General features: G+C 37.9%; 1 protein-coding gene across 5 annotated transcripts; it reads right to left on the reverse strand.

The window, feature by feature from the left end:
- Positions 1 to 12930: 12930 nt before the first annotated feature.
- On the reverse strand, positions 12931 to 103598 carry LOC145981498 (zinc finger protein zfp-1-like). 5 transcript variants are annotated; one of them, XM_083114771.1, is made up of 14 exons: positions 103260 to 103598; positions 100713 to 100792; positions 100422 to 100502; positions 86469 to 86633; positions 83799 to 83996; positions 81438 to 82177; positions 72526 to 72816; positions 64278 to 64455; positions 55691 to 55850; positions 49728 to 49901; positions 41199 to 41409; positions 32920 to 33081; positions 23774 to 23891; positions 12931 to 21753 (listed from the first exon to the last, which is right to left on the reverse strand). In XM_083114771.1, exons 1-14 carry the CDS (start codon positions 103366 to 103368, stop codon positions 21691 to 21693), a joined length of 2730 nt encoding a protein of 909 aa, XP_082970897.1. In that variant the 5' UTR covers positions 103369 to 103598; the 3' UTR covers positions 12931 to 21690. The 5 variants fall into 5 exon arrangements, with proteins under 5 accessions (XP_082970897.1, XP_082970898.1, XP_082970899.1 ...); XM_083114772.1 differs by having other exon boundaries at positions 23766 to 23891; XM_083114773.1 differs by lacking the exon at positions 100422 to 100502.
- Between the last annotated feature and the right edge of the window lie 40581 nt (positions 103599 to 144179).

The raw sequence follows: 144179 nt of genomic DNA on the forward strand, positions 1-144179 counted from the left end.
GGCGTCTCAACGGCAATTACATTCACGTGGGCGGACGTTTTCCTTTTACAGGACCTCACGTGGTTCCAAACATAACAAGTAACCTCCGTTGAGTGGCGCAAACATATACTCTCTAGCTGGCGGGACTTAAACACTTCGCCGCGACGAGCAATTCATATTACCAGGCAAATACTTTAACAAATAATCACATATGCGACCTGACATAGCTAGCAGCGACACAGCGCTGACACATAAAAATGAACAAACCTCAAGTAGAATATGCAGTTAAGAGGGAGGTGGAGTTTGGCGAAGGTCGCCGTGGAAAGCGCTTAAATTTAACATGGGCTTTTTTGCATTTTGTTGAATATAACGTTTTAGGGCAAAAATTTGCCGGAAAACACGCAGTGGATGTGAACTTACTTTATGAAACTTTGAGTACATGACACATTTATGCAATTTCAGTTCGTTAAATGTGCACAAATTCCATTATTTTTTTTCAATTTCCCATAAGGAAATACGTAAATAAGCACAGAATGGTTATAGGATTTGTGGGTAGCACCAACGAAAATGGCCATTATGATGCATACTAACGTAATGCTCAATCCTTTTATGACTGAGCTAGGGAGGGCTTTTCTTTCAAAAGTCACTTGCACGGCCCAAAATGATTGTTTAAAAATGTCATGTATTATCGACGGCGAAAGATACGGCCGCTTCAGCCGAATTTCATTCATCATAGTTCGCCACTTGGCCACTAGATGTCTCTGTTCGAAAATTGCCCCAGGGTGACGGGAGGGCTATTTCGCGCGGGTGTTTGAATCCTCTGCACAGCTGGGTTCCGTCCCCTCCTCAGAAGGTCCCGTAGCTGTCACAGCTTGATTTATTGCCTCTTTCCCAGGCAAGAAACCAAGAAAGCAGGAAGGCCATGAGTTTGTGTATGTTTGAGTGTAGAGAAGCAGAGCATATTTACCGTGAATTGGAACCAGTGACACAGTAAATTTATCTCGATCCCTACCGCGAAGGAAGTATTCAGGGGGGTCCAGGAGTCCCAACCTCCCCCCGAAAGACTTACCAAGTACAAAAATTAAATAATGAGATCATAAAATAACTTCAATTAAGTAATGAAAATAAGGTTGTTGTCTAATCGCAATTTGTTTATTTCCGCAAAAATATTGGAAAGCAATACGACTTTGAATGACAGTACCAAAGAAGATTTATGCAAGAATTATTACTACTTATAATAACATGCAAAATATTACCAGGAATTTTACTTTCGTCAACTGGATCTAACATCATTTTTTCATACTCAACAAATATTATATTCTTTATCTATTTGGCATTAATTTCCTTGCCAGGGCAGTTTCTATTTATTTACAAATTTTGCCGACCTTAACTACACGTAAGCTAGATAATGAATACGTGATGTTATACTGTATCACTGTTGTTATATCGCCTTCTTATCTATTAATGTAATAAAAATACGTATATTAATTAATTTAATATAATTATACTTATTTTAATTTAACATTATTAATATTATTATTTTGAGACATTACGTTAGGACGCCCCTCCGAAATATATATCTCGATACCTGTCTGGTGTTCGATTTGAATAAAATGTAGAAAAGGCGGGGAGGGTGGTAGCGCTTCCTCTTTTTACATTTCGATAGTTTTACCTCACGTGTAGTACTTTGTGAGTCAACGGTGCAGATAGGAAATACGTGTACACACACACACACATAATTGATGATTCGCAAAGGAACTTCGTTAAATTCCCATGCTTGTTCCGCTCACAAATCATATCCTCTCCAAATTACAATAGCCTACTATCGTTGTTGCTTACATATATGTGTGTGTGTGTGTGTGTGTGTGTGTTTCCTAGAACTTCACTATTTCCAAACATAAACTTGATGTGACTCTTACAAAACATTTGTTTTTGGAGTGGAAGGATCATGAAAAGGTCTACTGTTTCTTTGCAAATCTTCAATTAATCTAAAATTTAGTATAAAAACATAATTTTGGCTGACTTGCTAACTTGAGATTTAAATACAAATTATTAATTTGAATTCTCCATAACAATAACAAAAGTGACATAAAATGTAGAAGGACAAGACTAGTGTTGCCCACGGGACGAGACGGGACAGGCTTTTAAAAATTCGAGACGAGATGAGATTGATCATGTGTCCCGAGACAAACGAATATTTTCGAGACGAGACAGCATTTCACAGCATTTCCACGAGACGAGACAGGCCAAAGTCTCGTCTCGTGGGCAACACTAGACAAGACTCTTGGCTTGGTTGAGAATTACATTAGAGATGTACAGGTTAGGAAAGGGGAGGGAGAATTCCGTCTTCTTCCTTTTCAGCGCGAACCCTGCCTCCTACATTCTACATGTCCATTCAAAATGTCTTCTTAGTTTCAGATATTTTGGCCTCCCCTATAGCGTAATGGTAAAGATGACCCTCGTAATGTCAAAAGGTCCCGAGTTTGGTACCTGGTGGACGCCCAATAGTTCAATCCCACTATAAATGTAGGTCCAGTCCCGATTAGCCTATCTATACATAAATACATAAAGAAGACTTACAGAAACTCAAACTCAAGATACTCAAACGACCGGCATAGGGTTGACGGCGCTTGGTGCAGTGAGAGAGCTCCCCTTTGCCAAATCAAAATTAGGAAACAAAAACTCCTCTTCAGGGGTTCCCTCACTTTTTCGCCCTTAGATGGCAGCTGCTGATAAGGGATGAGCATCCCCCCCATTAAAAAAAAAAAAAAAAGTTCTGCCTACGAGCCTGCTGTCCTGCATCGTGACCGTCCGGTCTAAGGCGTTATGCTTTGGGCTCTCCAGCTACGGGACGCGCGCAGGTTCGAGTCTCCTGGAAGAAGCGTAACAACTTTTCTCCTGATATTTCGGCCAGTCAAACTCGAGGCCCGCGGGCCGCATGTAGGCCCCAGCATCCGTTAATGCGGCCCGCCTTGGCCCCACTTAACACTTCATGCTTGAAATTATCTATATATTTGTAGTTATCCCGTTTTCTCTTTTCTCGTGATACAAGACCAGACTCATCCAAACTTCAACACATTGACCAATTTTCCCTACACAGGTATACATTCCATTATAGAGTAGATGTTGTGTCAACTAAGCAAGCTGATGGACATGTTACTTCTGAAGTACGAAAATATCTTGCCAGCTGGGGGAGGGCAGCGTGCATACTTTCTGTCGCCTATGAGTTTGTTTCTTGATTTTCAAGGATTTACCTGGAAGAAAAGTCAGTTTCTGTAAAAGTTTCAGAGAACCATATCGCTGCCGAAACTTCGTGGGAGTAAGAAAAGGACTATAGAAGAGGAATGTAGATTTTTCAAGTGAAATGCTTACTTTTGTTGTGAAGTGAATAGTGAAAAGCGTAGAAAATTTGTACCCTGATAAAGTTTATTCATCCAGAAGTATTTCTATATCACGAAATAAATTTGCCAACCTCTGTGGCAGAGTGGTTAGCACAGCCCGTTGCGACACCAGAGGTTGCGGGTTCGAATCCTGGCCTGAGCATGGGTGTTCTTTGTATGTGTCTCTTCATCAATTTCATCATACCATTACTCATCCTCATCGTCGCCAGTAGCCAAACGTGGCAGAAAAGCAACGCTAATAAAAAAAAATATAAAAAAAAATCAGAAATACAGTTGAGGAGAGGATTGATGACTTAGTCAACGAACAATTGAAAGCAAAAATTGTTCGTGTTGTTGCCTTTTCGCTCACAATATGTGAAATTACGAACGCCTGCGAGCTAGCTCGGTTAGCTCCCTTCATTCGTGGATGCGATTCTCATCTCGATATGACAGTAAAACTACTTGAATGATTCCTCCCCGTGACACAAGGGCTGATATTTTGAAGGAAGTGGAGGCCATTTTGCAAAGTTACAGTCTTCCGTTATATTAAAACTTTTTTAATAAAGTTATAATTTGTCCTTCTCAACTTCTCAGGAATACCAGGTATGGCAGGAATATTTGTCCACAGTAAAAATACTACGTGATGAATTTGGAAACAGGTTTCAAGACTTCAGAGGGTGCGAAGGGCAATATTCTTGTTCTGCTCTGCTCCCTTTTCTTTTGATGATGTGTGTGCAAGTCCTGCGTTCGAATGGAACTTATTGAATTGCAGTGCGACTCGTATTGAAAAATAAATGTCGCGAGGTGGGATATCCTTGATTTTTCTCATATCTCCCATAGCAGTATCCTCGAATAAGCTATTTCGCTGTAGAAATTTTATTAATTTTGGTTGCACTTGCCTTGGTGAAAAGTTGTTTTCCATAATGAAGATTATTGAAACAGCCGAGCCGAATGATCAAGAATGACTGACAAAATATTTGTTGTCTGCATTAAGAGTTTCATGCTCACAAAAAAACTTATTGCAGACTTTTGAGAAGCTTGTTAAAAAAAAACTGTCAAATCTGTGCGAAACGAAACTATAATTGCACACAAACAGTTTCTTGCAAAAAATTTTGCACAATTGTAACCAATTTATACTCGAAAGTAACATGTAAAATACTGTAACCATGAGAAAATATGGGGGGAGGTCTATATATAATTTACATATCGATGCTGCAATAATAATCACTGGAATCCCGGCACCGTTGGGTCGAACCACTTACTTCAAGGTGTTGGGGTTCTTCAATAACGATTGGGGGGTTCGTCGTGCTGACCACACGTCACCCTATAACTGATTGGTGTGCGAGTGAGGCCGGCCCTTGTGAGTGAGTGAGTAGGCCCTTGCCTTCACGGGCTGTTGCGCCACGGGTTTACTTTCGTATATTGGCGTAAGGTGTGGTCTTACAGCGGCTCGACCTCTCCTCGAAATTCTGTCAATTTATTTTGACCAATTCACTGGGGATTTTTTAAGAGTACTTTGTAACACGTATAGTGCTCATCTCGAAGATCATACTATCGTTACTTGGACTGAAATTTCAGTTTGAAACCAATCAATCGAATCCAGGCCTGGGCATGGGGGGGGGGGGGGTGTTCTTTCATCAATTTCATATCATCACTCATTCCCTCCCATCTTCGCGAATAGTAAGAAGTGGCAGAAAGGCGAAGTAAAATAGACCAAACAGATCAACCTCGGCTCATTATATCTGCTGTGAACTCAACGATGAGAACTGCACAAAGGGACTTGAAGATTATTAGAAAGGAAACTGTGGCCGAGCGCGCTCAGCAGTTGACCGATGGTCTGACCATGGAAGGTTCCACGTTCCAGCCGTGGCATCAGCCTGGACGTAGAGTGTTAGAGTGTAAAAGAGAGAGAGAGAGAGAGAGAGAGAGAGAGAGAGAGAGAGAGAGAGAGAGAGAGAGAGAGAGTGAGAGAGAGAGTGAGAGAGTGAGTGAGTGAGTGAGTGAGTGAGTGAGTGAGTGCGTGCGTGTCTTCATTCATCCTCCTCGTCGCTAATTGTCAAATGTGGCAGAAGCAGAAAATAAAATACAAATACAGACGTGTCAAACGTGTAATTTTCAACTACGAAAATGTATAATTAGAAACATATGCAGAGGATAAACACTGTATGAAATTAACAATATATTATTCACGCAAGATGGTATATTTCCTCTGCTTTACATACATATAAAATTTAATACACTAAAGCATGCAAGAAATATCCATTTCTCATTCAAGCAGAGGGACTTAGTACTAGCTGTCAATGACAGAGCTATTGCTTGTTATTTATTCAGTTTATTTTCTCTTAGGAAAAAAGTTCCTGTACCTTCATAAGCATGGGAGTCCGGATGGGAGGGCAAGAGGGGCCATGTCCCCCGCCCTACGGGAGAATGAATGTCCACATAATAATTATATATATATCTTTCACAGATAATTTAATTTCCATCACAGTAATTTATGTTACTCATTATAATTGTGTTTAAGGAGCGTGATAATTTCAGACTGAAATAATGTTTTTTTGAGCGAGCATCACTATCATGGGGAAAATCTGCCTTCTTTGCCCCCCCCCCCCCCCGCGCCCTGGAAAAGATCCTGCGGACGTCCATGTTCATAAGATAGTTTACTGTGGTGTAAAAAGGATTTTAAACTCGTCGCGATTAGCCAAAAGTGACGGGAAAGCGACGCTAAATAACAAAAATCAACTCAAATCAGTAAAGAAGATTTATGTCGAGTTAACAGCTATTGAAAAATACTGTAAAATATATTCACTCATGATAGTAATGGAGAGGTGCGTATTATCAATTGAAAGAAATGGGGAGGTGGAGATTATAAGTTGCCAGGGCACGGATGTTCTTTGCGAGTATCCCTTCATCAATTCCATGTAATCACCATTTTATGTCGTGATTAGCCAAAAGTGACAGAAAGTGACGAAAAATAATCAACCAATCAATCAACGTATCTACACTCTCGGTGGTGTTACATTTCAATTGTTCGGATTCCAGTAAACATTCCATCTTGACGTCATCCGTAAGACTGCCATTGTGACCGTAATACTTGTAGTTATTTCGGAGCAAGATGACCAGATATGATACGTGACTTATCCTTAGCCAAAGCTAAAAACTAAACACAGTCCATAATTACCATAGCATCAGGTCTTACAAGATATATACATACAGGTGAGTCACTATTCTGTGACATCATCAGTAATAGGTCTTAATATTAACTAACACAAAAATCACGCAGCAAATTAAAGGTATTACGAATAACATTAAAAATATTTCTAGAATTTAAAAGAGCAATAAACATTTGTGCAACGAGAAAGGAAATTAACAACAATAAATATTAGTTCGAGGGGAAGCACGTGTCATAATGATACAAAATGATAACGTGTAGAAAGTTTCAAATACGTTTGAGCTGTTTTTAAGATGGGTAATACATAAACTGTAAGTTCAATGTTTACCTATTCGTTACCTTACATCATTGCTACTACTGTAGTTGTACATTTTGTTCCATTGGTTTGTCTTTCGCCTCTTCTGATTATCCCTAGGTCATTCCACATATCCGAGACTTTTTCCTTTAAATTCGAAATAGTCTCGCTCCCGTCCATCTCGAATTATTATCAGCACTGTTCGTAGTAGTTAAAATAATAACTGTTACTATTTTTTGTGCTTATTACTATTAGATACAAATTTTGTATCAACACGAAACCCCTACAAAAAAAAATGGCGACTAGTATACCTCTGCCTTGTTATCACTGCCACTGGTATGCTATACATTTACACAGCGTACTTTCAATTAGTTATTCTTACTTGATTCGTCGTTACTTTCAACTGATAATCTCTACCTCCTTCTTTACTATCAATTTATAATCTCAACCGCACAAAGAGAAATTCCACATAATTATAGCAGCCACTGTAATCAACAACATTTATTCAATCCAAATCTCATTTGTGAAGGTCCTGACTGTTTGCCGTTGCCACTTCCCTTGCAGTGAATATTTTGCCAGTGGAGAAATCTTGAAAGAAGCGGGAACCAGAATGAAATGAAACAGGTGGTGCCCTTTCGCAGCGGTCACAAAGGAGAGGGGTTGGTGAAGGCAGGGGGGAGGTCCTCTGCCCCCCGGCCTGTACTCTTCCTCTAGTAGTTTAGGACACAAGCGAGAAGAATTGCTAGTTCCCTGATATGTCGCTAGGTGTCTCTGTATCGCGCCGGGGCAGGAAAACTCTTTTCATGCCAACCTCCAGGCCACTCTTAAGCGGGCGGCGCTTTACTCTAATAGTACGCACTTTAAACAAATACAAAGGAGCACAAACAACAATGAATTTAAGATCATAAAAAAAATATCACAAGGAATAAGAAAAATTGACCTGAGACGAATAGATTACAAATGACAAGCGCGACGGGAGTTTGGTATGAAGTTCGAGTTGAGTGGGCGTTTTCAAAATGTCGACGAATTTCAAGGGCGTTCTCTAAATCAATCGGGCCGTCACGTGTTAGGTTCACACAGATGAATACTTTACCATCTCTCAGCTTCCGGGGTGCATCCTGGCGTCTTTATGGGCGATTGAAAACACATAGTATTCACGCGAAAGGTTTCCTTGGTCACGACGATGAAGATGCGAAAAGGGTTCAAACACCTAGTTCCCCGGCTCCTCTTCCTCTCGGGATCGGTGGATCTCCGTGGTATGGCGCGGTTCGGACGTCGCATTTGAGCGGTCGTTGTAGGCGTCGTCGGCGTCGTCGGGGCGTCAACATCTCTCTCTACATCTCTCTGTCGCGGCTGGTAGGCGTCGTCGGCGTCGTCGGGGCGTCAACATCTCTCTCTACGTCTCTCTGTCGCGGCTGGTAGGCGTCGTCGGCGTGGCTCGTCGTCCCTCTCTCTCTCCGTGGCGGGTAGGCATCGTCGGCGTGGCTCATCTTTCTCTCTCTCTCTCCGTGGCGGGTAGGCATCATCGGCGTAGTCTCTTCTGACATCGGGCGAATAGACGTAACGTCCTCATCTCTCTTCTTCCTCTAGCCCGCCATAGTTTCCGGTGTTCCTCGTTTCTCAAAAATTATAAATGGCGTAAGGTAATCACGGAAACACGGTTTCGCTTCAACTTCCCCCAGCGGTTGAGGTAGGCGCACTCGTGTAGACTTACTGCCTATCACACACACACTGGTGTTCGCACAACACAACAAAGTCCACTGTACACGAAAGGTAGCACGGAGCTGCTCTCGTTCCAAGAATCGCGGCAAAACTGTATATGGAGAGGTAGCACGGAGCTGCTCTCGCTACAAGGATCGCGGTAAGACTGTGTATGGAAAAACCATGTCCTTCGTTTTATTTGGATTTTGAAAAAGGACGCTAGGCGCACGTTGGAATGACGGTTCCGGAGAGGTTATTCCACCACGCTCTATTGTCTCCAAACTAGGACGGACCGTGTCCGAAGTTTACTTGTGCGGATTAAGCTTCCGCCTGGCTGTCGCCCATAGCTCAATTGCAATCGCTGTCCACAAACTGATCAATTAGAACCGATTTGATCTGGCGTCCGTAATTGTCGCTTGATCGTGACGAAACTCCACACATCCGTCCTTGCACACATGCCGCTGCGCTGGTATAAGTTTCACATGAATCCTAGGATGCCTTGCAACGATGTTACCACTATGCAATCGCTGAGCCCTCCAAAAAAAAAAACTGGTTTCATTTAAGAAGTTAAACAACATAAACTACATGATTAAAATTTTATCCTGATTTTTAAAGCTTTCTTTTGAATGCGGCATTTAATGTTAATAATAGTACACTAATTCGTTCATCTAGTGGAAAAGAGAATAGAATAATAATAATAATGAATAATTTGGAAAAAAATGTGTATATTTTTATGAACATAAGCATAATTATTATGTCTATACATCACAATGAACAGAAACAAAATACTTACCAAATTTCCAGTACTTTCTGCTTAATGCACCATACTATGTACCGGGTGTTTCAGAAATAATTGAGGGGTTACAAAAGATTTTTGCAAGTAAAGTATTGAATTTACGTTAATGAAAGCAGTTCAGATAGAACGAAGAACACATTTTTTTTTACACCTACAAATGTTCAATGTGTGCACCAAAGGTGACAGATGATACGCTTCCTTAGGGCTGCGATATCATGTGGCATGGTTGGACGAATATTGTTCTTGATGAAACCTCACAAAAAGAAGTCACGCAGTGTTAGGTCTGGTAATCTTGGTGACCAAAACATTGCACAAAACACCGAGTGATTTGAGTGTCGCCTAGCGGCAGGCATATGAACTCTCAGCTTAACAAAACATAAATGCACAAACTGTTTGCGTTCCATGATCGTTCTGGACTGATTTCATTAACGTAAGTTCCATAGTTTATTTGCAATAAATTTTTGTAACCCCCTCAATTATTTATGAAACACCCTGTATAGTACAGTGGGATGCATAAATATTACCAAGCAAATTGTCCATGTTCAAGTACATTATTCTACCCAATGAGAGCATCAAGAATTGAAACAAAACGCCAAAAGCAACTGACAACATTAGCATACATAAAAATATATTCCTTAAAAAAAAAAAAACAGAGAGAAATTAATGACAATAACCATGGACAGTTTGCCAAGCAATACTTGTGCAACCCACTGTACATATGTTGTGAGATTTGATTGCCATCTGGGTCCCCGGGTTCGATTCATGATATATAGGTGATCAGGCAGACATGCTCAAGAAAAAAATGGGCAAAGCAAACTTGGGCTAGAGCATCCCTTGATCCCACCTTTGACTGCTACAGTTGGAAGGGGGTGCAGGGGGCCTTTTTTAAATGGGGTAGCTAGGAGAAGAGGCAGTCAGACAGGGTGTCTACAAATTCCCTGACTTTTTTAGGTGCACAAGACCAAAAAACAAAATTTTTTCAGACTAATGCAAAGCCATTAGAGCTAGCTAATGTCACATTTAGAACCCAACTTAACCAAGTTTTTAGAATATTTACTTCACATGTAAAGTAATAATGGATAAATAATTGATTTATGGTTAACAAAGAATATTTTTTTATAAAAAATCATGAAATTTGTCAATAAATTCAGAAAAGCAGAATTAATTGACAAAAGACTGGCATTGGAGATAATTCTGTAGTTTAAAAAAAATACGAAGTATGTATGAGTCTGTTCACTTAATTTGTCAAAAGATGCATATTACCAGGAAAGTGAAGTTTTAATTGTACTTTACCAATAATTTTTTTTTTTTTCAAAGTCATGAAGTATTTTGTCAAATGCATTACATGTATCAATTTTGGAACAAATGCCAGTCGATTAACTGCAGAGATGAAAATAGTTTAAGAATGAATTATTAATTAAACATTTCTTCCATAACAACCATCACCACACTCTACTACTAATTGAATGTAAACAAACAACGTATCCTACATGCGGCGGCCATCTTGGAAGTGACACTAGCACTCGGGGTGGTAATTTTAAAATGCAAATTGTGAAGCAATGCTTTTCTTGAACTTTTGAATTCACGTGCTTCGCAATTAGAGTAGTCCAATGAGCGTTTTTTTGCTCAAGGGGCAAATAGTTCGCACGGGCAACCTACATGGATTTCAGAATTGATAGTTCTTCCGCTAGAGCAAAAAAAAATGCTCGAACGAGCGAAATATACCCAAACTCTCGAACACTATTAGTACACATAATTCCATCATTTGTCTATGGTAGTGGGTCCTCAAATATCGATCGTGAAGTAAAAGACAAAGCGAGATTGAAAATTAAGTGAACATAGTCATTATTTCCATGTTAAAATGCAGTTTTGTACATCTTACAAAGATATGTAAAAATGAAATAGATGATAATGGGCTGAAACTGCCTACGCTGACATTTTATGTTTCTACGATTATTTTCACATTGAAATGATGTTCGATTGAATGTTATAGCTGCATTTTATTATTTCGCAGAATATGATTATCCTTTTCGGTAAGTGAACAAGGATGTACACGTACTTCTTGCACTGTGATACGATATTTGTAATTGCTTAGGCAGGTCTTGTCAGCATTTGTATCCATTTTACGTTTCGGTCTGTAGATATTGCATACTTTCATGCATTTATTTCACAACTAGCAGGGCTGTTTATTATCTCAGCCAACAATGAATCAAACACAAATGTTTGATTCATTGACTTGGTTTGTTTTGTTTTTCTGTTACTTTTGACTAATTGTGAAGATGAAAATGAGTGATGCTAGGATGAAACTGATGAAGGGACACTAACAAAGAACATTCATGCGAAGGCTGGGATTCGAACCCAGGACCCCTGGCATCATAGCATGATGTGCTAAACACACTGCTACAAAGGTTGGCTGAAAAAGGCAAAAACAGCAGACTGATAAGGCCTCCCTGATGGCATAGTGGTAACATCAAGATCTTGTAATGAAGGGAACTCAGTTGTGATATCCGGTAGAGGCACACATAGAGCGACCACAAGGAAAAAAAAAAAAACCTTTGACGAAAAATCCCTGCACAGCTTTCCCATCTTCCGTTCGGCTCGGGCCACAAGGAGGCATGGTCCACTCCCCCCTCCCAGGAGTATGGTGCACAGGAGTCGCGGGTCTGCACAGGTTGTTTTGCTTGTGGTTCCACTATAGTGGTCGGATCCCAATTTAAACTGTAGGTACAGTACCAATTAGCCTATCTGTGCATAAAGTGGATTGCAACTCAACAGCAGACTGGTGAACATACAGCCACTATGTGCTCAATGTACTACTTACAGCTTTCGCACAAGCGCAATCTGGCAATGTTGCCAGTCACCATTTATATAACCCATTAACCTTTACTTTTGAAATTCATTTTATGCCATTTTTCTAGAAGTCGCAATACTGTTACTGTTGGTATACACTTGTCGCTGGAACAAAAGACAATCGGGTCTTCTCTAGTCTTCTAATACGAATCGTGTGTACAATACCGACTGAACAATGTTCACGTGTGAAGAACAGCGAAGCTTCATCAAATTTCAGGTTGCACGGCAAATTCATAAGTGCTCATGCGAGGCATGGGGACCACACTTTACCATATCTGCCTTCGTAAAATATCAGCAAAATGGGTACTTCATATCCTGAAGGAAGTTCAGCAATGGCACAGATGGGAATGTAATGGATTCCTTGCTTGCATTATTGCCACTGACGAGACGTGGCCAGATCGTACGAGCCGGAATTGAAGTGTAAGCCTTTCTGAATTTGCCGTGCATTCCTTCCGCTTCCACGTGCAACCTGAAATTTGATGAATATTCGCTGTTCATTACGCGTGAACATTGTTCAGGGCAGTATTATACACACACTTCACTTTAACGTCTTCTAACACACAACAGTACTATTCAGCACCAATCACCTACACACGATCCGTAGTACAAGACTAAACAAGACCCGATTGTCTTTTGTCCCAGCGACAACTGACAAGTGTATACCAACAGTGTTGCCACTACAAGAAAAATGACCCTCGTATTAAAAATCACTATGAGCAAAAGAAAATAAAACGTAATGTAAAAAGATTTAATTCTCCACAACATAGCCAATTTTACAAGACAGTAGCACTTTTTTCCTCTTTAAAAATGAACAGTAACATTTACATATACGGGAACTTCACAAAAAAAACATCATTCTAGGAAAACAAGTATTAATCTAAATACTCACTCCGTCAGGAGGGAGTTCTCTGCAGACTCTACTCGACACAATTAGCTTTGAGGTATTTCACTACAATGGCTCTCATCTTCATTATTTAAAAATTAGAAATAAAATTGAGCATTACACAGTACCCAAACTGTCGGTTGATTCTTCCCATTTCACTATTCATTACGTTAGTTCGAGAGTATGCACTAAAAATACATAAATATTGAAAAATGGTTACAGTTAAATAATATTAATTTGATCTACGTTTACATGCATGAAAGAATTACAATTCATTACTAAAAATAACATGTGGTTTTACATTCATTTTGTAGAGTAAGTTTTGAAAAAGTACGGACAGGACCAAGCAATTCGTACTTTCTTGTAACCGAGTGCACAAACTGTTAATTTGCTAGTATTTTTATGAATATGCACAATTCATGTACCTGATTCAAAACAAATTTCTAAATACACAGTGCCATTTTCTTCATAACATACATTATTGACAAATTTTCACAGCATGTACAGGTCATCCAGATTATAAACCTTTCCTGGTATAGTTGTCCGCTTTGGACGACCAGTTTACTTCAAAGGAAGTTCCAAAAGATCAGTTTTCCCCGTAACAACCACATGTCAGGTCCACGTGGAGTCTCGTAAATCATCTCCCTGAAACCTTTCCCACAAATAGCGTCCATCCAAGAAATGCCAGAACTAGTCAAGACCACGTGGAGTAAATCAGATGTTGACAATTCAGTTTCTTTAGAGATTTCTGAACACGAGGTTGCAGTTGCATTATCTTAGCTAGGTTGTGTTATTGTATTGTGCTACTTTTTAATACAATATAAAGACCTTGGGAGTATAACGTCCCATTGAATGAATGGATGTCTTAAACACTGCAGGGAAATGTGACAAGTGCGCTTTAAAAAAAAAAAACAGGTGGTGGCTCGATACCAGACACGTGTCAGGTCGGCTTCCTCTGGGGTTGTGTCAAAGATACCGAACTGGTGACATTTTCCTCCCTGAAGTTTCATTTCAACTATAAGAGTCCTTGAAAGACAGCATTTTTCTATTCTTTATGCATGCACCCATGTAGCATGGTTGTTGTCACTGACACGTAATTTCTTTGCTGAAACTAGGGATGTGACGAAGCTGAAAATGTACCGATACCGATAATTTTTGGAACCGATACCGATGCCAATATTTAACCGATTCCGATACATAAGATTATTAAACAGAAATGGGATGTCATTTTCTGCATGACAAAAATAAATTTGCTATGTACATTTCTATTGCATATCACATGTATATACATATATATTCTTAAGAAATGCGAATGTACATTTGCATCTACAAAAGGTTATGTGAACCTAGAGATTTAACATTAGTACACAAGCAGTTCCTTGAAATGCAAAATGAATTCCTGTTCTGCCAGATTCAACTTCAGAAACACGAGATTTGGAAGCACTTCAGGAAGTAACCTACTTCTTCTCTTATCGCAAATCTGTTCAGCAACACCGAACACTCAATCACTGAATACTGATGCAGCAGGTATGCCCGCCCAAGTATTTTCTCAGCACTTCCTTCAGGTTTGAATTTCCAATACAACAGCAATGTACTGTTTTATTTCAGATTTATAGTTAGGTTGATCCTCTGAATGAGATTTTGCAATAATTTTATTACAAAAACTCTACAATAATGACGAATCATAAGCAAATTTTCAATAAATCTTACAAAACTAGAATATAAAACTTGTTAGAATGTAAAACTCTAGTATAATCTGTACCGGTTTAAATATCGGATTTTTGCAGATTCCGATACCGATGCCGATATGTCAATTTCTGCCGATTTTTATACATCTGTAATCGGCTTCGGCACATCCCTAGCTGAAACCAACACTTATTTTTTAGTATATTAGTGACAGACTGCATGCCCAATCAGTGCAGAGCAACCATCTACATTACACAAAACTTTCAATGCTCTTCATTTTACCCAAGTCACACTAACTCCCGACACCCACTCATAGTGAAGAATGGTTATTTTGACAAAACTGGTTTCCCTGTTGGCTACTTCCGGAAGGAGGGATTCTAAGGTTGCTGCTTGTTGCCCAAATAGGGGGCAGTGGTAGGCCTAATCAGCTGTTTGACAAAGTTTCTTCGTAGGTAAGCGCAGCAACAGTGGTAGTTCTTGCACCGGGAGTTAAGATTGGCTCGACTATTAAAAATATTTGCATGTACACAGTGATACGTAAATGTTTTACGGTTGAGGGGTTAAATCCTGCAATTCAACCTGTAGGTGGTCTACTGGCACAATTGTTGTTTCCATCGTTTTTAAAAGGTTTCTAAGAGAAAAATAGATGACAGTGGCAGTTATGAATTTCCGCTGCATTGCTACACAAGGGCTTGTATTATCGAAACGGGACAGACAAATGTGAAAATTTATCTGACACCAATATCCTACTGATGTGGTATAAAACAGCAAATGTTTTATGAACCTAAGAATTCATACACCTCCTTCATTGATGTTATGTAACCATGCGGCTGTGACTTACAAGAACAAAAAGTGTGTACTCTGACATTTACTTTACAAAATCAAGGCACATGAGCTACATCCATTCATAAAAAAATAACAAAATGGCACAATTCTGCTCTAAATTACATGCTACTTATAGAAATCAAATTTTATTGACAGGCTACCATTAAAATATAATATTTTTACACACACTGTTGTCATTTTTTAAAATTCTATATTACCACACTAATGCGAGTTGCTTATATTTGTTGATGAAAAATTAGTGCAAAGATTGTGAATTGCTTTCGAAGTGACTTTAACACAAGCAAGTATTTCTTTTTATTAGCTTCTATGGGAACTACGATTTATTATTTGACAATCCTACACAAAATGGCTGAGTTTTGCAAACAATACTGAGGTACAAATACACAACAAAATAATTTTGAAAGGATATGCAAAAATCAAATTTAATATTCTTATTGATGATAATGAACATGGGAAGAACTACACACATTTTTTTTCCCGCCATAAATTATCCAGCTTTGCATATACATTCAGACAATGGACTCAGTCACTTGCAGTGGTCTACACTAATTTACATTCTGTCCTTTGGTACAATAACATTTTTTTTTTACTGTCTTCAACCACTTGAACACAGGTTCCTTAATGCAACACTTATCAAAAAAAGGAGGATCTGTAAAATCATTCACAATGATTTACAAAAAGAGACTACAGTATCTGTAGGAATTAATCATTCTTTCCACATGTTACAAAAGAGCTGACAAGATGCACCAACACTGCTTGCGCATATGAACTAAATAGTTACTGGCAACAATGGTGCAACACACACACACAATAAATTCACTCATGAATATATTACAGTGGAAACTCGATTTATTATTTTTCAGGCAGCTATGCTAAAACAACTTATAAAGAGGAAATTTTTTATATTATTTGCATTAACTGGCACCAGAAAGGTAAAATATACAGAATGTCCCAAAATAATTATCGAGGTTTCGATTAGTTGGTATATTGCAACAGACAAAGGTGAATTTTTATATGATAAGAACAGCTGTGGAAGTTTGCTAGCCTAAGCGCTTATCATTTGTTTCCCATCAGTCATAAGTGTATTACAAGATGGTGACACCTGTACAGAAGTCCTTTTGTGTCATTGAATTTGCAAGGTGTCGTTCTGCTTGTTCAGTTCAGCGAGCTTTTCGATGGAGATTTGGAAGTGATTCTCCGAGCAATAACAACATTCGTCGATGGTTTAATAAGTTCCAAAGAACTGGCTGCAAAGGGAAGAGATTTGGATGTCCAAGCGTGTCGAACGAAAGAGTCACAAATATTTTATGCATGGTCCTCACATGAAATATTAATAAAGTACACTATGTAAACAAGTTGTTGTTTACTCGCATACAAGCTTTGTTCTTGTACCGCATAAATCGGTTGAGGCAGTCAAACGGGAAGATTTAAAAAAATCACAAAAAAAAGAGAAATTTTTGAACATGAATGTACTATACATGAGTTGAAATTGCTAGTGTACATGAAAAATGTTAATTTTTTTTTAATATGGTGTCAGTAAGATGGCGTCCTTGGTTTTGCACACATTGTCGGAGTCTCAGAGTAAATACGTAATTTCAACTCATGTACAGTACATTCATCTTAAAAAATTAACTAATATTTACTCTCTCTATTTTTTGTGAATTTTTTAAATCCTCCCTTTTGACTGCCTCACCCTACATAAGGGAAATTAAATGACTATGAAACCCTGATAATCATTTTGTGGCACGCTGTATAATCAGGGGAATATATAAATTGGAATACCACTGTAATACCACTTTCAATAATGTAAAACACGAAATAATATAATTGCTACACAGACAGAAAATCTAAAGGAAAATTAGCACTTTGTGCTCCAAGATAATTTGCTTACGACGAAATAAAAGCAGGAAAAAGGCCAAAGTATCTTGATTTTAAGCTGCGATATATTTGTAGTTGGGGAGTACAGTAATGCTAATACTGTGCAACTTTCTTGGTACTTGCATTAGTAAAGTATTTCATAAATACAAGAGTAATTGCAACAGTACTGTGTTACCCTACTTGTAAATCTCATGTATGAATATACATACCAGAGTTCATTAAAAAGCTTGAGTACACCTTGATTACTGCAAGGCACGTCCAGAAAGTAAGTTCCGTTTGCAATTTATGTCGCAAGAGTGCGCATGCCCAAGCGTGCCGATTAGTTGGACCCATTAATAAGGCAGAAACGTCAGTGTTAGATAAGACAGAAGTGCAAATGCTTCGTAGTGGGTTCGGTAATGTTCAATAAAATCAAAACACCTGCCACGTGCGAAATGTGCTCAGTCTTTGAATGTACGGAATGTGTCAGCAGCTGAAATTCACCGTGAAATTGGTGAACAGATCATGAGTGCCTCAATGGCACGGAGATGGGTACGGCAGTTTAACGAAGGATGGAACAATGTGCATCATGATGAACACAGTGGGCGACCATCTGCGTCTGTGAGCCGTGTTGTTGTTTTCATTCATGACAATGCTCATCCCCATATGGCAGCTGCAACGCAGACTTTGGCTGGGAAACATTTCCTCATCCCCCGTATAGCCCAGACTTTGCCTCATCTGGTGCTGGTGTCACACTTGGTTATCAACAAAGGTGGCATCGTTCTTCAATGTGGGGATACAATATATGTTGTCTCATTATGCCATCTCAACAGGGATGGCAATTATGTTGAAACATAGTCCAAGGCCTGTACTTCAGTGTACAATAAAGTGTTTTGTTCCATTGCATTTTGTGTTATCTTAATTGGGCAATGAAACTTACTTTCTGGATGACCCTTGTATATTCTCTTTCGAGCCAATTTCTAGTCCACACTATTCTTTTAGTTTTTAATAACAGCAGTAGTTATTCTGCACGCACATTCTTCAAATCGCTCATCCATCTTTTTGGCTTGTCTGCTCTGCACAATGCCTTGTGGGAAAAAAAGCTTAGTTCTTTCAGTTGCAAAGAGATGGCATTAGTGTCTAACAAGAAGTTGCAGTATACCTGAAAGGGATATGGGAACTTCACAGAGATCGAAGTTGGCATAGTGGCTCAATGGTGGGGCATTAGCACAGAATGAGAGAGACTCAGATTCGATCCTCAGTGAAGCCACAATTTTCATATATACTCTATGCCCAAACTGGTTGAACTGCACTGAAATTAATGTTGATACGATACAAATTTTCATGGAAGGTAAAATCCACTTCTTTACACTCTTCGGTAACGCATAGTCTTGTATTACGCTATCTCTTGCTCTTTCCTCCGCTTTCATTATCTTTTAAGTAGCACCGTTGGAACAAAAATGCAGTAAACAGTTTTATCAAGTGAAAAATAGATGAACACTTTCACACCCACTCACACGCACAGCAAAACAAACATTCTATTGCTTCTTTGACACATTTTTAATGCAAACGTTGTAATAAAAAAATGTTATGAAAATGTACACAAAACATTTGTTGCACCCTATTGCAGCATTGGTACATCTCTCAATGAAAATATATATATATATATATATATATATATATACTATTATGTAGTACAATCAGTCTCTTTGGGACTTAAAATAACTATTTCTAATCTATAAAAATTTGTACATCTTTCAAGATTTAACCTTCAACACATGTGCACATGCAGCTCGCAAGGTGATGAACTTTTGAAGTTGAAATGCAATTAATGTTACAAAAAGTAAGTTTTTAATTAGTTCATTAGCATAAAAATTGGCAAATCTGACATCATTATAATTTTGTAAGATGATGTTTTTATGTTCAATTACAGTTAAAAACACAAACCTTCTTTCTACAAGTACAAAACAACACACCTATTAACACCCCCTCCCTCCTTCGTTCGTTCGCAGGTTCAATCTGTGAGAGGAAAGAAGGGGGATCAGGGGTAAGAGAGGGGGAGGGGGAGAGAGAGAAAGAGATAGAGAGTGTGTGTTATAGGTCCTCAGTTGTAGTATCCCTTCCATATGCTGCATCTCTCTCACAGATTAATTTGCATTATTTTACTTCGCTTTTTATGCCACTTTTATCTAATTTGCGAAGATGGGGACGAGTGATATGATGCAATTGATGAATAGACACTCTCAAACATTCATGCCCAGCCCAGGATTCGAACCCAGGTCCCCTGATGTCGTAGCACGATGTGCTAACAACTCTGCCACCGGGGCCGGCTCTGTCTCTTTGAGAAGGGGAGAAAGGTATGGGGAGGGGGAGTGTAGGGGAAGGCTAAGAAAGAGGGAGATATACAAGATACTGGGAAAATACATTTTGTTTCTACTTAAGGTTGCGCCGCCCCTGCAAAGTAGTTTTCGGGAATTCCTCCCTTCTCAATAAAACTGCTATGATATTCAAAATTTTGATAAGCAACACCTCTTTAGAATTCCTTTTCGGGTATTCAAGAGAACTTTTCCATGTGTTTTGCTTTTGTTGTAGTTTTGATATCTGAGACAGAAACTAGGCTTATGGCAACACAAAAACTATCATGGATGTCTAAACAACAACAAAAGAAAACTTCATGAAGATTCACTTCAGCACTAGGGGTTTCTAAACATATGCATTTTTTCAGAATTTGGTATATCATGGTTGTTTTTGAAAGGTGAGGAAAATTACTTTGCTGTCGCAGGCCAAAGGTACAGTTTGGCTCAAATGTCAAACGCCACAACACATTTTTTTCTTCTTACAAGCTGCGTCACTTCACACACTTGGGGGTGGTGATAACGATTTATTTTATTTTACTTCGCGTTTTGTGCTCTTGGCTAATTTGCGAAGATGGGGATGAGTGATGAAACAACAAAAATGATAAATGGACATTCACACAAAACCATGCCCGAGCGGGATTCGAACCCGGGACCCTTGGCATCGCAGCACGAAGTGCTAACCACTCAGCCACAGGGTCCAGCTGGTGATAACGAGCAAGACCATTCAAATGATATTTAACGATACTCAATGAGCATATTGGTGAAATTGTTCATAGTAATGTTGATCCAATATGTCTAGAAACCGTTATTTAATGCACAATTCTGCCATTTTTGTTACTGTTCTTATGAATGAAGAAGAAATATCCTGGTTTAGTGCAAAAATTTCTAAAACAGCTTATTTTCCCCAAGTAACCAATAAGGATGCAGATTATTCACGTTGTTTATGAACGGTTTATCACCACACGTCATAGCCTTATATATATCCATATACAAATTATTTCCTCCACTAGTTATCGAACTGTATCCACATTGCTGCATATACTAGAAAAGCAATTAATTTGAATTGGTGGTAATTCTAGAGAGTCAAGTATAAAAAAAAAAAACGACTATTTGAGGGGGAAAATTCTAGATTTAAGGACATGTGCACATGTATTGAGGTTTGAGATTTTATATTTGCAAAATGATAGTACTTCACAAAAAAAGACCTAACACCTTCTTGATTATTTATTTATGTTTTTAACAAGCAGCCACAGATTTATAAAAAATGTCATTAACACCAATACAAATGTAACTTACTTTGTCATTTTTTTAAAATGACTTTTCCATTTCATTTTTTGGTATGAAATTTTCAACCACAATTATGTTTCTACAATCTAATATTGGCCTCAACATACGTTTCGAGTTAACAACATAAATAACAACGAAAAATAGACAGAGAAAAAATATGTACTTAAACTTAATTGTAAAGATGGGCCACGCACGCACACATGCCAAAGTAATTGTACGTTAACACCCACACAATTCACTCTTAGCATCCTTGCTCTACACGAATAAAATGATTAAAACATGAGGTTCAACGTGCGATGCTACAACTAAACTCGCTCACAGCACAGATGTGTTTACAAACATACACTCACACACACATACATATGTGTAGTTAAATTTCATATATTTACAACATATTCATACATAATGATATTCTGAACACAAGAAAGATGGAAAAATGTCATTGTAGTTTGTACTATTGAGCGTAAAAGGGTGGTTTGTACCCTACATAGCTCCCAAGTCCTACTTTACCCCGGTTCACAGCAACCACACATGAAGTCCACGGGGCAAAGCCCCAGGTTGAAGTCTTCACTGGGTAAATTCACCTAAATCTACCTCAGAACGTTCAACTAGGCTTCGAAGCTGGTAAAGTATGATGCACGTCTACACCGTCTCTTCGTGAAACCATCTGAAAATAAATAAATTGTGTCACAAGATGCAAAATAGTGCTGGAAAGTAAATTTTCATCGCTACTTATGATTAAAGCAGCACATTTCTTGGTTTTTACTGCTTGATTATGCACAGAAAGGTTAATCGGGACTGGACTTAGGTTTACAGTGGGATCTGAACCACTATGTGCCTCCATTGCGTAACAAACTTGGGACCTCTTGATTACAAGGTGATGACGTTACCACTATGCCATCGGGCATATATGACAAAAGTGCACAAAATGTTAATTAAAAACAATATTTTCTACTATACGATGCATGGTTTTAGAAGCGATATCGGGCGGAGCCATGCAGAGGGTGTGCGTGGCGACCAGCCAATGCCAGGAGTGCAACGTTGTACAGTTAGGAGACTGTGGCGCCCGAGTTAAACGCCATGTTCTGTATTTTTCTTGCACGCAAGAAGTTTTCATAAAACTCGTCCCTTTAAGGTTCATCATAAGATGGGGAACGACATTTTGAACCTGACTGTCCAAGTCCCATGAATTTCCGTCGCCTACAGCCGGAGTTATCGTTTCTCGAAGAAACACGGGGAACAACACGTCACTACACTCGCACACAATGACCCTTTCGTTTTCCTTCCGTATTCTGTCTGTTGTTTTTTCGTTGCCATGTCTTCGATGAGTTGTTGTGTCTTGGTAAAGCTATGGGTGTCAAATTCGGCTGAATGTGCACAATGACCTTTCATTGTCTTGTGTGTTCACAAACATTGCTAGTCTGGGTCAGTTTTGAGTTCAGCATTTTCATAACAAGGGCGGTGTAAGATAATGTTACTGCTACGGCATGAAGAACAGTTGTGAGAGGATTCAATACAGCCCTTATTGATTGATTTATTTTACTTCGCTTTTTCTGTTACTTTTGACTAATTTACGAAGATGGGGATGAGTGATGATATGATGAAATTGATGAATGGACAGTCACAAATATCCATGCCCAGGTCTGTATTCGAACCCCTGGCGTCGTAGCGCGATGTGCAATACAGCCCTTATGCTTGATTGTTGTGCAATAGTGTGTGTGTTGCGTGAGTGTTATTTAATAATGTCGCGCCAGTGTCATTGTGGAGTGGTTAGCATATCGCTCTACGATGCCAGGAGTCCCGGGTTCGAATCCTGGCCTGGACATGGATGTTATGAACGTCCCTTCATCAATTTCATTATATCGTCACTCATTCCCATCTTCGCAATTAGCTAAAAGTGACAGAAAAGCAAAGTAAAATAAAGCAAATCAAATCAAATTAATAATGTCGCTCTCGAAACCTAGTACATACCAGTAGTACAGCCACCAAAGGTAAATACTCGTATTACGTTCACACGACAGAAATCTTAGTTTTAAAGCTTATTCTTACTTCAAGGAATTGGCGTTCGCAAGACGTGCATGCTGAAACAGTGTTTTCTCAAGAGTCGAGAACTTACGGCTAAAGCGTGTGATGTATGTGTGCATACTGTGCTGCGGATTATAAAACAGGGTAAAGTATCTAGCACAGAAATCAGTGAACCCCTATTCAAATCTCCTGGGAAACATGCCAGAAAACAGAAATGAGAGTGATGATGATGGTCTTGCAGTTCCTCTACAATAAACACCTTCAAACTTCTTTCAGGTACGCGTTTCTCTTATATGCTGCAGTGATATGATATAATCCTGTGTAGAATTCTTCACTATATATTTCATTGTACTCAAATATCACATGCATGCATTATACCCATAAAAAGCTGAATATTGGACACAGCAAATTCTCTGTGTTTCCCTTCCGCTAGCAGTTGGTTTGGCAGCAGCGCAACAGCACTGGCTGCGTATTGGCTGAACTCATGTTCCTTCTAAAAGCGTACGCCGTATAACAAAATGAAAAGATCACCACTATGTTTAGCATTGTGTTTGAGGCTCTGAAAAAAAGGATAACTTTCAACTTCTCAACCTTCATGACTAAAAGTAGAGGTAGTATTCTTAAACTACTACTTACTGTTTACTACGTACTTACTTACTAACCTGCTGATTGGTCACAACCGGCACCTGAGAAGCCATTGGGAGAGAACTCGGGTGAGTGGAGATGGTAGAAGGCGAGACGACCTGATACACTGGATATTGCTGACCACTGCTGCCTGGCCTGTATGATATGAGAAAAAAATCAGAATATCGCCTATTACAAACAGGGTCGAAACCAACATTTCAAACCAGATGTAAAACTGTGACAATTTCTGACTTTAATACAATTTATCTCAGACACACTCTGGCTTACACACACATGCATATATAGATTTCATATGAGTTGGGATGACTAGATGTCACAATTTGCCCAGTTTGACGGAAATTAATATAGAATTCAAGCATAATCCCCATAATTCAAGAAATTCCATTAGTAGACACAATGTTTTTTACTCAATTTATTATTTCTGCTTAAGCAGGGTGTCTACCAAAATAACAAATCTAAAATTCTTTCCTTCTTACTTGACCTTTTTTCATTTTTTATTAACATTTATTCAATCGCTCCCTACTTAGGTATAGTTGCAAAATTAAGAAAATACATAATTTTATTCAATGAAAAACCTCTACCACAAGGCCACTTAAGATGAAAGCTGAAGCTGTACATTAACAAGAGATTTAGACGCTTTAAGGTGAGGAGGGACAATTACGTACTAGTTGTGCATTTATTTCAAACAAGAAAAAGGAAAACAGAGAAGAGGAAGAGGAAGGGATTATCTACGAAGTAAAATGTAAAGAATGTCAGAGTGTCTACATAGGAGAAATGAAAAAGAGGCTGAAAGACAGGTTGAAACAACATAGGGATGATGTATGACTTAAGAGAGAGAGAGAGAAATGCGATATTTAAACACACGAGAGAAACAGGACATGACAGAGTGGGATGAAGCTAAGCAGATAGGAAGGGAGAAGAGAATGCTAGTGAGAAAATGGAAGGAGGCCAGGGAAATAGAGAAGAAAGGTGAAGAAGACGCAATGAACTGGAATGGGGGACCGAAGTTAACAAAGAATGGAAGAAGGTGTTAGAGAGAAAGAGGAGAGAAGAAGGAAGAAGAATGAAGGAAAAAGAGCATGAGATAAAGAGTCCAACCACATTCTAGATGGAAGAAAATATGTTTAGCCTTTTAGGTGAAAGTACAGTTGACAAGGGAAAGCCACCTGCTAGAATGTTCCAGAACAACTTTCCAATAGTCTGGAGGGGAGTAATGTTTGTGGATATATATCACCCCTTTTTGTACCTGGTTACATTTGTACTTGGTACAGAGTCTGATGAAGACCTTGCTAGAAGGTTGAAACGTTACGTTTAGTTTACGTTTTATAATAAAATAAATTTCTGCCTTGGTTAGCATATTGAGTTTTTCATATCATGGAAACAAGGCTTAATGGTGTTATACCTGTATTAGAAGAAATCCATGGAATATAATGAGCATAATTGACAACTTCAAGATGGTTGCAATGATATTGGGAATGCAGCCTGGCTACACAAAGTATACCTGCTTCCTCTGCAAGTGGTATACCTGTGACAGAAGAACCACTTCACAAAAAATAATTGGTCTCAACGAAATTGACAAGTGGGAGAAAAATTATACAGCGTGTGATGTTCCTCTTCCCACCACGCTAGGCCTTACGAAACAATTTGTAAAGGCTAAGGACAAAACTGGAAGAAGATTTAAGTGTATTTCAAACAAATTGCCTCGTCTTTCACCAGCAAAGCGAAAGAAAGGTACTTTGTGGGACATCAAATTAGAGAACTTGAGCAAATCCTGAGTTTGAAGCATGTTGAACAGACAGAGGAAAAAGAGCATAGATATAATGTTATATTGCAATATAAATTGCAAAAATTTTGTGTGCGAATATTGTGTCACATATCACATTATCACTTTTAAACATAATATACTAGGTTTCGAGAAAGATGATTAAATTATTCCATGAGTTCACTCAGTATTCATCTTAAAATTGCAAGAATTTTAGATAAAATTAACATTACGATTACTCGTGTAAACTATCCCTGACAGAGAAAAATCTAAATACAGATTTCAAATCAGCGCAAAATTTGCAAAAGGAATCAGAACTTTTTCCTCCAGAAAAAAAAAAAAAAAACTTTACCAGAAGCATAATTTCTTGACACCCTATTAAGGCTTGGCTTGACCTTGGATGATGCCAGGGTAGCTGTGGCTGTGTGGTTTTTACGCACACAGCTGCAAAATTGAAAGCATATGTGTAAAAGTTTGGATATTTGTAAATGCTCTTGCCTAGGTTACCTTTTGCCCAGTAGCCAGGGGTGCGTCAAGTATCTGTACGCTCAGCGAGCAACGTGATCGCTCAGTTACTTGACAGCCAAATAGGCGTTGCTCAGCGAGTACTGCTCACTTGATCGCTCAGCGAACTTGAACCTTGCTCGCCACAGGTTTGAGCCACATAACATAGCGTTTTTGTGTTTCGATCTCGTGAGGCAAAGGGAAGAAGAGGAAAAGTATGAGGATGGCAGGGTGGCGAGCCGCGAGTGCAGATGGCGACCAATGAGGAAGGAATTATTTATGATGAACGGCTTACGATATAGCATAATTAGAGAGGAAGTTAAAGTAACAGAAGGTGATGCAATATTCCAGTTTTTGTAATTGTATTAAAATGAAAGTGTTGTTTATTCCAAATAATAAATATAAATATACACCGTAGTTTTGGAAAGTTGTGCAAGGGTGTAAAAATGAAAATTTCGACACTTTTGTTCACATCAACTAATCTATTTCCGTAATTAACATCTTTTCAAATACCGAAAGTTTGTCCACTCGATGCACCCACATTCGTCACAGATTCACAGTTTATTCAAAGGCACTGATATTTTGATCAATGAGCAAACAGTGTCAAGTAAATGATCTGTCTGCTCAACGAGCGAAGATCTTGCTCAGCGAGTGTAGCTCAGATACTTGACAGGCCCCAGGGAAGCCAACGGTTGCCTTCCCTCAACGGCTTCCCTGTTTGAAAGGTAACAATAGGATCTTGCCCCGGTGGTTGGAGGCAGGTCGTTTGTCGGAGGTATAAATACCGGTTCTGACTTGTTACGCTCTCTCATATCTCAGAATCCCAGGCTCTCAGATACTCCCAATACCAGGGCCAATGGATTGAGGCGGATTTTTTTATGGATGCATAGTGAGACACGGAGAGTGAGTGCCGTATGTTTAGGGACCTCTGCGTGATAAAGAGCGGGGGCAGGTTAGAGCTATGCTAAATAATGCGCTTGTAGATTGAAGTCTTGATAAGTGCATTTCTCTGTGTGAAGGTGCAAAAGGCAACTTAGAGCACTTTTATTGGATCTGTAAAAGAAAAGATGTATATACAGAGTAGGGGAGGTATGTAAATAAACTGTACATACAAGAGAACTCCGTGAGACGTTATTCCTTGCCAACACTGTTTTCAAATTTTCCTCTTAAAAAAAACACATTGATATTCCAAAATCTGAAAAATTACATTTGCTTAAAATTCCATTTAAAGTATTCGCATGGTTTGCTTTCTAAGCCGCGCGTCAGGCTAAGTTTGCAGCAGGTTTTATGTATCAATCCGCGCGAGAACTGAGCTCAGAATCTTCCGTGCCAGTCTTGCCTCAACCGCCGAGCTGCTTACATCGCAGACACTGAGAAAATCCACAGTATTGCCAACCGCACAACACATCAAAACCCGCATGCATGTCAAGCAGAATGTATTTTTGCTTCTCTTTGTCTCCTGAAACATAAAATTTTAAAAGTACTTTCTGCGCATAGATTATTTAATAAATGTGTCATTAATATAAGAGCGAAATAACTTCTAAACATGAGAGAATGTATGTATATTTCGAGCACGCAAAACGAAATATAAAAGGAGATAAAAGTAAACAACAATAGGCCCCTCTTGAATTTAATGACAAATTATTATTTTTGGTTTAGAAAGAAATACATTTATGAAAAAGGTGGTTGCTTCGTTCGCAATACATCCGTTACTGTAACACACCCGCACTTCAAGTTATACCACCAAAAAAGCATGATTTGTTATTGGTGATATATACAATCAGGTGCATTGTCTGTCGCTATTACTCTGGTTTCAATTTATGAATCACTTCACTAAACCAGGATTCAAATCTTGGTCTGTCCATTTCTTGCTGATAATTCCCTTTCTTTGCGCGGAACAGTAAATATGCGCCTTCAACAAACCTTTCATTGCCGCCAGTGGGTGAAACAATAAGCCTCCCCCTTCCCCACATCGTCGGTTTCTTCAGCCCTGGCGGTGGTTTTGCATGGTGGTATCCTTCCATGTTTTATTCCCCCTTCCCCCACCCACAGAGTTGAAGGACGTCTCGTCCAAATAATAAACATGTTTCTTCTCACTGCGATATCTTTTAATACCGCTCAGATTCTTTTGTCGTCAAACAACAAACAATCGTTTCCTCTTGCTAAACTCAAACCGCAAATCATTCAACACCCGTGATACAATTCGTGCGCACATTCACCTCACGCCCTGTTTTACTTTGATCTTGTTGCCGCAAGGAGGATTATGCATTTAAACAACTTGCTTGACTTTGAAGAGCATTTCCCTTCGGATGAAGCCCAAAATAACATTCGGGTAAAACCACGCGCTGAACAGGAGATTCAGCCATTCTCGCCAATCTACAATAAACATAGGGTTAAAATAGTGGGATGTGCAACACTGGTATCACCGATTCCACGCGCTCTGCAACGCATTCAGTCTTGCTCGACTCGCTCTGAAGTTTCAGTGTGTCTCCAACTCATTACACATTCCAATTGGCGAATCTGCGGTTCTAAGTTCGTCTGCATAGTGATTGCAACCAATTAAGTCCATACCTGTTAATGGATGTATTATTGTGTCTGTATATTACAAATTAACTAACTGTTTTCTTGCAAGTATGCAGTTGTGTCGGAATAGAACCCGTCTCAGTGGAACTATATTCTTGCGCGCACGTTTGGATCTACATATGTGAAAACCTGCTGCAAGGTTGACTTGACGCTTGGCTTAGATGTTAGCAAGAATTTGATAGACTAATCACGAAACAGCGAAAGCAAACAACACAAAGATTTATGTGAATCCTCTAGAACAGTGGTTCTCAACCTTTTTCAGTCCGGAACCCAGCTTCAAGGATATTACACTTCATGGGACCTATAAGCATGGGTGCCAGGAAAATTACTTGCAGGTGTGTGCACCTAGTTTATAATAATATTTTTGTTAACATAAAGTACTTTCAAAAGCCCTCTTTTACAGTATTCTTAAACAAATTACACATACAGTAGAGTCTTGTTTATCCGACCTTCGCTTATCCGACATACCACAGGAAAAAAAAAAATGTAATCACAAATACGACACAGAAAGCAATAATAAACATAACAAGCGAACCTATACAAGCAAAATGCTAGAGGGTGGTTTGGTGGTGTTCTATCAACATACATCGTACTTTTCCAGCCAGTTTAGTTTCCCTTGGCCGGACTGTACACTATGACTCATGTATTTGTCATTCACTACTCAATGCAGTGCAGTTTATCATTGTATGCAGATGAGTTTATCATCTGTTACATGCGTATGTGTCTGTGTGTCTTAATTTGACAAACGTTGTTGTGTTGTTTAAATGTTGAAATTTACGCAGGGACAAAGGTGTCTATTGTTGTAAAACATGATTACTGAATTAGGTTTGTAATGTGTAAAATTATAACATTAGTTTGACATTCAATAGGCTTTTTCTTAACACCTCCTGAGCATCCCCGATGGCGCATCCCACTTTAAACCGTAGGTCCAGTCCCGATTAGCCTTACTGTGCATAAAGTGGACTTAAAACACCAATTTATCCATCCATTCTTAACACCTCCCTATTATCAGACATTTTCGCTTATCCGACGTTCTGCTGGCCAGTTTTTGTCGGATAAGCGAGACTCTACTGTACTTCATTCTAGAAAAGTAAATATTTAATTTAAAAGATTTATTTACTCTAGTCTAATATCTAACTAAACACACATGCTGAAATTGAAATTTACTCGCTGAACTAATGCACACACTAGGTACAGCACAAGTTGAATTTAAATTGTTAAAACAATATATCTTAGTAATAGGTTTTTAAGATACAACAAATAAATTTTCGAACCTGATTCGTGACCCATCAAATGCCCCCTCGGGATGTTCCCCATAGGTTGAGAAATGATGCTCTAGAAGGAATTCTAACCAGATGCAAGTTTTCAGACTTGAGTATATCATATGAGTTTTTTTTTAAGGAAAGGTCGAAAACAGCTGCCCTGGCATTGGCCAAAGGTCCAATCGAACCTTAAGTTTTCGTCAGTACAGAGTAAACAAGATTTGACATTTTTAACATTATGCAGAGTAATTATAAATGGATGAAATGACCATGTGTGTTTATAAAGAAACTACTGATGACAGAATAACTTATTAGGCTTCAATGGATAGGAAAACTGAAAGTTTATATAAATCACAAACATTCAATCTCAGTGTATTTAGATCACAAATATCCATAAATATTCATTGTGGGAAACACATGTCCAGGCAATAGTTCTTGCTGAACGTATGATCTTGTCAGTTGGCTTCAAGCATTGTACACCTCTGTTCACAGAAAGTGGCACACTCGTTTGAGTTGAAGTCCAGCTTCGGGTCTAGCAGTACAGCAGTGTTGCTTACTATCAAACATTTTAACCACATGCAGGGAATTTTGTGTCTCTCGGACTCAAAGGAAAGGGCTAACAGAAAGATTGCAGCGTAAATATTAATTAACTGGACTGTCCACGTCTACATTGAAAGTAATGTAAATGTGAAAAATTTGTAAAAAATATATTAAAAAAACACATTTTTGACATTCGTGAAGAAGTGGTTATCACAATACGTTAGCATGCGAGGGCCCCGGGTTCGAATTTGCCCTGAGCATGGGTGTTCTTTTAGAGTATCTCTTCATCGTCGCGAGTAGCCGAAAATGGAAGAAGAAAAAAAAAAAAACATTTGATTAAGCCAGACTGAGATAGTGCTGTTGTAATTCCTCAAATTATGATGATAAAAAAAATTCTTTCGGAAAAGTGTTATACTAGCCCAGGAGAAGGCTTGAAGAATATAATAAACTCCTACCCCATCCACTTTGGCAATCATAATCACAAAGTCGGCACTGAATATGCGATGGGAAAATTAATAGAAATCCAAAGCAAGAAGAGTTTATGTCACAGCCAGGGAGGCACCCCTCCCCCACAAACACACACACATCAGTCACCCAGGCTATTAACAATAAGTCAATGGTTGTCCTCTCATTTAACTTTGACAGTAAATGGAATTTTTGTAAAATGAAAATTTTCGGGCTTTCCTTCTTTACACGTGCACATTGGTTTCGTAATGGAGCAAAAAAAAAAAAGATTGTGACTCGTAAAATCACGACCGGCTGAATGAATTTCTCCGTAGATTCCAGAATAATGACACTTCTTTTTTAAATAAATAGTTTAAAAATAATATAATATATGTGCCGTTGGTTAATACAATTCCTCGTCACATAGAAGACTTCGCTATGTTGATGGAAGCTACAACACGATTATCATTTACGGTTGGAAACACTCACCTTCCACAAAAGCACAACTTCGCAACGTTTTCCTTCATTTTCATGCACAAGCTTGATTTGTATTATGTCAGCAACGTGCACAGCACACAAACACTATCTGATGAAGCGTTTTGCTTTCAAATTAATGTAATTAGCAAGAAGCGACATCAAAAGTTTCGAGCTGGACAGGAAAAGATGCAATCTTATGGATAAATTAATCGAATAGCTTGGTTTCTTCACCGTGGCTTGTGGCAATGTCAGTTAAAGGCCAGCTTTGTAAGCTGAAATCCTAGGTTCGAATCCCCATGTTTCCAAAATATTTTTTCTTACCAAATGGGTGCTATGTAATGTATTTTATTCTCGTCACACCAATTGCAGCCTGAAACTTTGTTATTGTTTGTGTGCCAATAAGACAATATGTATTGAAACTACTACTCGTTCAGAGAACGTGACTCTTACTCGAGACTACTTGAAATTGAGATTTTTTAGTTGCTGCTAAGCCTTGATATTTACAACAAGTGCTAACATTGAAAATTGTTGTGTGATAAAACACACCGTTAATATTCTCAAGAACAAAACCACTGAAATTACATGAGTAAGTTGTGAGGAACATCAACAGATATATTTGTCCTTGCTAGCTACAACACAATACTCCCTGGTTGCTTGCCATATAGCAACAATAGTGAATGTTCGAACGTAAGAATGAATGAATATGTGCATCTAATACATACAAGTAAACTTGGAGAGTTTTCCCATCCATTGGTGCCTATCATGTTATTCTATCAATAGTTGGAAGCCACATATTTACGGTGAATAACAGATCAAGATTTCCGTACAAAAACTAGGCACTTTCAGGATCAAAAGAGGCATATAAAATGGCATTTCAGTGTATAAATGGTGAATGAAAACCTACATTTGATTTAAAACTACACTTATTACACAAAATAAACATTTCCTTTCTAATAGTACATTTATGTCGTTATCATAAGCTTATTCCCGTGTAAAGGAGTCAGTTTTTGCTTCTGAAATATTTACAGCAGAATTAAATCAATTTTCCAATATTTGCATAACTGACAGGATAATTCAAGACTTCAGAAAGTGCCCATCGGAAAATTAATAAATTTCATGTTTAAGAGTTTATTTTGTTTTTTGCATTTTGCAGTTCATTTCGCATGATTTTGTGTGAAGCCATGGTAGGAAATTGCACCTTACACCTTTCAAAAACATGAAGAATGTTTTTGTGTTAAAAACGAAAGGCACAAGCTTCTATTTTTTTTTTTTTTTTACTAAACACACAGAGCTGTTTCGTTCATTTATAATTACCCCGTACATTCATTCTCAATGATCCCAATAAAACAACAGGTTATAAAATTTCCTCACATTTCCCTTAAAAAATATCAAATCAAGCTCCCACTTTATCTCACATACCACGCAGTACTTCACCTCCATCAAAGTACTGGCCAAAATTATATAACACAATTGGTATCAGCTACTACATTACAGAACCCCAAGAAAGTAGAAGGAAATTCAACCATTATTGAAAATCACTTTTGAAATTCTTTTGCTACTTAATTCCAGGGAAAAGGACAGAAGACGCTACCTTCTCCCATCCACACGCAATGGATCCGGAGTCGCTGAGGTGCTCCTCACCACACCCGGGGTAGACGAGGCAGGAGAGACGATGGTTGTACTGGCAGGAAGACTGGTTGGAAGATTTAACGGAGACTGACTAGGCAAATAGCCCCCACCTGCAGGACTGTGCCTAAGGGGAAAAACGTTAACTCCATTAAACACATTCTTTCTATGTTCAATATAACTGGGAATAAATATCGAGAAAATAGTACTAACTTTTCCGCGAAACAACAACAACCACCCTCCTCTTCCTGCAGCTGCTGCTGCTGTTGTTGTTGTTGTTGTTCCGCAGAAAATGTGAGTACTATTTTCTCTAGATTTCTCTCTACCACATCTCTCATTTCCCAATTATGAATAACTGGGAATATGACTGAACAAAGCATGAAAAGACAGAAGGTTGAAGAATTCAGCAAAAATTCTAGGACCAACACCAATACAGGATGCTTGAAAACTGTAACAATTAAAAAGTTATTCAAAATACTTATTACTACGAGGGTCATTCAGAAAGTAACCGCCGTTTGGCTGTAATTAAAAAACCCGCATAGATACAACAAATTTTTACTTTACATGTGAAAGGTACAACTGTCCTGTATTTTTCAACATAGTCGCCATGTAAATTCAAGCACGTGTCACCAACTTACAATCTCTTCGGTATAAAACTCTGCCGTCTGGGAATTCAACCAACCTGTCACAGCATTTTGAAGATCCTCATCGTCAGCGAAGTGCTGTGCCCCAAGACACTTCTTCATGTGAGTGAACAGATGAAAATCAGAGGGAGCCAAGTCTGGCCTGTATGGGGAATGATAAAAAAAACGTCCAATTTGAATTGGCGCAAAAGGTTTTGTGTTCGCCGAGCAGTGTGAGGGCGAGCTTTGTCATGCATGAACACAACTCCAGATGTCAGCAAACCACGACGTTTGTTCTGGATGGCTCTTCTCAGTTTCTACAAAGTGTTACAGTAAACTTCAGAAGTGATTGTCGTACCACGTTCACGATGAATGTCTGCCACTTACAGATTTTTTGCCCAAAGAAATCTTAACACTCCGCGTACCTCGGCATTTGGCGGGATTTTCGATGGCAGCACACATTTTGTGACGTTATAACCAGCACATGCGCGGCACTACGATGCTCTCACTAGCACAGCTGGAAGCTTACTGAATCACAGATGGCGTGATGTAACAACAGTTGCGCTCTGCCAACTACTACTAGTGCCACGCCACAACGGAGGTTACTTTACGAATGACCCTCGTATTAGTGTGAAAGTATTCCACTCCAAATATATGCATCCACAGGGTGGCTACTGTAGGACTATGATAAAATTCAAGTATAATTCCCGGTTTTCAAGGCAAACTTTCTAAAAATTCAAGGTTACAAGTATGTGTTTTTCCTATTTCAACATTACGTATTATTGCCTCTCACCACCCTCACACATACAAAGGCATCCAAAAATTCTAATTCAATTCAATGAAAATATATATTTAAAATGCTTAATTGAAGGTGCGGAGTTTACAATTATCATTTCACATACTCAGACTTGAAATACATCTGCACACACAAGTCACATATGTTAGGGGATAAACTAATCTACGAAAAATTGTTAATTGTATAAGAATTTCAAACTCAAATTTTAACTAATCAACTTCAAGATATGTTATCTTGTAATAATCTTCCACCTGTCTGATAGACTAAGAAAATAAACGGATCGAGATAATTATTCTTTTATTTTCCATGCAGCTTTTTTTTTACTTCCTAGATATAAATAGAAGCTCAATTGTGAAAAACATGCCTCAGGGCATTTATAAATATATCTTATTTCAATGGGATCTAGATTAATAAAAGTTTCAATTTTCATGTCTACGGAGAAAAATTCTCGCAGAATTCCCGGAATTCCCGGCGAGTAGCCACCCTGATCCATTTACCAAGAGTTTTAGTTAAAATATTGAAGACTTGCATTAAAATATTAAATTACATGTTAGATTATCTCAAAATTCAGTTTCTTCACACAAAGCTAGTGCGAAATAAAAAAGAACTTCAAACAAGGATAAGCTCCATGAAAGTGAAGCATGGAATTCTTGCAGAACCTGTGAGAAACCAGGAACGTATCAGCTAAGCCTTAAAATATTCCAAAATATTTTCTCTGATTACTGAGAACTTTAAGTTGAAGAGTGGGCGTAAGAAACTTATGGAAGTCTAAATACATCCATTAATGGTATTTTTAAAAACCTTTGTCTAGCTTAAGAATTGAATTTCAACTGCATCGTAGGGAGAAATCCACAACCTACATCTTCATCGCTTTGTTCCTAATGTTTACATGCATTTTGAGAGGATGGAAATAAGCATGCACTTAGAAACTGTATCCAGGGTTGCTATCTACACACACAAGAACATGTGAAAATTCGAGGAGGAAAATATAAAATTACAATTGGCATCAAATGTATTGGGTGCTACAATTATGTGCATCTAGCCTTCAGGCTAAGGTAACAGAGGTACATTATTTCACCATAACAGATCTCCACAATATAAAAACAACAGAAAAAGTTCATAAATCATAATTTTTCATTTTCTGGCAGATTTAGAGTGTCGTAGAAAATGCTGCTTTTTGCTTACATCTGGAGAAATTATTGTTGCATATAGGAATTCTATAGGAAATGCCAACCAGACGAAGACCTATAAAACAATAGACGATAACCTCATCTTCACCAACTTTTCCGATATTTATCATCATATTGTCAATGTACATTAGTTATTAAACTGGTATCAGGACCGCAAGTTTTACTTTCATATTCTTTCTATTATCTACAAGGTACAGTCATTAAATAACAGGAATTTTATTATAAGTTTCAGGGAGATTGATGCACAACGAAAAATTGTATCACTGGACACAAATTGGTTCCTTAGAAATATGCCACATAGGTGTCGGGACGATCAAGCAGTTTGCGCCTGCACAGTACATACAACATGGCCGCTCCGCTGTCGACTTGCACCAAAGAAGACCAACGAAGTGTTATTCGTTTTTTTGTGATCAGAGGGAGTGAAACCTTCTGAAATTTACAGCAGAATGAAGGTTCAGTATGGAGACAAGTATTTAAGTAAGTAGAGAGTGTACGAATGGGTGAAAATATTCAAAAACAGAAAACCCCACAGGCGAGTGGGAGAACAGTTTGGGTGGGAACTGAGACAGTGAAACAGCAGATCGACCAGCAAATCCGTGCCAACAGGCGAGTCACTGTTGATGAAATTGCCATGGAATTCAACATGAGTCATGGATCTGCATTCAATATCATCCATTATGACCTTGGCTATAGGAAAGTGTGTAACCGATGGGTACCAAAGCATCTGTCGAGTGTCCATAAGCGTGCGCGGCAGACAATCTCTCAGGATCACTTGGACCGTTATGCTCGTGAAGGAGATGCTTTTCTTCATCGAATTGTGACAGGAGACGAGTCCTGGGTGCACCATTATGAACCAGAGTGTAAGAGACAATTGATGGAGTGGAAGCACCAAACGACTCCGGTCAAGAAAAAATTCAAGAGACAGGCATCCACTGGGAAAGTGCTGCTAACGATCTTTTGGGATGTAAATGGCCCTATATTGGTGCACTTCCAGGAGAAGGGTCAAACTGTGAATAGTGCTCGATACAGTGACATGTTGGTAATCAAGTTGAAACCTGCCATACGATCAAAACGTTGGGGACTTCTCTCAAAAGGAGTATTGCTGCTCCACGACAACGCCTGCCCCCATACGGCTGTGCATACTATGGATACAATACGTGATCTGAATTTTGAGGTGTTTTAACATGCATCATACAGTCCTGACTTGGCACCATCGAATTTTCACTTGTTTGGACCTTTGAAAAAACATTTGCTGGGTCAGAAGTTTGCAGATGACAATGAGGAAGGTGAGGCGGTGCAAAGATGGTTACACGCCATGCCAAAAAGTTTTTTTGTGGAGGGCATCTGCAAGCTTGTGGACAGTTGGACCAAGTGTGATGAAAAGGGTGAATATGTCGAAAAATAAGGCAAAAACCATTTCTGTATGTATTCTTGTAATAAAGTTATAATACAATTCCTGTTATTTAATTACTGTACCTTGTAGTATTATAAAAGTGAAAATTTATTACAGAAATTCGAAGGAACCATAATTTTGCACAAGACTGAGAATCATAAGAACGAAAGAAACAAGTTTCTAAACTGAATCTTTTCGGGAGTGGAATCACAAGAACAGAATCCAGAAGTGGAAGTGAATTGCTTGTTCATTTTGCAACTTTTTCTTTTGCAGACTCCAAAATACATGTAAATTCCAGATGATCTGCAAAATACCCTGACATTTCCCTGTTTTCCAGATGCGTAACAACCATGTGCACCTCATTCCCTTAACCTTTTTATAATGAATAACCCATGGTACAACAGTCATTGGAGGGAGGATCAGTCCTACCCAACAACTGCCAGCCTCACTTCCACATGTCTCAGCACAGGTGGGCAATCATCCAACAGTTACGGGGTGACGTGAGGTAAGCAGGACGAACCCCCAGTCTTCGTTGTGGGTTTCCGTGACCAGGTTACACTACTCATTCGAAGCTCCCCAATTTCTACATGATGGTGGGTAGCCACCGGTCCCATACACAGGACAAAATCTCTAGAAAAGTTCTTACGCTTAGACAGTGCCCAAAGCTTGTGCATTAGACCGCATGGCCACAGTGCGAGACACTTTCTTAACAATACAATAAGAAATGTACAGTCAACTCTCGATTCAACGACCTTTCACAGTTCCCGGGAAAAGGGTCGTTATTTTGAAGGGGTCGTTATTGGAATTTGCACCAATTTTCAGCTTAAAGGGAGCTCAAACGGACACTAAGATGCCTAGGAGATGGTAACACCATTTATCCTGGTAGTTATACAACCTGTTATGCACAGGATGCATGTTGTGAGAAGGAAAATAGAACATGAAATTTTTTTTTAAAAAAAAAGAATTTAAAATAATGTTACTTTGTTTCAATTGTGCACAGTCGTTGCCTTTCCAGGAAATTCTTACAATTCTAGTTCATGAGAAATCCGTTTCCACTGAGACCTATTGAAAGGTAAACAATCTCTAGCTTATTGCAAGCGAAACTCGAAGAATCTTGACACCAGTCAGACTGGTGCCAGCAAAAGTCGGGAGATAATCGGGCAGAATGAATGTTGGATTTTATACGGGTTTACTGGAGTATTGTCTGTTACAAGATTAACTGGTAAGATTATATCTCTCGGGAGAAACAACACAACCTCTCTAGTTACCAGACAAAAAAAAATAAAGGCAGGGCTGTAATTTTCGTTCTGGTTCGGCTGTGTAAAATACATCGTAAAAAAAAAGTCACTTTTCTTTGCTTCAACCAACTTCATTCACCCTCCTTCCCCATTCAAGGGAGCAGTCCAAACACCTTCCTTGACTTGCATTGTAATCCAGCGTGAAAAGGAAATGCGCAACTTGCGATCTATTTTCACCCAATGCGTATTGTAGGACAGGTCATTAAACAACTTGGCAGTTGATAATCATTCGGGTTTGGAATTGAATTTCACTTTAAACTGTATATTTAGTCCCGATTAGCCCATCAGCATAAAATGAACTGAAAACAAGCTTCATGAAACTGCGCATTTTCACATATCAAAATGGTAGATCGTTATTTACTCTCACGTTAATTGACGATTTAATGTTGGATTTAGGAGTATTCTCGATGTCAAACACCCACCCCTCCAAATGCTTTCCCCTTGAATAATGTCTTTTTAATCGGTCTAAGCGACGAACACACTTTTATTTTTTTCGCATGAATGGTATGAATGGTTCTGAAGAAAAGTAAATTAAATTTACAGTTTTGCTTATCAGAAGGCGCAGAACATGAAGTTATTTTAACTCTTGTTTCGCTTTCTGGAGATCGAATTTCGTTATCCTCAAATCAAAACAGCTTTGCGAGATTCAAAACAATAACTTTTTTCTTCGCGCTGGATGAGTCATCGCTGTTATCGGCAAGCAAGGGCTTTGCAGACGCTAGACAAAACACTGGCGCCAGCTGCATCGTAAAAACAAGGAGACCGGCTGGAAGTTCGAGCAACAGGTGGCGGAAGAGAAAAGTCCCAGCATTTTAAAGATAACGCAACTGTCGAAGACGAAACTTTTAACAGCAGTGTTAAGAAGAAAGAAATGACCCTTGCTTTACGTTTTACCACGCAACAGACAATAATACCGGCAATATTTCCTATGCAGACAACAGCATTAAAAAAATATATAATAAATAAATTTAAAAAACAACTGAATTCTGCAATTATCAACATTGCCGTGCACACCAGTGGCGGAGAATGAACTGGGGAAAGGGTAGAGGGTCACCTTTTTTTTTTCACTTGTTCTATGTTTTTTCTTCGTTTTCAAGAATATATCCAGAACTGGTTACCCCATTTTAGACGTCAAAGGAAAGGAAGAGGGGTGGGTCCTTTTCCACCCTAGCCTGTAATCAGCCCGCATCAGAAAGAAAATTGTGGCTGAAAGAATCTGCATCCCCCCCCCCCCCCCCCCCCGACGTTTGCTGACAGGAAAAGAGGGAGAAATCAGTCAGCCAACGGAACACTTTTTTGGCAGATATTACGACATCGACACAATTAGGAAAACGTATGAAGTGGGAAACAGGAGTTATGATGCACGTAAGAGCGAAGTAAACTTTTGTGGAAACCTGGATGACAACGCATTAAGCGGGTTGACGATCTTTAGTTCACCTATGTGGTTTTGATTATCTCTAACAGTTTCGCTTTTTTATGAAGTGTTGCAGGGAACAAATAACACGTTTTGAATGAAAGCAGTTACCGGAAGTTGTCGGCTACAAGGCCGAGACCTGCTGAACTCTAGGTCAAAGCTGGACAGATGGGCCAGACTTCCAGGCGCCGCACATCTGTATTTTCGAACATTCCTGCGATATCTTATCTCTCAAGGTGGTGTATTTATCGATGAAAAAGCTTGACCTGCCATACACATTGGCAAAGACTGCAAGTCCAGCAGTCATTTCGGGCTGCTCCCACCCTTCCCCGCGAGTTTTCAGCAGCTCTTAGGACAAGGAAACAAGTCAAGTCGATTTAAAATAAAGCCCCTATCACACGGAACTGGATTTCTAGTTAGTTGGCGATGAACTAACTTTCTGGGTAGTAATCATGGCCGCCTGGCTGACTGCTTGACTGGTTTTGAGGAATAGGACATGTTCTAATTGCTACTAACTTCTTCGACTAGATTCTGTTGAACAGCCAATCAGAGCAAAGTTTGGCCACGTGAAGATATTCTGTGAGTTTGTAAAGTAGCCTTTTTTTGTCTGTGGCTTCCGAGTGCATACAACACGAAAGGCAAGTTTACAATTGAAAAAGCTAAAATATTCTTCCATACGTGTATAGTAAACGTTGTAAAGTACGTATTTTATCAGCACCGTTCTTCTCTACCTAAAACCATTTAATGCGATGCGATATTCCTCTCGGTTGGATAGTTATCGTATTTTAAAAGTGTGAAGTGATACGTTGTTTACATCTCGCGCGGCCGCCATTATGGAAACGAAAGACTATCGACAAGTACGGTATAACAAGTACCGTGTGAGGCGAAAACTAGCAAATGGGTAGCCAGTCCAGCGTCAACTAGAGCATTCCAAATAGAAATCCAGTTCCGTGTGATAGGGGCTTAACATCCAAGCACATTCGATCTTCTCTTCTCACGTATCCAAGAGCAAGCGTGACAAAACAAGCCTGGCGCGTTGGGTAGCGGCAGTCGGGTGCGGGGTAACATTGGTGCACTTGAGGGAGGGGAGGGCAGAGGTCAAGTGCTATTAGATATCACTCAAGCATGGTGTGGTGGTGTCTATTTTTAGTTCAGACCTAATTGTGAGCGGTAGAGCGCTCGTAAAGGGAATGAGTGGAGGAAAAAACCGCATTTTTCGGCCGATTTCCTTCAATTTTTCAACTTTTTTTTTCAAATTTTTCTATCTTTTTCTAAATTTTTCACGGTTCCCGGGAAAAGGGTCGTTACTTCGAGAGGGTCGTTATACCCGGGGTCGTAGAATCGAGAGTTGACTGTATTTCTATTTTGTTTTGCGATACAAAGCAGAAGTTGGAAATTTGCTCTACATGAAATATGAAGAGGGTGCTGTTTATAATATTAAATAGTGAATAAAAAAATGATTACTGTGAAGGTTAGGCGACAGTTTCTCTCTGTCAGTCCTCGTAGAACAAAAATGGAAGAGGAACCTACCTTATAGTTGGCGATGCAGCTATAGCTTGAGGGCTTGGTTGTGTGCCACCAACCACGATGCCAGGGGGACCGACCCGATCTTGCGCTCCTGGGCTCCTGTGGGAGTAAGCTGCTGGTTCAGGGAGACCGTTCTCCATGGGGATGTAGCTGTTGATACGAGGACTCCTCTCTTGTGGTGGAGAAACGACTGTGGTAGGATGCATGTTGTTCACTGCAAGGAGAGGCATATTATTACTTCAGGAGGCTGCATTATTTTACAAGTTCAATTTTGAAATTTCACTCTTTATGCTCTCAAATTCACATTACTGTTGCCATTGTATCTAAAGATATCTGTTTGGCGGTTACGGGGAGATAGGTAATTTACTCTGATATGCTTATTTTTCATTTTCCACGAAAATTTTTCTCGCGATCGATTTCGCCACCTGTCTGGTGGCTTCGTCAGGCATGTACTGTCTTGCTGCGGGCAATGTGGTTCCTTCTTCTTGCGCTTGTGGCAGCACTAGTTGACACGGTCCTTTCACTTTCTGCCGTTCTGGTGTGGATGAAGTGCTTCCTTATTCTTCCAAACCAAAATGGCAGACAGAGCCAAAACTCCGATGCGTGACAAAAGGACGCGCAACACGCACACCAGAATGGCAGAAAGTGAAAGGACCGCGTCAACGAGTGCCGCCACGAGCACAAGCTGAAGGAGAAGGAACCACGCCGCCCGCAGCAAGAGAGTACACGCCTGACAAAACCACCGGCGAAATAGATCGCGAGAAAAATGAGAAGTAAGCGTATCAGAGTAAAATACCGTTGCCTTTTTTCGTATCTAATTATAACACCATTAAGCCTTGTTTCCATGATTTGAAAAACTCACTATGCTGACCAAGGCAGTAATTTATTTCATTATAAAAGAGGCTGAAAGACAGGTTGAAACAACATAGGGATGATGTACGACTTAGGAGAGAGAGAGAAATGCGATATTTAAACACATGAGAGAAACAGGACATGACATAGAGTGGGATGAGGCTAAGCAGATAGGAAGGGGGAAGAGAATACTAGTGAGAAAATGGAAGGAGACCAAGGAAATAAAGAAAGGTGAAGAAGACACATGAAATAGAATGGGGGACTGAAGATAAACAAACAATGGAAGAAGGTGTTAGAAAGATTGGAAAGGACAAGAGAGAAAGAGGAGCGAAGAAGGAAGAAGAATGAAGGAAGAAGAGCATGAGATAAAGAGTCCAACCACATTCTAGATGGAAGTAAATATGAATAGCCTTTTAGGTGAAAGTACAGTTGACAAGGGAAAGCCACCTGCTAGAATGTTCCAGAACAACTTTCTGATAGTCTGGAGGGGAGTAATGTTTGTGTATATATATCGTCCTGTTTTTGTATTTTGTTACATTTGTACTTGGTGCAGAGTCTGAAGAAGACCTTGCTAGAAGGTTGAAACGTTATAAGTTTAGTTTATGTTTTATAATAAAATAAATTACTGCCTTGGTCAGCATATTGAGTTTTTCGTATCTAATATTTCACAGATTATCCATGTATTCACATTAATACTAGAACTGGAAATAATGCAAGGTTATAAAATAATTAATGTGCTGTTGACAAACATAAATACAGTATGTAATGAATGGTAATAACTGGAGGCATGGTTATTTCGTTTTTGAAAGGTTTGAGGTGCATTTTCCTACCCTGTTTTGTCACGAAATTATGCAAATTAGACTCTTAAATACGAAATTTAGTTTATTTACCGACGCAACCCTTTCTGAAGATCGAATTATCCTGTGTGTTTTGCAATTCACAGGAAATTGATTAGTTCTGCTGCAAATATTTGAGAAGCAGGAATAAACTTAATACTCTGGAAACTACATAAATGTACTATCAGAGGGGATAAGTTTATTTTGTGTAATAAGTGGTTTCTAAATCAAATTTAGGATTATATTCACAATTTTAAAACCAAAATGTCATTTTAATATTACTATTGATCAGATTTTTCACTGCTATAACACCGAAAATTTATTTTATTTACCACTTTAAACCTGAAATTGACAAATTTTTTACCGAAATATTGCTTTTTTATTTACCAAAAACATGTGCCTCTAGTAACAACATAATGTTTGTAATGACTGAACCTTATTAGCAGAGGGTTGCCGATATTTTGAAAATCATACTCTCTCTTTCTCAAGAAACACTGAATGGTGCAGATAGTTACATATAAAAAAGCTTTTGGTGTAGATCCTGGGTGTTGTTGATAAGGGTACCCCAAGATTAAAAACTATTAAATTCACAACTAAAACCATATTTGTTCATGGATATGGGACAGACTGCTGGGAATATTTCCATCAGACTTTCTGATGTGTAATTTGGGATGTGACGTTATATCCCACCATGGACACAGCAGAAAATTTCTTCTTCTTGACAGATATTCAGCACTATATAATTTAGAGAAAAATTCATGGGTTTTCCATTCCCCACATTTCAAAAATATTTCCAGCCACAATTTGTGAGCTCCACCATATTTTCTATTTCACTTTTCCATCTACTATTCTTCTATGCTCCATGTGTTCAGATTAATATTTCCTTCTATTTTCCTGATGACTTCCGTCTTTACTGACGTGTCCACTACAGTAATATTGATATGTAAGTACAGTCAACTCTCGATTCTACGACCCCGGGTATAACGACCCTCTCGAAGTAACGACCCTTTTCCCGGGAACCGTGAAAAATTTAGAAATAGATAGAAAAATTTGAAAAAAAAAGTTGAAAAATTGAAGGAAATCGGCCGAAAAATGCGTTGTTCTCTTCCCCACTCATTTCCTTCACGAGCGCTCTACCGCTCACAGTTGGGTCTGAACTAAAAATAGACACCACCACACCATGTTTGAGTGATATCCAATAGCACTTGACCTCTGCCCTCCCCTCCCTCAAGCGCACCAATGTTACCCCGCACCCGACGGCCGCTACCCAACGCGCCAGGCTTGTTTTGCCACGCTTTCTCTTGGATACGCGAGAAGAGAAGATCGAATGTGCTTGGATGTTATTTTAAATCGACCTTTTGTTTCCTTGTCCTAAGAGCTGCTGAAAACTCGCGGGGAAGGGTGGGAGCAGCCCGAAATGACTGCTGGACTTGCAGTCTTTGCCAATGTGTATGGCAGGTCAAGCTCTCTCATCGATAAATACACCACCTTGAGAGATAAGATCGCAGGAATGTTCGAAAATACAGGTGTGTGGCGCCTGGTAGTCTGGCCCATCTGTCTAGTTCAGCAGGTTCCCGTGAGTGAGCAACTCTCGGCCTTGTAGCCGACAACTTCCGGTAACCGCTTTCATTCAAAATGTGTTCTTTGTTCCCTGCAACACTTCATAAAAAAGCGAAACTGTTAGAGATAATCAAAACCACATAGGTGAACTAAAGATCGTCAACCCGCTTAATGCGTTGTCATCCAGGTTTCCACAAAAGTTTACTTCGATCTTACGTACATCATAACTTTCCTAATTGTGTCGATGTCGTAATATCTGCTAAAAAAGTGTTCCGTTGGCTTACTGACTTCTCCCTCTTTTCCTGTCAGGAAACGTGGGGGGGGGGGGGGGGGTGGCAATGCAGATTGTTTCAGCCACGATTTTCTTGCTGATGCGGGCTGATTACAGGCGAGGGTGGAAAAGGACCCATCCCTCTTCCTTTCATTTGACGTCTAAAATGGGGCAACCAGTTCTGGATATATTCTTGAAAACGAACAAAAACCATAGAACAAGTAAAACAAAAAGGGACCCCCCCCTTTCCCCAGCTCATTCTCCGCCACTGGTGTGCACGGCAATGTTGATAATTGCAGAATTCAGTTGTTTTTTTAAATTTATTTATTATATATTTTTTTAATTCTGTTGTCTGCATAGGATTGTTTTGAATCTGGCAAAGCTGTTTTGATTTGAGGATAAGGAAATTCGATCTCCAGAAAGCAAAACAAGAGTTAAAATAACTTCATGTTCTGCGCCTTCTGATAAGCACAACTGTAAATTTAATTTACCTTTCTTCAGAACCATTCATGTGGAGGAAAAAAAAAGTGTGTTCAATGTAGGAATGGTCGCTGAGACTGATTAAAAAGACATTATTCAAGGGGAAAATGTTTGGAGGGGTGGGTGTTTGACATCGAGAATACTCCTAAATCCAACATTAAATGGTCGATTAACGTGAGAGTAAATAACGATCTACCATTTTGATATGTGAAAATGCACAGTTTCATAAAGCTTGTTTTCAGTTCATTTTATGCTGATGGGCTAATTGGGACTAAATATACAGTTTAAAGTGAAATTCAATTCCAAACCCGAATGATTATCAACTGCCACGTTGTTTAATGACCTGTCCTACAATACGCTTTGGGTGAAAATAGATTGCAAGTTGCGCATTTCCTTTTTCACGCTGGATTACAATGCAAGTCAAGGAAGGAGTTTGGACTGCTCCCTTGAATGGGGAAGGAGGGTGAATGAAGTTGGTTGAAGCAAAGAAAAGTGACTTTTTTTTACGATGTATTTTACACAGCCGAACCAGAATGAAAATTACAGCCCTGCCTTTATTTTTTTTTGTCTGGTACCTAGAGAGGTTGTGTTGTTTCTCCCGAGAGATCTAATCTTACCAGTTAATCTTGTAACAGACAATGAATGCTCCAGTAAACCCGTATAAAATCCAACATTCATTCTGCCCGATTATCTCCCGACTTTTGCTGGCACCAGTCTGACTGGTGTCAAGATTCTTCGAGTTTCGCTTGCAATAAGGGAGAGATTGTTTTCCTTTCCATAGGTCTCAGTGGAAACGGGTTTCTCATTAACTAGAATTGTAAGAATTTCCTGGAAAAGCAACGACTGTGCACAATTGAAACAAAGTAACATTATTTTAAATTCTCTTTTGTGAAAACTTTTTCATGTTCTATTTTCCTTCTCACAACATGCATCCTGTGCATAACAGGTTGTATAACTACCAGGATAAATGATGTCGCCATCTCCTAGGCATCTTTGTGTCTGGTTGAACTCCGTTTAAGCTGAAAATTGGTGCAAATTCCTATAACAACCCCTTCGAAATAACGACCCTTTTCCCGGGAACTGTGAAAGGTCATTGAATCGAGAGTTGACTGTACGTTTGTGTGTGTAAAAGAAGGAAATACAGGTAAAAAATGGAGGAAATGGAAGTGTTGAACCTGCAAGATTGCCAGGTCCATAGCAAAGGCAATGTTGAAGTTCAGGTTTCTTAGAGACGAGCAGTGGTTGTTAATCCTGAGGTTGAGGGCTGTGGATGTTTTCCCCACATAGGGCAGTATGAATTTGGAGATGGGGAGGGGGTGGTGGAAATTGGGAAGATTTTGCACCTTGGCTGGTTGCATTTGTGAGCAGAGGAGGGGGTATTGGTTGGGGGTAAAGGGGAGTTGTGGTCATGGAAATTTTCCAGGTTGGGAGAAGGGGATCTTGAAGAGAATTCTTGGCTTGTCTGGAAAGATGTTTCTGGAGTTGGGATCACTGTGAAGAATGGGTAGGAGGGAACGTAGGAAGGTGTCATTGATTTGTTTATTTTACTTCACTTTTTGTGCAACTTTTGGCTAATTTGCAAAGATGGGGATGAGTGATGACATGATGAAATTGATGAATGGACACTCGCAAACATCCATGCCCAGGCTGGGACCCCCAGGACCCCCTGCCGAGGAAGTGTCTGAGTTTGTTCAGGTAAGGGTGGTATTGTGTGACAAGTTTCTCCTTAGCTTACTTGTTAGGTGTCCAGTTTGGTTGAACAGAGTAACATAGGCAGAGCTTGAAGTTCCGTTGCGAAATGAGCAAGGTGTTGAGGAGTTGACCCTGAGGATCATGGAGAATGGGATTGCTTTCCTGGGTGATAAATGCAAGTACTGCATGTGGTTGATGGGTCTGATGTGGATTAACGCTTTCAAATGACCATTCTCGTTGTACACATCACACATGTTCACATCAAGGAAGGTCATTTGATTGGTGGAGTGTGTCCAGATAGAACTGAAGTGGTTCAGGGTGTCAACAATTTTGTAAAAACAAAATTCCATGACTTTTCCACTCTTTCCAGACAAAGTTATTAGGGCTGCTGAGTTGGTGTTTTAAGTCCACTTTATGCACAGTAAGGCTAATCAGGACTGGACCTACAGTTTTAAAGTGGGATCTGAATCACTATGTGCCTCCACCGGGTATTGAACCTGGGACCCCTTGATTACAAGGCGACGACGCTACCACTGCGCCACCGAGGAGGCCTGAAAGTTATTAGGGCAATTCATGTATTTAAGCTTTAGTCACTGGATCTCTCGCTTGCCTGTATTCTCGTTGTGCTTTTCAAACTTGCCGCAAAGTTAAAAAAAAAAAAAAAAACACTTAACTCAAGAACTAATTGTCGTAGACTAATGAATTTCATTTTATTTTCTTTTTTAAAGACAGGGCTTTCAGCGAAGGTAAAATTTATACATTGTGCCTCACAATAATTAGTGTTAAACGAAGAGGAAGAAAGCTGATTTTTTTTAAAAAAAGTTTGTCCCTGTACCCTCCCCAATACACCAAAGTGAATAAAAAAAATGTAGTATGTATTGGTGGTACATTCCTACACCCTTCCAAAGTTTTGTTGAAATCAGACTAATACTTCTTCAGTAAAAAATTATTAACATTATATAAAGTGGAAGTGTTGCCAGCTTCAGGACAATTTCCGTAATTTTGCTTCTAGAATCGGCCCTATGACACTGGATGGACCAAATTTTGAGAGAAGAATGACAAAATATCACTCTATGAGGATATGTAATTCATGTGCTGCAACTTTGAAAAAAAAGAGAGGAAATCACGGGGTTATGAAATTTTGTGTAATTACGGAAAATTTCGAACTTTGGGCCTTTGCCTCCGCTTCCCCATGGACCGTTAATTTTCGGGTGTTACTTAAAATGATGCTTTTTACTCATTCTTAAATTTAGAATTTAAATTGTTCAAAGAGATACAGTAGTTCAGCAGTTATAGCCTTTTATCTTCAATTTATCCCATAGCAACAAAAGGGAAACAACGGGCTTTTACAAATGGCACTTGTTAATAATAGTAACAATTGATGTATTGTTTTGTAATTCCAGTACATAATACCTTTATATGTAAACTAATGAACAAAAAAGACAGAACTGAAATACAGTGTATAGTTATCAAGAAATGATGTGTTAATTGCTGCTGTGTGCTAACATGTGGTCGGGGCAAATTTTGACAATCGGGCCTTTGCCCCCACGTCCTCCCTGAACCCTTAATTGTCAGACATTTCTTAAAATGTTGTCTTTTAATCATTCTTGCTTGTAGAATTTATTTTCTTCAAAATGATGCAGTAGTTTACAAGTTAGGGGCACTTTTAGAAATATTAAAAGTATATATAAAAATATATCATAAAATACTTACGTTTCGTGAGTATCTGTTTTTACGAAAGAACGACGTTTCGGGATCCAACTGTTCCGTTCTTCAGGTTCTCATTCTAGGCCAGTATGATCACTACAAAGCCACGTCAATTAAGACAAGGGTAAAGGAAATAGGTAAAACTGGAAAAAAAGTTGATTCCATACCAACTGGCCCCATACACGTAAAACTTCATGATCTGTTCCTTTCCTTAAAAACTCCAACTATTAAAAATTCCCGCAAAAAACTTTCACACACTAAACACACTAAAAAAAACCTTCACAATGTAATGCTGGCCCTCACGACATATCAACTCGCTGTATACTTTGTGAGGGCAAGCATGGCATTGTGAAGGGGTTTTAACGTGTTTAGTGTGTGAAAGTTTTTTACAGGCATTTTTAATAGTTGGAGTTTTTAAGGAAACGAACAGATCATGAAGTTTTACATGTATGGAATCAACTTTTTATCCAGTTTTACCTATTTGCTATACCCTTGTCTTAATTGATGTGGCTTTGTAGTGATCATACTGGCGGAACAGTTGGATTCCGAAACATCGTTCTTTCGTAAAACAGATACTCACGAAACATAACTATTTTATGATAATAAAAATATTTAAATAACTTACGTGAGTGAGTAGGAATATTTCAGAACGACGTTTCGGAAGTCTGTACTACTTCCTTCATCAGGTAATAGGTAATAGAATAAAAAACTTTAGGTGCCAAACATGGTACCGCGTTGTTAAATCGTAAGTTGAGGACTCAGGTTGAGGATAGAATAGGTAAAAAACTTACGGTGACAGCATAAAAACTCTGATAAAAGTCTTCGCTGGTTAAAAATTCCTTATGTTAAAAACAAAAACCACAACTAAAACAAATAAAAATCGAAGACCTATTACAGTCCCCTAGTGACTTCCATCAGTGTCGGGGTCCATGTGTTCTACCCAACATAGGGAATGTGCCTCCACTGGGTTTCGAACCTGGGACCCCTTGATTACAAGGCAACGACGCAACCACTATGCCACCGGGCAGGCCCGAGAGACAATAGTAATATTACAGTATCCAACAGGAACTAAAGTGGAAATAGACAAAAAAAAATTAAGAAAATATATATAAAGGTACATGTAAATAATATTACCTTGCGTTGGTGGGTTCTGAGCACCTCCTGCAGGTGAGTTTTGAGACAATGGAATGCCAAGACGAGCGTTGACGGCCAGGAGGTGGTCTCTGCGCTGTACGAGGCTGTTCACATGTTCCTCCAAGCGAAGATTCTCCGCACGCAGCTGATGCAGGCAAGATAGCAAGGATGCAACTGCCACAAAGAAAAAATGTATACATTAATTTTGAATGAAACCTTGCATTTATCGTTTCTTTATATACAGAAATCTATAGTTATGTCATTAGGTGCTGTACATCTTATTTGAGCTAAAAGTGCACTGTCTATCATAACACTAACCCACCCCTGCAGTTTATAACCCAGGGGTCTCTATACAAATGGCACTCACTCTTTGGGTTTTCCTATGTATCTGTCTGGCTCTGTGTAACTGTCTGTCTGAATTCATATTGGATTTGGTGCGTGTTACTCACAATACTAAATATTAAAAATATTTCTATTAAGAACACAATAAAAATATCTTAAAAAAGGTAAAGTGCTCCCCTGTGCTTAGCACCACGCCATGAAGGTGTATAGGGGGTGTGGTGGTAAAGCCTCACACTTTCTTGATCCGGTCGTGAATGGGGGTGATGTGATCAGCATCATGCCCCTGACTGCCTTTACCCCCTAGGGTTTCCCCCAGGTACCCATGTTATTCAATGCTGGGTGGGCGCCGGGGCCGCTTACAACGTTAGAAAAGTTAACGGATTTGAACCAGCCGGGGATCGAACCCGGGACCTTTAGCATGGTAGTCAGATGCGTTACCGACTGAGCCACCGCGGCTCATATAAAAGCTATTTTACTTACGTATTTGTGAGTCTACTCCTTGAGTTAGCTACATTTCGGGGAAGTGACTGCTATGATGTTTTTTAAGCACTCTAGGCGTAATACACAAATAATACACGTCACTTTGCTTCAGTAAAACACAACCTGGGATAAAGAAATAAGATACTTACAATTTTTTGATTTCAGCTTCCACCATCTTTCTTTTAGTAGTGCTCATGATAATTTTTTACCTCATTCTTTATTGATATTTTTTTTCTTTTCAGAATCGAATACAAGTTGGCATAATTTCTACAAAGTTTTATATTAACAAATTTGAATAGTTTCTTTACAATATTGTCTGATGATAACTTATTATTGAATAATTTGAAATAAAATAGGTTTTAAAGAAAATCGCTACTATGTTGGGATATGGATTGCGATGGTGAACAATAGATGGCTCTGGACTTATGAGTATTTTTCTAACATTTTTCTTTATTGTTTCTGAATGTTTTACTGGGGTGGAAATGAGTTAATATCTTGATCTTTTTTACAGAATTTAGAATTTTATTTGAAATTAAGAGGATAAACCACATGTAGGAAGATAACAAAGTTTAATTTCTAATTTTCATAAAGAAAAATGAATGTAATTTCCTTTTATACAAGTAATGAGAGAGCTAAATTTTTATGCCAAACGGCTTTCATATCAATATCATGATGATATTGATATACTGCCCCCTTCTTCAGGCCTTCTTTAAGCATGCAATACTGCCATGCCGTGTTGTTATATCGTACAAGGAAAGGTTGGACAGGTATGATTGGGGAAAAAATTATCAGAAAAAACTATGTCACTTTCACCCTGCATTTCCTTAAAACTTGTCATGTTCACTATAATGATTGATGACAAAGATGATAGGGCCTAGGCCAAAAGGAAAATTCATGATATTATAGAACATAGGATCAGAAAAGAATACCAAAAGGAGAAAAGTGATAAGGTGGGTAGAAAGAATAAGGAGTAAAAGTAACAAAGAAAGGATATAAGGAGAATTAGAAATGTAAAAGAATGGGTAAAAGAAAAAAAGTAGGGATGGGCCGATAAGAAATTTTGGCCGATACCGATAAAGTACCGATATAAAATTTACTGATACCGACAACCGATATTCTACTGATCCGATATAAAATTAGAAATGGTCCTTGAAGAACCTGAAAGGTTCATTGACCTCTTCAATAAATATGTGTTTCAAGGTGACTGCAGTGCAAAAGAAATTGCATATTTAGACATTTACTTTTTTAGAAAGTAGGACATGGAGATTATACATAAAAATTACAACAAAATGGCAGAATTTTGCACTAAATTATCAGATATTTATCGATATATCGGATCGGTAAAATAATCGGTAATTTTACCGATAAACAGATATGCCCATATCGGCCAATACCGATAGAGTACCGGGAAGTGATTTGTGCCATATAGGAAGTGCGTGAATTTGACCTGGAAATAACGTACTTATAATCGAGGTGGAGACATGCTGTAGGGATATAGCCTGTGCTTCCTGCATTCCACATGGAACATTTACACGCAGATGGGAGTGAGCACAGTTCTTGGATTTTTAATTTGTTTTTACTGCTTTTAATGAATTTTAAGGGAATTTATGGTGAACATGACAAGTTTTAAGGAAATGCAGGGTGAAAGGGACATAGTTTTTTCTGATAATATTTTCCCCAATCCTACCCGTCCAACCTATCCTTGTATGATATAACGACGCGGCATGGCAGTATTGCATGCTTAAAGAATGCCTGAAGAAGGGGGCAGTCGCTTCCCCGAAACGTAGCTAACTCAAGGAGTAGACTCACAAATACGTAAGTAAAATAGCTTTTATATGATATTCTTATTGGGTTCTTAATAGAAATATTTTATAATATTGTCTGTCTGAAATGAGTTGGAACCCGGTATTTATATCTCCGACAAACTGACCCGGGCTGAAGGCCCTTTCGTTACCTTTCAAAACAGAAAGCCGTTGAGGCAAAACAACCATTGGCTTCCCCGGATACCGAGCAAGAAGTAACTTAGGCCAGAGCATTTACAAACAAATAAACTATTATACATATATTTCCATCTTACAGCTATGCAAGTTAAAAACCACACAGCAGTATCTACATTTTTTATAATTACTTTTCCTAAAATTGATAATTTTTCTATTTTATCACTGTTAAATTTCTACATGAAACCCTCACTGAAGCATATTGTTTTTCAAATATCCAATATTCATCAATTTAACGTTTTCCTGTTTTTCCACCTTCAACAAAAAGGAAGGGGAGCCACCATGCAGTTGGATAATGCACTGGATTTGTAGAAAACTTACAGGTCTATCATAGGAATTACAATTATATATAAAAAAACTGATGGTCGGGAAAAAAAGCAGACTTGCTGCATATGTCTGAAGAAAGAAACAGTTTCAAAATATTGGAAAGAAAACCTGGAATTCAATAACTTGTGAGTATACTCTTTTCACATTTTTGGAAGTGTTTTCAGTACATAAATATACTGTAAGAAAGAACTGAGCCCTTTGAGGCCTTCTATTTCCAGCTGTGTACACAATGATTTATCACAAGTAAGACTATCTACTTTTCTGCACAAGGTATCTTTTTGGATACGACACAATTTCAATGAAGTCTTATATATATTACTAGGGGCTTGATTTTTCACATCTAAAATTTGAGAATTTCACTTTTCATGTTCCAGGCTTAGGATTCAGGTAATCTTTGTAAAATAACATGAAATTCTGGTTATTTGTTTAGAGTTTTGATTATTTACAGTATTTAGTATGATGTGACAAAGCACGCAAGTTACTGATAGTAAGACAAAACTATCACTTTGTGGTAATTTGTACTGATTATCAGCAAATATTAATTTGCATCATAAATTTGATTAAGGTGGCAACCTTGGTACTTTGTAAGGTTGTCATCCTATATTTTGCCAAGTTCACTTGTACCCTATTGAGATCAACTCACTTTTCATAATCCCGTGTTCCGCATCATGGCCGTGGGGTTTAAGGAGTCATGCATTGGGCTTGGGCTACAGGAAGGTGCAGGTTTCGAGTCTCCTGGGGGAAGCGTAACAACTTTTCTCCTGAGATTTCTGCCTGTGTATGGTCACCCACCGTGGTGAAAGAATTGGGGAGCTACAAATGAGTAGCATAACCCAGTCGCAAAACCCACAACGATTGGGGGTTTGTCGTGCTGACCACATGTGACCATGTAACTGGTTGGATGACAGGTGGGAATGAAGCCAGCAGTTGGCACGTAGATCCTCGCCCTTATGGGCTGTTGTACCACAGGTTATATTCACATTTTCGTACAGCTTTTTGAGGCGATTGATTTTGCCACCTGTCTGGCAGCTTTGTCAGGCACATACTGGCTTCTTGAGGGTAGCATGGTCCTTTTTACTCCTTCGTATGTTTGGTGGCACTAGTTGATGCAAGCACCAAGTATACGTGCCTATCGAAGCTGTCAGACTGGTGGTGAAATCAGTCACAATATAAAAAACCGCACTGAAATATGAATTCGAGTTGATTCAAATAGATTACTCTCAGCATACTCACCAAACGGATATCTATAGATACAATTAATAATAACCTGTGGCACAACAGCCCTTGATGGCCAGAGCCAACCTATCGATTACCAGCTTCACTCCCACATACCTCAGCAGAGGTGTGCGATCATTAGAGGCACATATTTTTGGTAAATAAAAAAGCAAAATTTCGGTACAAAAACAAAGTCGATTTCAGGTTCAAAAGCGGTACATAAAATAAAATTTCGGTGTCATAGCGGTGAATAATCACATCAAAAGTGCTATATAAAATGACATTTTGGTTTTAAAATTGTGAATATAATCCTAAATGTGATTAAAAAACTGCACTTATTACACAAAATAAACTTACCCCTTCTAATAGCACATTTATGTAGTTACCAGAGTATTAAGTTTATTCCTGTGTAAAGCGGTCCATTTTTGCTTCTCAAATATTTACAGCAGAATTAATCAATTTTCCATGAATTGCATAACTCATAGGATACATCAGATTCCACAAATTCTCGCGTCGGTATATAAAAGGTAAATTTCATGTTTAAGAGTATATTTCGTATTTTGCAGTTCATTTCACATTATTTCGTGACAAAACAGGGTAGAAAAATGCACCTCACACCTTTCAGAAACATGAAAAATGAACATTACAGCATGTTATTTCATACTTCGGGTTTTTGTCAAAAACGAAATTTGCATGCCTCTAGCAATCATCCAACTAGTTATACGGGGTGACATGTGGTCAGCATGATGAACCCCCAGTCATTGTTGTCGGCTATCCATTCCCAGTTTAAGCTGGTCATTCATAGCTACCCAATTTCCTCACGATGGTAGGTGGTCACCAGTCCCAGACACAAGCCAAAATCTCAGGAGAAAAGTTGTTATGCTTTCCCCAGGGGAATCAAACCTGCATGTGTCACGTAGCCGGAGCCCAAAGCATGATGCCTTATACCACATGCCCAATGTGCAGTACTTAGGTACAATTAGATGCAATAAAAGTTTATTTGGCTTTTGCGATAGATTGTCAAACAGATTCACTTACACAACGAAGACTGCAACACTGAAATTAAAAGCAGGTATCCACAGGAAGGTTAATATGGTTGTACTGCTACATGCAAAAGATTCAGGTTAAAACGTGTTGTTCCTATGGAACTGTGTCCTAACATGTAAGTGTGTCTGTTTCAAAACTTCCTAATGAAGCCACATGTACTTGGCTAATAGAGGGCAACAACATTGCAATGTGTCAAGTACCTTTTATAATATTACAATGTTGGCTCATGGCATGAGCCAAACTCTAAAGTTTAATTGGCCAAATAACTGTAAGGAAATTATTGAATGACTAATACATCAAACATTAAATTTTTACACGCTCCTGCAATAAAAAAATTTCCCAACATGATTAAAAGGATGAGATTTGCATAATCACGCTTGGCAACAAAGTAAGAATGACAGCTGCATTTTGAGTTGTCGTTACTTTGCACTGCTGGAAACCAACAAGATCAGAATCAATGCCAAAAACTCATGCCCCTAGACATCACATTCAAATGTCTGGCCTGAAAATAGAAACACCATTGCCTACATAATGGATGACCAGGTGTGAACATACTGTCGAAATGCTGCGCCTGCTCCATCAAGAACTGGCTCCCCTGTTCCCACTGCCTCTCCAAGAGCTGGTCCAAGCTTTGTGGGGGATTGGTCACAGCTGAAGCACTGGAAGGTCCGGCTCCAGGGGTAACTGCTCCAGCAGCGGCTACAGTTGAACGAACCTACAATGAAGAGATGTTAAAATAATCATTTGATCCACTTTGCAAACAATCAACATCTACACAGGGTTACTATAATATTATGATAATGAAATTCGCTGATATTTCCAAGTTTTCCAGTCCAAAAATTACAGACATGTTTATTATCATCACAATATTTGCTTCTGAACCTTGTTTTTTAATTAAATAATAAGCAAAATATTTAGCACCAGCTATAACACCATTAAGCCTTTGTATGAAAAACTCAATATGTTGACCAAGGCAGACATTTATTTTATTATAAAACATAAACTAAACGTAACGTTTCAACCTTCTAGCAAGGTCTTCTTCAGACTCTGCACCAAGTACAAAAGATTTGTAGTTACGTTTATGTTACGTTTAGTTTATGTTTTATAATAAAATACATTTCTGCCTTGGTCAGCATATTGATTTTTTCTTAGCACCAGCGCACGTTTAATATCTCATACCCCATACCAGTGTTTCAAAAGCAAATTTTGTCCTACATGTACAAAACACATGCATGTTCGAAGAACATCATCATGATGCCATTTTTAACTTTCTAGCAGCAACAACAATTTCTCCAGATGCTATAAACGTAAAGAGATTTGGAACAATTTGGTCATACCGATTTCAAGAACCTAGACCCGAGATTGAACAAATGTAGGACCGAAATACGAAGGAGCTATAATTTTGTACCAGACTGAGAATCTTAAGGACAAGAGGAACAAGTTTCTCTACTGAATATTTTTCGGGAGTGGAATCACACGAACCATGGTTCACTTTGCAACTTGACTCTGAAATCCGTGTAATTTCCAGACGATCCGACTTTTCCGATGCCACATTCCTGGACATTTTTCGGTTTTCCTGATACATACAACCTTGTCCACAGTAGCATAAGCATATGATCAGACAAGGAGAGGTTGACGAAGAAATTCCATTGGGATAACATATTGTTCAGTTCTGGATGGGTTTTTCTGCTGCCGAGAGTTACCATTGCTCTCATCTCCAAAAACTGATCTGGTTGTTATCCTGAGGGAATCTCTTCGTCATTTGCCAGGAGGACAGCTTAAAGAAGCTCTTTATTAAGAGAATGGTAGTCGGAACATGTAACCAACTGTAAGACATACATTAGATTTTCAATAAGTTTCCTGAAATGTTAAGGTACTCATGTTTTCCGCAAAGCTGTTTTACATTCTTTTCTATTAATTTCGGTAGCCACTGCCACTTCGCAGAAAACGTGAGTACCTTAATTATCTACGAGGATGGTTTGAAAAGTTCTCGTAATGGAATAGAAAGAAATGACTTACAACAGTGATTTTTTTTTATTTGTCAATGTAGTCTCCCTGTACACTAATGCTCTTGGTCCAGCGATGTTCCAATGCCTTGATCCCATCTCGAAAATTAGATTCCTCCAGGACTGTGAAATACGTGTCAACTTCGGCTATTAGTTCTTCCTTTGAAGAGAATCTCCGTCCACCGAGGAAACTTTTGAGTTTGGGGAAAAGATGGAAGTCTGAGGGAGCCAAATCAGGCAAATAAGGCGGATGTGGCAACAATTCGTAACCAAGTTCATGAATTTTTGCCATGGCAACGACACTTGTGTCAGGGCACGCATTGTCCTGATGCAAGATGATTTTCTTTCTTGCCAAACTTGGCCTCTTTTCCTGTATCTTATGCTTTAGTTGGTCGAGGAGATTAGCGTAGTATTGTCCCGTAATTGTTTGACCAGTGGGAAGATAATCGATCAACAGAATCCCTTTCGCATCCCAAAATACTGACGCCATTTCCTTTCCGGCCGACCGTATTGCCTTTGCTTTCTTTGGTGGTGGTGAATCAACATGTTTCCACTGCTTTGACTGTTGTTTTGTCTCTGGTGTATAGTAGTGGACCCACGTTTCATCTGTCGTCACAAACCGGTGCAAAAAATCTGTTTGGTTTCTCTTAAAACGAGTCAAACGTTGTTCGGAAATGTCCACTCTGATGCGTTTATGGTCCTGTGTTAAAAGTCGCGGCACCCATCTTGCAGATAATTTTCTCATATCCAATTCAACTGTTAAAATGAGATACGCCCATTCGGATGACATTCCTATAGCTTCAGCAATTTCACGCACTTTCAGTCGGCGATCCTCCATGACCAATTTATGCACTTTTTCAATAATTTCTGGGGTAGTAGCACATTTTGGGCGACCACTACGTGGTCATCTTCTAAGCTGTCCCGACCAAATTTAAACTAGTTTGTCCACTTTGCAACAGTTGAATATGAAGGAGCAGAGTCCCCCAGTGTGTTCAGAAAATCGGCATGAATTTCCTTTGCTTTCATACCTTTCTTTACGAAGTACTTAATCACCGCTCGAATCTCGATTTTTTCCATCTTCACAAAACACTGCACGGGAACAACTACAAAGTGACGTCCGCACCACAGGTCTCTACCCAGAACACTGACGTGCCACGTGTTTATTAATAAAGGATGGCCTATTACTATGCGGGAACCTCGTTGTCCTAGCACTGACATCTGGTGGTGATTCCGAGAACTTTTCAAACCACCCTCGTATTACCGCGTCTCTCATTTCCATAGTATGAATTAGTGTTATAGTTTTAAAAAGCTTGTTAAAGTTTCATTACATATGCTGTGTGTTATTGGTAGAGACATGCATATTTCGTTTTTGACGAAAACACGAAGTGTGAAATAACACATTCTAATGTTAATTTTTCATGTTTCTGAAAGGTGTGAGGTGCATTTTCCTAACCTGTTTTGTCACGAAATGATGCGAAATGAACTGCAAAATGCAAAATAGACTCTTAAACACGAAATTTACAGTTTATATACCGACGCGACACTTTCTGAAGTCTGAAGTAACCTGTGAGTTATGCAATTCACAGAAAATTGTTTAATTCTGCTGTAAATATTTGAGAAGCAAAAATTGACTCCTTTATATAGGAATAAGCTTAAAGCTTAATATTGTGGTAATGATTTAATGTGCTATTAGAAGGGATATGTTTATTTTGTGTAATAGTGCAGTTCTTAAATAAAATTTGGTATTATATTCACATTTTTAAAAACCAAAATGTCATTTTATATGGCACTTTTTCACCGCTATAACAGCGAAATTTCATTCTATTTACCACTTTTGAACCTGAAATTGACTTGTTTTTGTACCAAAATTTTGCTTTTTTATTTACCAAAAATATGTGCCTCTTGTTATTGGTATTGTCAAGCACAATTTTGATAAAAGTCCAATCAATGTATTTGATGAGAAAAGGAACACACCTGCATGAATAAACCTGGTAACAGTTGGTTGCTATGACGCTGACAAAAATATGGATGGATCAAATTCAATTTCTGATACAAAATTGTTAAATAAAAAAATTAGAGCTCTGGTGTAGGAAAATGGTTGGCTCTCTCACCTTTGGTGCAAGCAGTCCTGGGTTCGAATCCTGATGGGAGGCATGAATATTTTCTTTCCGAGCCAGTATTGCGATGGCAATTGGGCAGCTCCTCGCAAAGAAAGAGTAAAGGGTCCCGTTTCTTGATGTGCTGACCATGCAGTATACAATGTAAAGTCCCTTCACAGGCCCTGGCCGTTGGAGGGCTGTCGCACCATGGAGCAGTTATATAAGAGATTCCAAGTATAATTCTACAGGGTTTTACTTGCTTTCGGCCTCTGATTTTTGCTTATAAAAATCAAACTATTGGTCATAGTGTATTGTATGTATTGCTACGGACATACTTCACTGGAGATGGCGTTACAGTCTCTCTAGTCATAGCATGGACATGTGCATGTGTCTGGGCAATTCTGCGGTTAAATGTCTATTGTACGGACGTGCGCTTTCAGTCTGAGTTCTTGACCCTGCTGTTGTGACTAGGGTTGAGCGATATACAGCGTGTCCACAATGAGACTCCAACATTTTGAAAGTCTATAACTTTTTCATTTTAAATTGTACAGCTGTGATTCCAGAAGCAGCAGAAGCAGAAACTCAAAAAGTTTATGTGGTAACGTTTTAGTGCGTGCAATAGCCGTAGTGGCACTGCAGCAATCGATTGTTTGAAAATTGAGATTCCAAACGAGCATGCACAGGTTGTGTGGTGGTGTGCAGAAACGAAATCACTTATTCAAGTGCAACGAAACTTTCGTCGTGTGTACAATAAGGATCCTCCGACATTCACGACTATAAAGAAGTGGTGTGATCAGTTTTTGGCGACCGGCAATGTTTTGAAAGGACACTGTGGTGGTAAACGCAGAATCCAGGAACAGGTTGTAGAAAATGTGCGGAGGTCATTCGAAAAGAGTCCACAGACGTCAGTAAGACAAGCAGCGAGAGAACTTGGTATGAAACGGTCGACAGTTCACATAGTTCTTCACTGCTTGTCTTACTGACATCTGTGGACTCCTTTCGAATGAACCTGTGCACGCTTGTTTAGAATCTCCATTTTCAAACAATCGATTGCTGCAGCGCCACTACGGCTATTGCGCGCACTAAAACGTTACCACATAAACTTTTTGAGTTTCTGCTTCTGCTGCTTCCGGAATCACAGCTGTACAATTTAAAATGAAAAAGTTATAGACTTTCAAAATGTTGGAGTCTCATTGTGGACACGCTGTATTGTATAGACCACTTTCGCTCGAAAATACTCAATCGAATCTCCTACGTTCGATCGTACTGCACTCGTAGTGAAATGATTGACAACGTCTTGTATTTCAGAGCTTAATAAGCAGCACCCTCAACCTAAAACCCATACATGGAAGGAAACCACTACAATTCTAAATAATAATTCCGTATATTATTATGTAAGGCTCAAATACAATATATATGAAAGTATGCAATATCTACAGACCAAATTTTGAAATGGATACACATGCAGGCAGACCTGCCTAAGCAATTACAAATATCATATCACAGTGCAACAAATACGTGTACATCATTGCTCACTTACCGAAAAGGATAATCATATCCTGCGAAATAATAAAATGCAGTTATAACATTCAATCGAACATCATTTTAATGTGACGATAATCGTAGAAACATAAAATGTCATCCTTGGTAGTTTCAGTCCATAATAATCTATTTCATTTTCACATATCTCGGTACAAAACTGCATTTTAACATGGAGATGATGAGTATGTTCACTTATTTTTAATTTCACTTCGTTTTTTACTTCACGATCGATATTTGAGGACCCTTTACCATAGACAAATGATCGAAATATGTGTACTAATAGGGTTCGAGAGTTCGGGTGCATTCTGCTCGTTCGAGCATTTTTCGCTTGAATGTAAGACCTATCAATTCCGCTTGCTATCTAGTGTTGACCGTGCAAACTATTTGCTGCTCGACACTCATTGCAGCATTCTAGTATAGACGCGATATTGAAAAATTATCGTCCAGGGGCGAAATCAACTAGACGATACATCGCAATATCAAATTTCTGATACTGTCCATCCCTAGATGTGACGCACCTGAAAATGGCTTGTGTTTGTTCAGGTTTGGTTGAAAGTTTGTGCTTACAACCAGTGGTTCATGCTAACAGTACAGTTATGAGTCGATACTTACAAGGGAGGTTATCTAAGTGTCCCCCTCCGATTTCCATGAAACTTGGCAGGTGTATAGAGGGACCCAAAGGAAGAAATACGTGTTTTTTTGTTTTTGGCTAAAAAACGGTTTTAGGGGGCAAAACCCCCCCTCAAATGTCAATATGAGGAGAAATTGAAGTGGGGCTCTGACCCCTGTGTCCCCCTCAGATTTCCATGAAACTTAGGAGCGGCCCAAAGGGAGAAATACGTGTTTTTGTGTTTCAGCTAAAAAACGGTTTTAAGGAGCAACCCCCCCCCCCTCAAGTCAAGATGAGGAGAAATTGAAGTGGGGATCTGACCCTGAAACCACGTAAGTATGGGATAGGAAGAACACACACAGCACAGAACTGTAGGATTGTCGGTACCAAACACAGAGCGTTAAAAGAGATGCACAAGGGGACCATAAGCCTATCAAGCATGACCTTGATATCATATAGGTGATATCCATAGCCAAGGACACAAGAGGATAGTTCCACAGATGAATACACAGCATGTATAAAACATTTATTACCTCCAGAAAGAACACGAAACAACATTATGGTAACCGATCTGCCAACACAAAGTAAAGACAAGCACCCATGCATCACATTTCAAACCGCCCCCATTGTTGCTTCCATGGTGTCAATGTACATACTCGTCACAGTAATGGTACTCCTCAAAAAAAACGATGTAAACATAATTTTCGGTTACACCATGCACATCTGATTACTGCCACTGCACCACAAACATCACATATCGGATTACTGTCACCACCAAAACAGAATGCCACCGGATTCTCAAATGGAGGTGACCTTTCGAGAAGATACCCACTTAAATTTCTCATCTTGACTTTTGGGGGGGGGGGGGGGGGGGGTGCCCCCTAAAACAGTTTTTCAGCCGAAACAAAAAACATGTATTTCTTCCTTTGGGCCCCTCTATGCACCTGCCAAGTTTCATGGAAATCGGAGGGGGACACTTAGATAACCTCCCTTGTTAGTCGAACAGCGTGTGTTTATCGTTCGCACATAGTGGAAAGCAGAGTCCATAAAGGACCATCATGGAACTGCAAGACAGCATTCGGCATTAAATTGCAATTGTGACTGATGCGTTGGTGGCTGGCTGGCTACCTTCTGTAACATGGAGAGGCATGTGCATGCTACAACTGAAAATCAGACACTGAGAGCAAGTGGAACACCCTGTACATTGTATACACAATATAACTGCAACTGTATTAATAATATTATTCAGTACAGAGTATAAATATTAAAAAGGGTTCAAAACTTGTTTAATCTTAACAATGTAGTGATGTACCTATATTTTAGTCAAATTCTCTGTGACTTCTTATGTAGAGTACAATTATTATTCACAGCTACAGTGGCTTCTACCACTTGGAAGACCTCGGTCCAATTCCCAGCGTGGGAGATTTTTACCAGTAATATTCCTGCATGGACCAGCTCTGGGGTTCACTAACCTCCACGGCCATGATAAAATTCAAGAATAATACCTGGTTTTCAAGGCGAACTTTTATGGGTACAAGCAGATGTTTTCTCAATTTCAACCTTGTGCATTACAGCCTCTCACCATCCACACACATACACACACACAAATATATTAACAACAGACAGGGTCTGTGTGATTCCAATATATCCAAAAAATCTAATTCAACTCAATTAAATGATATATGTATATTTGTGCATTGAAATATTTAATTTAAGTTGCGGAGTTTACGTTTGTTATTTCACATACTCAGACTCGAAATATATCTACAAACACAAGTCGCAAATGTTACGGAATGTACTAATCTATGAAAAATTGTTAATTCTATAAGAATTTGCAACTCAAATTTACCTAATCAACTTGAAGATATCTTATCTTGAATAATATTCCATCTAGCAGACAGATTGTTCTGCAAAGTAAACGAATTGAGAGAATTCTGTTTTATTTTCCACGCAGATTTATGTTCCTTCCCTAATAAAAATAAAAGCTAAACTGTGAAAAACATTTATAAATATGTATAAACTCAATGGAATTTGGATTAATAAAAATTGCAATTTTTCAAGTCTGTGGAAAAAAATTCGTCCAGAATTCACACATAATTCCTGGAGCCAATAATTCATGCACAATTCCCAGTGAGTAGCCACTCTCCTCCAATAAATACACATGTGAGGTAAAGGCAGCTTGAGCACAGTGCTGATCACATTATCTCCAAGTGCTCTCATGGCATGTTGCAATGTGCAGGGGTGAGTTTTAGTATTACTGTACAACATATTACTGATTATTAGAGGCACATATTTTTGGTAAATAAAAAAGCAAAATTTCGGTACAAAAATAGAGTCAATTTCAGGTTCAAAAGCGGTAAATAAAATGAAATTTCGCTCTTATAGCTGTGAAAAAGTGGCATATAAAATGACATTTTGATTTTAAAAATGTGAATATAATCTCAAATTTTATTTAAAAACTGCACTATTACACAAAATAAACATATCCCTTCTAATAGCACATTAACTCATTACCAGAATATGAATTTTATTCCTGTATAAAGGGGTCCATTTTTGCTTCTCAAATGTTTGCAGCAGAATTAATCAATGTTCCGTTAATTGCAAAACTCACAGGATACTTCAGACTTCAGAAAGTGTCGTGTCTGTATATAAACAGTAAATTTCGTGTTTAGAGTCTATTTCGCATCATTTCGTGACAAAACAGGGTAGGAAAATGCACCTCACACCTTTCAGAAACATGAAAAATTAACATTACAATTACATTCACATTTCGTATTTTCGTCAAAAACGAAATATGTATGCATGCCTCTACTGATGTGAAAAAGGTGAGCTCAAACCAGGATAAATATTTTTTTAGTGTAACAACGGAGATTTGTATAACTTACCGAAGCAATAACCCTACTATGCAGCTGAGGACCCATCAAAGGTGCTGCGCTCGCTTCTGTGAAGATGCTGTGTGCCTCCAGTTCTGCAGACAGTGTGTCCGACATCTTCTGGGCCATAGTGGAAGAAGGGTTTAACTGGTTCCCCAACATGTGTGGGGCACTCACACCATTCTGAAAGCTGCAAAACCAAAAAAAGGAAATTTTAAAATGTGCACTTGGTAGGAAAGCAGATGGAAAATAATCACACATTTTTTTCAGTTCAATAAGCAATTGGAATATGTGGTGGTACCTCAAAAAGGAAAGTCTATCTTGGAGGAATTTCAGAGGGCTGATTAAAAAGCAATGAGCTTACTTTTCGCTCTCTTTCTGGGAGATAGGCATGGCATTATGTTGCTGTTGTTTGTGAACACAATACATCAACATGTCTAAATTTGCAGTTGAAAAGCTATAGTCTTCAGCATTATGTCATAACAAGTCATAACAAATATAAAGCATGGCAGCACTGAGTGAAAAACACCAAAAAGTAACTTTGTTGAAAGAAATAAAATTCTTAGAAAAGACTTAGTTTTGAAACTCTGTAAAAAAAAAAAAAAAAGTATTGAATGTTAGGGATGCTACTTTGAACAAGAAAAAAAAATGTGCAGAGCCTGTGGTTTTGTATAACTCTGTACATATATATATATAAAACTGACTTTTCAATCAGTGCTCATACAAACATGGAGAGATGAATCCTATTTAGCAGTCTCTTGAAGACTCCAGCGCTGAAAACTAAGAGGAAACAAACGAACAGAAGCAGACAATCGAAGATATCCAAGTCTCCATTACTGGAAACAACAAATTTAACAGAAGAGTAGCTCACCAGCAATTTTCAGTTGGAGTACATTCTAGTGCTTCACAACCAAATTCAAAATGTAACTAGTCTTACTGTGTACAATTTGAGGCAAAAAATTGCAATTTTCTTCTGATAAGTGGGTTTGTGAATGGAAACAATACAATGTCCTGAAGCAGAAGACACTTGATCATTTCTTTAAAGTATAATTAATTTATTGATTTGTTTTAATTCTACTTTTATGCACAGATAGGCTAATTGGGACTAGACCTACAGTTTAAGTGGGATCCGAACCACTATGTACATTCACCGGTACTGAACCAAGGACTCCTTGATTACAAGGCGATGGCATTACCAATGTGCCACCAGGGAGACCCCATTGTTACTATTGTACTGAGCAATGTAAGTACAAAATTAATAACATCCCATTTTTCACATAATGTAGTTGTGTATTTTTGCTTTTGCTTTTCCTTAGGTTATTCCACATGTCCGAGTGCTTTGCAATTCGAGGTAGTATTACATTATTGTGGCTGTACTGTGACGAGCTGGAACTTAAGTGCTAAATCAGCCAACTACTCAGTGACGAGGGATTGCCGGGACAGTCAGAAGTTAGTGGAAGAGTGTCGGAAGGGACTAGCCTTAGTGTGTGCACAGTAGAGTGGATCCACATGGAAGAAAAGTGGCAGGGGAGAATTGGAAGAGAAAGAAAAAGAGGAAGAGAAAGAGAGGAGGTTTGAAATAAGGAGTAAGGGGATGATCACAGAAAAGATATGCAAAGTGCTTTGGAAAGCGGGCATTAAAACTTACAGAAAGGGAGGGAGAAGCATCTTAGGAATAGCGAAGAATGCAAACAAGAAAAAGAAAAACAGAGAAGAGGAAGGGATTATCTACGAAGTGAAATGTAAAGAATGCCAAAGTGTGTACATAGGAGAAACGAAATAGAGACTGAAAGACAGGTTGAAACAACATAGGGATGATGTGCGACTTAAGAGAGAGAGAAATGCGATATTTAAACACACGAGAGAAACAGGACATGACATAGAGTGGGATGAGGCTAAGGAGATAGGAAGGGAGAAGAGAATACTAGTGAGAAAATGGAAGGAGGCCGAGGAAATAGAGAAGAAAGGTGAAGAAGACATAATGAACTGGAATGGGGGACTGATGATAAACAAAGAATGGAAGAAGGTGTTAGAAAGAGTGGAAAGGACAAGAGAGAAAGAGGAAAGAAGAAGGAAGGAAATATAGCGTGAGATAAAGAGTCCAATCACGTTCACTTTCAGGTAAAAGTAAAGTTGACAAGGGAAAGCCACCTGCTAGAACGTTCCAGAACAACTTTGTAATAGTCTGGAGGGGAGTATTTTTGTGTATATATATCATCCTTTTCTTGTACCTTGTTACATTTGTACTTGGTGCAGAGTCTGAAGAAGACCTTGCTAGAAGGTTGAAACGTTACGTTTAGTTTATATTTTATAATAAAATAAATTTCTGTCTTGGTCAGCATATTGAGTTTTCCACATGGAGGTTTGGGCCGTGCCCCCTCATTAAGTGATTCCTAAATACATATTGGTTAGAGACAAGAACATTAGACGAAAGCACTTCCATTAACATTTTTGCTAGCGTAAATGCTAACAAAAATCTCATAGCTGATAGTAATTTACATGGAAGCATTCCATGGAACATTTCGGTAAGCTTTTGCGATTGCAATGTATAATATATACAGCACGAAAAGCACTTCGAGTAACACCATCTATGATGAGTGCATGGTGTTTACAATTGAAAAAAACTAAAATATTCTTCCATACGTGTACAGTAAATTCTGTAAAGTATGTATTTAAGCAGCGCCATTATTTTGTACCTAAAACCATTTAATACAAAACGTTATTCATCTCGGTTGAATACTTATCGTCTTTTAAAAATATTAGGGATGGGACCGATTAATCGGTACTCTATCAGTATTGGCCGATATAGGCATATCGGTGTATCGGTTTATCAGTAAAATTACCGATCTAATATATCGATAAATATCTGATAATTTAGTGCAAAATTTTGCCATTTTGTTATAATTTTTATGGATAATCTCCATGCCCTACTTTCTAAAAAAGTACATGTCTAAATATGCAACTTGTTTTTCACTGCAGTCACCTCGAAATACACATTTATTAAGGAGGTCAATGAACCTTTCAGGTTCTTCAAGGACCATTTCTAATTTTATATCGGATCGGTAGAATATCGGTTATCGGTATCGATAAATTTTATATCGGTACTTTATCGGTATAGGCCAAAATTTCATACTGGCCCATCCCTAAAAAATATGAAGTGATACATTGTTTACATCTCATGTGGCCGCCATTATGTTTACACTTGTGAGCTAGAGCTTGCTTCTGGTTGGTTATGCTATGAAAAATGCTATGGAAATAGGATCGGTCATATCCTTGAGAAATGCCATAAGATTTTTAACTCTAAACGGTAGCATTTTGGTCATGGCATAAATGTTAAGAAAAATGCTTTAGCATAAAACGGCCCTTAATTATTCCGCCTCCTCACATTTAAAACCCATTCGCAGCCAAGTTGTTGAGCTGGCGAACAGACTAAATGTAACAGTACTGTACACATGCGACAATTACCGCCATCTCTCTGTATTGCTTACAGTAGACCTGACAGGGACATAACACACATATATAAGTTGTAGTGAAGCTACACGTCAACTCAGTTGCTCAGTTGGTACAGTGCAGAATGTCAAGGACAGAGGTTTGGTTCTCAGTACCAACATGCTGATACTCTCACTGATTAGAACCGGTACTTGAACATTTTAACAATTAAATGTTGCCTACATAATAATTAGAAATAAATATTTCATGGCAATGACATAAATCTACTTCTTGAAAATATTTAATGAATTACATAAGTGATATTTGGAATATCAAAGTAAGCATCATTTAGAAAATAAGTAACACTGCACAACATTTTGCATGCTTAAAAGGATAATTAGAGTTCACGATAGTGTCACACACTATTTGTGCACACCCTGACAAATTCATGTACGTATGAAAGTATCTGTTGGTACTGATAATTATAGATGAACTGATATTTTCCGATATCGATACATAAGCATTGGCATCAGTTCAGCATTATGTTTGCAAATCTCTTCATCAACGTTGGAAGTATATTTTGGAGCTGCCATACAAACCACATTAACATTCTGGGATCTTAAATTTTGGAAACTAACAAAATGTTATGCCATTACATAAAATAGCACAAAACTTACCATATTATATGCAGATTACATGTTAATTACAGAAACCAGTCGTAAAGACATTGCAGTCAAATCATGTTTAGACAGACAATTATTGCCAAAATTAATAATGTACAGTATGCAGCATAACCATAAGATTAAAAAGTGCATTGTCTTGCTGCATTATGAGCCATCACCCAAATCCCACTTGCATACAAAGCATATTAATACCATTGTGCATGCAAGTGTAAACCATTACCTCCAAAGACATGTATACAAGTGATGACTTTCAAGTACAATAAAGGAAATTTAGAAGTGTGAAATAGGAATTCAAAGATTCAGAAACAAATACTTGTTTCTTGATTCGTTATAACCATTCTATTCAACACAATTGAGTCACAAACTTTGCTAGAATGAAAGATCACCACATTAATGGATATGAAATACACCCCTGAGATGATACACATACAGATATGAAATATTCTGCCAATAACTGATATTCTACTAAGCCAACATAATACTAAAATTTATAATTAAGTACATGGTCCTATCTGTAGGGTATTTGGCTACTTGGTATCCAAAGATATCTGTTTAGCGAATAAGCTTACGGCTCATTTGTTCACAATTGATTTCACCACCTGTCTGGATGCTTTGTCACGCATGTACTGTCTTACTGTGGGTGGTGTGGTTTCTTTTCTACTATACTGAACGCAACCCCAACTGGCAGCTGGGAAACATCGAATCAGAGATCAGTTGAATTTACTTTGACTGAAATTGGTCATTTTCGAGTCACAAGGTACCGAACGTTGTTCGCGGGACAAAACAAATGACCGTGAGGTCCACCACATGTTGCCAAACGTACTGTAAAGCGCGAGAGAGTCTTCTCGGGCAATGATATTGTCAGCACCAGAAATCAGCAGGCTCAACTAACTGCACACGTGGTCCTGCAGAAGGGAGTTTCCAGAAGGACCACCCACAGGTCGGTATGCAGGGCCGACATCCCTTGCACTTCAGGCTATGAAAAAGACCCCCAGTCATGGCTGTGTAAAGGAGGACGTTGTGTAATAAAGTACAGTGAGTGAGTGAGCGAGTGAGAGTTTGGTTTTAAGCCAACATTTTGCACAGGAATAATAAGCAAGACTAGATCTACAGTTTAAAGTGGAATCCGAACCACTTGTGCTGTCACCGGGTATTGTACATGGGACCTCTTGATTACAAGGCAACGATCAATGGCTGCATGCCCAAGGGGGGTTACAATCCCATCACCTGAAGAACAGAATGTCAAAGGCAGAGAAGGTGGCAGAATGAGGGCTGACTATTAACCAACGTATACGTAACACCTCCTTCTTACGAAAATCCTGGGCACGCTACTGGCAATGATATTACGCCACCGGGGAGGCCCAGTGAGTAAATTTAGTTGACATCTTGACAATGATAGAATTGGTGGGAAATAGGAAAATGTTATTAATTTACTGTTATTGCTGTCACAGCAAGGAAAATTTCCTGGGGAGAGACACTGTCTTATACCTGTATCCAGATGTTTTCGCAAGGAGAAGGTTACGTATACTTTGGTTAGTAGTCAATACACATTTTGCCATCTTTCCTGCCTTTGATGTTCCGTTCTTTAGGAATATTGGGCCAAAGCGAGGGATTATAACCCCCTTGGGCACGCAGCCATTAATCATTGCCTTGTAATCAAGAGGTCCAGGTACGATACCCGGTGACAGCACAAGTGGTTTGGATTCCACTTCAAACTGCAGATCTAGCCTCGCTTATCCTTCCTGTGCATAATGTTGGCTTAAAACTAAACTAAACTTCACTCACTCACTCACTCACTCACTCACTCACTCACTCTCACTCTCCCATATATTTACTTTGCTTTATTACACAATGTCTTCTTTACACAGCCATGACTGGGGGTCTGTCTTTTTCATAGCCTGAGGTGCAAGGGACGTCGACCTTGCATACCAATCTGTGGGTGGTCCTTCCGGAAAATCCCTCGTGCAGGACCACGTGTGCAGTTGAACCTGCTGATTTCTGGTGCCCGAGAAAATTCTCTTTCGCTTTACAGTACATTTGGGAACATGTCGTGGACCACATCTCATTTGTTTCATCCTGCGAACAACGTTAGGTACCTTGTGACTCGAAAATGACTGGTTTCCGTCAAAGAAAATTCAACTGATCGCTGATTCGCTGTTTCCCAGCCGCCAGTTGGAGTTGCGCTCAGTATAGTAGAAAAAGAAACCACACCACCCACAACAAGACAGTACATGCGTGACAAAATATCCCGACAGGTGGTGAAATGAATCGCGAACAAATAAACCGTAAGCTTATTAGAGTGAATTGACTACTTGAGCCCAATTTTAAGGAAGAGGTATGGAAGGTGGGAAGGGGGGGGGGGGGTTAAGGTCAGAATTATTCAGACCTTGCTCCTGCATAAAACCAGCTCTGGGGTTCACTCAGACAGTAATAGATGAATACCTGAGGGCAAGGAAGGTGATGGTGGCAGTTTTGGTGGGGGGAACGCAGCCAGAGCATGGTGATAATTAATCACCTCTCTTACAAAAATGACCAAGATCATCACCGGGGTGACCTCCACATTCCCATAGTTTGATGGTACAGTGCAATCTTTCCCCTAATAAAACAAAACATTTTTCGAGCACAAACTATTGATTCTAGTTATAATCACAATTCTAGTAGGATACATATTGACATCACTGTTTAATAACAAATTTACAAACCGAATGTTTCTAGAGAAACCTTAGAAACAACTTAAACCAAGTGTGCACCATGGTACCCTGGATGACTTACAGGGGCACCACGAAACGTTCTAAAATTTTCACTAAAATGAGACTTATTCCAACGTATGTGCTTATTTAGTACTTTTTATATGTAAATGTTTCTAAATTTAACATATGTGTTTATTTTATAACTTAACTCTTTTGCTGCGGTCGTCGCTTTTATGCACAGCACGCCAGGTGCCTTGCTCCGCGGAAGTCACATTATTGCGAGTTCATACTTCCACTCGCTGCAGATGTCGCATTTTCGAAGTACGTTGCTTTTAGTAGCCTTCTGACATCTGTTGATAGTATTTTGAACTCCGTATGATGTCGCTAATTTCGCCTCTGTTTAGAATTCTTTGACATACGAGCGTTGAGTGCTCTGACATGTCAGTTTCAAAGGCATGTTCGAATGTAAACAACATGGCTTCGTCAAGTCGTCAACACTTGTCTGATAATGATGTTACTCAACTGTTATTTGCCGACTCAGAATCAGAAGGTGAATTAAGTTGTGACGATAATAGCGACAGTTTTTATGAGACTTCAAGTGGTGACAGTGATTGTGTAGTGTCTGATGAAGAATTTGAACCGCCGTCCGTAACATCATGGAGCCGAGTGCAAAACAGCATTGATCTAGGTGCAGGAATTTCAAAATTTTTCAAAATATCATACCACCAGGGACAACAGAATGGTTTGTCAGTGCAAGGAATGACTTTTGTAAGTTCTCTATAACATATTTTGCAATGTAATTTTGTAAAATTATTCTTTCTAAAAAAAATTTTTTTTTCAAAATTTCAAAATTTTTGAAAATATCATACCACCAGGGGATACAGAATGGTTTTCCAGTGCAAGGAATGACTTTTGTAAGTTCTCTCTCATATATAATGCAATGTAATTGTGAAAACTATTTTTTTATAAAAAAAATATATTTTCAAATTTAATTACGCAGCCAAGGTATACTGTGTGCCAGAGAATTCCGCAGCGAAAGAGTTAAGGCAAGCAACCCAACCACACTAACAGAGAGTTGCAAGTGTTAGATACGCCTACATTCCGACTTGGGCACCGTGGAAAAAATCTTGAAACACTAAGGGTGCCATGAAACTAAAAAGTTTGGGAACCCCTAACTAAAACAATCGTACCAGCAATTACCAAAATGACTGTGCAAAGACTTACAAGGAATTAAACATCTATGTTTAGCCAGGATTGAAACCATTGGTGTCATAGTGCCACCACTATATGAGAACAATAATAAAGTTGAAAATCTAGTGATATCAACACATGTTACTACTCTACGTCAAGAGATAAAACTAACAAGAAAGCTGGGAATTCTCAGGATTATTTTCTAATTAAAAAACAGGAAAACATAAAATTCCAAAAACTCCACTTTTCCATCCAGTCTTTACTTACAGTTTCATATCCTTGTCGTCCTTTTTCTTCTTCTTCTTGGTCCCTGACGTGACAGACATTGTTTCAGAGGCAGGACTACTCGGTGGCGACTCCTTTGGCACACCAGGATTGCTGTTATTACTACTACTGTTATTATTATTGTTACTGTTCCCATTGTTATTGTTGTTGGTGGGATTGTTACTAACAGGTGGTGGGGTGGGGTTGTTTGAATTGTTATTTCTTCCACGTTTACCTCCTGACGTTGCTCTTTTCTGTTTTCTACCCTTTTCCTGTTTCTCGGATGACTGAGATCTGTAAAGGAATGACAGGCGTTCAAGAAGTTGAAACAGCTTAACACTTCAGAGCTAGGAAGGGAGAACAGCCAAGAGAGGAAGGGACAGAGCTCTCAGATGTTCCAAAGTAAAACAAGAAAGCAAGTGAATTAAAGAATGTTGTTTATTGAGAACGAATGTCACTACCTGAAATCTTTTGAGTTTGTATTTTTAAGTATACTTTATGCACAGGAAGGCAAATCAGGACTGGACCTACAGTTTAAAGTGGGCTCCGACCACTTTGGGCCTCCACCGGGTATCGAACCCAGCACCCCTTAATTATTTCGCTTTTCTGCCACTTTTGGCTAATTGCAAAGATAAGGATGAGTGATGATATGATGAAATTGATGAAGGGACACTTACCAAACACCCATGCCCAGGCTGGGATTTGAATCCGGGACCCCTAACATCATAGAACACTGTGCTAACCACTCTGCCACGGATGCTCACCCCTTTAATTACAAGGTGATGGCATTACCACTATGCCATGAGGGAGGCCTGTGAGGTGTTTGAATAGGAAATAATCTCTAATAATTTTAACCCACTGCATGCATAATTCTAATTTCCCCGTATGCCATACAGTCATTGAAGTATAACAAAACTGGATCTGAATTGGGGTTGGGCAAATACAAATCTGGGATATCAGATTCAGGATTTAAGATATTGAGAATGGATCCGGGATTCAAATATTCATCTCTAAATGGAAACTCACTCCTCGCTTTTCAACAAATTTTGCCAATTAACATTTACCCATTTTTCCAGGTCAATATGAACCCTGATATTAAGATTATTCTTATGTAGTAAGTACAGTACAACTTGGTTTCAGCATCGAGTTGTTTCTTTTTCAGCCCACTTTATGCACAGATAGGCTAATCAGGACTGGACCTACAGTTTAAATCGGTATTTAAACCACTATGTTCCTCCATCAGGTACTGAACTCGGGAACCCTTGATTACAAGGCAACAACATTACCACCACGTGTCATTGGGGCGATATTTTGCTTCAACATTAGCCAGTTTTGTGTGCACATCATAGGTGACACAGAATGTCTCACAATATTTAGTTTCAAACCATCCATTAGCAATAAAGCCCCTCTAAATCACAGTTTCATATAGCCACGCCAGGTCATGGTGTTGATCTATTTCCTCACAGATTTAAAGAAAGTGTGGTATTACTCCACCATACTGAGGCCATTTCAAACACGAGGGACAGTCAAATTAAAACACTAATTTGTTCTTATTTCTTATCTAGTAGAAATCTGCATGTAAAGTGGCACAAGATTGCTGCATTTTAGCAGAGCCATTGCTGATTCAATGTTAGTTCCTGTGTACCTCAAGAAAAAGAAAATTTGCAATCTGAGCCACCACGAAGATCTTTCCACCCACCTACGTGCGCACTGAGGCCATTGTTGAATGTCCTCCTCAATTTGTAAACGTGCTGGTGTGGTAAGCATGCATACACACATTGAATTTTCATTTGCCGTAGAATGTCTATAAGTTTTAGGCTTCCAGAGGGAAAGAAAGCACTGCTCTCTGCTACATGCAGGAGGCATCATCTTTAAAATGACAGTAATCGTGTTGTGAAACTCACTTGATCAGTTTTGCAATCTTGAGGTCGTTTTGTATGTTTACAGTTCTGTCCTCTAATTTTTGTTGAACTTTTAAGATTTACATTTGACTCTCCCTTGTACAGTCACGGACACTGCCGGCTTGTAACGATTCCTTGAAAGTCAATGTATTCATTACAAGCCGGTAGTGTCTGTGACTGTACAAGATGCTAATTACTGCAGGCCACTTAAAACATTGCACTTGTTGCTTTTAAACAGTTTTAACATTCAGTACCTGATCAGTGATTCAACATACATTTAAGAAAATATATCACAGGAAGTCAATGAAGAAGAAAGAAAGAAAAAAACACAAGAAATATCTCATACATTTGTTTGTCATTTGCACGCAAACACACACACTAAAACAGATAAAGAAACAAAAGAAGAAAGCAAAATATACCGTGTGCATGCTATGATGTGGTCAACCACCCACCAAGCCAAACCCATCTGCACCATTAGTACAACTTAATCACAGTTTTCAAGTGTTTTAAATGCAGCAAGACATTGTATGGCAATAGTGTAAATCAGCGGCAGATAATTTATGCACAGATCTGTTTTCATTTCCGGTTCAGATATTATTAATTTTAGGCTGTCATTATCTTCCATCAGAATTCGCTTCTTTCCTCTTGTATCACAAAATGGTAAAGAAAAAAATCGTGATCCTAAGTACTCAGCCACCAAGAGACTATTATCTGAAGGAAATGACATCATCGAAATTAATATGAACGGAAGATGAAAGTTCAATGGGCTACCTCACACAATTAAAGCTTATGTATAATGAAATGATATTAAGAAAAGCAATGAAGTTATGGGTAGAGACCGGATTTTAAAGGGAAGTTCTTTTTTATTCTTCAACATGGATCATGGAATAAATAACAACAATGTTGATAATTATCTTCCACCAACAAGATTACATGGTATTGACTTTCCTTTTTCAGCCCACATTCCCTTTTTCTAAATACATTTTCCTTTCTGGTCTCTTTATTGACCAGCTTTTCAGTTCACATTCCTTTTTCCTCTCTTTAAAGAAACTTCTTCCTTGGTCCCTTTATTGACAAGATATCAAATATTTTGTATGACTGTTTTTCCCTGAACAAAACATTCAACAATTGTCTATTTGATGCAGCCGCCTTCTACCTTCCTTTCCCTCCATGAGTGTTGGGAGTAGGTTGCAGCAATTGGAAACAATGCGATCTGGGCTTACGCATTGTAAGCGGAATGCCTGTTGGGTTGAAAGTGTACTCGTCTGTTAGATTTAGACTTTTATTGCAAAGCTTTTAAGAATAGTTTTAACATAACTGTGTGACAGTGACGACCGTATTGATAGATTGATTGATTTAGTTTAATTTACTTCGCATTTTGTGAATCTTGGCTAATTTGTGAAGATGGGGATGAGTGATGAAAGGATGAAATTGATGAATGGACATTCATAAACAACCAACCCGAGCAGAATTCGAACCCGGGACCCTTGGCGTCGCAGCGCGATGTGCTAACCACTCGGCCACAGAGTCCGGCACGACCGTATTGAGTGTCAGTGAAATGGCGAAGGCAGGAACAAGTGGCAGCAAGCTATGGTTTGATTGATTTGGTGTTTTAAGTCCACTTTATGCACAGGAAGGCTAATCGGGACTGGACCTACAGTTTAAAGTGGGATCCGAACCACTTGTGCCTCCACCAGGTATCGAACCCGGGACCTCGTGATTGCAAGGCGACGACTCTACCACTGCGCCATCGGGGAGGCCCTAGCAAGCTATGGAATGCCGTAAGCTGTTGCAAGGAAGATTTCATCGAAACAGATGGTAACATTATTTGATGTACTTTACCTTCAAACAAAGGAAATTAAAGAGGGCTATATATAGTTTCTTTTGCACTCCACTAAAATTATTATTTTAAATGAAAGCACAATATATACTAGGGATGGGCCAATATGAAATTTTGGCAGATACCGATAAAGTAACAATATAAAATTTACCGATAACCGATATAAAATTAGAAATGGTCCTTGAAGAACAAGGTTCATTGACCTCCTTAATAAATGTGTGTTTTGAGGTGACTGCAGTACAAAAGAAATTGCATATTTAGACATTTACTTTTTTTATAAAGTAGGGTATGGAGATTATCCATAAAAATTACAACAAAATGGCAGAATTTTGCACTAAATTATCAGATATTTATCGATGGATCGGTAAAATAATCGGTAATTTTACCGATAAACCGATATGCCTATATCGGCTGATACCGATAGAGTACCGATTAATCGGTCCCATCCCTAATATATACCAATCACATACAAAAAGGGTTACATTAATATGAAATTTAATGTATCCCATTTTATATATATTGCGCTTTCATTTAAAATAGTATTTTTACTGGAATGCAAAAAAATATATATAGAGACCTTCCCCCTACCTTTTTTTTGTCCTTTTTAGAGGAAATTTTTTCCCTTTAAAACCTGGTCTCTAGTTATAGGTAAGGTAAAGTTTGCCATGAAGGCACATTTAGGGGATGTTACCCTGCCCCATGTCAGGGAAACTATAGTAATATTTTATTAATACGTTAATCAATTAGGTAATTACGTGTATAAAAATATGTATGTCAAATTAGTGTAACTCTATTTGTTATGCATTTTTTAGGTTCATATATTCCCTGTATAGAAACCATGTAGCACGCTGTTCTTTCTTCACGTCTCGAACGTTCAGGAAAAGACCGGCGTTTTTAGCTGTTAAAAATTAAAACTTTTGAAAGAAGAGCCGTTGGCAACAGACGCCAACTAAACATATATAAACTCCCAGATGAGAGTGGCGGAGGGTGGCTGTAGGAAGAGTGACTTGGAAGGAAGAGGCTGTTTCGCTTCGGTCAGCTCGGATCGGAGGACAGATCTCCTGGAACGATGCTGTAAGAAAATTGGATTGCCAAGCATTCTAGTGCCTAGGTGTCCGATTTACAGGTAAAAGGTAGTTTGTACTGATGTTCTTTGAAGTAATTATGGTGCACCGGGCAACCTCGTGCCTTTTCACCCTAGAGTTGTCAAGTGTGCATGGTGGGCAACCTAGTGCCTGTGAAGAAGTTTCTTGGAGTACCTTGTGACAAGCTTACTGCCGATGTAATTCATGAAATGTAAAGCATCCAGGTACAAACTTTAGAGATTTCAAAAAACACAAAATTAGAGTTCTGGCCCGATAACTAGAGAAACGAACGTTCGGATATGGCTTGTATATATTTAAATTTACGTTAATTAAACTTTAGAAAATACCCAAAATTTCAGTTTTGGACAAGGTAATTTATCCCCCTGATCAACGGTTATCTGATGTCTCTTGGTATTCTTGTAGTTTAATATGTAATTATGTTGACTTGTTGCAACCTATGTGCATTCGCCGTACAGACAAATCAAATCCGGGTACGAAGTACACCAAGCCTCGAGTGTGGAGTGTGGATGGATCAGGCAAGTAACAGGATTAGGACCCATAACAAATTCTCGATCACAGCCATTTTGGATGTGATGTGATTACCCACACTCCAGCCAGGTACCCATTGATTTGAGGCTGGGTGAGCCCCAGAGCCACTTATGTGGGGACAAGGCCAGAAAAATTCCGACCTTAGATTGCACATCCCAGGAATAGAACCCACGTCTCCCGCATGGCAGTCAGATGCCCCATCAACTAGGCCACCAATTTTAAGTACCAACAGCTATTTCTATTTATTTGTATATACAAAAGAGAGGCTAATGAATCTGTGGCCTATTCTCAGAATGGCCACTCAAAGCTTTTCATAACAAATTATTTATGCTTTTGCTTGAACACACGAGTATGCATTTGGCATGTTTCCAATTGTGGTGGCAAGTAGGAGAGGGAGGGGGGGGGGGTGTAACTTGAAATGAGGGTGCAGTTTTTTCTTTAAACAACAGAGAGAGATCAGTCCACATCTCTCCCAGACACAACATCCAGAACAACAATCTCCTTATTCATTTTAGAAACTATGGGCATTTCTTGTTACACTTACACCTTAACACTATATTTCTTGTATCATACACAGCAGGCATATTACATAGAAATTTCAGCAAAAAAGTAGGCTTGAACAGGACTCGAATTCAGGACAGATTATGCCATTATTCTGCCAACTGAGCTAGACCTGGTTTCGCCCTGATCTGGGGAATCAAAAAATCAGGTGAAACCAAGGCTGGCTCAGTTTAGTATGCCAGAGACCTGTGTTGAAGTTGACAATTAGTTCTTGAACTACGATGTTTTTGTACATTGTGGCAGTTTGAAAAGTGCACGCATGAAAAGGCTCGGGTTTCATCACGAATACAAGCATGCAAGGCCTCGGCCGATAAAGGGTAATAAACGTATGGTACCAAATAACTACAATGCAAAAGTATCTAAATATTTAGGCAATTATTCTAAAAAAAAAGGGCAGAATATTGCACTATTACATAATATTTATAGATATAATGAAGCTGTAATCTAACCAATACACCAGTACCGGGTGTACACAAATGAATATCGGAGTTTTAAACTTGTATATTTTCTACACTATACACATTACAAATATGAACCATATACCGGGTGGTCCAAAAGTCCCGGAATGGTCACATATCGTGAGAAATACACATCGAATAAGAAAACAAAAAAAATGCATGTTTAATAAGTGAAAGAAAGCTATTCAATGATATCACACTTGATTCCCCATCCCCGCCCCCTGGGGGTGGGGGACAACTGTGAAATTTTAAATGGAAACCACCATTTTGTATTGTAGAATCGGAAAGAGGACTTCATTCTGAGTCCAACGAGCTATCAACCATCCTCCTAGCTCAATTAGGAACGGAGATATGGCGATTTTAAATCTTCAAAGAAGAAAAAAAATATGGAAATTTCATAAAAACCCCAAAAAAATTCAAAGGGACGCTCTGCCCCTAATTGAGCTACAGTGAAAGTGATTGCACATTCGGAATCTGATAGTCAAGACCTTTCAATAGAGTTATATAGAGTCTACCATACACTCTATTGAAAGGTCTTCGACGTTTCATTCAATAGCTTTCTTTCACTTATTAAACATGTACTTTTTTGTTTTCAGATTCGATATGTATTTCTCACGATATGTGACCGTTCCGGGACTTTTGGACCACACAGTATGAAATGAAAGAGTAACTCACCAAGTTTCGATTGCACGCATGCACAAAATTTGTTTCCTAACTCTGCTGCTTGCCGGACCCATTCATAAAGATGGCGACTCCCGAGTGCAAGTCTTTTTGTGTGTTGGAACTCACGAGGTCTAATTCAGTTGTTACAGTTCAACAGGCAAATTGGCGAAGATTTGGACGTGACTCCCCGCCTGTGTGTTGTGTGTGTTCACTTTTCTACTAAGATGAAATGTGGATTCATTGCTGAAAATTACACGACTAAGAAAATCGTCATGTTCTTTATTAAGAATGTGTGTGCAGAAGTTCCTACGAGCCAAATTATCTGCAGGCTTTAGGGCCTGTAACAGTTGCAGACGGTATGGTCTCATTTGGAGTATTATCCTTAACACTTTCCACACTGTCATTGTTGGCATTGCTAGTTCTTGACTTGCCCGCCACAAGAGTGAAAGATGTTCTGACGCTTTCCACCTTCTTGCCTCATACACGCGGCCATCTGTAACTTTTACCTTTACACAAGCATCCTGTCATCTTAAACTGGTTATACCACCTACGGATTTTATTGTCAGACTTCCAAATCTTCGCCAATACGCCCGTTGAACTGTAACAACTTAATTAGAACTCACGAGTTCCAACACACAAAAAGACTTACGTTCGGAAGTCGCCATCTTTATGAATGGCTCCTGTAAGCGACAGAGTTAGGAAACAAATTTTGCGCATGCGTAGAATCGAAACTAGGTGAGTTACTCCTTCATTTCATACATGGTTCATATTTGTAATGTGTATAGCATAGAAAATATACATGTTTAAAACTCCGATATTAATTTGTGTACACAATGTATTGGCTGATGACAATGAATCTGTCCCATCCCTAAAATTTTCACATTTATAATACACTTAAATTCTTACGGAAAGTTTGGCAACTTTAATAGAACAGAACAACAAGCATACCTGTATTTCCACACGAGATACAAATTTCAAATTTTAGTAACTGGTAATATTCTTGTGCAACTCAACTGATAGAAAAGAATGACCTCCTCACACCACAAGGGTGCATGTCACTCACCATCCACTGAGAAAACCCAGAGATAATGAATCATGAGAGGATTCTTGTGGCTAGAGGAAGTATCGGGTTCAAGCACGCAGCATTGGGCTTCATAGTCTTGTGCCCTGAATGTCTTCTGCTTGAAGTGTTGCCACCCTCCCATTTCAAGCAGAAATGAATGAAAATGTTACGCTGTTTGCAAATTCTTAATTGGGCATCCTGTACCCCTGTTATTTACATTAAGAAGATAAAGTGTGAAAAACAAAGGAACTAACTTAAATTCAAAATGTAGTCCATCAGTTATCAGATCCATCGGAGGGCACATTCTATGTAATTTCAAGGCACATCAACACTTTAACCACAACAGGAGCAGAACTGATGACAAGTGTGGTTTATCATGAACTTGCTGGACTTGATATCTCTATGATAAAAATATGGTGATAATCTTCCACAAAGCAAACAATATAAGCATTTCAGAAAAAATTCTCCAAAGATAAACCAATCTGCTATAAATGATATGAGTTTCCATATTTACTTTCGATGTTCACACGTTAGGTTCATGTCATAATCTTGTCTGTTCTGTTCACTAACTACACTATGTATCAGTGTTGCCAGTCAATCAAATTAAGAAACTAAGAATTCGAAAATTCAGGCAACAGGTGAAAATTTTCTGGTGAGTGGGCATCCTGTATAGCCCCAGTTTTTATGATTACTTATAGAGACGGAACCGTACAGCACACTACCAGAAGACAAAAACAATAATGTTAATAACAGGTTCATATTATTATTATTAATAATAATAACAAGCTTACTCACCTAGACCTCTTTCCTGGCTCAGCTATCGTTAGTCCATTCTGGTCCTCCTCCTTCAGTTTAATGTCCATGATTGGAAGAGATGAAACAGCAGACATTGTGGACACAACCACAGTGGGCTGACTTGTGGTCACGATGGATGAGGTCACAAGAGGAGCAGAACTACTGCTGATACTGCTAGAGCTCACTTCCACGGTTGACGCACCTTCCACCTTTATGACCTTCCTATTCGGCTCCATGTCCTGCTCACCGTCTCCGTTGTGGTTCCCTGGGTTGTTCGGAGGTTCGGAATCAGACGGAATGGAACCGGTAGGGGTGCGGCTGCCACCCTTGCGTTTCCTGCCACGTTCCCTGTCTCCGAACACACTCTCACTCTGAGTCACCACGGATTCGGTGAAATTCGAGGTAGTGAACTTGCCGCTGCCGGAATCTCTCGACGAAGGTGTTCCGCCACCGCTGGAACCTTTCAAAGAGTCGCCGTCATTATTTACTCCGGCCATGCCTTCCGGCAGCGTGTTTGGGCTGTGGTTCTCACCAGAGTTCCCCTTCCCTACACCTTTGCTGCCACTAACAGACGCACTGCCCGACTTGTTCCCCTTCTTTCTGACCAAGGGTGCCTTGGTCTCCTTCATGGCCTCTGCCATGTGTGGCGGACTCTCCTTCTCTGGGGAGGAGTCCGACGACGCACCGTCTGCTGGAATAGGCTTGTACGGAGGTATTGTCTTCACGTTTCCACCTTTTTTCTGGAATTAAAAGATACATATATATTAGGGATGAGCTGATATGAAATTTTGGCTGATACCCATTAAATACAGATATACAGGTACGGATTTTCTACAGATCCAGTATAAAATTGCAAATGGTCCTTGAAGAACCTGAATAGTTCCTTGACCTCCTTACTAAATGTGTGTTTCCTGGTGACTGCAGTGCAAAAGAAGTTGAACATTTAAACATTAACTTTTTCGACACAACGTTCATTAATCATTTATAATAAAAGAAATTGCAACAAACATTACTGTGGTGTTAGTTTTGCAGTCTCAAAGTTTTGGTGAATGAACATTAGATTTTATCAAGAGTATCCTAAAAGTATCATATAAATATGGTCAAATGATATAAAAAGATGGGAAAAAATCAAATATATACCTTCCACACATACACAAAAAAGAGAGAGGGGAGGACTACAGTTTCAAGTGGAATCCAAAACACTGCAACGAGTGTCTACCAGGTATTGACAAAGTCCCCTCGAAACTCTTAATATTAATAACGTACTGATATATATTTGTTACGGCCAATAAATAACCGGATTAATGGTGTCAGTGTCAGGTGCTACAAAGCAGGCTCAGCGATCCGTGATACAGTTTTTGACAGTTTCCTGGAGCGCATTGCAATGGACGAGATCTTGCTCAGTCGGTATACGCCAAAGAGTAAACGCGACAGCAAGGAGTGAGCAAGTTCTCGTCCATTGCCACATTGCGCTCCAGCAAACCGTCAAAAACTGTATCACGTATCACTGAGCCTGCTTTGTGGCACCTGACACTGTGACCGCCACCTCCCTTCCCTGAGAGTGCTGCCACCTAGTGACGTGGTCTGGAACTCATCTCGCAGACATGTGGCGTACCCCACCCTGGCCTACATATCCCGTAAGTTTCATCGCTCTGCCACTTTATTTCGCTTTTTCATGGCATTAATCTGGTTATTTATTGACCGTACCAAATACATTTTACTGTTACCAATTATTTTACAAACCCGAGTGCAAATGTTCGTTAAGGAACGTGAATGGATCATTAACCTCCTTAATTAATTCACACTCAGGAAACTACATTGGGTTTTGCCTTGAAAAATACACATTTTATTTGACATTTACAGAATCAGACTATATGAATTATATGTTTATAGCCATATAAATATTAAAAAAGACAGACTTTTTGCAGTAATTCACATGTTGTTTATAGATATATTGGGTCGATAAAATCTTAAGTAATTTTACTGGATAAATGAATACCAATAAATATATCCCAGTCCTAAAAATAATATCAGTGAAATATTCTTGCTTTTATAAACAAAGAAAGAAAAATTGAAAGAGAAAACCTGAAAACAAGAGGAAGAAGCATGCAACACTGAAATTATCTTCTCATATTTTATATTTTCCCAATTTCAACATTTCACCTCTCTGGTTCCAATGAAGGAAAGATGTACAAGCATTATAGGGTCTATAGGCACCTTTCACTGTATTTTGGGTCATAATCCAACATAACAAAATTCCTCTTTCACTCTCCTTTGAAACTAAAGCGTAACTGGTAAAAAATTAATAACTCATGAAATAGAACTAACTAAAATTTACTTGTAGAACTGTTAAAAACTCACCAGCTTTGAGTAATGATGCTGACAGTAGCCGCAGTACTTAACATTATCCAGATAATTGCCAGCCTCTTCGCACAGCAAACCCAAGGCTTGAGCACACGTTACATGGAACTGGTGCTTGCAGCCTGACTTGTTGCACTGCATGCATGCACCAATCGTAGATCGTCCTCCTTTTCCCTGCTCTTCACAAATGTAGCAAATCTGCGAATAAAAAGTTATCACCATTACGTTCCATTTGTAATTCTTTGTTAACTACGTGATGACTTATTTGATAAAGAATATGATTCCAGAGGCAAGGTGAGGTTAAAAACGCCCCATTATCACAATCCGGCATACGAGAAGAATTATTCTGTGTCGGGAATGGAAGGCAAGGTAATAAAGGGTGTTTTTTTACGAGTGATAGAACTTTCGATAGGGATAGCTGTCATTTGTTTTGTTTTGATGACATGTTGTTTTGTCATTTCATATCAGTGAGCATTGGCAAATAATCATGGAAAGACTGACGCCGCAACAACGTTTACAAATTGTGGAAATATATTTCCAAAATCAATGTTCTGTTCGCCAAACGTATAGAGCACTTCGGAAATATCGGTGCTGTCAGTGAAATGGCCAGCAAGATCATGTGACCTAACGCCACTGGATTATTTTCTTTGGGGATATGTAAAGTCTCTGGTTTATGCTGATAAACCAGCAACAATTGACGCTTTGGAAGCCAACATAACTCGTGTTATTAACGACACACGTCCCCAATTACTTGAAAAAGTGGTTCAAAATTGGACTGATCGAATCTGGTTCATCACAGCTAGTCATGGTGGACATATGCCGGAAATTATTTTCAAAAAGTACATGTCAGAAAGTTATCTTTCAAATAAAAACACAATTGCTTCAAACTTAATTTTTTATGTTTTATTTCAATTCAAAGTTCTATCACTCTAAAAAAAAAAACACCCTATACATAGAGGCATGAACATTTAGTTTTTGACGAAAACACAAAATGTGAAATATAACAATGCAATGTTAATTTTTCATGTTTTTGAAATGCCTGATGTGTGTTTCCTAACATGTTCTGCCAAGAAGCAAAATGAAATAAACTCTTAAACGTGAAAAGGAAACATGTTCTGCCAAGAAGCAAAATGAAATAAACTCTTAAACGTGAAATTTAAGAGTTTATTTACCAATGCGACACTTTCTCAAGTCTGAATTATCCTGTGAGTTATGCTATTCACAGAAAATTGATTCATTCTGCTCTAAATATTGGAGAAGAAAAGATGGACTATTTTACACAGAACAAACTTAATACTCTCGTAACTACAAAAGTGCTATTAGAAGAGAAATATTTATTTTGTTGAATAAGTGTAGTTCTTAAATCAAACATCAGTGTGTTTAGTTTTAATTTAGAAATATCAATAACAAATGTCTTGAAGGTTTATGATGGAACCAGTTGATGGAACTACAGTATTGGCCAAATTATTGCACTCATCGTAAAAAAGAAGCACATTTAATCGTTTTGAAAATGTTCTAACTAAATAAATTCGACGATTGTTATACCTTTCTATGGGATTAAACTGTTTGTCTGCTTCGATATAGTCTTGTTTCTTACAATCCTTTCTTTTACTGTGTCCTATGAATAGATGGCAGCGTGATTTTTAAAAATGCCTGGAACAATGTGTACATTGTTTACAGTGTTATTTATGCTATTTGTTTGGTTATAATAGGGATGTGACGAAGCTGAAAATTTACTGATGCCGATGTACTCACCGATAATTTTTGGTACCGATGCCGATATTTAACCGATTCCGATACATAAGGTTATTAAACAGAAATTGGATGTTATTTTCAGCATGACAAAAATAAATTTGCTATGTACATTTCTATTGTATATCATATGTATATGTATATCATATGTATATATATTCTCAAGAGATGCGAATGTACATTTGCATCTACAAAAGGTGGTTATGTGAACCTTTAAGAAGAACATGGATTCTCAAGAGATTTAACATTAGTACACAAGCAGCTCCTTGAAATGCAAAATGAATTCCTGTTCTTAATGTTGGAAATTTACTGCTGCCAGATTCAACTTCAGAAACACCAGTTTTGGAAGCATTTCCCCTACTTCTTCTCCTATAGCAAATCTGTTCAGCAACACTGAACACTCAATCACTGAATACTGATGCAGCAGGTATGTCCAAGTATTTTCTCAGCACTTGCTTCAGGTTTGAATACTCACTTCTGAATTTCCAATACAACAGCAGATCCTGGATCAGCAATGTACTGTTTTATTTCCGATTTTGAGTTAGGTTGATCCTCTGAATGAGAGTTTGCAATAATTTTATTACAAAAACTCTACAATAATGATGAATCAGAACCTAATTTTCAATACAGGTAAATCTTACAAAACTAGAATATAAAACTTGTTAGAAGGTAAAACTCTAGTATAATCTGTACCGGTTTAAATATCGGATTTTTGCCAATTCCGATACCGATGCCGATATGTCAATTTCGGCCGATTTTCATACATCTGTAATCGGCTTCGGCACATCCCTAGTTTATAACAAAGGAAATAATATTAATTCTGGTTGCTGTAAGGGTGTTCTTTATTTTGTTAGCAAAAAAAATATTTCCTTGAAATTCTCGAATGTATGTACAAAAAGCATGCTATCTTGACCTTACCTTATTGAAGCGTTCTGGAGGCACCAACGACAGTATAATAGGCTCCATAGTAGTCACGTTACCAAACCGAACTTCTGGAATATACAATGCACAAACAACGTGAGCCCATCCACTATTATCGGTTCTCTTTAGAGCTCCATCCTTAGTGGGGCACAGCTCACAACGCTGAACAAAGAAGAAAATGCACAATTAAGTACAATACTAAATGTGTACTTAAATTACTACTACTTGCCCAATTACTCCTATCTTCAACAATACTCAGTGCAACCTCGATTTTACATTTTTCAGGGGACTGAACATAAAATACAGGAAGATTTATTTTGCTGTGTTGGAACCATAAGGATTGGATGTATAATGGAGGTAAAAGGAAAATCTGGGGACTTAAAATCGTGGTTGCACTGTATATCATTCTTTATCTGATGAAGAGGTGTAACAACAAATTTTTTTTCCCAGGTTTGTTTTCTTTCAATCAGCACCAAATTTTGTCACACTTTGGTCAAAAGGTTAGGGAATTCCAAAATGAGAAATCTATTGAAAGCTCTTACGGCAAACATCATCAAACCGTCAATTTTGAGTGAGCTCATGACTAGGGCCCGGATTTGTATTTATTTACATATTCTATTCCTCTCTAGATACATACCTTTAAGAGGAAAATGTCAACGAATTATGTAACTGACATGATTTTGCATTAAGTTTTATGTTACATATTTGCCAGGATATTACATATTCGCTAATTTACTTTACCTAAAACAACATATTTCGTTAATTGTTTCCTATCTTGATTCTTTCTCCTATATCTTTTTAACTCTGACACATGTGATGTCATATTTTCTAATCAATGAGATCCATAGTGCATACGGTCACCTAAAATTGACTGCCAACTCGAAAGACAGGCTGAAGACAATAAAAAAATACAGAAACTGTTATTTATCGAAAGATACTGGAGTCCCTCCCCCCTCTCCTTCTGGTTATATATTTTAGTTTCGGTTTTAGATTTAGGCAAAGCACCTAGAAACTTTGCATCGGTGGACAAGAAAGCTACTTTCCTGTATGTAGCAAGTTACACAATCTGTTCCCTTGTACAAAAAGTATCAAAGTAGCTACTTTCATTCAATTGTTCTTTCTGTAGATCCCTTTTTTTTCTATTTTCTTTTGCAATTTGTTTCAAAAATTACAAAGAGCTCCCTCACATATTTACATATTCTGCAATAATTTGCGATGTGAAAAGAAATGAATAGTTCGTTTCTTAAACATGTACACATTGCAGTGCTCTTATGAGTTTAAAAATTTGATACAAATTTTAATTTGAACAATTATATTGATAATGTTCAAATAAAATAAATATCTAGCAGAATTCTCGAAATTGCTTGGATACTCGATTATTATTACTATTACATATTTTTTTGATACTATATATTTAGTTACATATCCTTTTGATAGTACATATTTTATCAATTATTGTTACATATTTATGTATCCGGGGTCTACTCATCACGATATTTTGGTGCAGGTAGTGATCTTTAGGGAAAAGTTTGGAAAACAGCATCTTCATGCTGATTGCAACGCTACCATGGGCATCGAGAAAACTTGTGAATTCTGAGAAGAAATTGTAGTGGTAATGTCGTTGTCTCTTGTAATCGTTCTTGGTTCGATCGTTACTTGGTGGAAGCGCATTGCACAGTGTCATATCCCAAGGTGTCTACCAAAATAACAAATCCAAAATTCTTGACCTTCCCCCCTCCTTTTTCTTAACATATATTTAATCGCCCCCTATTTAGTTGGAAATTAAAAAAATAATTTTTTTATTCCTTGAAAAACCCCTACCACAAGGCTGGTTAAGATGAAAACTGAAGCTGTACCAGGTTAGCCACTCTAGGATTCAAGTATACAGAAGGTTGTTTCATGTCAATGGTAACGATTTCGATCACCAGGGAGCAGCACATAGGCACAGCACAGAGCAGCCAGAGCCAGTAGGACGAAAGTACTGTGTGTTGACTTGCAAAGACGACGGTTGGTATGGCACCGAAAATTCCAGTCTTTTGGGAGGGGTAGATCTGTGCCACTTCCGACACTGGTTATAGTTATAGCCAGATAATTAAACAGTGCCACACGAAAGCCTTCCATGTGTCAAAGAAGGGCATCGCCATAAAGCTTGCACCGTACCTGTTGCTGGAACCAGTCAAAGTGGGCCTCGGACATATCGGAAGCCCAAGCGTTCCCACAATGTTGTGCAGAAAGTGAGATCCTTGGTGCGACGTGAAAACCCTGCAATGTAAAGAGTGATTGCACAGGCAATGCAATGTTTCCCTGCAACTGTAAATCGCACCATACCCTAAGATTTACAACTGGTGCGGAAGCACAATGCTCAAGTTCATAAGTTGCGTGCCTCACATGTCCAGGAGAGGAAGACCAACAGTCGGAAGCTCTACGAACGCCATCTGGCTGGGGACCGCTGGAAGTATGTGGTGTCCCTGGATGAAGAATGGGTGTATCTGTCGAGATGTGATAAAAAAAAAGGGCCATCTACTATCGTCCACGTGATGCAAGAGATCGATCTGAGTGGGTACGTGAATGTGCTGAAAGTTTCCCACGCTGGTTCATGGTTGTTGGTGGTTACTGCCATAATGGCAAACTTCCACTGCGCAGAGTGGACAAAAAGGCTAAAATAAATGCAGCCTATTACCAGACGAATATTTTGGAGAGACATCTTGTGTTGTCATCCACCAGGACAAGGCATCCAGTCATACGGCAAACTCCACGCAGGCATACATGGATCGGATGGCACGTGAACCCTTTACAGACATCCCTGTGAAATCCCCAGATGCCTCTCCCATGGATTTTTGTGGGTTTCCGTTGTTGAAACGAGCCTTGGGAAGCAGATGGTACCGCACAATTGAGGGTCTTTGGAAAGCTTGTCGGAGTGGGATCGTTTGACCAGTGTTCTTCAACACAGTTTCCTCCAATGGAAACTCCACTGCAGGGCCATTGCTGCAAGACAGGGGTATCACGTGGAGCACCACCACTTGTGATGTCACGGTTTTTCTTAAGGTGAGGTGGGTTCTAACTTTGTTACCATGGACGTGAAACGACCTTCTGTAATTCCCGGCTTTCAAAGAAAACTTTCAAAAAATTTAAGGGTACAAGATGATGTTTTCACTATTTCAACCTTATGTATTACCATCTCTCACTATCCACATCCAAATATATTAACAATAAATGGTATGTGAGATACCGATGCATCCAAAAATTCTAATTCAATTTCATTGAACGGTATAGTATATACGTATTTAATTCAAGGTGCAGAGTTTACATTTGCAATTTCACATATTCAGACTAGAAATACATCTACAAAAGATATCACATATTGCAATAATCTTCCGTGTGTCAGACAGACTGTTCTGAAAAGGACACTAACAGACCAAATGGATTGAGATAATATTGTGTTATTTTCCATGCAGCTTTTTTTTTCTCCTTACTGTAAAAAACTTGGCTCGGCGCATTAATAAATATGTAATAAATTAAATGGGATTTTCAATATTTTATGTCTACGGAGAAAAATTCAAGCAGAATTCACGCACAATTCCTGGTGAGTAAACACCCTGGGTACCTTAACAAGAGATTTAGACTTGCTTTAATTATTAATTCATGTAAAAATTAATGCTTCAAACTTCTTCCTGGATGGGGAATGACCAGAAAATTCTTAAGAAACAAAGTGAAGAAATCTTAAACAGAACTTGATACAATTGTAATTTCCAAATATTCAATTTTATGAAATCCCAGTACAGCTCTATATAACAATGTAAATTCACTATACCGTAAGAATTCTTTACCACAAGCATAATTTCTTGACTTTTTCGACTGGTAGACACCCTGATATCCCACTTTAAGCTGTAGGTCCAGTCCTGATTAACCTATCTGTGCATAAAGTCAACTTGAAACAACAAATCAAACAAAGAAATAGCAACAATTATCCACAACTGCACTATAATTATTCAAACTGAACATTGGCAACGACTTCCATACAATTAACATTTAAAGTATTTTATGCTACTAACCACGAAAGCTGGACATGAAGCCCTTACGTGTCGATTCTGTCAGCCTGTACAGTGTCAACTATGAGTATCTCCATAACTGCCAGATATAAAGATACATTTTGGTAGACCTACAGACCTAGTTGAAGTTAGTATAATTAAAACGATCGACCTGCAATTTGTTGATATCTCAAACTAGCAACTGTGAAGATCTAAAATGGCTTGGGGAGTATGATGGTCTCTGTCTTACAGTAATACTACAGTAGGAAGTTGAGGAGCTTCCAGCAACACAGCCTTTATAAACCTTAGTGGGAATGGCTATACTGCACAAATTTCATTGTCTGCATTAGAGTACTTATTCAAATATCCGAGTAAAATTTCATGGCTGTTGGGTTTTGTAAAGTTTCCAACCAAAATAATGTAGCCTTTCTATAGGGATGGGAAGATATCCTAATTATCCCAAATGTCTGAGCTATCCGGAAAGTTATATTGTGTATCCAGTTCATGGGCTATCCACATATTCTTTCATTTGACATTTTCGAATTACACTGTAAGGATTTTCTACAATTCCTTAATCAAATCTGTTCTATCCAGATATTATCTGTTACATCTCAAACAGATATCAGATAATTTGAATCCATTATGCAGATTTCGTGGCCATCCCTACTATCTATGTTATCATTGATTGGTCATCTAGGGCGGATTTTCATGACTTAGCATATTATTTTCGGTAAGGGTGACGTGTTCCCTACATATATAGAAATTCATATTGTGAAGAAACTTTTTTAAGGGCATATTTTGGCCATTTCTACGTGATAAAGCATATTTTGATGGATTTTCGGTCATATTCAGCATATTTTCAATTTTTCAAGAAATATCCAGTTATTTTCCAAGTGGATTCATTCTTACTCCCATGTTCACTTGAGCATTTTTTTTTGGGGGGGGGGGGACTGCAGAAAAATCTTTTTCATTTTTAATGGAAAATTTACAGAAAGTATTCATTTTGCATTTCAACTCAGGGCCCATAAAGTGACCTATGAAAATATTTCAGCATAAGTTAGATATTGATGTTTGAAACAGTCTAGTTAAAAGGGCATATTTTTCAAATTTTAGTGCATATTTTGTAAAATTTTAGGTCATAAGAGCATACTTAATTTCGAATATTTTGGTGATTTTTTGGTCATATAAATCCTAGCCCTTGTCATCACGTATCCACTCAAATGCAGTAATGAAAAACTCACAAACTACAGTCATGTAAGAATAAAAAAAAATGACTTATTAACTTTACCGACAATTTTACTAGCATATATAATTTCTGGTCTTATCTACTTTCACCACTTCATAAATTGTGTTGGAACCAAGAAAAACTTAAACTATTGTGTGTTGTGCTAGCATATTTTGCAAAGTGTAAATAGTAACAGTGTCAGTAATTCGTGAGCACCCATATTTGAGCTGTAAGCAAAACATTTTACCTGCCACAATACACTGTCAGAACTCTACACCCCTTCATCAGATGAGCAGTGATATTTGTGGGGTTATGCATAAACAACTTTAAATATGAGGGTGGATCAAATTAAACCGGAACAGGGGCCACAGAATGAAATCAACAAGGTTTATTTCAAACTTATCTCCAAAGTTATACAAGCACTTGTCCCACTGTTTCATTAAGCGGTGAATACCCTGCTCGTAGAACTTCTTTTGCTGAGATCGGAACCAGTTGCGAACATTGTCAATGACATCATTCTCCAAGTGGAAGCACTGACCCTTCAATGCCTTTTTCAAAGGACCAAAGATATGGAAGTCGCATGGTGATAGATCAGGGCTATATGGTGGGTGTTCCAACACTGTCCACCCAAACGTTGCCGTGTTCTTTGTAACAGTTGCCGTATGAAGCCGTGCATTGTCATGCAGCAAAACCACTCCAGAGGACAACAAGCCGAGATGTTTGGCCTTGATTGCTGCTTGGACAATACTGCTACCTGACCATCTATGCATATCACATGCTCACGTACGGCTATCTAAGGCGAGTCCATTATGCAGAAGGGGTTTCCTTCCTTACATCCAGTCCTAACTCTGCACAGGGTTGTCGCCACACACATACATAAATATAACCCAATACATTCATTCACTGTTCTGTTTCCATTTGATCCAGCCTCATATATGATCCCAGGTATTATACAAAATGAACAGGATACATACAGTCACACTAATGCCAAATCCACAAATGTGCAAATTTTAACTTTTCACCAAAGTACAGTCTCTTACTTTCTTTTTGTTAATAGATTTACAAATGTAAAACCGGTTTTCCCCTAGGAAATTTGAATATTAAAATTAGGGATGGGATAGATTAATCCGTAATCTATCGATATCGGCCGATATATGCTTATTGATGTATCAGTAAATTACTGACAATTGTGCCATTCTTAAATATCTATAAATATCTTTAAAAAATGGTGTAGGAGACAGTAAACACTTACCACAATACAAAGAAAAGTCTTACATTTTGAGGCTAATACCTCATTGTTAGAGGCATGCATATTTCTTTTTTGACGAAAACACGAAATGTGAAATAACACATTCTAATGTTATTTTTTTATGTTTCTGAACGGTGTGAGGTGCATTTTCCTACACTGTTTTGTCACGAAATGATGCGAAATGAACTGCAAAATGCGAAATAAATTCTTAAACACGAAATTTACCATTTATGTACAGACGTGACACATTCTGAAGTATCCTGTGAGTAATACAATTCACGAAAAATTTATTAATTCTGCTGTAAATATTTGAGAAGCAAAAATGGACCCCTTTATACAGGAATAAACTTTATATTCTGGTAATGATTTAATTGTTTGATTTGGTGTTATAAGTCCACTTTATGCACAGTAAGGCTAATCGAGACTGGACCTACAATTTAAAGTGAGATCCGAACCACTATGTTCCTCGACCGGGGTAATGATTTAATGTGCTATTAGAAGGGATATGTATATTTTGTGTAATAGTGCAGTTTTTAAATCAAATTTGGGATTATATTCACATTTTTTAAAACCAAAATGTCATTTCATATGGCACTTTTTCACCGCTATAACTAGCGAAATTTAATTTTATTTACCGCTGTTTAACCAGAAATTGACTGTTTTTGTACAGAAATTTTGCTTTTTTATTTACCAAAAATATGTAACGGAGTTACAATAGCGTAGAGGCACAGAATACTGAGGCTGGCATCCGTACAGTGTTGCCAGAGAGAAGTGATAGATCATGGGTTCAGACGAGCAGATCCTTTCACCAGTGTTTACTGCAGGATGGGGTGAGGTTTGGGAGGGAATGAAGAATTGCTTCTTGGGTGGCTAGGTTGAGTCTGCACACTGATGAAAGGATCTGCTCCTCTGAACCCGTGATCTATCACTTCTCTCTGGCAACAATGTACGGAAGCTGTGCCTCTGCGCTACTGTAACTCAGTTCTTTTTTATTCTAGTGACAATGAGGTACTAACCCCAAAATATAAGACTTTTGTATTGTGCTAAGTGTTTACTGTCTCCTACGCCATTTTGTTTATCTGCCCTTTTGGCACTCATTCAATTCCTGTATCTATAAATATCTTGTAATTTAGTGCAATTTCCTGCGACTTTGTTACAATTTTAATGGATATTAATATGTATTATCCCTCCCCTGATTTCATGTTTAAATATGCAACTTCTTCTCCATTTTTTTCTTGTATGTACGCACTGCTTGCATTGTAGAATTATTTCTCTTGTAATAACAGTACACTACAAGAGAAATAATTCCTCTCCATTGCAGTCACCTAGAAACACACGATTATTACGGACGTCAATGAGCCACCTAGGTTCTTCATGTATCGTGTGTGATTTATCGGATCTGTAGAATATCAATTTGGCATTACTTACCTTTCACTCAAGCTTTCGTCACATCATGTGGCTTCATCACTAGTCATCTCTTTCCTCTCTCTCTCCTTTTATGAAAAAAATAATTATATTTGTGAAAGAGAAGAGAAATCATGAAGTCGCATGATGTGAAAGCTTGAGTGAAAAGTAAGTACATGCCAAACTGGACTTTATCTACCTAATGAAATGATCGCATGTGGTGTATGTTGGTTGGTTGAGTTGGTGTTTTAAGTCCACTTTATGCAAAGTAAGGCTAATCGGGACTGGACCTACAGTTTAAAGTGGGATCTGAACCACTGCCATGTGCCTCCACCGGGTTTCGAACCCGGGACCCCATGTCATGTATGTTATTCCTTATCTAGAATACAAGTTATTGGTAGGGACGTGAAGCAAGGTTTTGGTGTTTCGGAATCGCGAAATAACACCGAATTTGCACTGTAACGCGAAAAACACTGCGAAATATGCACTATAAACTGGACATAACACTTTATCTGTTCAAAAAGAACTACCAGCAGCGGTATGAGATTTGTCCATTTCTAGCCTAGCTAGTGAAAGTTCGATTCAAAAGAGTTTGTCATGCTTCATACATTGCAGTTTGGCACAGAAATGACTGACAATGCTTTGACCTCATCCTGAAATAGAATTTGCCGCGGGGATCTTCTCAAAAGGGAAGTTTTGTAGGTAAAAAAGTAAAAAGGTAAAGTGCTCCCCTGTGCTTAGCACAACGCCATGAAGGCGTATAGGGGGTGTGGGGGTAACGCCCCACACTTTCTTGATCCGGTCGTGAGTGGGGGTGATGTGATCACGTCCCTGACCGCCTTTACCCCCCAGGGTTTCCCCCAGGTACCCATGTTATTCGACGCTGGGTGGTTGTAGGAATGGGAAAATTTTTAGGGAGAAACACCTGTTGCGTGGGGAGGGGCATAGGGGTGTGGGTGCATGTTTGTACACCAAATGATATTTTGAGGTCTGAGATGCATTTTATGGCATTGTTAGGGAAATTTCAGTCAGTCAGAATCACTGAAGATGCATGGTTTGTGCAGTGTCTTTCATTTCCTTTTCCTTCTGTGGTGTACTTCACAGCATCCCAAAGCCAGAGGTGAATGCAGTAGTTTGTCACATTACCACTACACCGTCGGGGAGGCCCGAGAACAAAATTAAAGTGAGTGTAACAAACCGGAAACTTTCTGTCGTCGAAGGCTTCGAGAAGCTTAAAAGAAGGAAAGAAGACAAGGAGTACATCGCACTACGAACTGCGAAAGCCTATGTTAAAGCAATCATTCCATTAGAGTGAATGAAAAAAAAACTGCTATCTTTCTATTTAGAAATTGTTTTGTTTTATAGGAAGTGTGGTGAGTGAATACTGTGAACATTAATGTTATTGTAAACTGAATTTATGAAAACAATTTTTGAAAATCTTATTATGCGAAGAGTGAAAGGTTTGAAATATGATTGTGTTCAAAGATTTGGGTGATATCCTTCAATAAACATTTCATATTTAGTGACAGATGAGATGAAATAGTTTTCCAAATGCAAGAAATTTGGTCATTTCTCACAAAGGTAAGCATTCTATTTATTTATTTTTGTCATTAAAACTAAAATTTGCCATAATTTTCCATTACTAAAGCAATGTGAAAATCTTATGCATAGAAGAAACTGTAAAAAAAAGCCTGTATAAATAACACCAATTTTCAATTAATAACACCAAATTTTGCTTTAACCCGTGAAATCTAACACCGAATTGCAGTAAAAAATAACCCCGAAATTTAGGGAAAAATAAAACTAAAACTTCAAGTCCCTAGTTATCGGTAAATTTTAGAGTTACTTCATCAGCTTCGAACTAAATTTCACACTGTTAAATCCCTAATTAAAATGTTTTTATCTGGAAGTAAGATTTAGCACATTCGTGGTCTTGACATTGGTAAGATAATATAACATTTTCAAATTTACTTATTGCACATAGAAATAGCACATGAGAAACCTGCATTTGGGTGTAACCCAAACTTACACTAATACAATAATTAATTTTAATTTTGAGATGTCATTCAATACACATTGCCCTGCATTACAAGTTCACAGCTTGTCTGATGCTGTCATTGAATCTTTCAATCCTAAGCGAGTGATTGGGTGACGCAATAGGCTGCTTCCCATGCGATACTGTGGAATGTATATCGGTGCAGGTACGAGCCTCGCAACTCAAAGATGATGAGACAGGAGTTTCTCAGGTAAATGTCCTGTCACTGCCGGGGTGAACGCAATGCAATTGCGAAATACGACAGAACAAAAAAGGCCGGCAGTGATCAGAAAAAAGGGTCAGATCACTTTGAGAGAGCAGCTGGAGGTCTTGAGAGAAAGGGGTTCAAGACACTGCATGCCCAAACAGGGTATAAACATATTTCATTTCATTTATTTAATTTGGTCAAGTGTGTACCTCAATGCAGTCCTTTTGGGGGACATGAGCAAGCCAATGCCGAGTCATTAGGGCTTGATACTGCCACTGCACTGACAAAATGCCTGTATTGAGTACTGTATTACTATAATCATGAAGAGAAAAGCACCTCACAGCAAAAGCAGGCACACAATAATTAACATGAATTTTTTTGACATCGAAGGCAGGAATGGACGTTATGAATATGGCAACATGGAAGCACTTAGGCACAAGTAAAGGATAATATTTTCATCTGCAGTGACCGCGAGGAATGTAAACAAATGACTGTCCACTTTAGTTTGGAAGTTGCCGACAGTGTTCCTCATTTTAGTACACCTGTACCAAAAGCATACAATTTTCTTGGGAGTATTCAGGGTGTAAAAAAGAATCTTAAAAATGAAATATTAGGGTGGATCAAATGAAAACTGAACAGGGGCCACAGAATGAAATCAACATTGTTTATTTCAAACGTAAAATATCCAAAGTTACACAAGCACTTGTCCCACTGTTTCATCAAGCGGTGAATACCCTGCTCGTAGAACTTCTTTGGCTGAGACTGGAACCAGTTGCGAACATTGTCTATGACTTCATTGTTTGAGTGCCCGACCCTGTGGCCGAGTGGTTAGCACATCGCGCTGCGACGCCAAGGGTCCCGGGTTCGAATCCCGGTCGGGCTTGGTTGTTTGTGAATGTCCATTCATCAATTTCATCATTTCATCACTCATCCCCATCTTCGCAAATTAGCCAAGAGGCACAAAACGTGAAGTAAAATAAACTAAATGAAATAAAAAATAAATAAAATAAATTCATTGTCCGAGTGGACCCTTCAATGCCTTTTCAACGGAACAAAGATATGGAAGTCGCATGGCGATAGATCAGAGCTATAGGGTGAGTGTTCCAACACTGTCCACTCAAATGTTGCCAACGTGTTCCTTGTAGCAGCTGATGTATGTGACCGTGCGTTGTCATGCAGCAAAACCACTCCCGTGGATAACAGGGCAGGCTGTTTGGCTTTGATTGCTGCTCGACCGCCTACACATATCACGTGCGACTATCTAGGGCAAGTCCATTATGCAGTAGGGGTTCTCTTCCTTAACTCCCGCTCTAAATCTACACAGGGTTGTCGCCACACCTTGAGGTCCATGGAGTTTTAATCATGTTTTGCCTGTTCAGAATGGCCTTGTCTTGTTTCCAGCGAAAAGAAGACCGATCCTTGAACGTAGCTGTCATCCAAGGCCACAACTTCTGGATTTGATAGATTGATTTGGCGTTTTAAGTCCATTTTATGCACAGTAAGGCTAATCGGGACTGGACCTACAGTTTTAAAGTGGGATTCGAACCCGGAACCCCTTGATTACAAGGTGACAATGCTACCACTGCACCATCAGGAGGCCCCACAACTTCTGGATTAAAACCTTGTGGAAAAAAAGATCCTTGGTGATTTACAAAATTCCAAAGGGACATAGCGCCGGTCCTAATTGAGCTAGGGTGAAAGAAATTGCAGATTTGGAATCTGCGCATCAAGATCTTTCAGAAAAATGTAATAGTGCACATCTAGAATAAAAAATTAAGAAAGTGGAAAATATAAATATAACTCAATACATCCACTGTTCAGTTTTCATTTGATCAACCCTCATAAAATATGTCTAAATATGCCAAGAATTATATCTTATCCACATTGCATTATTGTATTGATAGTACACTGCTATGACAAGCATGAATGATGACATGAAATTGATGAAGGGACACTCACAAAGAGCAGCCAATCAGGCTGGGATTTGAACAGAGGATCGTAAGCTGCAACAATCAATCACTTAGCATGCTGATCTACCTAGCTGGCTACAAGCCACATGCAGCTTGTCTCTTCTCTCTCATTTGTCACAATTACAAATGTTCGACTTTTAAAGAGATAAATCTTCCACTTCTATTGAGGACAGCATTTGTATTTTCCATTACATCATGTTTGAAGCTGTGATGTCTGTTTGCATCAACATTGCATAAACTTGTTAGTATGAAAATGTACATACGTCAGGGTAAGCCTCGAGTCAAGATCATTTCCATCACACCAATCTGAAAGGCTTAGCAAGCTACACAAAACCTTGACTTTACTCTAGGATGGTATCTAGCCTGAAAGCAAGTACCTAAACATCATACAGATGGAAGCAAGTGATTGGTTGTGTTTCGAGAAGGCATGCTCAATCACAGAAAAAACAAAGGATGAAGTTAAAGGGACATTGGTATGTGTATACAGCAACAAGAAACAATTGATGTTTGTATATTTCGATATATACATCTACCTCCACAAGGACCACGTCTATTACAAGATAATGGCAATACGGATAATCTAGATGATAAATCTCCAGAAATTGCATATTATAGATATCCACGTAATTTATTTCATTGGTATATGAATAATTCTGATATCCAGATAACCAAATGACATAGACGAATATAATCCGGCCAATGGCTATTCACCTTCAAGAAAAATATGTTGATATAGAAACATAAATAAAAATATGTTAATTGAAAATATGTCAAATTTGAATAACACCGTAATTGTAATACTCTGATATCAAATTTGAAATAATTTGCCACTTACATAAGCACACATCATTCGCAAACACTGTCGTAGGTACTGCGACAACACTGCTATCAAAATGATAGAATTATGGTTATCATGATAATAAATAACGGAATCTATTTTCTAGTAAGTACAACTGCTAGGGGCTTATTTTAATGCCCATAGTATTTTAATGAAAAAGTAGCGCCAAAAATAGCAAATAGGAGTAGCGTAGCGATCTACTTTTCAGTAAATGTAGCTGTAGTGACTCTACTTTTAAAGTGTAGCGTTCTGATCCATGAATCTTACAAACTCGTGCTGCAGAATGTGCACAATAAACAACTACCAAAGTATATATTCAACAATACACCATATATTTCTGGCTCATTACATGCAGAGTTTGTGTCTATTACTTCCCATTTTTTATTTATTTAGTTTTGAAATACATTACCGGTTGCAGATGACAGCCATTAGTCCACTGCACATGGGATGGGTTAACTTTATTTATACTTGCGGAATCGGAGGGTAAAGTTTTGCTTTTACTTCCAGCTAATCCTACATTTCTGTTGGCGCAACAGATTTCGTGGGTTAACTGAGTTTACTCGTACTTGTGAGTAAATCTACGATGGCGTAAATGGACATGAATATATAAGTTTTGTGTTTAAAAATTGCACAAATCACTAATTTTGCACATTTCCTCCTGCTCATTTTGTGTCACCGTTCTTCCACTTTTGTCTAACTGTGACAATAAGGATAAACCATGGTTAGATGAACGAACATTCAAAAAGAAAAAAAAACACACACCCAGAACCTTCAAAATAATGAGTTGACTATTCAACATGCTTGGCCACCCAAGTTCAACAAATAGCATTTGCTTAAAGCATCCTTCTCATTGAAATATATATATATACATATGCATCATACACACAAATCGGAAAGGAAACAAACTGCGGAAATACTCAGGCAACCAAACCTAACCTACTGAAAATGTAAAAATGCTAAGAACACTAAACCTAATTGGCCTAAACTACTCACGAAAGCATCCTGCAATTGGAAGTTGAGCCCGGCTGCCTCATGTGAAACAAGATTAGGGGTCTGGTGAAGTGAGTATGTGATCTGAAATGTTACGAAACAATGTATCTCATGCTTGCAGAAATAATCACAAGTAAAGTGTACATGTCCGAAGAATTATCCATTCACAATGCTTTGAGAAGCTTCAACAGTAAACAACCAGAATTAGTGTCTAAATTCTACAACTATTATATCCTGCAATACTAGCAGAATTTAGATGTTCCTGAAATAGAAGTAGGAACAGAATTTACTTACTACTCTTGCAGTTCTCTCCTGAGATTCACACTTTCTACAATACCACGGACCAGTAGGAACAGTCACAATTCCATAGCAAGCTGAAAAAATGGAAAAAACATTAATATATAATATTAAATACAATCAAACATTGTTGCTTTGTGAATGAAGAAGTGCAGGGTGGCCCAAAACAAAACTATACCCAATGAAGCGAAGAGTGTTAGTATGTTTGGCCAAGTGCATATGTAACATGTTAAAACTTGGGCAAATGCAGTCACGATAGAGTCGTACGCTCGAAGGCCAGACCAGATGTTGGAAGTGGTCTTGTCTGCATCGAGGCAGCACACATTGTTTTTTTGTTGTTTTTTTTCAGAATGTTTTGTAATGTAGCTTGAAGCTACTGGATGCAATATCGTGGTAACAGTGTAGTATAGGCACAACGTATTTCTTCATTTTTACAGAAGAAAGTGCTTACGGAAATGAGTTTCTGCAGCATCTTGAAAGTTCGTGGAGGTGTTTTCTTTCATCGTGGAATCTATGTGACCGGGAATTCATGTGTTTTCAAGAAAAATATTGGTAACGGTTCCGATTGTTTTACGATTTCTCCTAGCACAAAAACTGATTATCGTAGAATTTTGGAAATCATTGTCACACGAAATTTGAACCTTCCTTAAAGTAATGAGCACTGTTTGGACTCGAAAAAAAGTTATTTATGTTGAAAAAAAAAACTTGAAAATTACCTTACGCAGTTCTCATGGACAAGATATTCTCCGTCGACAAGCGACAGTAAATATCGTAGAAGCATGGGAATGAATGTAGAAGTAAATCAGAACCTTAGTAGAAAGCATTTAGGGACTTTATTTTAATGCTAAGGGAAACAAACCTAACCTGCCCTGCCTAACCTAACCACGAAAGCATATATTGAACAAAACCTTAATTAATCACTAGAACTCCGCAGTATGTGTTAACAGACGTACATCGAAATTGAACCATGTAAAAATTGCATTCGTAGCATGATGAAATCTCAATAAAACAAAAGGAACTTGGGCCAAAATATCTCTCACGCCATATTGTGTGTTACGCAATCGAAAAAAGCAAAAGGCAACCTTCAAGAATCTTTTGCAATGCAGAATACGTAAGTACGAATGTTAAAAATGACGAAATAAACGAGTGAGAGGTGTTGTGCCATACGACACTGTTACCAGTATCGTAACTGCAGTTGATTTTTAAACTCTTGACAAATTTTAAAGAATAAACCAAAACATGTCACTCAAGAAATCTGACAACAACTACAGAAAAACATTCTATGACAAAAAACTGGCTTATTACCACCTTTGTTTTGGGTGTAGTTTTATTTGGGTCTTAATTTTACAAGATTTAGCATTTTCGCGTAGTGTTCTGCAGGATGAGGAAGATGTCACTAAACTGGTTTTCCCATGAAATAACACCACACATTGAAATAATATGGATGTAATAATCATCCTACACATGGCACCTCAGGTAATTTAGAACACAAGCATGTATAAGGAGGATACAATCAAAAAACATTTGAAACTTGGGGAAATTGCATTAAGTTTTCAAACAGTTTAAAAACATTTTAACTGGAGAGGCTAAATGTTATGCTATGAAGTGCATTTCAAAAGTAAGGGCTGATTGGTTGTAAAATGTGACGGTCAAGAGTAATCAGATTATGCTTACACAGTAGATACAAGTAGCTCATTGGACACATGGCAAACATATTCACCAGTCTGCTGTTGTTTGCTTGTGTGTTGAGTGAGTAATTATGGATGCGAGAATAAACAAACCCACCAGTTGTGACAGTCTGACAGTAATGACTGAAGGAAATGTAGGGTACCAAATGTAGTGAAATGCTGTTGTACACCTGACAGCACTGCTCTGGCTTTAGGTTCAGTGAAAATAACCGCTACACTGTTAATTCCTTACATTTTCCATACCAGTGATTGGATTTATTAATCAGTGACAATGAGTAAAATAATATGTTAAGTAAGCCCTACCTAATGAAAGGAAAGGTTTGCTAGTGAAAATATCACTTTATTCTCGTTATGGAGTGAAAATAGTCACGCCGTTAAATTTAATACACTGAAGAGTATTTGCAATTTGCAAAACGTCTCTCCTTGTATTCCACCATAATAGGCAGATAATTAACTTGCATAATCATAATCACATCCCCATCACTTAAGGCAAAGCATGGGCATGCATCTAGGACCTAATACAATACGTGTGAACATTTTCTAAACTGCACTGATATTTGAATTTACCAGGTACTATAACATACCATGCTGAGACAAGAGACCCAATTTTAAGTGGGGCAATAAATCTTGCAATCCAAAATAAAAGTTCTTCAATTTTACCAAACACTATCAAATACACATGTAACAGGAATTGTAAACAGCTCGCTGCGAAAACACTATACCAAGCAATAAAATAACGGACAAAAAATGCAAAACACATTTGCAACGAGGTTACCTTTGAACCTTGAACGTTACAGGTAACGTTAAAAGAGCATTTTGAATGTTATTTTCTTACTTAACCCTTTTAATAGCTCACCTTGGTGTACAGCCACAGTGCAACCTTGACCATCACAGTAAACCAGAGGGTTTTCAGCCCATCCCCGTTCATCGGAACACACACAACAGCCTCCTACCATTTCCTTCATACTGGGTTAAAAATGCCAGGTACCAAGCGTCACTTTAAAAGTGGCTTGTAATTCATTGTGCTGCCATATAAGACAGTCCATCGATGTGAAAATCGCCTCTCACCAAAAGTCCAACAAAGCTCACTAATACCCTATCTATGTTGGTGTTATCAAATCCATTTTATAAACAAAATTCCACGTCCAAAACATAGTTATAACCTAATAACGAACCTAAACCCCACGGACACAATAAAGTTGCGCGCATGCGTTAATCTAGATGGCTCTGGTAGCAAACAATTAAGAAACGAAATATGTTTTCATCCCTTGTATGTGAGTGGGAACTTTCTGTCAATAATTTCAAATATAAGGTACTAGCATTTTCAAGTAATTAATGTCCGCCTACAGAATGGAAAATAATATCTCTATCGGAAACGAATTTTCAAGAGATCAGTGACGCAACTACAGGGGGTGGCAGGAAGGGCATTACCCCTCCAAACTTGGACGGAAACCAATTCTAGGGGGTGGGGTAAACATTGAAGTAAAGAAAAACAAAGCTAGCAGAAATTGTTTTCATATATTTGTTGCATTTTTCATCCAGACGGCCAAGAACACCTGCAAAGGGGCAGCCAGGGGCAATTGCCTACCTTGAATTAAAGATATATGCAAATAAAAATACCTTTCGTAAAATTTTATATAATTTTTGCTGTTGGCTTCTTATGAGGTGGATGAATTGAGACACACACACACACACACACACATACACACACACACACAGACACACACACACATACATACATACATATATATATATATATATATATATATATATATATGAAAGAAACATTGAATAGGTCCACAATTTAGTGTTTACATGTTGCATATGTATTTCCTTATTTTACGTTGCTCCATGTTTGCATATGTGTGAAACATATGTTCTACACGAAAGTTACACGCCATATGTAAAAAAATAATTATATTCGACATTTTTGTCTTTCAGAAATAGGAAATATCGTTTGTGTGCTTGTTTTCCATTATTTGCTAATGTGAAATTGAACGTGTTGAAAATATACCAGGAAAAATTCCAATAATAATAATGTCACTACTACTACTACTACTATTATTATTATTATTATTGGCACGTTTATCCTCCTGGTACTTGCTCCCACGCAAAAATTCGTTGTTGCGCCTCTGCAAGAGATTACAAGTTAAATTTAAACATTGTATTTTGTGAAGGGGTGGTTCAAAATAAAATTTTCGCCCGACGAAGAGGATTTTGGATTTTCTCTAATTTCTACCCCGCCCCCCCCCCCCCACCTATTAACTTCCCACGCCTCAATAAAAAAACATGACCATGTTTTACGGTATATAGCGAGAAGAAAGTACAGCCTTGCTTTTGAAAAAAAACGTAACTTTGTGTGTTACTATTCAAGATCACGTTTATTGTAGACATGTTTTTATTTAATACCTTCATAATCATTTCAAAATAAAACTAATCTCAACTTAAATTGCTACATTATTTTGTAATGTTGTGCAGTAGAAATTTCAATAAAATTTTGTCTGCTTCAGGGGGAAGCCCCGGTTTGGCGACACCGGTAATCAGTAGTGTAAAATACTATAGGATGAGGACACACATAGCGTACAAATGAAGAGGTTATTTGATTAAACAGCCCGATTTGGCTACACTTAAAACTATGCCAAGATGCCCATATGCCCCAATTGCTCAGGTGTGCTATGCTCTCAATCCCAAGAATCTTGAATCCTAGTGTACAAATGAAGAACCCTCAACAGACAGATTTGGCTACACTTAAAATTATGTCAAGTACCCATATGATCTTATTGCTTATAGTGTGCTACTCGGTCAAAATCCCAAGAATCCTGAATTCTAGTGTACAAATGAAGAATCCTCAACAGATTGATTTGCCCATGTGTGCAAAAGCTACATCTGTGAGATTGTTGTCCATAAGCTTGTCAAAAATATGCCCCTCTTGATATTGTTATGGCTACACTTAAAACTAAGCCAAGATGCTCATATCCTCATGCTCTAACAACTTACAGATCTAATTCAATACAGGATTATCTTGGACAAAGGCAGGCTGCAAAATTGAACTGTTACATGTTTTCTTTCTAATCTTTGATCAGTTTTATTGCAAGCAATTACTTATCTCAGAAATGTATTAGTCTGTCAGACAGTTTCGATCGGGAAAATTGATGCATTTCTGAGCTAAGTAATTGCTTGCCCCGGGCAATAAATTATGCAAGCCTGGGGGTTTTCATATGCTGGCACGCATGGGATATAATCTACACAGAAAAATAAGCTGAAAGGGGGCATTATTGATATTTCTATGTAATTCACTGAAAGAGCATAAAACTTCAATTAATATTTCTGTGTAATAGAGGGAAAATCTTAGTAAAAGAACATTGCCTTCTTGCACGACAGCATGTATACCTGAGTCCAATTCTAAAAAGCTTTGCTCTGATAATATATACACAAGTAAGACATTGAGAATATTCATTGCACAGTTAAAATCCAATTTTGACTGTATTAGCTGATATCCAGCTCATAGCTCCTGGGCTCTGATACTCAGTAGAGTGTGGGCATAGTCCCATGGCCTATATGCCTTGTAATCAAAGGCTCCTGGGTTTGAGGCCTCCCCATGGAGAAATATTAATTTTGCTGCCTTGTAATCAAGGGCCCCGGGTTTGATACCTGGTAGAGAGTGTGGGCCTCCCTGATGGCAAAGTGTTGGTATTATATGCCTTGTAATCAAAGGCTTCTGGCTTTGAGGCCTCCCCATGGAGAAGTGTTGGTATTGTTGCCTTGTAATCAAAGGCTTCTGGGTTTGAGGCCTGGTAAAATGTGTGAGATTGAAATACATGTGGCAGAATAATATCCCCACACGTGAGACTTTGAGAATATTCACTGCTAGCTGATATCCAGCTGATGTTTGATACCTGGTAGAGTGTGTTATACAACAGCATAATAGAGCAAAATTATTTTATATTGGGGATCACCAGAGCCTAGTTACTGCTGTTGTCTGGGTATAAAAGCACCAGCTCAGCCACTAACTGCTGTTATAATTGTTTTGGCATTCTATCCATAGTTCTGTTTTTTTGAACCCCAAGAAATTTTATATAATAAACCAACAACAAAAATGCCAAATCAAAAATATTGTAATCAATGCAATAAGAATATATCCAGCCCTAATTGGGCTAAGCACCCAAAGAATTGTAATCCAGATAAATGCAGAACTCTCACAAAAATATGCCCAAAATGCCACAGAAAATATAGCATGGAATACTTCACATATAAACATATAGATACTTGTTCTGCACAGTCATCAATATTGCCAAACAAAATTGATTGGAAATATTGGTGTGATTGCTCTGTATAGCTTAGATTGCAAGGCTAAATTTTGCAATTTTCTAGACTAGGAGCTAGATATTGCACACCAGAAACAAGCCATAAAATGCCTCTCCACAAATTATGTGAGCATCATGGAGCACACAATAGGATTTTAATCCCTACCTTGTACAAGTGACCATGATTTGTGGTAACAAATTCAATATAACTATTTATTGTTTTCCCAAAAACTTTCTTCAAAAATCTGTAATGCACCCAATTTGCACTCTGATCTGCAATAATATATATCCTGTACTCTGGAGGAAATTCATAGCAATTGCAGAACCAATAATAAAAGCTGTCCTTTTGAAAGCTAACAAACATTCCCACAATTCTCCTAGATCTGTTGTATACAATTATTTCAAACTTGCTGAGTATTTTCAGGGATATGTATTGAAAAACCCTGTTACTGGCAAGCACCCACTGCATCTCAGTCTCATTCTGCACTGCAAACAGGTCATACTCGGACAGGCCAAAAAACCTAAGCTTGAAATTATTCACAAGTAACTCGGATTTTATGTACCTTGAAATGGATCTTCTCTCAAAAAAATCCATACAGGCAGATATTTAACAACATATCTGTAAAAACATATTACACAGTCAATGATTGCTTCCCACAACTGCACATAATATTAGCCTCATGCAGTGATTCAATAATACACCTATAATTGCAATCCCTGAATTTTTGTCTCAAAAAATACAATTGAATTGAGTTGGTGTTTTAAGTCCACTTTATGCACAGTAAGGCTAATCGGGACTGCACCTACAGTTTAAAGTGGGATCCGAACCACTTGTGCCTCCACCGGGTATCGAACCCGGCACCCCTTGATTACAAGGCAATGACGCTACCACTGCGCCATGGGGGAGGCCCTGTCTCAAAAAAATACAAAACAATATGTATGTGCTCGTGGCATTCAACAAGATCCATATTGAAATCCTCACCACTGTACAAATTCCCATCATCTGTTGTGACAAATTTAACACTGTCACCTAGAAATATTTTGTTCATCCTATTGAAATATTTGTAATGTGTCCAGTTTAAACTCTGATCTAAAATCATATATATACTGTACTCTCTGTTAAATTTATTGCAGCTGCTAAACCAATAATTTGCATATAATCTCAACATGCTAAGATTCTGATAAGACTTGTTTTTGTAAAAACTAACAAACATCCCTACAATCCTCCTGTGCCTGTTGTAAACAATTCTTTCAAACTTGCTGATCATCTTCAGGAACAAATATTGGAAAATTCTATCACTGGCAAGCACCCACTGCATCTCAGTTTCATTTTGTACTGCAAACAGGTCATACTCAGACAGGCCAAAAAACCTGAGCTTGAATTCCTCAACAAGTGACTCGGATTTTATGTATCTTGAAATGCATCTCCTCTCAAAAAATTCCATACAATTCTGAATGCTACCCATATGTACAACACTATATAGAACAAAACAGGGTACATGTATAATTATTGCACAATTACCTTGAGCTGTCTCTGCTGGGCTGCCTGCTGCAACTCTATGGCACAAACCAGATTCACCTGAAATACATATCACACTGAGAGGCTGCACAATTGTTTTCCACAGTTGCATATGTCATGCAAATTATTCTCCTCCAGTGATTTAACAATACAATCACAAGTACAGTCTCTAAATTTTTGCCTTAGGAAATACATAACAAGCTTATTCAAATATGTATAGTTTTTGCAACAGACAAAATCTGGATTGAAATTCTTACTATTGTATAGATGCACATTATCAGTTGTAACAAAATCAATCTTCTTATCTATAGACAGGTTGTTAATTTTATTTGAATATTTATAATGTCTCCAATTTACACTCTGAAATGTAAGAATGTACATATACTCTGCAAACAATTCACAGCAATTGTTGAACCAGTGACTGTCAAACAATTTTAACATGTAATAATAATAATAATAATGACTATCTGTATGAAAATTTACAAAACACCCAACAATCCTCCTGCCCCTGTTGTATGTAAATCCACTGCATCTCAGTTTCATTCTGCACAGCAAACAAGTCATACTCGGACAGGCCAGAAAACCTAAGCTTTAAATCATCAACAAGTAACTCAGATTTTATGTATTTCAAAATACATCTCTGTCAAAAAATCCTGTATCAGAATTATCCATGCAATAATATAAAATTTTCACAATTACCTTGCCTGCTGCCTTATATTGCTTAGTAATTGATGATTGTTAGGAATCTTGCCTGTTGTATCTATAAAAATAAATAATATTGTTAATTCATGTATTATTCTTTGTTCAAATCTGGATTATGCTGTACTTTACAAACTTGTTTTACACCGAGATATTAGAGAATTTTTTCCCACAGCTGCATGTGTCATGCTGTTTTCTTCCAGTGATTCAACAACAATCAGAAGTACAATTTCTGCATGTTTTGAGTAGCATACAAGTTCTGGATTGAAATCCTCGCTACTGTACAAATTCCATCATCTGTTGTGCAAAAATTTATAGTGCAATTTGAACTCTGATCTGAAATTAGGTACAGTTTGTGAGTTGTTGAACCAGTGATTATCATATATTCTCAGTAGGGAGTTATAATAATAATAATAATAATTGTTTTTGTAAAAATTGACAAAGAATCCAACAATTCTCCTGTTGGAGAATGGAAGTATGGAATATTACAAGAATGTTGAGAGACAAGAACCACCCCAATATAGAGAGGTGGAAAGGGATTGTTGCTACTGCCCTGTTAATCCTGAAACAGGATATTCTCAGTGCGGGCCTACAGTTTTGAGCTATGTTTGCCTTCTTCTGTGTGATAGCACTAATTTTGATTCTGGGCCGCTTATATTTCTGGGGGTGACTCGGCATGGCCCACTGAACAACATACTCAAATTTTGAAAAAAAAAACAATAATTTTGTTTCTCTGATATCTCTGAAACTATTCATGCTAGAGACATGGGGCTTGGTGATTTCTCATAGACATGCCAAAATGCAACTTTTTGATCTCTATAATTTTTTCAAAAAATCTTGTTGTTCTCTAGATCCTGAATAACTTGCCTATTTTTCAAGATAGACGTATGGGAGTTGTGTATTTCAACTCTGTATGTTGTTTAGAAGTTTTGTGAAAAATCGATAATTTTTTTATTTTGTGATTTCTCAAAAACTACAAGTGCTGGAGACCTGAAATATTTTCAGGTGAATTCTGTGCATGATTCTCTATGTTTTAGGTCTCTATAATTTTTTTAATAGATGCAATATTTAAGCTGCAAATGTCCAATTTATGTCTGTTCTATAAATATAATTTTATTGAAAGTGCAGTATTAACAGTATTTTGAGAATTATGTATTCTGTGCCACTCCAGCAGGGAGATATAAACTTGTGGTACCCTACTGAACAACATACTCAAAATTTGAAAAATCGATAATTTTTTGAATTTGATTATCTCAGAAATTATAAGTGGTGGACACCTGGAATCTTTTCAGATGTTATGCATGTACAATTATCTATGTTTTGTGTCTATATTTTTTTCAAAAAACTTGTAATTTTACCTATGCACTTGAATAACTCAAAAATAATGCATGTGACAAGTATAGTGGTTTGAGATTTGAACTCCCCTGGCTGTTATACATGTTTTTGAAAAAATCGATAATTTTTTGAACTTGATTATCTCAGAAACTATAAGTGGTGGGGACCTGGAATCTTTTCAGATGTTATGCATGTACAATTCTCTATGTTTTGTGTCTCTATAATTTTTTCAAAAAACTTGTAATTCTACCCATGTGCTTGAATAACTCAAGAATAATGCATGTGACAAGTATAGTGGTTTGAGATTTGAACTCCCCTGGCTGTTATACATGTTTTTGAAAAAATCGATAATTTTTATAAGTGGTGGGGACCTGGAATTACAATTGTACAGGCATAGAACTGCTATAATTTTACATATACATGTGTTTAAATATTAAGCTCAGAGAATAGGTACAATCCTTTGAAACTCTCAGAGAACATCAATAAATTGATTTTATAAGACATGCAGAGGGCTTTTAGTGTGAGTGCAGGCCTTTTAGCCTAAGTACATATTGATTACCCAAGACATGCAGAAGGTAGTAATGTATTGATTGTAGCTTGAATATAACACAGCTTAGAAATGTTATAACGGCTGTGCAATATTTATACTGATTACAACTATAAAATATATACTGTACATTTGACTGTTTATAAATAAATATGTGGTATTTTGACTGCTTGTATCTGCTTGTCCCTGACAAGTCCCTGACAAGTTTGTAGAAGATCTGCTGTTAAAATCCCTAAGAGATTACATGGATGAGTGCAATATAGATGCAGGCCAGGTTGCAGCTTTGAACAGTTACATGAATACATTCTTCAAACTGCTTGCTGACAACAAGTGCCTTGTCAAGAATCAGGAGAGGAAAATTCTAAAGCAATGGACAATTGCTCAGATACAAAATCCATATATTGATTAATATATTACATATTGCCTGAGTAACACTGTACAGATACAAGCAGTTTTAAGCAGTCAAATCATTGTACAGATACAAGCAGTCAAAATACCACATATACATATACCTGTCCGAGTATGACTTGTTTGCTGTGCAGAATGAAACTGAGATGCAGTGGATTTACATACAACAGGGGCAGGAGGATTGTTGGGTGTTTTGTAAATTTTCATACAGATAGTCATTATTATTATTATTATTACATGTTAAAATTGTTTGACAGTCACTGGTTCAACAATTGCTGTGAATTGTTTGCAGAGTATATGTACATTCTTACATTTCAGAGTGTAAATTGGAGACATTATAAATATTCAAATAAAATTAACAACCTGTCTATAGATAAGAAGATTGATTTTGTTACAACTGATAATGTGCATCTATACAATAGTAAGAATTTCAATCCAGATTTTGTCTGTTGCAAAAACTATACATATTTGAATAAGCTTGTTATGTATTTCCTAAGGCAAAAATTTAGAGACTGTACTTGTGATTGTATTGTTAAATCACTGGAGGAGAATAATTTGCATGACATATGCAACTGTGGAAAACAATTGTGCAGCCTCTCAGTGTGATATGTATTTCAGGTGAATCTGGTTTGTGCCATAGAGTTGCAGCAGGCAGCCCAGCAGAGACAGCTCAAGGTAATTGTGCAATAATTATACATGTACCCTGTTTTGTTCTATATAGTGTTGTACATATGGGTAGCATTCAGAATTGTATGGAATTTTTTGAGAGGAGATGCATTTCAAGATACATAAAATCCGAGTCACTTGTTGAGGAATTCAAGCTCAGGTTTTTTGGCCTGTCTGAGTATGACCTGTTTGCAGTACAAAATGAAACTGAGATGCAGTGGGTGCTTGCCAGTGATAGAATTTTCCAATATTTGTTCCTGAAGATGATCAGCAAGTTTGAAAGAATTGTTTACAACAGGCACAGGAGGATTGTAGGGATGTTTGTTAGTTTTTACAAAAACAAGTCTTATCAGAATCTTAGCATGTTGAGATTATATGCAAATTATTGGTTTAGCAGCTGCAATAAATTTAACAGAGAGTACAGTATATATATGATTTTAGATCAGAGTTTAAACTGGACACATTACAAATATTTCAATAGGATGAACAAAATATTTCTAGGTGACAGTGTTAAATTTGTCACAACAGATGATGGGAATTTGTACAGTGGTGAGGATTTCAATATGGATCTTGTTGAATGCCACGAGCACATACATATTGTTTTGTATTTTTTGAGACAAAAATTCAGGGATTGCAATTATAGGTGTATTATTGAATCACTGCATGAGGCTAATATTATGTGCAGTTGTGGGAAGCAATCATTGACTGTGTAATATGATTTTACAGATATGTTGTTAAATACCTGCCTGTATGGATTTTTTTGAGAGAAGATCCATTTCAAGGTACATAAAATCCGAGTTACTTGTGAATAATTTCAAGCTTAGGTTTTTTGGCCTGTCCGAGTATGACCTGTTTGCAGTGCAGAATGAGACTGAGATGCAGTGGGTGCTTGCCAGTAACAGGGTTTTTCAATACATATCCCTGAAAATACTCAGCAAGTTTGAAATAATTGTATACAACAGATCTAGGAGAATTGTGGGAATGTTTGTTAGCTTTCAAAAGGACAGCTTTTATTATTGGTTCTGCAATTGCTATGAATTTCCTCCAGAGTACAGGATATATATTATTGCAGATCAGAGTGCAAATTGGGTGCATTACAGATTTTTGAAGAAAGTTTTTGGGAAAACAATAAATAGTTATATTGAATTTGTTACCACAAATCATGGTCACTTGTACAAGGTAGGGATTAAAATCCTATTGTGTGCTCCATGATGCTCACATAATTTGTGGAGAGGCATTTTATGGCTTGTTTCTGGTGTGCAATATCTAGCTCCTAGTCTAGAAAATTGCAAAATTTAGCCTTGCAATCTAAGCTATACAGAGCAATCACACCAATATTTCCAATCAATTTTGTTTGGCAATATTGATGACTGTGCAGAACAAGTATCTATATGTTTATATGTGAAGTATTCCATGCTATATTTTCTGTGGCATTTTGGGCATATTTTTGTGAGAGTTCTGCATTTATCTGGATTACAATTCTTTGGGTGCTTAGCCCAATTAGGGCTGGATATATTCTTATTGCATTGATTACAATATTTTTGATTTGGCATTTTTGTTGTTGGTTTATTATATAAAATTTCTTGGGGTTCAAAAAACAGAACTATGGATAGAATGCCAAAACAATTATAACAGCAGTTAGTGGCTGAGCTGGTGCTTTTATACTCAGACAACAGCAGTAACTAGGCTCTGGTGATCCCCAATATAAAATAATTTTGCTCTATTATGCTGTTGTATAACACACTCTACCAGGTATCAAACATCAGCTGGATATCAGCTAGCAGTGAATATTCTCAAAGTCTCACGTGTGGGGATATTATTCTGCCACATGTATTTCAATCTCACACATTTTACCAGGCCTCAAACCCAGAAGCCTTTGATTACAAGGCAACAATACCAACACTTTGCCATGAGGAAGGCCTACACATTTTTACCAGGTTTCTGACCCGGAGCCCTTGATTACAAGGCAGCAATATTAACACTTCTCCATGGAGAGGCCTCAAACCCAGGAGTCTTTGATTACAAAGCATATAAGCCATAGGGCTATGCCACGCTCTACTGAGTATCAGAGCCCAGGAGCTTCTTGATTACAAGGCATAAAAGCCATAGAGCTATGCCCACACTCTCTACCGGTCTTCACACCAGGAGCTCTAAGCTGGATATCAGCTTTGCAGTGAATATTTTCTTCAAAGTCTTACTTGTGTATATATTATTGAAATAGAGTCGGGTTTGCATGAAAGCATGCAAGAGGGTAATGTTCTTTTACTAAGAATTTTCCCCCTATTACACAGAAATATTAATTGAAGTTTTATGCTCTTCCAGTGAATTGGAGTCAATGCCATATCAATAATGGAATATGAAAGCCCCTAAGCCCCTAAGCAATTACTTAACTCAGAAATGTATTAGTCTGTCAGACAATTTCGATCGGGAAAATTAATACATTTCTGAGCTAAGCAATTACTACCCCGGGCAATAAAACTGATCAAAGATTAGAAAGAAAGCACGTAACAATTCAATTTGCAACTGCCTTTGTCCAAGGTAATCCTATATTGAATTAGATCTATAAATTGTTAGAGCATGAGGATATGAGCATTTTTGGCTTAGTTTTAAGTGTAGCCATAACAATATCAAGAGGGGCATATTTTTGACAAGCTTATGGACAACAATCTCACAGATGTAGCTTTTGTACACATGGCCGAATCAATCTGTTGAGGCTTCTTCATTTGTACACTAGAATTCAGGATTCTTGGGATTTTGACAGAGTAGCACGCTGTAAGCAATAAGATCATATGGGTACTTGACATAATTTTAAGTGTAGCCAAATCTGTCTGTTGAGGGTTCTTCATTTGTACACTAGGATTCAAGATTCTTGGGATTGAGGGTAACACTTTACTATACCTGAGACAGATTTCTTCAAATTTACAGGAGAAAATACTTACGCAAATCATTTTCTGTAGCGTTGTTGATGTTCGGGAATGTAATTTTGATTCATTTTAATGCGAATGCATGTGGTTTTGTACGAAAATCTATTTCCGACGTGCTATTTCTGCTGCCGCCATTTGCTTCCTGCATGAGAGCACAATACGCTCTCGTATTGTCCGTATATGCTAAATTGAACGAAAGGAGTGCTAATGGAACCAAACCTAACAGGCCTAACCTAACCTAGTAGGCATACCTCGTCCCCGTGATGGTTTGTGGGGCTATCGTGAATTTTTGGGCTAACGTCAATGGTTTTTCTGGCTCAAGGAACGATCAACGGTAAGCTATCGCCATGTTGTGTGTGGAAATAAACAAGAACAGTAAGTACTCGTAAATGTAAGAAATATACATTACTTTCCTAACAAATTCAATTATTTCACCTAAATAAGTGTTCCGGAATGCAGAATAGTACGTTAGCAATGTAAAAAATTACGAAAGAAATGATTCCCAGGTGTCTCAGGTATAGTAAAGTAGTACTACCGGATTGAGAGCATAGCACACCTGAGCAATTGGGGCATATGGGCATCTTGGCATAGTTTTAAGTGTAGCCAAATCGGGCTGTTTAATCAAATAACCTCTTCATTTGTACGCTATGTGTGTCCTCATCCTATAGTATTTTACACTACTGTAATCGCCCGGCTCTTAATATTTGGAAGGATCACTGTGATATAGTGGCGGCTATTAGGGGGCCGTAGGGGAGCAGTTGCCCCCCCCACTCTTTGCCACTTTTGCCTCCGCACTATTCTAAACCTTATCTACCAAGGGAAAGTAAACTGTCCTTGCTCCCTTCCCCCAGTTTTGAAACCCAATCGCCGCCACTGCTGTGGTAGAACAGTAGGAAGGATCTTGTGGATGGTCAACGCAGGCTATTACCCAGTGTTTGGAAGTAACTGGTTACAAGTAACAGTTACTTTTTTAGAAAATGTAACTGTAACTAGTTACTTTTAAAAGTAACCACCCTGCGTTAATCTAGATGACTCTGGTAGCTAACAATTAAGAAACGAAATAAGTTTTCATCCCTTGCATGTGAGTGGGAACTTTCTGTCAATAATTTCAAATATAAGGTACTGTAATTTAATAGCATTTTCAAGTGGTAGTTACTGAGTTACTTTGTTACGATAGAAGCAACGTTTTAACAGTTACTTTTACAGTTACTTTGCGACACTTAAATTACTATGGAAGTGTCATAAATAGGGCTCGGAAGTTGAAGACCTATAAATTGCCAAAAAAAGACCTATAAAAAAACCTAAAAATATAAAAAAAGAACCTAAAAACGGAAAAAAGGACGTATAAATGTGTTATAAATTAATTAATAACTTCAGTTTTAATTACATATTTAATGAATATGTGCGGCACCTCCTTATCTGACTTGAGATCTTTTCAGGCGCGTGCTGTCTGGTCGTATACACCATGCTGAAAGCTTCAAAACAAGATAAAGTTGCCACTTACACATTCCAGACAAGTTAGGGTTAAAGGACCTTGTACCGTACCTGCTTCAGTCGTCCAAGACTGTTTTTCTCTCGTTTCAGGGATGGTTCATATATATACATATATTATTTCTTTACTACAGAAAGGATGTTTAAGAGGTGATGAACTGATGATGATTCGAATTGAGAATGGCCAGTAAAAACGTAGTCGAAAGAAGGTGAAGTTGCAAAAAAAAGCCGTTAAAATAGGCTAAAAAAAGACCAATAAGCCAAAAAACGCCGAAAAAGGCAAAAAAGGACAAATAAAAAATACCTTTTTCTGGCCTACAATGACCCAAAATGAACATATATTATGTTGGACTTCGTCTTTGGACACTGAAGCAAGCCTTTTACTTGTACTTCAACGAAACATCCTAGTATTTATCTTTATCCAAATCTACTTACAGTTTGTTGAATTCAAAGAAAACTCGGACGTCACTATATATAATTTCAATATATTTTTCACTTATTGATCTACTGTCTTTTGTTTTTCGTTGCTATGCTCAAAATATGTATAGAAATTTATACATCGCAATTTCACATTATCAATAATTAATTATACATCTTATTAATTCTACAACGTTTTGGAACATAACAAAATAGTAATTCATAACAACATAAATATCATAATGCATGTTAAACACAAAATTAAACAATAAATAATAAATGAAATAAATGAACATCTTTGGGTCAGTCACAATACGCACCCCTTCCGGGTGAAAATTTTCGACTTATTTAAGATCTGTAAATATCGAAAATTTTACATTTAGTTACAAACTTGTGAACATTGCATTTTTAAATTATAACATATTTTTTTTTTCAAACAATATTAATTCAGTTCACTATGATCTCCGTGAATCAAACTTGACTGACATATTCTTCATTTTGTTTTAGTTGCATGCATTCAGTACATTAAATGAATAAACAATATTATTGACTATGCAAATATCCAACATTTTTCATTGTAGAATTATTCGTAGTTACCTAAACCTAACTACATACAAGAATAATTTAGACAAATTTAAGCAACTCTGTTTTCCTGTCTGCTGAACAATTAAACTTCTTTACATTAGACAAATTTTGCTTATTTACAGATTTCTTTCCATCTAGAGACATAAGTTCCACATAATTGTTCTTAACATTTTTAACTAAGTAAGGACCTAACCATAAATCCATAAATTTGTGAATTTTCTTATTAAGAAAGCTGCTCTTCTCGTGGTTTTTAACAAGAACAATATCATTGACTGCGATTGTGATATTCCTTCCATCCTCTTTCTTCGGTTTGGTTATAGCCCTTTTCTTCATTCTTGTTTTTGCCATTAGACATTTATTCTGCCATGTTACCTTCTCCAGTTCAGATGGCCAATTAATTTGATGAAATACTGCATTCTTGACATTATCATGAAGAAACAATTCATTCGGCGTAAATCCTGTAACCTCAGATACCGAACTGTTTAAAAGTCCAATAATTACACTTAAGTGTTTAAACCACTACTGATGATTATGCTTTGTGTATAGTCTTAGTAGCCTGATTATTTCCTTATTGTATCGCTCAATTGGGTTGGAGAAAGGTGAATACACTGATGTTGTAAGATGTTTTATTCCATTCGATCCTACAAAACTCTTCCATTCAACTGATCGAAATTAAGATCCATTGTCAGACAAAATTACTTTAGAAAGTGGATAGTGATAAAAATATTGCAGTTGGAACTTATTTATAATTTCCTTGGTTGTAGCTTTTCTCAAAGGGTAGGCCATTATAAATTTCGACATAAAGTCCACTATTGTTATAATAAAGCTATAACCTTGTGATTTCGGTAAAGGTCCAATAAGGTCTATAGAAAGCATACTGTGAGGGGTTGTAGTATGTACATGCAAAAATTTCTTTATCAATTTTTAAGACTGCCTGCTTAGTCTTTGCACATGTTAAGCAGTTTCTGAGATATTCCTTAAGAGTATCTTTCATTTTTGGCCAATAAAAACAATCTTTGCATTTATTATGAACCTTAAAATATCCAAAATGACCTTGTTTATCGTGAAGTCGATGTTAAATTTTAGGTACCAACTCCCTTGGAACTACCAGTTTCCACTTATCGTCTGGAAAGTGCTTCAGAAACAGAAGACCGTCATGGAATGTGTAAATCTCTTTGGATCCTTTCGGAGTATTGCTTTCCTTTAAATGCCATATAATTTCAGAACATGGCACAGTGGTAGCGTCTTTGCCTTGTAATCAAGGGGTCCCGGGTTCGATACCCGGTGGAGGCACAAGTGGTTCGGATCCCACTTTAAACTGTAGGTCCAGTCCCGATTAGCCTTACTGTGCAAAAAGTGGACTTAAAACACCAACTCAAACCAAATTTCAGAACAGCATTGATCCAGTCTTTGACTCTCCTTCCAAAAGTCAACTGTGTCCTCATCAACAATATCTAAATTCAAATAATTAATGTATAATTCATTGATGAGAGGAACGCCTGTAGATAAATCAGGATACCTACTAAGAGTATCGGCAGCTTGGTTACAAGTTCCAGGTATATGATGCACGGAATAATCAAATCCTTGTAGTTTTAAGGACCATCTGTTTAGTCTCTGATTTAATGACTTCGCAGACTCCAGCCATGATAATGATTTGTGATCAGTATACAAATGAACTTTGGTTCCAGCAACATATATATAAAATTTTTCAAAAGCAAAAAGAATTGCCAAACATTCGATCTCGTGCGTACTATAAGTCACCTCATTACCGCGAAGAACTCTGCTTGCATATTGAATAATTTTGAGATCCTCTCCTGAAGTGTCGCCATTTTGCCATAAAACCGCACCGATCCCCTTCTTCGAGCCATCTACATTTATGTTGAAAGGTTCTGAAAAATCAGGTTGTGCTAAACCCTCGGAAGATATAACTAACTCACGTAACTTTCTCAAATGCCTTTGAATGCAATTCCTTCCACATCCAAGGAACATCAGATTTCAGAAGTTCATAAAGAGGCTGAGCAGTTTCTGCAAATTTATTTATAAATTTTCGTCTCCAGTTGACCAAGCCAAGGAATTTACGAAGAGCTCTTTTGTTATTAGGTGTCGGAAAATTTATTATTGCAGAATTCTTGCTTGAATCAACTTTAATTTGGCTTCCAGAAACTATATGGCCAAGAAAAGAAATTTCCTTGCATGAAAATTTGCACTTCGAAAACTTAATTGACATATTAGCCTCCTTGAGTTTCTGAATAACAGCTTCTATATGCCGTAAATGTTCCTGCCAAGTTTTACTGAAGATCAAGAGGTCATCCAAGTAGCAAACAACGTAATCATTAAATTCCCTTGTGAATATCTTATTCATCCTGTCTTGGAAAACAGAAACTGCAGACTTTATACCAAAAGGAAGATATCTAACAAGATACTGTCTTCCACGATATGAAAAAGCAGTATAAATATATGAATCCGGACTTAACGGGATCTGAAAATATCCACAAGATAAGTCAATAGAAGAAAAATACTGCGCTCCTAAAAAGCGTTGCAACATTTCATTGATTGGTTCCACTCTAACTTGCGGACTAATAACATGCTTATTTAAATTCCTAAAATCCACAACTGGCCTCCACAGACCCCCCTGTTTCGGGACTATGTGCAAAGGATTTAAATATGGCGAAGATTCTTGGTAAATTATGCCCCAACTTTCCCATTTGGCAAGTTCTTCTTCCAAAGGTTTTCTTCTAGAAATCGGAATGGGATATGGTGCAGTAGATACAGGTATTTCTGTGTCCAATTGTATCTTATATACCTCTACATTTGCATGTCTTGGTCTATCGGAAAATTGGTTATGATACTTCCATAAAAGTGAAAGTAAATCTTGTTTTTGTACTTCATTTATTTCGTTAATTTCAAAAACTTTATTGTAAATGTCGCTCTTAGAAGGCATGTATTCGATATCTGATACAGGCATATAATTTAACAATCCACAAGATTTCAATTTATTTTCTTTGGATTGAGGTTCATTCTTAATCATAGAGGTACATTGTTCGTCACATTTAGAGTGTAACAAATTAGAATCTTCAATGTTTAATGTCGCACAAATTTCCTTACCTGAAGAGCTTACTAAACTTATGTGCTGTGTTCTGAGATCTACTATAGCCTTATACTTTCTTAAAAATGGAACTCCCAAAATAACATCATCGTTAAGTTCCTTTAGAATAAAGAATTCCATAGGAAAATATTCATCATCAATTTGAAGGCTTATCGTTTTACAACCAGCAATCTTGCACCTTTTACTTCCAACAAATCCAGACAATCTAATATCTTCAACCTTGTCTAATCTAAGATTACCAATCAATGATGTTATTTTGCACCAAACTTCGTAATTTAAAACATTTGCTTGACTTCCAGAGTCTATTATACAAGTAATAGGTAATTTACATATGAGTCCATGTATGATTGGAACTTCCGTTACAGGAATAGGAACACCATCCTCATTAAAAGTCCAGTCGGGTTCATCGTCGAACCATTCTAACAGAAAGTTTATTTCAAACGTTTTGAAAGATGAACTCGCATTATTTACAACATTAATACGATATTCTTCACTAACACTATCATCAATTGAACGTTGCCTCTTAACAGGACAGCAGAGGGATTGAGGCACTTCCTTCTGCGCAACTAATTTAAAGATGCAGAGTTAGGAATTTGTTGCTGTATCGATCCTTGTACTTGATCTATTCGCGAAATATTTTGTTCACGATTTGCCATTCTTGTAGAATCAGAATTAATTTGTGATACCAAACTTGCTGCTTCAGGTTGAGAATTTAATGAATTTGAAAATGCAGGAAAACGCTGATATGGCATTGTATTATTATTAGCACTGGGATTTTCATTCATGTAATAGAATCGCGATTGATTGAGCAAATTTTCATCATTAAATTGTCCTGTAGGTGAACGAGAATTATTTTGCCTGTAATTATTTCGGAATTGTCCTCCATTTCTAGATCTCAAGCCATTATAATTGTTTCGTGCAGTAAAATTTCCATGATGTCCATAATTATTAGAGGTTCGCCTAAAATTGTTGAAATATCGACCTCGAAGATTTCCCTGCCGATTTTCGTAACCTTGATTGATAACAGCATTGGCTTCTAACTCACTACTAGTTGGAGTCTGAGTACAAACACTAGTGGTCTTCGAACGTCGAACATTAACTTGCCGCACATTTAACTTGCCTCTATTTTATTCAGAGTTCTTAAAAATTTTTGGAATATTTTCACGTTCGTTGTCTTCATTAGGAAGAACAACAAGCCCCTTTCTACTAAATTTTATTACATCTATTCTTCTTAACATGCTAGTTAGTTGATCTACTGAACGAATTTCGTGACAAGTAATGTGATTGGCAATATTATCAGGTAATTGGCTAAGTATTAACTGCACAACATCTATATCTTGAGGATTTTCAACCAAATTGCAATAACTAGAGTGAGTTTTTAAAGCAAAAGTCTCTAAACTGCCATGTACACTGGCATCGTATTTGCGATTCCTCAATACGGAGAGTTGTGATTGGATAACTTCCGAAGAAGCAAACTGATTAATGAATTCTTGTACAAACTGATCATAAGAATTAAAGTAATATTTATGAGTCCGAAACCAATAACCAGCTCTTCCAATGAAGCATTGTTGAATACTTTGCAGTTTCATTTCTGTTGGCACTCCTACAACATTTAATATGTTATCCAGCTGTTCAATATATTCTCTCGCTGATTGTTGCTCTATCTTTCCCGAGAACTTAGTCAATTGAGATAATTCACTTAATTTTAAACGTCTACTTCTTGCATTTCCTTCTCCATTGCATGTATTTCTAGTTATATGATGATCACTTCTTCCTCTCGAACTATACGGTCGATTATAGCAAATAGGAGTTGCTCCGTTTAACCCTGTGTTACTACAGTTATGCAATCTCGAACCATTTACAGAATAATGAGGATCATCGTGATTGTTCGAAATTGAACATGGTACACTTGCATAACGATAGATATTACTAACACAATCATTTTGTGGGTTAGGTTCTGATATTTGTGGGTTAAGATCACACCACATACAAGGAGAATTAACGCTTTGATCCAGATGACAATGTGGATTATTATGTACATTACTAACATTGTCATTATTAGATGTAAACACAGAACTAGAAGTAGGATGTGCATTTGTACCAAACAGTTGATAGCAAGCGTTAGTGTAGTTTTATTTCTCAGCACCTAACTCTCGTTTTTGGAATGGACCTTCTGAGTCGTCACTTCGGAATTTCTTTACGGAAGTTTCTTCAGAGCTAGATCTTACATATTTATTATACTTGTGCTTTGTTCCAACGGACATGTTTACGAGCACGAGTGTTAATAACATTCTTCTTACCGGAAACTGTCCTAGAAGAATCATCTGATACATCACTAGACGAAGTACTGAGTACAACATCACACTGAGTTTTTACATTCCTACATGTATTAGATTCTGTATTATCCACAACAATTGATTTTGTTCTACTATTACTATTTGTAACAACAGAATTATGAGCAGAGGAATTATGTGTAAGGGCTACGCTACCTTCATCACTATCGTTAACCTTGGCTGTTAAATCCTTGCCATCAGCTTGCAGCTTTTTGATATTTTGTTCTATACCTTCAATATGGGAATTAAACTGTTGGAACCTTTCTGTACAATGAGAAATATGCTTATGTACATCAGCATTAACATCGCTTTTACTTTCTAAAATAGTGACTCTAGATATAAGATCAACTATATTAGCAGAGCATTCATTACAATTTGAATTGAGATTATCTAAACGTTGGTCATAATCAAGAACGTGTTCTTTCAATGATAATTGCACATTTTCAAATTCAGATAGTTTGACATCAACATTACGACATTTATTATCAAACACAGATTCAAGACTTGTAGTTGATTGTAAACACGCTGTTTTGTCCTTAAATTCAGACATTAAAATATTGAGCCGATTGTTAACATGACTAATATCATGATTAACAGCTTCAAATTTGACATCAAGCTGTGAAGATAACTGTGTATGTACAGTAGATAATTCAGCTTGTTTTAAAGATATAACGTCAAGTTTAACCTGGATATTTTCATTAGACAGATTTAATTCTGATCTAAGTTCCTGATTAGACTGTTTAAATTCCTGATTAGACTGTTCAAACTGTCTTAAGTTCCTGATTAGACTGTTTGAGATCCTGATTAGACTGTTTAAGTTCCTGATTAGACTGTTCAAACTGAGTCTTAAGTTCCTGATTAGACTGTTCAAACTGAGTCTTAAGTTCCTGATTAGACTGTTTGAGATCCTGATTAGACTGTTTAAGTTCCTGATTAGACTGTTCAAACTGAGTCTTAAGTTCCTGATTAGACTGTTCAAACTGAGTCTTAAGTTCCTGATTAGACTGTTTGAGTTCTTGATTAGACTGTTTAAATTCTTGATTAGACTGTTCAAACTGAGTCTTAAGTTCCTGATTAGACTTTACAACAGCTAATTGTATGCTTCTAATGCTGTTTAGTATGTCATTTAAATTAGGATTTATACTTTCCAAATACACTGGCAATTGGTAAGGATCGTAACTGGAATCACATTTGTTACAACAATATTTTTCCTTAGTGGTAGAATAAATTGTCCAATGTGTGACGGAAAGCTTCAAACATGAAACTTGATACCACAAATGACAATCAAAACATTGCACATACCTCAGGTCATTATCAAGTTTATCACAACACGCCACTCCTTCAATCTTACCTGACTGTACATCACAAATGTCCCCATCGTGAGAATTACTACTATTTAAGTAGGTTCCTTCATATGCAACATTAGACTTTAGCTTACGTGAATGTCTAGACTTAGTTTCTTTATTTTTATCTGCCATGACTGCACAGAATAATAATAAACATAAATAAAATATTTAGGGTTGCCAATTTTTCCTTCGCAACATGTTCAACAAATTGCAACTCGAAGACAAAATAAAATTTTAAAAGTCTGTAACAACCATTCCGCAAACCTCAAACCACGCATCAGAAGATTGTCCTTTTCTTCTTGAATCCTGGCTGTAGGCGCCAAATTATTGAAGCAAGCCTTTTACTTGTACTTCAACGAAACATCCTAGTATTTATCTTTATCCAAATCTACTTACAGTTTGTTGAATTCAAAGAAAACTCGGACGTCACTATATATAATTTCAATATATTTTTCACTTATTGATCTACTGTCTTTTGTTTTTCGTTGCTATGCTCAAAATATGTATAGAAATTTATACATCGCAATTTCACATTATCAATAATTAATTATACATCTTATTAATTCTACAACGTTTTGGAACATAACAAAATAGTAATTCATAACAACATAAATATCATAATGCATGTTAAACACAAAATTAAACAATAAATAATAAATGAAATAAATGAACATCTTTGGGTCAGTCACAACACTAGGGAAAAAAAAGGATTTTTCCTCAACTTCCAAGCCCTAGTCATAAATTATTGACGATTTGGGACTTAAAGTGAGCTGAAATTCAGTTTCTGCTGCGATACGAAAGCCCATTCTTTGATACATTAATTCTTGCAAACAATACAATAGATCAAGAGGAAAAGAGAAAGTTCTTGTACTAAATTTGTGTCCTGTCGACTGGCTGTTGGTAGGCTCCAGGTGCCAGAAATTTCAAGGTGACAGGTTTATCGATATTTCGTCTTTCGTTTGGTAGACCTGATTTCCAAAGCGATACAGGGGTGCCCACAGGGGATGATTATGGTGCAGGTTGCACCATTTTTGGGGGGATTTTTTCTCTTCAAATAATATAAAATTCAACATTTATATATTTTTCCAAAATATATGTAAAGATTTCACACCTTAAATGTATCATATTTAATCCATTAGATGAAGAAAAGAAAGTGTTTAAGGGTATTGTCGAAGGTGGGGAGGAGAGATATCCAAATTTTACATACTAGGCCTTAATTGACATGTGGGTTCTGGGGGTGGGGGGGGGGGGGGGTTACTGAATTAAATTTGGGGGTTGGCAGTGTCAAAGGACTTCTGTAGTGGATAAGAGAGAGTTCGAACATAAAATCTTGAAGACTGTATTTAGCGATATGGTATCCACACGTTTTCGACCCCGAACGTGCCAAAGGAGAAACTGGAAAAGACTAATAAAGTATTGGCATCCTATTAAATTAATATTCTTAAAAGCCCGCAAACAAATTGATGTTGAGATATTGTTGTGTTTATTGCCATCGCATTGTACTCAATAGGAGGTTTCCTGGTGGGAGCGTGAAATCTCACTTTAACCTGTAGGCCTAGTCACAACAGCAGCTGTTCTGATCGTAAAGTGGCCTTGAACTTCTGCTTGTCAAGAAAAAAAAAAAAATCAGCAATTTTTCGTCAACTGTTAGAAAAAAGATGTCCCATATTAAAAAAAAATATTGTGTACAAAGCTTATTTTGAAGTTAAATGACTAGTAAAAGGGAAATGTGGTTCAACCCCCGTAAATTGTCGATATACCCCCTGCATCCCTTTAGAAGACAGAAAGGCACACATACGTGAGCAGCGAATGAGAGGAACCGGTATGTTACATGGTATAAAATCATGCTATTTCTATAGACATTCCTTAAGTCAGGGTGCGAAATCCCGGGGGGACGGGGGGATTCCCCCACCAACGATTTTGTCCTGAAATTTCCCCCCCACCAAATTCTTCCGGGGAGGAGAGTTTTTGTTTTAACAACAAACATAAACAATTATTTTTGGATTTGAATATACTTGACTGGAATAATATCGAAAACATACAAAAAGAACGGACAACAAAGAGTCTCTTCTCTTAGGACACTGAACCCAGAAACCACGAAGTATATAAATGTATTAATAAAACATGTAATAGCATTTATATGTGAATTTTATGCAGGTAACTATTATCTTCTTAATGTGTCTTCTTAATTTTTGTCCCTCTCCCCTTACGCAAATCATTGTTCATAGCATCAGTATAGTGCAGGAGGCCTTAGAAAGAGCGTTTCGCGGGCTAACAGCAGATGTCGCTCGCACACTATTGCCGATACTCTCGTGTCGTCTGCTCCTCAGCCGAACAAACAGGCCGAGGTAGCAAGAGGCAGAGGTCACTCACCCTTCCAGAAGGGTGCAGCGAGCTAGCGGACCTGATTGGTTCTCACAGACACACACCCATATTGTCGTCTGCTGCAAGCCCACGAAACGATCTTTCTAAGGCCTCCTGCACTATAGTACATTAAAATCTTCAATTTGCAATTACAAGTTGAATGAAAGACAGTCGATATAATATATTGTATATTTTATCATATAATTTGATGTAATGACATTTTATATACGTGTGTATATTATACGTATATATGTATATATATACGAGGGGGTCGTTCAAGGAAAAAGTTTCCCTATGTTGCAAAAAATTTGTTTCTTAAGTTACAGACAAAAATCAAGTTTCACCAAGTAACATGGTCCTTTCTCACTTCCAAGGCGGCACAAGCATTTGTCCCATCGTTGCACAAGTTTTTGAAAGCCATCTGCAAAAAATTCGGGGTCCAGGGAACGAAGAACACTTTCCACGGCTGTTTCCATTCCATCGACGTCCGTTTGAATTTTGGAGTGTAGTGATGAACGAAGCTCTCATCCTGAGTCACAATACGGCAGAGAAAGTTGTTCCCTTCATTGTGCTACCGGGTCAGAGAATCCAGGCAACATGTCATACGCGTCGTGAGATGTTCTGCAGTGAGTTGTCGTGGGACCCAACGCGATGAAACCTTCACGTATCCCAATTTTTCGTGGATGATTTTGTGTGCAGTCCCGACGGAAATGTTCAAATCAGCGGCTGCTTCACGAACTTTGATTCGTCTTCGTCGGTTGACCAAAACCAGTGCATTCACTTTGTCAATCAATGTTGCGTCACTGTCTACAGACGGGCCACTGGGCCGATCTTTATTGAATATGCTTGTTCATTCTTCAGAAAACGATTTGCACCACCTTCGCACCATTTGCACTGACATTACAGAGTCTCCATAAACAACAACCAGCTTCCTGTGGATGTCGATAGGAACAAGACGATTTGCCCACTCATACCGGATCACAGAACGAATCTCTTCTTTACTCCACACCGCCAAAACACGTTGTTCCGCCATGACTCGCTACTCCTTATGGCTAGGGCACATTTGTCACTGCATGACTCACGCTAATCACGTGCCGCGCATGCGCGGTAGCCCGCACGAACATTGTGATGTGAAAAAAGGAAACTTTTTCCTTGAACGACCCTCGTATATGCATACATATTGTGTGCGGGTGTCTGTCTGCCTGCTCCTTCCCTCCACCAATCTGCAATGATTTCACACCTTGCATTAAGTACAACAACAATAATAAATATACATTTATTTTAAATATAAATAAATGTATGAGTAGCGGTAGCTCAGTCAACCATCGTGGCGGAGTGGTTAGCACAACGCACTATATGCTAGGGGTTCCGGGTTCTAGTTCGGTTCGGACATGGATGTTTGTGATTGTCCCAATGAGAATACAGAAAACAGAAAATAGACATACGTGAAATTAAGAAAATGTGAATAACAGGGGATACTACCACATAGGGGTATTCCTTAAAAAAAAAAAAAAAGAAGTCGTTAAGGTGCCTGACTACCATGTGAGAGACCCGGGTTCGATCCTCGGTGGGGAAGAACCTGGATATTTTCCACCTGTTGAAGCGGCTCCAGCGCCCACCCAGCGTCGTATAAAGTGAGTACCTGGAGGAAACTCTGGGAAGTAAAGGCGGCCAGGGACGTGGTGCTGATCACATTACCCCCAGCATCGGCCGTGATCAAGAAAGTGTGGCGCCCTAATTCCACACCCTCCATACGCCTTCATGGCGTGGCGCAAAGCACAGGAGAGCACTTTATTTTGTAATAAATATAAATATACGAATACATATTATATACAAGTAACATAAGTAAAATAAATGAAAGTCTTCACAAAATATTTTATTACAGTTAATGGTCGATTTGAGTAATTTGGTTGCAAGAAAATTTTCAGCAGAAAGTAACTGTAAAAGTAAGTTACAGTTACTTTTGAAGTACAGGTAACTGTAGCTCAGTTACTTTTAAGATGAGTAACTGTAACTGTTACTTTTTTAACTGTAACTAATTACCTTTTTAAAAGTAACTTTCCGGACACTGCTAGTAACCTTGATCACAAAAACTGTAGGGCCTGTTGGGAGTGTGTGGGTAGGGGTCACGCAGGGAGGGAGCTTCGTCGCTAGCCAGGACACCCCACACCAGAATTAATGTATGCAGCCAGACAATTAGAATCAGTTCTTTTTTTTCTCATTTCCCACTTCATAATTGATTGGCTGATTGATTGATTTGGTTTATTTTACTTTGCTTTTCTTCCACTTGGCTAATCGCGAAGATAAGGATGAGTGATGATATGATGAAGGAACACTCACAAAGAACACCTATGCCCTGTCCGCCATTCGAATCAGGGTGTGAAATCACTGCAGATTGGTGTGGGGGAAGGAGCAGACAGACACAGACACACATACACACACACACACACTATATATATATATATATATATATATATATATATATATATATATATATATATATATATATATATATATAGTAGTGGGAAAGTACCTATTACCAGCTCAGGAAAGTATGAATCCCCCTCAAGCAGAATTGTCTACACTTAAACCTAGCTCAACATGCCCATATGAGCTTTTTGCTCAAGTGTAGTACTCCCTCTAATCCAAGATTTTTGTAAAAAAGCCCTCATGGATTCCATGAGAAAGTATGACCCCCCTCAGATTGATTTGCCCATACTTACAAAAGGTACTTCTGTGAGATTGTTGTCCATAAACTTGTCAAAAATATGCCCCTCTTGATATTTTTTTTGGCCATACTTAAAACTAGGCCACACACACACACACACACATATTTACTTCCGGTTTAAGTTCAATTGGGCACCAGGCTCAACTTGTATATCACCCACCCACACCCACCCACACACACATATTTACTTCCGGTCCACTTCCGGTCCACTTCCGGTTTACTTCCGGTCCACTTCCGGTCCACTTCCGGTCCACTTCCGGTTTACTTCCGGTCCACTTCCGGTCCACTTCCGGTTTGCCTACTTCCGGTCCACTTGTGGCCAAGTTGTGGCATATTTCTGGTTTATTTATATTGCATCATGTTTGCAACAAATTATTATCCAGCATAGAGTTTTGATTTGAACCCCAAGAAATTTTATATAAATACCAAAGCCAAAAATATTAATACACACACACACACACACACACACACACACACACACATACACATACACATACACACACACACACACACACACACACACACATACACACATACATGCACTAGGTATACACAACAGGTATACAAAACACAGTGCTGAACCCAACTGATATTTTTATCCAGTATAGAATTTTGAATTGAATCCCAGGAAATTGTATATAATAAACAACAACAAAAATTCCATAGCCAAACATACATACACATGCACTAGGTATACACACTAGGTATACAAAACACAGTGCTGAACCCAACTGATATTTTTATCCAGTATAGAATTTTGAATTGAATCCCAGGAAATTGTATATAATAAACAACAACAAAAATTCCATAGCCAAACATACATACACATGCACTAGGTATACACACTAGGTATACAAAACACAGTGCTGAACCCAACTGATATTTTTATCCAGTATAGAATTTTGAATTGAATCCCAGGAAATTGTATATAATAAACAACAACAAAAATTCCATAGCCAAACATACATACACATGCACTAGGTATACACACTAGGTATACAAAACACAGTGCTGAACCCAACTGATATTTTTATCCAGTATAGAATTTTGAATTGAATCCCAGGAAATTGTATATAATAAACAACAACAAAAATGCCAAGTCAAAAATATTGCAATCAGTGTAATAAGAATATATCCAGCCCTAATTGGGCCAAGCACCAAAAGATTTGTGACCCAGACAAATACAGAACCCCCACAAAAATATGCCCCAAATGCCATAGAAAATACAGCATGCAATACTTCACATATACACATAAAGATACTTGTTCTGCACAGTCATCAATATTGCCCCCACAACCATCCACATCTGGTCTGAAAAGAAAGCATGAAGTACCTCTTAATGCCAGAGCAGCAAAGCAGCCATGCTTTGCACCTATCCATAGCAGTTTTAATGCCCAACTTAGGGATTATCGGTTTGTATCAGAGCCAAGATGTGGTATTGAGAATTTTTTGAACAATATAAATCCTGATGTACAGGCAATTCTAAATGCACAAAATGGCTCTTATAAGCTCTCCCTCAAATTGTATACTCAATATAAGAAACCAAATGGCACAAAATTTACACAGCCCCACATAACAGAAACTGTACCGGTATATTCAAATGCAAATTCAGACACAATAATAAGCAGTTTGATAGAACAATTAAATATTAAACACTCTGAATTTGCAGCAAAAGAGTCTGGATGGAGCCTATGCGGCTCTCCACACAAGTTATATGTTAATATTTCTGAATTCAGCCCATTACAAGGATCTACATATCTGCCATTACCTGCCAATATTAAAAACAAACAAGCCGTGGTTAATATTGAAAATAATGATGAGAAATGCTTTTTGTGGTGTATTTTAGCTGCTTTGTATCCAGTTTCAAGAAATTCTCAGAGAATAAGTTATTACAAACAACATGAACATGAGTTTGACGATGCAATGGAGGGTTTGGAATATCCAATGTCTCTTCAGAATATTGATAAATTTGAAAAAAAGGCCAGGGATATCAATGGCAAACAATTATCTATTAATGTATTTATTTGTTCCACTGGCCGTGGCAATTGCTTGATAGAACCTCTCAGAATCAGTACAATTGATGATGATTTTGCTATTCCAATTGATTTGCTCTTAATTGAAGAAGATGGCACAAATCATTACACTCTGATACATAATCTTGAAGCTTTAGTGAGAACACAACTAGACAAATCCAATACAATATTCAAGTTGTGCAGAAGATGTTTATGTGTATTTGATGGTAAAAAAATAATAAATGGTGTTTGTAAAAAGAATGCAGAAATTGCAAAAAACAAGTTAATTGAGCATCTGAAATACTGTAAAAATCATAAACCTGTTCATATGGTGATGCCAATGCCAAGTGAGAATTGCAAATTCAAAAAGTTTGAAGCCCTGTTGGAACACCCAGCATATATTGTCTGGGATTCTGAATCAAATCTCAAATCTCTTGCATCCTGCAATCCAGATCCTGACGAATCTTCAATTACACCATACCAGCTACATGAACCTTCCAGCTTTTGTTATGTGGTTGTACAGGATGGTGTTGTTACTAAAGAATATTCATACATGGGGCCAGATGCCATCAAAATATTTGCACATAGAATAGAAAATGAGTGCCGTGACATAGCATCTAACATCTTATTAAAATCAAAGCTCATGTTGCCTTTAACAGAGAAACAGATTGAAGATTTCAACAATGCAGAAAAATGCCCGGTATGTGATTCTGAATTTTCAGATACAAATATCAAGGTGAAACACCATTCTCATACAGATGGTAAATTCTTAATGGCCCTGTGTAATAGCTGTAATATTCAGATCAAGAGACCAAAATTTGTCCCCATATTTTGCCATGGAGCATCCAATTATGATTTCCATCATCTAATCAGGTACGAGGGGTTTGAGAAGCAGAATTTAAATATTTTAGCTGAAAATGATGAGAAATATATTGCTATTAGCAAAACAATTAAAGTTAATGGTGTTCCTATTCACATAAGATTTCTTGATTCTTACAGATTTTTATCTGCTAGCCTGGATACACTGGCCACTCAATTATCTGATGGTCAATTCAAAATCACACGTGCATTGTTTCCAAATCAGGACCTGAAATTAATTAGGCGGAAGGGTGTATATCCATATGATTATGTTACAGATTTTTCTAAATTTGATGACTGTTCTCTGCCACCACAAGAACAGTTTTACAGCAAAATCAGAGGATCTGGAATCACTGATGAGGATTATCACCATGCCCAATTGATGTGGAACAATTTAAAATGCCGGACATTTGGTGATTATCACATGGCATATTTGAAACTTGATGTGACCCTCTTAGCAGATATAATGCAGACATTCAGAAAATCTTCAATGCAAAATTATGGACTGGACCCAGTGTATTTTTACAGTGCCCCGGGCCTAGCATGGGCTGCAATGTTTTTAAACACCAAAATGCCATTGGATCTGATCCAGGATCAAGATATGTATCTGTTTATGGAGCAAGGTATAAGAGGAGGCATGGTGCAATGTTCTCAGAGATATGCCAGAGCAAATAACAAATATATGCCTGATTATGATCCAGCACGGCCATCAAATTATATACAGTATGTAGATGCCAACAGCCTCTATGGTCATGCCATGATGCAAAAACTGCCATATGCAGGGCTTGAATGGGCTGAAGATTTCAATATTGAGGATTTTCAGAAGTTTGATGACCGTGAACATGGCCTAATCTTAGAGGTTGATCTGGCAATTCCAGATCATTTACACAACAAATTTTCTGATTTGCCCCCAATTCCTGAGGTTCAGTGCTCACCTGGCTCTAAACAGAAGAAGCTCATGATGACACTGGAGTCAAAACAGGGCTATGTCATATATTACAAGAACCTCCAGTTCCTGATGAAACATGGTGTCCAAGTGACCAAAGTTGGAAAAGTTTTGAGGTTCAGGCACTCAGAATGGTTGAAACCATACATTAATACAAATACAGAGCTTCGAACATCTGCAAAGAGCCAATTTGATAAGGGCTTGTTTAAATTGATGGTTAATTCTGTATATGGCAAAACAATTGAAAATGTCAGAAAACATACCGATGTTAAAATAATTACTGACCCCAGTCTGAGCAAAAAATTGGTTGCAAAGCCTAATTTCAATTACAGAAGAATTTATGATGAAAATATGGCACTTTTCAACATGAAAAAAACAAAGATTAAGTTTGATAAACCTATTTATGTAGGGGCTGCAATATTGGAATTGTCCAAATTACATATGTTAACATTGTATTATGATGTGTTCAAACCTTTTTATGGCGATAGAGTAAAACTGATATACATGGACACGGATAGTTTTGTTCTTGATATTCAAACAGAAGATGTTTATCAAGATATGGCCCAGCCTGAATTGTTTAAATATTTTGATACCAGTGAATTGCCAGGCTATTTGAATATTCAACCCCACAACAAAAAGGTGCCCGGCAAGTTAAAAGATGAGACGCTTGGTGATGTTATTGTGGAATTTGCTGGGTTAAGTGCCAAGGTGTATAGTTTTAAAACATGTAGTGCTGTTGTCAAAAAAGCCAAGGGTATTGGCAAAGTAGCTGTGGAAAAAGAGCTTGAATTTGAAGATTATAAAAATTGCCTCAAATCCCAGAATTTAATCAGAACATCAGAATCCAGAATTCAGAGTGAAGATCACTTATTGACTTCAAATGTTGTAAGAAAAGTGGCTCTGGACCCACATGATGATAAGAGATGCATTTTGTCATGTGGCATACATACTTTACCATGGGGTCATTGTGATTTGAAAAATGGGAATCAATGCACAAGCACAGAGCATGATTTGAAATAAATAAACATGCCTATGAACTTATTTGGGTTCAAAAAACGGGCTGTTATGGACCTGCCAACACCACAACCCTCTTCTGATATGCAGTCTAAACTGAGTGACTTGTTAATTATTCATCTGAACAGCATACTTACAGATGTTGATGATGAAACAGGCAAAATATTGTACATATTTAACAATAATTTAAATCATTACCAATTACCTGTGGGTGGGCAATTGCAATTTATTACAACCCCTGAGGGTGATGTTAAAATTTCAGTAGGGAGAAATATTTACAGAATTAAGCACTCAAACATGATTTCTGGCACTGTTTATACTGTCTCTGCTGGTGACTGCTTATATATTGAAGTCCCGGGATCATATGATAAGCTTATACCCTTTTTTATAGAATTAAGAATCAGATACTCTATAATAAATAACTACTAAATCAAAAATGCCTAATGATATTTTTGGCCATACAAGACATGAAGATCACAGTGATGAGATTCTGATGCTTGATGTCAGAGTCAAGAAATTAAGAAGTGATTTACAAGCTTTACAAACTACACTCAATGCCAGTCTTCAATTAGAAATTACAAATTTGCAATCACAATGCATGGACCCTCTTCTTAAAATTGATTCTGAACTCAAATTGCTGCTTCAGAAATATACTGATTTGGCCACATTGGATAATTTTCAAAGTTTGGAAGAGGCTGTAGCAGCTCTTCAAGCCAAATTTAAGACCCAGGCTAACAACTCTGAGCAATTGAAACAGCAATTGGAAGAGCAAATAAATAATGTCCAGGCACAGCTCCAAACAATTGTCAAAAGCATAAAATCACAAGAAGATTTTGATCTTGTGATTTCCACTCTAAAGGAACAGATTCAGTCACTCCAAATACCTAATCTGGACCCCTTGAACAATGCCATAGCCGAGGTTAAAGAAAAAATTGAGACACTTGAAAATTTTATGAACAATTTGCCATCTTCTGATGCTTTGAATGCAATAACTCGGAGTGTAGCAAATATTAAGCTGCAACTTGAAACATATGAAGATTTTGGAAAAATTCAAAGTTCCATAACTCATCTTGAAGGTACAATAGCAGCAGTGCAAAGTGATTTGGCAAATGTACTAGAATCCAGATTGCCTGGGATTGTAGATACCCTTGTCAGTGTCCAGCAACAAATCACAAAGCTTGAAAACCTCAATACTGAATCTGAACTGTCTCATTTTCATCACTTGATAGATGATATCCAAACAAAACTTGAAATTTTACAACAATCCACACCCTCTCAGGCAGATATAGCCCTGCTCCAAGATGCCATGCAAAATGTGGCTCATGCTTCTGAATTAAATGATGTGAAATTGGCACTTGAATTTTTACAAAATACAGTATCAAATCTGCCTACATCACAGGAACTTAAAAATATTAAGAGAGCAGTGAATAGGATATTGAAATCAGAAGATATCAAGAATATCCAAGCAGAGATCAAACATCTCACTCAGGCAGTGGCCACTCTTCCAACCAATCAACATATTAATGAACTGCATGCCCTGTTTGAGGATATCAGAAGACAGGTCCATGATCTTACAGCTCAAAATTCAAAATTGGCAGTTGTTGAAAATTTGCAACAAATTGTAGCTAATATCAAGCAACAGCTAGGAACCATGGAATCCAATCAAGCAAATGCTCTGTCTGTTTTTGCCACCCAGCTACAAGAAATTGTGCAGCAATACAAAAAACTTGTTGTGGACATAAAAATAAAGCCAGGCCATGATGATGTTGTTAGGACCATCAATGAGCACCTTGAATCTGTAACAAGCAGATTGCTCACAGCAGAAAAGGAAATAACAGGCATAATCGAGAATCCAAAACATACAGTAATTCTTGAATTGTACAGCATCCCCAACAAAGAATATGATTCTCCATTTACACCGGGTGGCAAAATATATATGCTGTCCCCTGCACAATTTTATTACCAGTTTTTTGTTGGGGGCACATTGAGACCAATCAAGATCAAATATTGGCTTCAGCCACAGGCACACCACTACCCTACCTTATCAATAACAAATGCTGATAACAAAGTGAAAATCACCAGTGTAGAATTAGAGGATTTCACAGACCCCAATACATTGGAAACAGCCTATACTGAAGATGATGGCACTTTGGAATTTAAAATACAAATAGGGGACAAATTATATTTAGAAAATCCTGCAGTCTCAGCTGCTGAACACCCCATAGTTGCAATATTCTTGTTTACATATTATGTCTAGACAAATTATTGTTGATGAACTACACAGACAGGCCAGACATAATTTTAAGAGACTCCCAGTAGTCACAAGAAGCATAGATGATTTATGGCAAAGCGACTTGATTGAAATGGCAAGTGGACAGTTGAAAAACTTAGACAAAATCAACAAGGGCTACAAGTATCTACTCACTGTAATAGACACATTTTCAAAATTTGCCTGGGCTGTGCCACTCAAATCCAAGACTGGGGCATGTGTTACAGAAGCTTTTAGAACAATCATCAATCAGAGTGGAAGATCCCCGCGCTATTTGCAAACAGATAATGGCAAAGAATTTTATAATTCAGTGTTTCAACAATTTATTAAAAGCCAGGCAATAAAACATTATTCGAGTTACAGTGATCTCAAGGCCTCACTTGTAGAGAGATTCAACAGAACCTTAAAAAATCTTATGTATAAACAATTTACCCTCCAAGGTAATTATAAATGGATTAATATTCTTCCAGAACTTCTACATAAATATAACAACTCGGTCCATTCCACAATCAACATGAAACCCTCTGAAGTAACTTCATCTGATGAGCAAAAATTGATCAGCACTGTTTATTATCCTAGATATCAGCCAACAACAAGAAAGGCCAAATACAAGGTGGGGGATCAAGTAAGAATCAGTAAATATAAGCACTTATTCAAGAGAGGCTTTACAAGAAACTGGAGCAGTGAATTATTTACAGTGGTTCAAGTTAAACTCGGGACCCTTAACACATATATAATAAAGGATCACCGAGGAGAAATTCTCAAAGGCAGGTTCTATGAAGAAGAGCTCAGCAAAACTAAACAGCCTGACACATATCTCATAGAAAAAATCATCCGCAGAAAAGGCAAAAAGTTACTTGTCAAATGGCTAGGACTTCCAGAACACAGCTGGATCGATGCAAACAAAATAATAATATGAGCACCTGGGATGTTATAAAAAGGCTGCCAGAACCTGAACAACAGAATAAGAGAAATGGCAAATTGCTACCTGATAATATTAGGTGTCTTATTGTTGGGCCATCTGCTTGTGGTAAAACTACACTAATGGTTGATAATTTTTTATTGGCACCCAACTGGCTAGACTGGAAAAACAGGCACTTGTATATCTTCTCTAAGAGCTTGGAACAATTAAAATATCAGCAGCTGATGAAGCTATATGATGGATTGGATATTGCAACTTTTGAACCAGATGTTAAGCCACTTCATGAATGTCTCGATAATTCTGTTGTTGTGTTTGATGATATTATATTGGATAATCAAAACAAGGTTAGAAACTTTTTTACACAGGGCCGGCACAAAAACATTGATTGCTTCTACCTGGCACAGACTCTTTCAAAAATACCCAAGCTGCTGATCCGGGACAACAGCAATTTTATGTGTGTGTTTCATCAAGATCATACCAACCTCAAACACATACATGATGAATATGTAGGTGGGGACCTGAGCTACAATGATTTTTCCAAATTTTGCAGCAAGTGCTGGAACCAGGACAGTTATGGGTTTGTCACAATTGATATGACAAGAACACCCAATAGTGGCAAATACAGAAATAAAATCAACAATTTTTTAGACATTGAAACATAAATAAATAACCATGAAAAGGCCAATCATTGATGATCTTAAGTTAAGAGATTATCTTGTAAAAAGATTTAAGGGATGGAAATCAGAGAACCGTGGAATTTATGAAAAACACAAACAAACAGAACAGCCTGTAATTGATGCTATTAATAATTTAGGTAAGAATATCAAAACTGTTACAGAGCAAAATCAAAATTTGCTCACAGAGCTTGTACCTGTAGCTGCAAGAAACATATTAGATTATCCATTCACCCCACTTTCAAGTATTCATACACCTAGTCCTATTGCTCCTCGAAGAATTGAGGCTAGTCAGGATCCTATTGAATTGGGTCTTCTTGCTCAAAAATATTTAACCACACCTAAAGACAACAAAGATGAGGTGTTTGGCTTATATGCTGACACAGAGCTTGATGGCAGCATCATACATAGAATTGGCAATTTCAGAGTAACATTTATGGGAGATGATATGATTGTATATTCAGAATCTCGACTTGGAGAAAAAGGTGCTTTTGTTAAGTACACCGGAACACCTGGATTGTGGGAACTAATGACTAGGAAAAGGCCTGGCAGCTATACAGATCAAGATTATGAGGATTACAAAGAAATATTAATAAAATCAGATGCTCTGTACCAGAACAATGATCCCACACAAAAAAGAGTCAAGTCTAGCAGTGGAGCAAAATACAACAACTTAATCAAGCCCATATGGTCTCAGATCAAGACTGGCAGTGGAATCAAACAATACAACACCCTGCCTAAAGAATTTGTGTGGGTTGATGATGTCAGGAAACTTGTAGATAGGTTATTGGTGATAGCTGGGGAGGAAAATGCTGGGAACCACAATTTTTACAATGAAAAGGTTGGAATTATGGACATGATAAGCACAAAATTGTCTAATTTTATAGTGAATGACACTAAGGGGATTGGATATCTTATAAAAATTATTAATACTCTACCACCTAAATTTTGGAATATTTCTGAGGGTCGGGGCCTTGTTAATGACATTATAAACAAGCTGCCATTTGAACTGCATATTCCAGGCTATCAATATTGTGGTCCAGGCACAAAATTGGATCATAGATTAAACAGAGGTGATCCTGGTGTTAATCCCTTAGATGCTGCTTGTAGAGACCATGATATTGCATACAACACACATTCTGATCTTGACAAGAGACATGTTGCAGACAAGAAATTAGAAGAGGCTGCATTTGGTAGATTTGTAAGCAAAGATGCTTCTTTGAGTGAAAAAATAGCAGCATTGGGAACCACCATAGCTATGAGCACCAAACAAAAATTGGGGTGGGGGTTGTAAATATGTATATAATAAACCTACAATGAAGGCCAAGGGTGTTATGTATCAAATACCTTATGCAGGTCTCAAATCTCTTGGGCCTATTAATAATCTTCTAACCAAAAAGCAGCGCAAGAAGAAAAATTCTTGTATTGCAAAGGGTCATGGTATGAAATTGTTGCTTAGCACCCCCCAATTAAAAAAATTACAGCAATCAAGAAAAAAATCACATGTGGGGGGATTTATATTTACCATCCCTGCCATCTTAGCTGCTCTCGGGGCTGTGGGGAGCTTGGCTGGGGGATCAGCTGCCATAGCAAAAACAGTAATAGATGCCAAGAAGAATAGGGCAGAATTAGATGAGCAGAGGCGCCATAACCTGGCCATGGAGAAACAAGGCAAAGGTGTTAAGAGAGCCATGAATAAGTTTAAAAAAAAACAAGAGCCGCTTACAAACCAAGATATTGAAGCTTTAATCAAGCCACTGGGCATCAAACATTTTAGAGGTGTGTACATGTCTGATTCTTTACCAGAACAACCACTCAACAAAGAGTGTGGCATTGTTAATTTGGATGAGTACAAAAATCAGGGCACTCACTGGATCTGCTATCTTAAATATTTAAAAAATGAGGCATTTGTTTTTGATTCATTTGGAGGTGTTCCACCTGAAAATTTAATAAAATATTTAAAATCACCTAATCTTTATTACAATAATACCCGTGTTCAAAACTTCAAAGATGTTAATTGCGGACATTTGTGTTTGTTTGTTCTTAGATACATGTCTCAAATAAATAAACCATCAATTGAAGATTTTCAAAAAGCCTTGTGGTATCTGAAACATCATGGGGGTATTCCATCTCACCAGCCAAAATTCAATATTGAAACTCAAATTACACGATGACATTGTATATCCCAAAACAATAGCTCTCAGGGCATTTTATGGCATGTACCTGATCCCTAATATTACACACCACAACAACACAATTGCAGTAGGGGATGAAAAAATTGTCATCACTCCAGGGCAATATAATCTATCTACTTTAAATGCTCAATTACCCAGAGGTATAGTGTTAAGTCAAAATTCTGTCACTCACAGAGTGGAAATTGTATCTGCCACAGAAACAGTGGATCTGGGTACTATAGGAGAGCTGTTGGGCTTTGAGAACAACACAAAACTTGAACCAGGCATCAAACACACTGCTATGAATATACCTAAATTCTTAGCCATAGAAACTCTAAATATTCACTGTAATGTGGCAGAGGGTATGATCACCAAATCAAATGGCATAGGCACTCACAAACAAACAGGCATCATTGCAACATTCAAACCTAATTCTGAATTTATGGAGCCCATCATCTACAATCCATCCCCAACATTATATTTTCCTGTGTGTCATAACAGAATAGATAATATTGAATTGATGGTCACTAATGAAAAAGAAGAATTAGTTGATTTTGCTGGAGCCACAACAACTGCAATCATAGAGATTAATATTTAAATAAAAATACATACAATGGAAAATATTGAGAGTTATGAGCTACAATCATTCCCTCCAAACAGGAGGACATTTGCAAATTTAAATCAACCCAACACAGAGATTGAGGTTGATCTTGATGTAGGGGATGGATTTATACACCCTCACAGAGCAGATCTATACATCAAATTTGATGTTGTAAAGCTCGATGGTACAGATTATCCGGCAAATTCAAATATAAGACTTGTAGACAATTTTGTGCCTCATCTATTCTCTGAAATTGAGATCAGAAAGCATGGCGTTGTTATAAACAGAGTGGATTATCCCGGCATTACCTCCACAGCTTTGGCCACATTAAAATTATCCAAAACCGAGGCTTCATACTACAAAATCGGGGGATTTGAGTCTGGTGATAAAATTATATCTAAGAACCACACAGTGCTGTTTCCTATGCGCCTATTGCCAGGATTCTTCTCAGATTACAAAGAAATTATGTGGAAGGGTGGGTTAAGAATCACATTTAGAAGAGCTGCAAATGATAACAATGCTTTGATGAGGTACAGTGCAATAAACCCCACAGGAGAAGCTCTGCCTGATACCCTACCTGATGCAGGCAAATGCATTATTCAGACTATGGAGTTAAGAATCCCTGTTGTTGAGTATGAGGCCAGTTATGCTCTTAAATACAAAGCTGATATAATAAAAAATCCACAGATTCCTCTACAATTTTATACATATCAATGTGTACAGAAGCCCGCAACTGGTTCTTATTATGAGTTTGATGCTACAAATTCATTCTCCAGCATACAATATGACATGCCTGATTTTGTAGTGGTATTGTTTCAGACTGGGAGACACAACAATCAGGAAAAAAATTCAAGTAAATTTGATAACTGCAACATCAAGAACATATATCTTAAAAATGGCAGAAATGAGGTATTTCCTAGAGAAAATTACAATTTAGACATGTCCAAGGATGATTTCCTTAAATTATATGAGGCATTTACGTCCTTCAAAAGAGTCACTACAGGCAATACTGACATGTATTACACACCAGATGAATTCAAAGCACAGAGACCCATGTTTGTAATCAACACTTCAAAAAGAAAACAAGTTGTGGTGAATGACAGGACAAACATTAAAATTATCTGTGAATTTCATGAGGCATTACCTGATGACACCATATGTAGTGTTATTCTCATAGGTGAAAAATCATATGTTTATGATGTAAGAAATGAGAGAGTCACGGAGCAATTCTAGAAGAATTGCATTGTTTTAATATTGGATAAACAAATTGAAGCTGGTATCCAATTGAACTTAAACCAGAAGTAACTATGTGTGTGTATGTAGGTGTGTATGTGTGTGTGTGTATGTATGTGTGTGTGTGTGTGTGTGTGTGTGTGTGGCCTAGTTTTAAGTGTGGCCAAAAAAAATATCAAGAGGGGCATATTTTTGACAGGATTATGGACAACAATCTCACAGAAGTGCCTTTTGTAAGTATAGGCACATCAATCTGAGGGGGGTCATACTTTCTCATGGAATCCATGAGGGCTTTTTTACAAAAATCATGGATTAGACAGGGTTCCACACTTGAGCAAAAAGCTCATATGGGCATGTTGAGCTAGGTTTAAGTGTAGACAATTCTGCTTGAGGGGGGTTCATACTTTCCTGAGCTGGTAATAGGTACTTTCCCACTACTATATATATATATATATATATATATATATATATATATATATATATATATATACCCGAATATATACGGTCATTAAATATGTGTAAATTATTAAATAATCAAAAAATTATATTATAAAATATACAATATATTATATCGACTGTCTTCCATTCAAAATGTAATTGCAAATGGAAGATTTTGATGTACTACTGATGCTATGAACAATGATTTGCGTAAGGGAGGAGGGGAAAAATTAAGAGAGGTTAAGAAGATAATAGTTTCCTGTATAAAAAGCATATATAAGTGCTACAGGGTGTCCCACGAACGGCGCAACTGGGAATTAAGAGTGGCGTTACTTTGTAACCGAAACCTGTACATACATAAGTCATACACCAAATGTTAGCCCTCTCCAAGTAGATATTTTTAAACATAGAAACAACAAACGGGGTGCAGTGTTGTTCATGCAGTGTTGCCAAATGTAAATGAAAGTGTAAATTTATTTTTCAACAAAGCATGGAAAATTGCATGTTAAACATTCGTACGGAAATTTGGACGTCAATTTCCACCTTGGGTAGGTGGACTATTTCGCCATCTATAGTTCAGAGAAGAAAACCGATCGTTTTCGCGTATAGCCAATCCTGAAATGCCTCGTAAAGGCGTACCGGTCCAAATGGGTGTTTTAAAAAAAATATAGAGTACAGTGGAGTAGAAGGTAAACGACTTAACGTCTGTTGCTATTTAATATTCGCAATTTATTCGCATGTACTTATAACTAATGTGCACGGGTTTTAATTAATTTGCACGTACTTAGAATTCATTTGCATGTACTTAGAATACTTTACATTTATGTATTTGCTTAATTATAACTTTATATGAATATATATTTATTTATTTTATGAAAAATATGTATATAGAAGGTAATTAGAAGTACTAAACGCTATGCATATGTTTTTATATTCATTACTGCAAAGTATGTAATGTATGAAACTATAATAATTAATGTTTATAGTATTGAAAATAAGAGTTTACGGTTTATGAACTGCTATGAACGGTGGTAATGGGTGTAGGTACAGGTCCAATTACGATTGGGGACGCTCCCGGTACTCGAACCCGCGATATGCAACGTTATTAATTAGTACTATGCAGTAATTTCATCATGTTATGAAACACGATGGTGCAACACGCCAGACAGAATACTGTCTCAGAATTTCGACTCCGCTCTGATGCCAGACAGAGAGAATGAATTAATATTCCGCCCAGGTAGACGAGAAAGGAATTTGGGGAGTGTGCGTTCAAGGTCAAATGACGTCACAACGTCAGAACAAAGAAGGAATCTGATTGACCAATCAGAGAACGCGTCGGTAGATTTTCAGAACCGGTTTTTCCAAGGTTAACCAGTACGCAAGAACAGGGGAAAGCTATGCAACGCTGTAGGGCAGGGGAGGGATTGATCCAGACAACAAAGGATGTCTGGAAATGCGGAGCAAGGGTTAAATTTTTTGAAGCTATGCGGCGCTTGTAGAACTGGTTTCCGCCGCCAATTAATATTCCGCTCAGGGTTGCCCCAAGGCACAGGACGCTTTAGCGCAGGTTTTTTTTTATCTGTACTATGAAGAAGGGAGAGCTATCAGGGACGGGGCCTACAGTTTTCACCATTTGCTTTTATCACGGGGTAACGAACCTAGGACCCTTTGATTATTGATTTAGGTAGTAAATGTATGTTACTGTGTGCTATTTAACTTAATTTTGAGTTTATTTTTTACCAAACTTTGACTTTATGTCAAACATTTTCACAGCTTATCCTTATTTTTACAAAATAACACTATTTATACTATTCAGGCAACATTTTTTATTAAATTTTGGACTCACAAAGACAATTTTTCAAC

The sequence above is a fragment of the Lepisma saccharinum genome, chromosome 29, assembly GCF_977018435.1.
Source record: "Lepisma saccharinum chromosome 29, izLepSacc3.1, whole genome shotgun sequence".
Lineage (NCBI taxonomy): Eukaryota > Metazoa > Arthropoda > Insecta > Zygentoma > Lepismatidae > Lepisma > Lepisma saccharinum.

Excerpts from the sequence above, each read along its gene's own strand:
- LOC145981498 (XM_083114771.1), bottom strand. The coding sequence starts at position 103,368 with ATGAAGGAAATGGTAGGAGGCTGTTGTGTGTGTTCCGATGAACGGGGA. Across the intron at positions 100,793-103,259 it reads CACTGTGGCTGTACACCAAG|CTTGCTATGGAATTGTGACT; the intron begins GTGAGCTATTAA and ends CCATTTTTTCAG. Across the intron at positions 41,410-49,727 it reads TCAGAACCCACCAACGCAAG|TGAACAACATGCATCCTACC; the intron begins GTAATATTATTT and ends CTCTCCTTGCAG.